This window comes from Balaenoptera ricei, chromosome 8 (genome assembly GCF_028023285.1).
Source record: "Balaenoptera ricei isolate mBalRic1 chromosome 8, mBalRic1.hap2, whole genome shotgun sequence".
In the NCBI taxonomy this organism is placed as follows: domain Eukaryota; kingdom Metazoa; phylum Chordata; class Mammalia; order Artiodactyla; family Balaenopteridae; genus Balaenoptera; species Balaenoptera ricei.
The window spans coordinates 60,724,140-60,840,240 of NC_082646.1; the positions used below are offsets into that span (position 1 = coordinate 60,724,140).

At 37.6% G+C, this 116,101-nt stretch overlaps 2 protein-coding genes and 1 long non-coding RNA gene across 3 annotated transcripts; 1 reads left to right on the forward strand and 2 right to left on the reverse strand.

Annotated features, from left to right (window-relative positions):
* Positions 1-32,254: 32,254 nt before the first annotated feature.
* Positions 32,255-44,040, reverse strand: LOC132369789 (uncharacterized). The gene is made up of 3 exons (XR_009504478.1): positions 43,968-44,040; positions 37,634-37,724; positions 32,255-32,388 (listed from the first exon to the last, which is right to left on the reverse strand). It is a non-coding gene; the product is annotated as an uncharacterized LOC132369789 (long non-coding RNA).
* Positions 44,041-44,127: 87 nt separating this feature from the next.
* On the forward strand, positions 44,128-112,599 carry PGM2L1 (phosphoglucomutase 2 like 1). Its single transcript, XM_059929471.1, has 14 exons — positions 44,128-44,529; positions 83,841-84,008; positions 90,324-90,430; positions 91,146-91,230; positions 94,649-94,732; positions 100,800-100,993; positions 101,848-102,037; positions 102,587-102,684; positions 103,390-103,570; positions 105,611-105,704; positions 106,032-106,161; positions 106,394-106,583; positions 110,273-110,406; positions 112,151-112,599. Exons 1-14 carry the CDS (start codon positions 44,419-44,421, stop codon positions 112,251-112,253), a joined length of 1,869 nt encoding a protein of 622 aa, XP_059785454.1. The 5' UTR covers positions 44,128-44,418; the 3' UTR covers positions 112,254-112,599.
* On the reverse strand, positions 86,975-88,264 carry LOC132369790 (short/branched chain specific acyl-CoA dehydrogenase, mitochondrial-like). The gene is given in 2 exon segments (XM_059929469.1): positions 86,975-88,126; positions 88,129-88,264. Coding segments are annotated over 2 exon segments (1,272 nt in total). The 5' UTR covers positions 88,253-88,264; the 3' UTR covers positions 86,975-86,978.
* Positions 112,600-116,101: the final 3,502 nt, after the last annotated feature.

The following is a 116,101-nucleotide window of genomic DNA, read 5'->3' on the forward strand; positions in this document are numbered from 1 at the left end:
GCTAAATAAAAATCTAAGGTTTTAAGGTATAATTTAAACATTCTAATATTTTATGATGTAGGTACTCCCCTTGGTTCTCCCCCCAGCTCTATCGCACTACCTCCTTCAGCCCATAGGCTCTTTTGGCTGCACTGGTTCTGCCCTCTGCTGGCCAGATCCCAGCACATCACCTTGGGCCCTCAAAGCAAAACTTCAATAATCACTCATTCAGACACTGAGTGCCTACGATGTGCCATGGACTCATCTAGGCACACTTGGAATACATAAACAAATGAAAAAGATCAAAGAAATCCCTGCCTTAATACTTAAAAGCACTTAATACTTAAGATACATGTCAGGCTATGGCCTAAGCATTTTACAGACATTAACTTATTTAGCTTTTAAAACCGTCATAACATCCCTATGTAGCAGGTATTCCTTACAACTACTTCAGTAGAGCCCACTTGTTCTTCACGTAGCTCCTTCCGCACCCTCAGCCCAATTTCAGCACCATGGCATACCCAGCCCAGAGCATGGGTCTGAATGGTCCCTGGAGATGATTTGGGAAGATGACGGCAGAGTATTGACACCAGTAGACTGAAGTTGGGTTCCCTAGAAGCAAAGTCTGAGACAGGCATTTATTGAGGGAGCACTTTTTGGGGGAAACGTGCAAGGGAAAGAGTGAAGTAGATAGGAAAGGGAACAAGACAAACAAGGTACATGTCAGGTCACATCTAGCCCTGGCCTGATCCACAGGGAACTGGGGCATAAACCACAAGGCAGACTTACACCCCCTTGAGGCAAGGGGGCTGGGCTTTTATGCCCCATATCAGTCAGTCATTGCTTGCGGGCCACGCTGGTGGGGAGGGGGGAAGAGAGGAGGGTTGCGAGGAGGTTCCCATCAGCCGAGGGCAGGTCTCTGGAGAAGGGTGGCACCTGTGAGCAATTGCAGCCTAGACCAGTTGTCTTGGTTGGAGATCTGCAACAGCCTAGTTCCTCGGGAAGGTTCTGAAGCTCAATTTTCATCAGAGGATCAGCCCCATCTTTAGTGGCTATCCTTTTCTACCCCGTGTCAGTCACCATTGACTGCTGGCTGCTAGAGGGGGGCACGTAACCTCCCACGGGTGCTCACATTTGGCTGAGCTGGAGAAGGCGGCAGCTCTGAGGTGATAGCAGCCGACACTCACAGCAGCTGGGGAAGGGGCCACACGGGGGCTCCATCAGCATCCACAACAGCTGTGCTATTGGGGAAATGGGAGCAGAAGCAGAGTGTCACATCTTGTGATCTCCTTCTGGCTTAAGAGCCAAGAAGCACACACTAAATAAAGAACAAAACAAGATTACACCAAAAAGAACCAAATAGGAAACAATACACTTAAGTATCAGAAAATGTGGGGAACAGATATTAAATGTGATGGTCAAGAAGAGGGAGAGGGATGTATTCATGGATGTTTCCTGGAGATGTGAGATAGGATTTGATTAGGTGGTCCAGTGTAGTATGGTCCAAGGCAGCATTCCAAGTAGGTGGATGGCTCTGCTCTACTCGGTCATTCAGGGACCTGGGATGATGACTGCCATCCTCAACGTGTAGCTTCCAAGTCTACTCTGGTTGAAGCACTTCTAGTTAGTGAGGAGAGAGAAAGAACAGAATTCCAGAGCCAGAGATTTGCTCTTAAGCAAGCAAGGCAAAAGCTGCATACATCCCATCTTCTCACATCTATTGACAAGGGTTCAGTAACATGGCCACAGCTGGCTGCAAGCAGCCAAACCTCAATTACTAAGGAAGAAAGAATGGATTTTGTGGACAGCTAGTGGTCTTCACTCTACCCTCCTCACTTTCCCCAGAACGGGTCATGATTAAAAAAAATGTAGAGTCCTGGGAATTCCCTGGTGGTCCAGAGGTTAGGACTCCATGCTTTCACTGCTGAGGGCGCGGGTTCAATCCCTGGTCAGGGAACTAAGATCCCACAAGCTGTGTAGTGTGGCCAAAAAAAAAAAAGTACAGTCCTGCCAAGAAGGAAGAAGTGCTATTACTCTGATTCAGTCATGTTTTCTGAGGAGTGTGGGCGGGAGCCTTGCAGGTCTAACTAAGCCTGTCCTGGGAATGTGACTTTTGCTCATTTTTTTTTTTCTAGCACCAGTGAGTCTGGTCTCTCCTCTCATTGGAGTGGTAATATCCAAGATATTTGTTTAGGCAAAGGGGAAATAGACAAAGCAAGGCTTTCAGCCAGCTTTGTGTAGGAAAAAGAATCCTCTTTCAGGTGCCACTAGGAAACCAAGAACATGATCTGCCTGGATGAAATCAGAGAACCCATCTGTGGTTAAACTGTGACAGAATGAGGTCTAGGAGCAGGAGAGAAGGAAATTAGTGAACAGGAAAGAAAGGGAAGAAAAACTACTATTTGATGACCAACCAATCTCTGCCAGGCACTGTGCTGGGAAGCTCTAGAGGTAATTTTTTTTTTTAATTAATTAATTTATTTATTTTTGGCTGTGCTGTGTCTTCGTTTCTGTGAGGGCTTTCTCTAATTGCGGCAAGCAGGGGCCACTCTTCATTGCGGTGCGTGGGCCTCTCACTATCGTGGCCTCTTGTTGCGGAGCACAGGCTCCAGACGCGCAGGCTCAGTAGTTGTGGCTCACGGGCCTAGTTGCTCCGTGGCATGTGGGATCTTCCCAGACCAGGGCTCGAACCCGTGTCCCCTGCATTAGCAGGCAGATTCTCAACCACTGTGCCACCAGGGAAGCCCAGTAATTATTTTTTTAACCTCATTTTATAGATGAAGTAACAGAAGCTCAGAGGTTAAATAGCTTGTTTAACATTCGCTTAATATGTAGCACTGTCTAGATTTTAACACAGACTCACCTAAATTCAAAGCCCATGTTCTCCCCACTATAGCTGGTCCCTTTGAGAGTCACATTAGATCCTTTCTTGAGACTAAACACTCCTAATCTCCTAGCACACTCTGTGGCTGGCCTCTCCACTCCCCTTCACGGATCAAGTAGAGCAGTCACAATCTTGTCCTCACCCAGCTCCTTTTACCCCCAAGCAAGATGCCTCAAAGAGAAGAGAAGTCATTGTCACAGTGCTTATGGGAATAATAAGTCAATTGGGACAGCTCTTGGGTAAGAGTCCCTGAGTCCCTACAGCATAACTCAACACTGGGAATAAGAGAAACATACAGAGACCAGCCACAGAATCTGCTGGGAGATTAGAAGGGTTAAATCTCAAGAAAAGATCTAATGTGAATCATTGATGCACCTCCCTCAGTTGGAGAGAGGATGAGATTATTTAAATAATTTCAAAAGATCTCTGTGGGACAGCTACAGGCTTACAGTTCTGCTCTTGGATTACCATTCATTCATTCAAGATATAATTATTAAGTACAACCAAGATATTAGGCAATGTGTTTGGCAAAAGAATATAGCAGCAAACAAGAAAGGCACAGTCCCTGTCTTCATGGGGGCAAGGATTAGCTCACCCACTTCAGTTTTTCTACCTATAAAACTGTTCCATTTCTATGAAGCTCTACTTTGAACTACCCTCCTCTTCACAGGTGGAGGCTTCTTTCACTCATGTTATTGCCCTGCTTATAATTCTCTGATAATTTTTACCACAGTGTACTCTCCAGGCATGTCTATTCCCCTCCTAGAAACACTGCAAAGGTGCAAGCAGGGACCATGTCTAATGCATCTCTATGCCCTCATCAACTAGGATAAGGCTTGGCACAAAGTGTATGCTCCATAAGTATTGGTGAAATGAATCAACATTATTATGAGTATTGTGCTACATAATCTCTCACATGTGTATGTGTATGGTGCTTCCAACCTTTCAAGACATTTCCATCTCCATTCTCTCATTTGGTTTAGAGAGTTTGGTCTGGTGGATTCAGTTAAAAGTGGATGTGAGAACACTTTGTAAAATATGAATGTAAGGACTGTTACTGAACCATATTGACTATTGCTAGTCTCGAGGCCAGGATAATTTAGGTAACATACTTAAGATCACGCAGCAGTAGTCTGTGCTAGAATCTGTCTCCTGACTTCTGTTTCTGGACTTTTCCTCCCTGCATCAGGGGTAACTGACAAAAGAAAGGCACAGACAAAGTGCTCGGGGAGCCCCTAAATATGACTGCTAACTCCCAGGAGTGGATACAGTGACACTCTGCCCGGATCTTTGGGGTCAATGCACCCATCACCCAGCTGCTGCAAACATGGGCTGCTGACAGCTCACAGCTGCACCCCTCACTGTGCATTTTCCTGGGCCAGAGGGAACTATTTCATCCAAGGCTATAACCCCTACTGGGGGGCAGCTCATGACCAATGACAGACTGATACAGGGATACAAAGGGCTGGTTCCATCACATCAATTTGGGACAACTCTGAGGAGCCATCTCAGCTCCAGGACTCCTGGTAGGATCAGCTGAGGTTTCGGTTGCAACCAAATTGTGAGTTAGCTTCTCCCTCTGCCCACTCCTGCTTCCTCACTTCCTTACTGATGTATCTCTCCAGCGCTCTCCAAAAGACCTGCATGCCACTCTCCACCTCAGTCTGTTTCCAAGGGAATCAATCTCTCCCTCAAGAACTGTTCCCTAGCACTGAGCCTGTTCCTAAGTAGTTGTCAGTAATGACAGAGGAATGGGATGATAGAATATAGATGGAGACAGTTAGTGGTTCTAGCAAAACCAAAATGAAGACAAGGCAGTAATAGAGACTGGTGGTGTAGAAAAACAGTGAGTTATGGTCACTGAATAAAAACTGGCCACTAGAGGGCCCAGCACTACTCATCTATAGTTGTGCAGCTACCTTAGAGCAAAATTCTAATTTTGCCCTTGACTTGGCAGACACCAGTATAATTGTCTACACGAGGGGGGAAACTGCTGGTCTAACGCTTCCTTCTCTTTTACCTATGCCATGAACATCAGTGTCCTAGGCTGTTCCAGTACCCTGTCACCAAGCACTCTGTGCCATTACATATAAACGTATTCCCATAAATCAAAGCTTCCAAAGCCTGTGTTTTTTCCACCCACTGCTCTCATTGTTCCCAAGGGGTTCTGAAGATCAGAAATGTGGAATTTCAAACAGTTGGTTGTGACAATTCTCATCCCAAAATGGAGAGAATCAGCAACATGATCTGTTTAGTCCTGTCACTTCCCCTTCCCCGCCCCGCTTCCCCAGTTGGCAGTAAAGATAAGACATACAGGATTACATGTGAACTATAGTGGCCAAGGAAGAAAGGGGTCATGGGAATCTTCACAGAAGATGAAAAAGTTTGAGAACATTGTGTATGAATTAATGATTGATTAATTAAATCAATTAATTTTTTTTTTCTGCTGTGGACTCAGTAAAAAGACTTAAAGAAAATTTTCCTCTGTATCCTTTTCGGAAACACAGTTAGTCCTCTGTAGGTTGGGAGGCTTTCTTTGAGGGATGCGGAGGGAGGGTTTGGACCATTTAGAGGTCTCTGTTTCCAATGTATACATTCTTTTATTTTTTTTTTAATGTTGTATTCTTTTTTTTTAATTGAATGAAAAATTCTTTAAATTCTATAGTGCTTTACAATTTTCAAAAGTTTCACACACATCATTTCATGTAATCCCATAATAACCCTTTTTTCCCCCTACTCCTATATTGCCCGTTCCCCTTCTCCCCACTGGTAACCACTAGTCTGTTCTCTAAATCTGTGAGTCTGCTTCTTTTTTGTTTTATTCACTAGTTTCCAACATATACATTCTTTTTTTTTAAAATAAATTTATTTATTTTATTTTTGGCTGCGTTGGGTCTTCGTTGCTGCACACGGGCTTTCTCTAGTTGCGGTGAGCGGGGTTTATTCTTCGTTGCAATGCACGAGCTTCTCATTGTGGTGGCTTCTCTTGTTGTGGAGCATGGCTCTAGGTGCACAGGCTTCAGTAGTTGTGGCTTGCGGGTTCTAGAGCGCAGCCTCAGTAGTTGCAGCGCACGGGCTTAGTTGCTCCGCGGCATGTGGGATCTTCCCAGACCAGGGCTCGAACCCGTGTCCCCTGCATTGGCAGGCGGATTCTTAACTACTGCGCCACCAGGGAAGCCCTCCAACATATACATTCTTAAAGGGACAGAGCTGGATTATTTGGGAGGGGGGAAAACTCTGAAGATCAATGGGGAGCAGAGTTGGAGTCTACACAGCCAGGAGGGGACCTGAACTTGGCTCTCTCCCAGTATCTCTGGCAGTGGTGACTATAAGCACACCTGGGGAATGAACACCAAGCCATGGCTTTGGGAGCCATACAGCAGTTCTTGGTGGCCTGGTTTAGAATAGAAGGAGCAGATGCCTTGAGCAACTGGGTCAGATACATCTGACTGCAATACTCCTGCTTGGACAATGAGCTACAACTTCAATGGACTGAAGGCAGTTCCCCACGTTTTCTAGATTGGGTAAGCCCTGAGGTTTTCTTATCCCCACAGAAGTTCTGATATCGAATGTCCCACCAACATGGTAGATGAGGCTGAAGCTAAATTTAATTTGATTTGAATTAGAAAAATTAAAATTTAATTTGATTCAGAAAAAAAGTAAAGACATCTAATGTTTTTGCGCTTGTTATTGAACAAGTCAAATGGGTTCCAATCGTTGGAGCTCTGATATCACAATAGTAAATCTAGCCTGGCTAGGTAAATAAAAGAATAGTAATAATATTTTGAGGGATTATCAGGCGTTAGGCAATACACTATTTCATTTAACCCTCACAACGTACCTATGAGGTAGACTGAGACCTAGAAAAGTCAAGTGGGTCACCACAGGTCATATGGTTAGTAAATGGCAGAACCAGGTTTTCTGGACTCCACGTCTGTCTAACCTTCTTTTTTTTTTTTTTTTTTTTTAATTATATCTCAAAGCTCTTAATTTTTATGTCCATTTATATATATTTTTTTTGGCTGTGTTGGGTCTTCGTTTCTGTGCGAGAGCCTTCTCCAGTTGCGGCAAGCGGGGGCCACTCTCCATCGCGGTGCGTGGGCCTCTCACTGTCGCGGCCTCTCTTTGTTGCGGAGCACAAGCTCCAGACGCGCAGGCTCAGCAGCCGTGGCTCATGGGCCCAGTTGCTCCGCGGCATGTGGGATCTTCCCAGACCAGGGCTCGAACCTGCGTCCCCTGCACCGGCAGGCAGACTCTCAACCGCTGCGCCACCAGGGAAGCCCCTGTCTAACTTTCTATTGTCATCTAGCCTTGCATTCACTGACATCTAGTCCATTGCTCACTAATTCATTTAGCCAGATATTCACTTAGACAGTGAGTGGTAGCAATACAGTTATTCTGTTACTTGAACAGTGAGATAGATCTAGTAATAGCTTGAAGAATGAAACAATCTTAGAATTATAGATGTTTGCACTGGCAGCTGGTCTAGTGGAAAGAGCAAAACTTTAGAGCCCAGTGGATTCACTTGGAATCCTGGCTCTGCTATTCACTCCCTATGTGACCTTGAGCAACTTATATCACCTCATTCACTCTGTTTCCATATCTGTATATCATAAATAATAATACACATACTTGAGGCTGATGTAAAGATTAGAGATAATATTAGAGATAATCTCTCTCTCTCATACACATACATACACACACATAGGACCAGCTACATGATTTGTTACATAATTTATGGGGCTCAGTGCAAAGTGAAAATGCAAAGCCTCTTGTTTAAAAATTATTAAGAATTTCAAGATGATGACAGCAGATTAAACCAAGCATGGGGCCCCTCTAAGGGTCCTGATGGCATGTCAGTGCCTGGCACAGAGTAAGTGTGCAATAAATGGTAGTTCTTTTTTCTCTCTAGATCATTGATTCCAACCCTCTCCTTTTGCAGCTGAGGAAACTAAAGTCCAAAGAAGATGAAAAATGTGAGTTAATGGCAAAGCCAGGACCACAACCCAGACCTCCTCTGTTCAGTCAGTAGTCTTCACCTCAGCACTTCTCAAATGTTTTCTGTATAATGATAATAGATATTCCATGAATAAAAGTTTCCATCAACAAGCAAGTTTGCAAAATACTGGATTAAGGTTAAATAGACATCTTTTGCAGAGCTCTTCAAGAGACTTTTCTATAAGCAACATGAATCTCCAAGACAAGGATATTAAATGGAACATTCCCCCAAGTATTGATATGGAATCCTTTCTCAGGAGCCTATTAAATAGCCCTAAGAATGCTTTCTTATACGCTGCTGCAGGGCAGTGGAAGTTTCCATGGATTTTGATCTGCAGGGTGTGGTCGTTCTTATTCTAAATTAGAAGCAAACATATCCCTTCCATTAGGCCTTTCTGTCCACATCTCTTCCCCAGCTGACTTGTGAGCCTGAGGATATAAAAATAATGAAAACCAGACTCCAGAAAGAGCATACTTGTTTAGAGTGACCTAATTGCATCCAAAAGACAGATCTGCTCTGCCCCTCTCCCAGGAGTAGGAATATAGAGGAAAAAACATACACCATGACCCCCAAATTCTTTCCATTCTGAGCAATTTGCTCACAGCCACCACATCACAAAAGTAACAGCTAAAGTCCCTTACAAAAGCACACAGGAGGCCAGGAAATCATGATTCTCATGTTAGCTCTTCCTCTATTAGCCACTGGACCTAGACTAGTTCATTCATCTGCTCATCCTCTTACTTTCATTGAAAACCCTCTTGCATCAAATTAATCTCTCCCTTCTTTGGCTACCATACACTTATATTTTGTCTGTAGCACTCTTCCCCCCAGGCCTGTGAAAATCTCTTTGGAACATAGTTTGAGAACCAGTAGATTAAGTGATCTCTACAGTTCCTTTCAGTTCTGATAATCTGTAATTCATATTTGTATGTAGTTTTGCAAGCTATTGCCTCCACCTGTTAATAAAGGAGCCTAGCTCCTTGACAAATGCATCTCTTAATTTCTGGGAGGCCCAAAGAGTGATTCTCACTCACTGAGTTGTTGAGATGCCAGGTGACGCTGACCCTTCTGGAGTCCCCAGTCCACAGACTCCATTATATGGATTGTGCAGAGGAGAGAATACTTTTCTCCTGCCATTGTGCTATATTTTGTCACATGAGCTTCCAACAGGTGTTATTTATGCCCTTTTGACTTACGGAGTTTTTAGTAAAGAAGGTCTTCTATATTTTGCTGATTCCTCCTCACCCCCATTCCCCTCCACAAATTACTAAGCATGAACCAATGGTGGGGTAGGGGTAGGGGTAGGGCTGCTGTGAGGCCAGGAAACAAATCTGCACGATAAACCTAATATTGATTGAACTTTGACTCACTTCTCGTTGATTTTGAAGATTCGGTTGCTGGACCCGATTGCCTATCTCCTTGCTTTCCTTAGGATGAGTTCCTCCCCGGAGAGACCCAAGACCTTCATGAAAAATAGACTTCGTGAGTTGGGCCCACTAAGGTGGAAGTGCCTGTTTGGGTCCTCTGGGAAGCAGATGCCAAGATGGAGTAAGAAATACAAGAGACTTACTAGGGGAAACACCTGGGAAGGATAAAAGGGAGAGGGAAGAGGAGCAGGTTGGAGAGCCGCAGGCTGCAATGCAGGTCTGACACCTGTGAAACGAAAGGGAGAAGGAAGGAGGCTTGGGCAGGAGAAGCCTCAGACTTCGATGCAGCTCTGAGAAAGTCTCAGCCAGGCTAATCGGAAGCCACAGAACTGCCCATCAGAGGAACGCTGTGTTAGGCAGGAACGGCTTGGCTCTAGCATGTCTGCAGTGCTCAGTCACTGACAGGGAGAAGGAGAGGGAGAGCATGACTGTGGTGTAAACACAGTAGTAGATTTCGGAGGTGCTACAGCCAGAGGCTGTCAGACAGCAACACTCTTCCCAGCAAGCTCTCCGTGGGGGGGATCTGAACAGTGTACTCCCCATGCCTGCCGCACCAGACATGCACACGCCTGTGTGAATTCAAAAAGTGGGTATAATTTAAGCTCAAGCTGACGCATATTTGACATATTTATTACAAATATTTATCGAGCCTCTAAAAGGTATTACACTCAGCACTACAGCAGCCCCACCCTCTCCAGTGGAATGAGTGAGTCTGGGAAGGTTTCAGATAATCAGGTAAGTTTTTTATTACCATTATTGCCAACACTAGGCATGTTTTGCTAGCCTCCACTGTATACTAGTACTGTGTCAAGCTTAATACAAAAAAGAAAAATCCTTAGGGAGCTCAAGATAAGGTTGCAATAAAATATCCCTCCCCTTTGGGGAGCTCAGAGGAGACTTTTGAAGACTTCTCTCATGCCACTCACCAGATGTGCCAAGGAGGAAGGAGACTTTTAGTAGAATCGGCCTTGCAGGTTACCAGAGAGACCTTGAAACAAGATCTGGCAGCCAACCGGGTGGCACCAGGGCATGCTCCACCCCCAGGACCGTGCCAGACAAGATTCAGGATTTGCTGAAAGGCAGGCCCAACACCTGTTGTAGCTCCTGGATCAGAGTCAAAGTTTGGGAGGGAGAAAGGAGAGAAGAGGAAGGAACTGGGAAAGAGGGATTTATAGTGGGAAGAAAGAAGACAGCGGGCTTTTCAGAACCATGCCAAAATTCACCTCAGCCTCATCACCTGGCAAAAGAGATAGTGTCCGTGGCAGAAAGAATGCTGGGCATGACACCCAAGCTCTGCCTCTAACTCCCTGGCTGACCTTTGTCACTCAGTGCCCCTGTGGGCCTGTGCTCCTTGGCTATAATCTGCAGAGCTAGCCCAGACACTCTTTAAAGTTCTTCCCATTTGAACAGTCTAACATTCTAACAGCTTCCATGAAACAATCCTGGAAGAGCCTGCAGAGAGGCATGAAAAAGAGGGGGTGTAGGATGAAAAGAATTTCCAGTGAACTCAGGAATAATATAACATAATGTAACATAACATATCAAAACATAACAATCATTATGATAAGTAGTAGAGTGTAGGAATGGGGACCAGTAAAATCTCTAAAGTGGAGCTTATTTCATGATCAAGACATTCAGGACATCAAAATGTGACTCTGTTCTATCTTTATATAGAGGTACAGATGATCCGGGGAGGAAAATAGTTCCACCTGTCAGCTGGTTCTAAAAGATCTGAGATTCATAAACATTCCATCAACACATGAACCCCCAATATTATCAAAACAGATAGCACTGTCCTTGTCCTTTATGAACCCTCCTCCAGTTTTCTCTTATACAAACAATTTCTACTCCCCTTTAAGTCTGCATTTGCTGCTTATTCTCATCTAGATAAGAACGCTTGGAGGGGAAAGCATACCGTAGGATTTTCCCCAGGCCTAATATTTTAGGATACTAAGAACAGGATTCCGGGGCTTCCCTGGTGGCACAGTGGTTAAGAATCCGCCTGCCAACGCAGGGGACAAGGGTTCGAGCCCTGGTCCGGGAAGATCCCACATGCTGCGGAGCAACTAAGCCCGTGCGCCACAATTACTAAGCCTGCACTCTAGAGCTCATGAGCCACAACTACTGAGCCCGTGTGCCATAACTACTGAAGCCCATGCACCTAGAGCCGGTGCTCCGCAACAAGAGAAGCCACCGCCATGAGAAGCCCACGCACCACAACAAAGAGTAGCCCCCGCTTGCCGCAATTAGAGAAAGCCCGTGGGCAGCAATGAAGACCCAATGCAGCCAAAAATAAATAAATTAAAAAAAAAAAAGAACAGGATTCCATGCTCCCTTCTCATTTATTTCTCTTACTAAGCTAAGAAAACACCACAGTTAAAAAAGAAAACAAAAAACTGCAGTCAAGGGAATGACATAATTAGCAGCCAATCGGGAGAAGGCTCCAGGCCTTCAGATATTGTACCTTGCAGGCTAGCGCCTCCCAGAGAGGATCAGGTTTTCTCTTGGGATTTCTTCCCTTTTGAATTAAGCACCACTGAGGGCTATGGTCCAGAAACACAAACCCTAAACCTAGTCTCTGGTAGACAAACAGGTCTGGGGAGATTGTATGACCCGCAGGGACAGAGTGCTCTGGGATCCCTGGGAGACCAGGCTGAAGCGAAGGGGAAAGGGTGTGGTGTCCATGAGGACATAAGAGTAGCCACAGGAGGACTCTGCTGCCTAAATAAATAATGGCGTGTTTGGCAGCAAACCCAATTCATGCCTGGGGCCTACAGGTAGAGAGTCAGCTAACTCACCCTCACCCTTTGGATCTCAGCTTAAATAGCATTTCCTCTGGGAAGTAGGGTGCCTCACACAGTTAGTGCAGGCTGCACACTGCACACACCTAGGGTGTGTCACAGTATAGATATTACAGATTTATATATTTTTATAACAATTTTTTGGCAGTTGGTCGTCAAGTGTTTTGAGGAAAAGGTATCAGTTTTGGGCTGGCAGTGATCCTACTGAGAAGCCTTTACTAAATCAGATCAGGTTTTGTGCCCCTCTTATCTGCTTCAGAAGGACCCTGTACTCCCCATACCATCATATCTACCACACTTTATTCTAAATGCCTGTTTACTGGTCTATAACCACTCCTGGTTATCAGCTTTGTGAAGGTAGAGTCTGTGTCTTGCTCGACACCGTACCCTGGGCCGAGAAAGGTGCTTGGCCCTAGCGCAGGTTCAGCTGTATTTGCTAAATGAATGAGCAACATATTCGGAGCCAGCCCGATGCTCTTGCCCAAGTGGACAGAGGGCCTGGCATAGTAGGAAGAGTCCTAGCCACATCTTGGGTTCAAGGCCTTGCTCTTCCTCTCACAAACTGTGTGACTTGATTTTGATGCAAAATAGGAATAACCCCGCCTTGCCCTGTCCATCTCAAAGGGTCATCGTGAGGAACGATTTAAAACTACCACTTGGTAAACTGTAAAAATATGAAACAACATGAGAAGTAAGTGGCTGTTCCAGGGAAGCTGGACCTATGAGAGGCCCAGGACCAGCAGTAGCCTTGTATCTGAACAGAGTGAGTAGTGACTTCCAACAGAACACTAAAGATTTCTGGGTCGGGTAGTACTTTTTTGGTTGCTCGGAACAGAAACCCAAAAATGCTAAAAGGCAAATTTATTTCTTCACATAACAAGGGGAAAGTTGTAGCTGGGCCTCCAAGACAACAGAAATAGGCACAATAATGCCACAAGGTAGACAGCCTTCTAATTCTCCTCCCCCTTCTCGTCTCCCCCTACCCCCAACCCTGCCCCCACACCTGCCTCCCTCTCTTTTCAGCCTACCTACTACAGATGGGCTCCCTCAACACAGCAAGGGACGTGGCTACCACTAGTTTCAGCCTCCACCTCACAGTTTTGCCAGCTGAGAGGCACTGAGCCCCTTCTCTTAATTCCAATTTGCAAAATCTCCCTTTGTCCTGGCTTGAGTGACATACCCAACTCCGTGCTAAGGGTGGGGGACACTGTGATTTCTAGCCCCCCTTGGAACCACATGACTACAGTGGGGCAATCAGTGTTCAAATGGAAGGGAGGTTACTGTTCCAAGAAGAAAGGGTGGGTGCCAGGCAGACAAAATAATATTGTAAATGTGGTCCATCACCGTTTTCTAAAGATAATTCCCACACTGAAACCTGAAGTGCCACCATTTGCAATTAATTAGCTTTGGTTTGGGTTCTGCTCCTCTAGGTTCATTTTATCATATACCTTCTCTGAGTTCCCTGTAACAGAAGGAGGAGAGCAGAAGGGTGACACGAGCAGGGAGTAGGATGGGCAACAAAGTAAAATCACAGTGCACTTTCCTCTGCAAACCTTCAGTAAATAATCAGAGGGGCCAACCACAAACCTAGAAAGGTTAGCTCTCTTTCTAGAACTGGTAGCTACCGACTTAACCTGCTCAACATTCGATCCTAAAATCCTCTGGGCTTTGGCCTGGTTGTGGCTCAAGTGACAGTGTTACTGAAACAAAATACTACTCAGCTAGTCTGACCACTTTCACTTTCTTTTTTGTAACAGACCAGAGACAAGGCCACTCTCTTGAGATGGTCACAGATGAAGAAATCAGTCTCCAAGAGGGAATACTTCTTATCCAACATCATATTAAAAGGGGGTTAATGGCCATACCAAGAGCAGACTCCATGTCATCTGACACTTGTTTTCCCATTGTGGCACCCTTTGTTTTTCTGTACTCTTATGACCTGAAAGATGAGCTACCCCTTCATCTCACCTTCTTCCCATTCTTTTGTATCTCTGGGTCACCTATTGAGATACCTTCTCTGGGTCAGTTTTACTATATTACTGTTTAGTCACCTCCAGGTCCCAGTCAACTAGCTGTTGTCTTATTCTCTGCTGTCAGGAATGAGATTCCCCCACCAATTATGCAATATTCTCTTCATTACTCTTCAACATGAACCCACTATTTAAGCAAACTAGTCTTGACTTGTGGCAGAATTTCAGGCATCAACTTGCTAACTCCAACTTATCTCTCAGATATCCATTTAGATCACTTCATTTTGGGAAGTGAAATATATTTTATTTGGTCTGTTTCCCCTGACTGGGTCAGGAATACCTCCTATAAGCACAATTAGTACCCCATACTTCCTCCAACAAAATATTTATCACCCTGGACAGTAATTGCCTGCTTACTTTATCTCTATTCTCTACTATAACTTCTGTGAGCACAGAGCATTCATTTTTGTTTCCCTGTACCATTGTATCCCCCAGGACCCAGCAAAAAGCCCAGCACATGGCAAATGCTGCATAAATATCTATTGAATGAATGACCAGAACTCTGACTCCATGGTTCCTAATTATTTGCATAGTAGTGATCAAATAACAAAAGGATGTGAATACTTTATAGCTGAACACATTATGTGAAGGACTTATTATGTCAACTCATTAAATCGGCTATTACTATAAAAAAAAAAACAAACCCTGCTTCTGATATGCAGATACAAAAAAAAAAAAAATTCAGCATTCCATCCACAAAAGTTTCCAAGACTCTTAAGTGTTTAGAAGGGCCCTGCTACTGCCATCAGCAAACATCATCACCAGAGTCAAGCACTGCCTTTATGACATTATCCTCACCTCAAGGGCAGGCTGGACTCCCTGGCTCTGTTCTCTTCCTCAATCTATTGTACTTGGTGTCCCTGTATTGAGTGCCCACTGCGAGTCAGTTCCTGTTCTATGTTTTCACATGCTTTATCTCATTTAATACTTACAACAACAGCTCTAGGAAGAAGGTTCTATTTTTATTTCCTTTTAACGATGGGAATACCAAGACACAGGGAGGTTATAAGACTTGCGTGAAGTCACAGAGCTATCAACTGATGGAGCTAGGATTCAAACCCAGCTCTTGCTCTTAATCACTATGCTATAAGACCCTTCTTTCTACTACTTCATGGACAACAACCTTCCACCTTACTTAGAATGGCCTCCTCCTGTTATCCAAACACACCTTGGACTTTTCCAACTCTGTGCATCTAGAATATTATTCTCTTAAGAATTCGAAGGAGTCTGATAATCTTACTGAATAATCCTATGTTATCACTGACAAAGAGTAGTATGTGTCATGGAAAGAATACCAGCTTTGGAACAAGGAAGACCTAAAGTCAAAACTTGGCTGTTTTTGTTACCTATGGCTGTGGAACAAACCACTCCATAACTTAGCAGTTAGAACAACAGCAATTTATTATTTCTCACAATTATGTGAATCAGCTGGGCCATTCCTCTGCTGGTTTCACTTGAGCTCACTCATGGAGTGGCAATTAGTGGGATGGTCTGCAAGGTGGAAGGTTCATTGTGGCCTCACTTACACGTCTGGCTTTGCTGGGGTGCCTTCCACGTGGCTATTCATCCTGCAGAAGGCTAAACCAGGTTCCTTATATGGTGGTGCTGGTGAGAAGAGCTGAAAAGAATTTGTGGCCATATGTAATCTACCTCAATTCCTAGCTAGTTGACCTTGGGCAATTTATTTCTCCTGAGATCAGTTTCCTTATCTGGGAAATTGTGAAAGTAATCCCAATTGTCCTGGGTTCTTGTAAATATTAAATAAGATAATATATAAGTACCTAACAAACTCCCTACCATATAACAACTATTTATCCAATGTTACTTTCACTTGCTGTAAGTCTTACAGTTACTCGACACTTCTAGGGTCTGGAGTGAATCCTTCCTCCCACTCCCCATCATCTCTCTGCAATCTGCTTAAATCCTTTACTTCAATCAAAATGCAGTTCTAGTCTCATCTTCTTTACAAAAATTTCCAAAATCACTAGCCTTCAATAATTGTCTATATTAGGGAATTCCAAAGTTCTATGTATAAATTAACTGTTCGCAGCCTTTTCCCCATCCCTACAGAAACACTTAATAGATTAAGTTACATGTGAAATGATTTATTGTTATGAACAATTTGTAACTTCTGGCTAGTTGGATATAATTCAACCCCTTTCTCCCCAATTTAAGAAAGTATACTGAAATGTGAATAAAAATGTCTTTATCTTCCTAATTTATTTTATAAAGGTAAATCATTTGCAAAATTTGCTTCATTATCAGCAATAAATTATTTGTGATGTTTCACTGGTCTAAATCACTCATTTTGCAGGACTTCCCCGGTGGTCCAGTGGTAAAGTATCCGCTTCCCATTGCAGGGGACGCGGGTTGGATCCCTGGTCAGGGAAGTAAGATCCCACGTGCCACGGGGCAACTAAGCCTGCACGCCACAACTACTGAGCTCACACACCTCAACGAGAGAGCCCACATGCCACAAACTACAGAGCCCACATGCCCTGGAGCCCCCGCGCCACAACCAGAGAGAGAAAACCCACATGCCACAACTAGAGAGAAGCCCGCGTGCCCCAACGAAGAGCCCGTGCCACAATGAAAGATCCTGCATGCCTGAAAGAAGATCACGCATGCCACACCTGAGACCCGACGCAGCCGAAAATAAAATTTTTAAAAATTTTTTAAAAAATCACTCATTTGGCACTAAGCACACACCCCTTTATTTTTAAATCTTTTAAAGGATATGTCCTATGTTCCTAACTAGGTTAAAAACACTAATAAAAACAAAAACCTTGATATATATACATACGCATATAAAAATATGTGCATATATATATTTACCTTGTAGTTCTATCAAAGTGCACTAAACATACTAGAAGGGCAATACATATCTCCCAAAACCTCCCTGTTGAGGATTGTGTCGACAATGAGCATGAAGCAGCTTGGAACAGTGGGAAGGAAAATTGGATTTAGAAGCACAGGCTCCAAGCTTATGTGCTGGCTCTGGGATTCTGGACCAAGAAGTACTTACTTATCCCTTAAACCTATGGTACAATGGGAGAAAATATTGGATGAAGAGAGCAGGGGCCCTTGGGTACTCAAAGCTCATTATCTTAGGCCAATGGGTCTCAAAGATTGGAGGGGGGCGGTCACTTTTTATCACAATACACAGGCTTGATCCTTCCCTTCTCTTGCTCATTGATGTACTCTAGGATGGGAAGGCAACAGAGAGAGATGTATTTGGGAAATGTTCTCCTGCTGAGAACCACTACAGTATTAGACTCTGAGATTATTCAGTGTAGTTACCTCTAACAGCTTTGTGCAGTTGCAGGGAGAAAGCATCTTTCTCCATATCTCATGATTATTCTGATTACTGAGAGCTATTTTTATTCAATAGAACTCAGTAACTGTTTTCTCAAAGTACAGTTATCAACTCCAGGGGACTGAAGAGATTCATAAGTGTCCCAAGCTCTCTACAGTCTACTTACAAAACCCACCTGGCCAAATTCTAACCATACAGTCATTACCGTCAATGCTTTCCTCCTTATTATGGTCAAATCCTAAAAATCCTTACATTGACAGGAGTTTGCATAATGCCTAGAAGATAACACAGTAAACGTTTGCTGCTTCTCCAGTTACATAGGGGACTGCTCTCTCTGTGATAACTCACGCTAACAATTTGTTATGGTTATATTTATATCTAGCACAGTAGGAGATACCAGAAGGTGCTTAATAAATGTTTTTGGATTGACTAGAATGACTTGTACATCTTGGTTCTTTTCCAGAACAGTGGAGAAAACCTTCTAATTTAATCCAACTCTGGCTCTTAGTAGCTCAGAGAAAAGTCTCTAATGAAAAGGGAAGAAGATAAAACCTTAGTGAGGTTGTTAACAATTTAGCATTACTGAGTCAGGTGGGAACTTTTAATTTGCTCACTAAAGAGAGCAACATGATCTCCAGGGTATGGAAGAACAAAGCTACTGCTAATAAAAAGCCCTCACGTTTGTTTAGCCCTTTAGAGGTTACAGAGTGCTTTCATATCTCTCATCGCACTTGAGCCCCCAGCAACCTTGTCAGGCAGATGTTATTTATCTTAATTTTTTAGAAGCACAAACTAAGGCTTCGATGGCTTATACAACATGTCCCAAGTCACACAACTAGGAAATGGCAGAGCTAAGACTAATACCAAGGTATTCCTTGTGGAATTAATTAGGGCTTTTTCAAGACAAGAAGGAAACTTAACATACAATAGTTTAAGCAGGAAACAAACTTCTGGCTTAGATAGCTGGCAAGGTATAAAAGATATTATGATTATCTCCTCAATATCTGTTCTCTTTTCTCTTGGAATCTCCCCTATTTGATGTTCATTCTCTTCTCTCCCCTTCCATCCCTACTGTGAAGCCCATGTGCTTTGGGGAAAATTGACCCACCCCTGTTTCAAGAAGAAGGGCTTAGGCTCAAGCTTAAACTAATCAGCATAATCCCACCTCCTGGCCACAGCTATTGGTTCAAGGACAGGCATGTGACAATATATGGACCAATGAGAAGCAAGGAGAGGTTTGCTAAGAGTTTCAGGGAAAGAATTTCCTGAATTTAATGAGAAAGTATCTGGAAAGAAATGTCTCCCACCAGATGTGAGGGGAATGGATACAACTTCCTTTTTACAACTATGTAGAAAACCAGCCTTAGAACAAAGATGACAAAGTGGATGGCAAACAGGGTCTTTGGTAACATTACTAAAGTACTAGATCAACTATTTCTGAAGCCCAGTACAACTCTAGACTTTGCAGTTTCATAAGCCATGAGCTATCTTGGTATACTTCATGGCAAGTAATAGAAAACTCAACTCAAATTAGCATAGACATTAAAGGGCTTCCTGTTACTTGCCTGTTTGCCATGGAGTCTACTAAGGTAACTGAAGGAATGGAAGGAAGAGCTGTAGAAACAAGGACTTCAGGGACTGGAATTCAGATCTCTGCAGCATCAGGATTTTCCCTCTGCATCTTGTACTTTAATTGTCTCATTCTTTTCTACTGAAGACATGCCTGTTCCACTATGTGGCAAGTAAATGATCACCTGCCACCTCAGGGTATCAGAGAGAGTGCTGACAGGAAAGAGAGGCCTTTCAGACTGAGTAATCTGAGGAGTACAAAGAGATTACGTACAAAGATATGGGTAGAAATACCACAAAGGATAATGTAATGCCCCAGGGCTAGAAACAGCCTGGAGGGGATCTGTTACCTCTCCAAAGCCTGAAGGGATGAGGGGAGGTAGCAGTTACTGGAATCAGAGACCAAAAAGCTGTGTGAAGAGGGTCATCTGACAGCATTTGTGCCAAAGGATAAGTCAGATTGCGTCCCAACCTAAATCTCCTCCTTCCTCTAGTTATCTGCTGGTGTTCTCCATTGGCCTAACAGATTGGAAGCAGACAAGAGGGAAGCCTGTGGATGAACTCCATACAGGTCAACCGCCTGAGGCAGAGTGGGCTGTAGAAGGGTGGATAGATTTAGAGGGGCATATGGAAGACATCCAGTACACTAAGGATAGCAGCCTCTGCAGAATGAGAGCATTTCTTTTTCATGTCATCTGAATGTCAACATATAAGTAATCCCTTACTCCCAAGAAATACTCTATAAAGAGTATATTGGGGAGAGGTTTATTATAAAACATAAGTATCACCATGAGTGGGCAGAGTATTTAGATCCTACTTGGTTTTCCACTGATCTGTTTAATTTATGACATTAAATACAAGGCTAGGGTTATCATAAAGCAACTCAGATCAATGTAACAGTGTTATGATGGCAATCACATTACTTAGTAGTAGTACTACTAGATTAGAGCATTATTTTTATTACTGTTAAAACAATGTATTACTATTACTAAATTATAGCTTAATGGTTAGAAGTAGGACCTTTGCTCATAACAGCAAAACTGAAAACAACCTAAGTTTTCTAGTTATGTTCTCACAGTGGAGTATTAATCAGGAATGAAAATAAAGTGACAACAAAATTTTAGTAACACAGAAAATCCTAGAAGATAACATAGCTTATTAAAATCTTTTTATAAGAATAAAAAATAAGTAAAACAAACAATGTATGTGATAAAACACTCCTTCCCCTAAAGTAGTGATAGAAACAAAATTCAAGAGGGTGGGTGTCTAAGGGGGAAGAAAGGGGATGGGATAGGAATGGAGAACACAGGAAGATGTAAGTTATTTGTTGTTAGCTTAGGTGGTAGATTCACGGATGAATACAACCAAAAAAGAAAAAAAAAGAAAAATTTAAGTCTTGAAAAATAAACATAAAGCAGGCTTCTTCCTCAGGCAACTAAACAGTACAGATAAATAAATGAAAATAAATAAATGAATAATAGGGCTCTGCACTGGACCAGTGATGACATACCGGGGATCATGTTTAATCCAACACTCTCTTCACCAAGAATAATGTTCATAACAGCTTTGTTTGTAATAAAGAAAACCTGAAAATAAACTAAACTTCCAACCCAAATAACACCAAGTAAAGTGGTGAGTGGTGGGGACTTCCCTGGTGGTACAGTGGTTGGGAGTCTGCCTGCCAATGCAGGGGACATGGGTTCGAGCCCGGTCCGGGAGGATCCCACATGCCATGGAGCAACTAAGCCCATGCGCCACAACTACTGAGCCTGTGCTCTAGAGCCCGTGAGCCACAACTACTGAGCCCATGTGCCACAACTACTGAAGCCCACGTGCCTAGAGCCCATGCTCCTCAACAAGAGAAGAAGCCACCACAATGAGAAGCCCACTTGCCACAATGAAGAGTAGCCCCCACTCACCACAACTAGAGAAAGCCTGTGTGCAGCAACAGAGACCAAACGCGGCCAAAAAAAAAAAAGTGGTGAATGGTTAAATAAAATCTGGTATGTCCACACACTGGAATACTACTCAGCAAAAAAAGGGGGAAAAACTAGTGGTAAACACAATAACCTGGATGGATATCAAGGGCATTGTGCTTAGTGATAAAAGTTAATTTCAAAAGGCTATTTACTGCATGACTCCATTTAATAACATTCTCGAAATGACAAAATTATAGACATGGAGAACAAAGTGGTTGCCAGAAGCATGACAAGGTGGGGATAGGAATATTAATGGGTAGCACTAGGGAGTTTCTTTGTAGTCATGAACAGTTCTGTATCTTGAATGTGGTGATGGTTACACAACTATACATATGGGATAAAATTGCACAGAACTACACACACACACACACACACACACAAATGGCATATTATAAAGATACAGTATTCCAAGCATGTTGGTACAGACACATGAATGGAAAAAAAAGATCAATGGAATGGAAAAGAGAGATCAGTTATGGATCCAAAATATAGAAATATATGTTTTCTATAGATATTTCAAATCAGTGACAAAAAAAGATGGATTATTTAATAAAAATTGTCCTAAATAGATCAAAGATATATATAAGTAGAAAAAAAAAAAGCAAAATAACTGAATTGCGAGGAGAAAGTATGACATAATTTTTCTTTTTTTTTTTTTTTAAATTAATTAATTAATTTATTTTTGGCTGTGTTGGGTCTTCATTGTGGTGTGCGGGCTTCTGATTGCAGTAGCTTCTCTTGTTGTGGAGCACCGGCTTTAGGCACGTGGGCTTCAGTAGTTGTGGCACACGGGCTCAGTAGTTGTGGCTCGCGGGCTCTAGAGCACAGGCTCAGTAGTTGTGGCTCATGGGCTTAGTTGCTCCGTGGCATGTGGGATCTTCCTGGACCAGGGCTCGAACCTGTGTCCCCTGCATTGGCAGGCGGATTCTTAACCACTGCACCACCAGGGAAGTCTCAATATGAGATAATTTTTCTTAAATAATCAAGGAGAAACTCCAAAAACATGAAGTAAAATCTTTACATAGATGACTACATCAAAATTAAAAATAACACACAGTAAATAATACAATAAACAAAGTCAAAAGATAAATGACAAGCTGGAAAAAATGTTTGCAAGACATATGACAAACAGAAAATTGATTTTCTTGATATATAAAAAGAGCTCTTGCAATAAGAGACAACCAATATAAAAACAGGAAAAGACAAACAGAAGTTAATAACAATAAGCTAAAAAATGTCTGGGGCTTCCCTGGTGGCGCAGTGGTTGAGAATTTGCCTGCCAATGCAGGAGACACGGGTTCGAGCCCTGGTCTGGGAAGATTCCACATGCCAAGGAGCGACTAGGCCCGTGAGCCACAATTGCTGAGCCTGCGCGTCTGGAGCCTGTGCTCCACAATAAGAGAGGCCGCGATAGTGAGAGGCCCGCGCACCGCGATGAAGAGTGGCCCCCACTTGCCACAACTAGAGAAAGCCCTCGCACAGAAACGAAGACCCAACACAGCCATAAATAAATAAATAAATAAAATTTTTAAAAAAATGTCTGCAATATATATATAATATGATGTGCAATCTCATTCATAATTTTAAAGATATAAATTAAAATAAAAGACTTTTTAAAAGTTTGATAATAAATTGTATTGGCCAAGGTTTAAGGAGAGAAAAGTGAACTGACATCTTGAAGGCCAGAAACCCTAAACCTTACAGGTAATTATCATTTCATTCATATGTTTATTCATTCAACAACTCACAATACTTAGCATCTACATGTGCCAGACATTTCTTGTACTAAATATGCAGCAGTGAATAAAATAGATAAAAACCCCTGCCCTCACGAAGCTCACATTCATTTTGGGAAGGAATGGACAGGCATGCTGGGAGCAAGTTTTGGGGGAAGAGAGGAACAAGATGGGAGAGACAGGGGTAAACTTTACCTATTTTTACATCTCTATATATGACTCTCTTCTCTCTCAACTGTCTGGCAATATCCCACGTATCTACTTCAGGGTTCATATCTAATGAATCCTACTGCCTTCCTGACTACTTCCCACCCACCCCACACTGTAAAAAAATATTTTTAAAAATTATAAAACAGTATATAATATATTGTTATTTTTTACATTCCCTGCAATGTGTACAATTGTGCCATGGACATATCAGATGTTGGGTAAATGAATAAATGAATTTTTGTCAGAGGCAGCATGTGGAATAGGTAAGCAGTAGAGCTGTTATGAGAGAAAGCAGATGGCTTGCAGAGAGGGGGCAGGAGAACAGATGACCAGGTTGCTGCTCCTAGATGCAAAATACACCTCATATTAACTGTGTAATAAATGTGAATCATCAGTACTGTGTCAGCAAATATGACATCATTTTTAGTAGGTCATAGTGTAGATAAAAGAAGTAATTAAATACAGTAAAGGCAGTAAGTAAAATACAGTAAAGGTATATATACATACATATACCACATCTTCTTTATCCATTCATCTGTCAATGGACATTTAGGTTGCTTCCATGTCTTGGCTATTGTAAATAGGCTGCTATGAACATTGAGGTGCATGTATCTTTTCAAATCAGAGTTTTCATCTTTTCCAGATATATGCCCAGGAGTGGGATTGCTGGACCATACGGTAACTCTATTTTCAGTTTTTTAAGGAACATCCATACTGTCCTCCATAGTGGCTTTACCAATTTACATTCCCATCAACAGTGTAGGAGGGTTCCCTTTTCTACACACCCTCTCCAGCATTTATTTATATACTTCTTGATGATGACCACTCTGACCAGTGTGAGGTGATACCTCACTGAAGTTTCAATATGCATTTCTCTAGTAATTAGTGATGCTAACATCTTTTCAGCACATGCATTTTTGTTTGTCTATTTGCAAACAAAAGTATTAATAGGTAAGGCTATAAACACAATGAAAATATATTTAATTAATAGCTAAATTAAACTAGTATTGGGTCAAAGAGTTACTTTTTAGGCTCTTCACCACCCTAACTTTAATTAACTAAAAGTCTTTTGAAGTAGAGCCTATTCAGTCTTTAGCATGTCATAAAACACAACATCCTTGCCTTAGCATGTCATAAAAGCCATTTTTTTGTGTATACTTGTAATTCAACATGCAGTAAAGAGAGACTGCAGAACATTCAGGAGTAAAAACTGAGAACAAATGGAAAAAAAACATAATAAAAAGCCAGGATTGTAATGCTCAAATGACATGGTACTGGGAGCCTTAATGAATGCACTTTTCAAAGGTTACACACCACCAAACTCCCTCTTCACCAACAGGAGGTCAGGGAAATAGAGGAAGTAACACAAAAGGCAGACTTTAGAATAAAGATGTGATATAATTCAAGTCAGTGATTCACTATGGAAGAGTTCCTGAGGGTCAAATGACTCATCATCGGTTTTAAGCAGTAAAATATTCCAATTCTTATTTTGGGGAACAAGTACTTGCTCTACCCCTACTTGGAATCAGTATTGTAACAAATAAAAAGTAGTGAGTAAAAAAATATTTTTTAAATATAAAAAATTTTAAAATAAAACATGAGGGAGGGATTCTGCATCTGTGATGGGTAGAAACCAGAATCAATTCTGAAACTGTCCCCATGGCCGCTGAAGCCCAAGAGGTGGTTGTGCCCATGGCCGAAATGGACAGAATGCACTGCCAAGAATGGCATCCTGTGTGAGGACCAGCCTTTACCAATGTGTACCAAATTAGGCCAGGTCCAACTTGGTCAGGTCCAACTTGGGAACAACAGCCCTCTTCTAAGTTAGTCTCAGCTTGTCCGTCGCCGGTACCTATTCCCAGGGTCGCCGAAGGGGACAATGTTCCCCAACACACCTTGGCTGCTCCATGAGTTGGGGACTTGCTAGTTTCCGCACTTTGGAGAGGAACCTGTCAAGGCCCACTGCTGCTGCTCTGGCACCAAGTCCCTTCCCCTGAGGGCACCTCAGCAAGATAGCATCAAGCTGGTTGTATTCTTCTACTCAAGGTATCTTGATAATAGGGAGTGGAGTTGGGGGAAAGGATTTTTACTTAGCTACTAAATGGATATATTTTCTTTGTGTTAGTTGCCTGGCTGATGGACCGGGTGGATCAGGCACTCATACTCTCGGGTGGATTAAGGCACAAAATCTGTGGCAGGAGACAGCAGGGGACACTGTGGCTACACGAAACTTTTCTGCCCCACTGGCCTCTAGGTTTTCTATGTCTTACTCAAGTACTCTGCATTGTAATATTACTCAGCATCATGCCTGTCTGCTCTATAAAATAACATAAAATGCTCAGCAGAGTCACATCCACGTAGCCCCCAGCTCTTATTGTTCCCTGATCTAAATCCATGTTTCTACACCCATCCCAACTCTTCCTCCCACTCAGTCCAACAGTCAAAACAATCTTTCTTCCCTCTGAGCTCTCCAGTTGTCATAGTAACCAAAAGATAGGTGCAAAGAAAGAATAATGTAGCAAGGCTAGATACAAAATTTGAGCTATTCCCAGGTGACTTGCTAAGACCACTTCATTTCTTTTCATCTTGAATGCATGTAATAAATAAACTACAGTCTGTGTGGTTAGTTTTTACTGTTTAACTTGATTAGTTAAAGAAAGGAGGTGGAGGGGACTGGTTCAACCTATTTTAAAGAGGCATGTTGCCAACCTTTAAGGCAACTTGCTTTAATTGCTTCAGGTTTTTAAGGACCTCATGAAAAAACACTTCAAATGGGACTCACCAATGAAATTAATGAAATTCCACTCCAGACAAATAATATTCCATCTCTTGAAGATAAAGAATGCTTTAAGTAAAAGCAGGTAGTTCACAGCACTCCATCCTTGCTTACTTTGCTTTGATTAAGATCAAACATAGAAACAATTTCTCCAAGTATTCCATGACTACATATCATAGGGAGAAAGGACTGCCCTTGGGACAGAACTTATGCCAAATATTTGAAAAAGTATTTCATGAGGTCAATTATTATTTCCTCTAATATAAAAGTCCATACACTAAAAAATAAGAATTGAGCACTTGCTAATCTCTGCATTAACTTGTCTCTCTCTCTTGAGGTCCCTGTGGAAGATGTATGATGTGTTGATGCCCTCCCCGGGAAATTTTGATGCTACTGTGCATTCAAGAGCTTAGGATAGTGTGGCCTCTCTGTCTCTTGCTGTCTCTTTTGGTGTCTCTGTCTCTGTCTCTCTCTCCTTGCTGTTACTTTTCCTGTCTTTAGCAGATATTGTTGGAGCCACTTCTTCCTTTTCTCATGCTGGCAGACTTCCACTTTTGAGTAGATTCCACCTTCCTGCCCAAGGCTCTTCAGCTCCTGCATACTCCAGGAGGGAATGATGGCTCATCTAAAGCACTCATGTGGTCTCATTCTCCTTGCCAGGGACTGATTAGGCATGTATCTAATTTGGGCAATTAGATATGCGTAGAAAGCTGCCAAGGACCTCTGGAAACGGTTTCTCAGGCTAATAACAAGAGATACACAGTCCTTTTCTGCTCTTAGACATTATTGGATCCAGATGTGATGACTGGAAATGAAGCAGTCCCTTACAACTATGAGGACAGGGGTGACACACTGAGGATGGCAGAGTTCTGAGCCATTGAATGAATAAACCCTGCCATGGTCCCAATGTAGAACTTCTAGTTATGGGAAACAGTACATTCCCCGAAGGTCATAACCAGTTGAGTTAAGGTTTGTTGTTACTTGCAGCTGAAACATTCTAACAAAATTTCTCACAAGTTTCTCATGGATAGCTAAGAAATGAACACACACTATCAAATTCTATCCAATTTGTAATAACCATTAGTATTAGAAATAATTGGGAGGGAGACACAAGAGGGAGTAGATATGGGGATATAGGTATATGTAGAGCTGATTCACTTTGTTATAAAGCAGAAACTAACACACCATTGTAAAGCAATTATACTCCAGTAAAGATGTTAAAACAAATAATTAACACCAGAATAAAACTGACAATGGCTAAAATTACATACAGTAAAATTTGTGGTTTTCAGAGAATCAAATTTTCAAAGGATTTATCTATTCCCATTTTTAATTGTGGAAAATTTCAAGATAATTCAAAAGAATAGAAACTAGTATAATGAAGTCCCATGTACCTATCACTTAGCTTCAACAACTGTCAACACAAGGTCAATTCTGTTTCATCTATACTCCCACCTACTCTCCCCACTTCTAGAATATTTTGAAGCAAATCTGGAGACCTCATATTATTTCATCAGGAAATACCTCTAAGATTAGCAAGTATCTCCAAGATATAAAGACTTATAAATATATAACTAAAATAGCATTATCATACCTAAAATGAATAATAACTCATTATTATCATTAAATACCTGTCAATATTCAAACTTCCCAAGCTGCTTCATAATTTTGATGGTCAATTTGTTCAAATCAAGATCAAACAAGGTGTGCAGATTAAATTTGATTCCCATGTTTCTTAAGTCTGTTTTAATCTAGTTTTCCCTCTATTTTTCCTTATAATTTATTTGTTTCTCAAAAAATACATTTAAAATATCTACTCCAGAAAAATTAGATTTTGTGGAAATAATGGCCACAAAAGAAAATTCAAAAAGGCAGAGGTTATGGAAACATTTGATATGGATGAAAACTGATCAATGAATCAAATCTTTGTTGTAAAATAACAATTTTAGGAAAAATAAAAATAAGAGAGGAAAACTGGGAAGAAATAGTATAAAATATAAAATTTATCATGGCATTAAACCAGTGTGGTAGAATTTACCCCATAAAATAGTTTCTTAATGAAAGTTCATCAATACTGACCTAATTCTGATGAGATTCTTTACTCTCAAAATGTCCTCATGGTTGAAATAGTGGTGTTAAAATAGTATTAAAATAATGGAATCAGAATACTTAATACTTGTCTGTGAGATATGCAAGTGGAAATATTTGATGGGGTTGGGAGGCCAGAAGAGAGACAAAGGCTGGTGTCACTGAGTTGAGAAACATGATAAATTAATTCATGATTGAAGCCACAGGAACACACAAAAAAAATCATCCAGGAAAAATGTGAAAATTAAGAAAAGGGCTTCAAAAAGAACCCCAAAGAATATGCATTTAAATAATGGGCTATTAAAAGCCAGCAATGAAGATAGCAAAGAATGCCATATATTGTGGTGTTTTGAATGCTGTGGCAGCCTAGAGAATGCACCTCCAGACTTCCAACTGTAGCGAAGGTAACTGACCGGGGCTCCCATTACTGGACTCTGAAATCTGCTGCTGTGTTTGCCACAGAACCATGCTAGGCATTGATCTAGATGTTGTATAAATGATGCTGATATGCTCATCAACTTTCCAGGAAACATGTTATAGTTTCTAAAGAGGTGAAGATGTACCCAGATCTTGAGCCATACCTTCTTTCCTCTATTTGCCACTTGTGGCAGCACTGCTAAATACCTACTGAATCTCATTTTTCTTTTTCCTTACCATCAGAAATTTGATTTCCTAGGAGTGGCTGTATAACATACTTCTAGCCAATGAGATGTAAGGGAAAGTCTACTGAAAGGAGCTTATGGGAAAGCAACTGCTTTTCCTATATTAAAAAATGATGGGTGGGCAAACTTCGCTGACATATACCTTTAGCCCTTCACCTTTCACTCTTCTTCTTATCTAGAATTCAGATACAATGATAAGGTGGTTTAGTGATCTTTTAAAAATAGCCTTTTTTTTTTTAAGAGCAATTTTAGGTTCACAGTAAAATTCAGTGGAAGGTATGGAGATTCCCCAAATACCCCTGCCTCCACACATGCATAGCCGGCCTCTCTTACTATCAACATCCCCCACCAGAGTAGTAATTTGTTACAACTGATGAACTTAATCACCCAAAGTCCATAGTTTACATTACCTTTCACTCTTGGTGTTGTACGTTCTATGAGTTTGGACAAACGTATAATGACATGTATCCACGGTTACAGTATCGTATGCAATAGTTTCACTGCACTATAAACCCTTTGTGCTCTCATTCTTCTCTCCCTACTAACTCCTAGCAAACAATAGTCTTTTTACTGTCTCCATAGTTTTGCCTTTTCCAGAATGTCATACAGTTGGAATCATACTGGCTTTTCAGACTGGCTTCTTTTCAGACTGGCTTCTTTTACTTAGTAATATGCAATTAAGTTTCCATGTCTTTTCATGACTTGATAGCTCATTTTTTAGCAGTGAATAATAGAGTTGACCATTGGACAACACAGATTTGAAATGTGAGGGTACATTTATACATGGATTTTTTTCCAGAAAATACACACAGTACTATATGATCCATGGTTAAATCTGGGATGTGGAACCACAGATACAGAGGGCCAACTATGGGGCTCAAGCATCTGTGGATTTTAGTAACTGTGGCGAGTCCTGGAACCAATCCCCTGTGGATATCATGGGACAACTGTACTACATGGTCTGGATGTACCACAGTGTTTTTATCCATTCACCTACTGAAGGACATCTTGGTTGCTTCCAAGGTTTGGCAATTATGAATAAAGCTGCTATAAACATCCATGTGCAGGTGTTTGTGTGGGCATTAGTTTTCACCTCCTTTGGGTAAATACCAAGGAGCACGATTGCTGGATTTGATGGTAAGCATTTTTTTTTTTTAAGCATATGTTTAGTTTCATAAGAAACTGCCAAACTAGGGGCTTCCCTGGTGGCGCAGTGGTTACGAATCTGCCTGCCAATGCAAGGGACACGGGTTCGAGCCCTGGCCCCGGTAAGATTCCACGTGCCGTGGAGCAACTAAGCCTGTGCGCCACAACTACTGAGCCTGAGCTCTAGAGCCTGCAAGCCACAACTACTGAGCCCACGTGCCACAACTACTACTGAAGCTTGCACGCCTAGAGCCCGTGTTCCACAACAAGAGAAGCCAAGACAATGAGAAGCCCACACACCACAACGAAGAGTAGCCCACGCTCACTGCAACTAGAGAAAGCCCGCACACAGCAATGAAGACCCAACACAGCCAAAAATTAATTAATTAATTAATTAAAAAATAGAAACTGCCAAACTATCTTCCAAAGCAGCTGTACTATTTTGCATTCCTACCAGCAATGAGAGTTCCTGTTGCTCCACATCCTTGTCAGCATTTGGTATTGTCAGTGTTCTGAATTTTGGCCACTCTGCTATGCATGTAGTAGTATCTCATTGTATTTTAATTTGCATTTTCGTGATGACATATTATGTGGAGCACCTTTTCATATGCTTATGTATCTTCTTTGGTGAGGTATCTTTTAAGGTCTTTGGTCCATTTTTTAAAACGGGTTGTTCATTTTCCTATTGTTGAGTTTTAAGAAAGTGTTGTATATTTTGGATAACAGTCCTTTATCAGTATGTCTTTTGCAAATATTTTCTCCCAGTCTGTGTGTTGTCTTTTTATTCTCTTAACAGTGTCTTTCACAGAGTAGAAATTTTTAATTTTCATGAAGTCCAGCTTACCAATTCTTTCCTTCATGGATTGTGCCTTTGGTGTTGTATCTAAAAAGTTATCACCAAACTAAGGTCATTTGCGGTGGTAAGGTGTGGGGGGAGAGGAAGTGTCTGTAGTCCTAAGATTAGGTATCAGTCTTTTAATGTGCCTGTGCCTCTGGAGTTTGAACGTGACAAGTACTTCTTAGTCCTCCCCCAACCCTTAGGTGGGACAGGATGGCTAGAGTAGGCTGGAGTTGGGTACTTCCCTTTCCCCAGGTCAGTTAGGCTCTGATAAAAGCCCAGCAGATTAGACTCTGGTTAAATAGTTTCTCCTGAGGGCAGACCTTGTTAAGAAGAAGAGATGCTCTGGCATAATCAAAATGGCTACTTTCCCCCTTGCCCTGCCAGAAGCACAAGGGGTTTTTCTCCAATATTCACTGTGAGAACCTGGTCAAGCGCCTGGAGGTGAAACTGACAAAAGTGTAGGACCCCGCCCCCCCATATAACTGGGTCCCCCTGAAGTTTTTGGCTCTCAAACTTGTCCACAGTAAGCCTCTCTCCAGCAATTCATCAATTACAGTTTAGGTTTTCCAACCATTGCACTGGTTCCTGAGAAGGTTTCTGCTTGTGGGTTTCTGCTCCAGCAAGTTTGTGATTCTTTTTATAGGCCTGTGTCTTCGGGCAGCAGTTTGCACTGTGACTTCACTTCTCTGATGGATCCAAGAAGAGTTGTTTATCTTTTTTCAATTTGTTCAACTTTTTACTTGTTGTTAGGATACAGTGGTGATTTCCAAGCTCCTTACATGCCAGACCAGAAACTGGAAGTCAATAGTCATCTTTTGACCATGAAAATGTGAGCCACATGTTACGGATGATAGAGAAGGAGAAAAAAGGAGGCTGGTCACTGATGATGTCTTTGACTTACTGAACTTGGATTTCCTTCCTAGGTGCTTCTTATTTGGAAAATAAAAATACACCTCTCTTTGGTTAAGTCACTGTAGTGTGGTTTTCATCACAGGTAGCTGAATGCAATCATAACTGATACATACTTTTGGCCATTTCACTCCTCACTGATATTCCTAACTAAAGAGTGGGCAGAAAAATTAAATATCATATGTGATATTTAACTCGTTCCAACTTGTGACGCATATAGAATTTTTTATAACAATGAGCTCCACAGAAAATAATATCTTTTAGTCTTCCCTTTACCAAACAATGTGGGTTTTTTTTCCCCTCTGTTGCTCTGAGTCCAGAATGTGTCATTTTCTTCTAATCCTAGAAATTTCTAGGATATTTCAGGCTGAGGACATCACATCATCATAAAATCATAGCTTCTCTTCCAGAGTCCAGAGCTGACTACAACTAATTCAATTTCCCTTTGTCTACAATATACCATACTGTCTGCATATCACAATATAAGGTAGATCTTGGATTTCATCAGGAAATGAAACAAAGTTAGGTATAGAAAATTGACTACTGGTTACCAGTTCTTTCACTGAATAAACAGAACACCAAAAATATATATTTATAGGAAAACAAGTTACCACACATTTTATAATCATCTACATGCACTTTATAGCATCCACAGCACACTTTCTATAAAATAGAAAACAACATATTATTTCAAAATGAGCTATTGGGTATGCAGAAAATGAAATGAACATAAACAGGGGAAATAAAGGTTTAGAACTGAAATAAATATGATACTTCATAATTTTTGAAGCTTAGAATGACACATTAAGTGGCTCTAGGTAAAGAATACTACGACATCACTAAAAGTGGAAGGTTATTTTTGACCTTTCAAAATGTTAACATTCTTCTTTCAGGAGGAAAAAAAAATTTCTTTCCTGTTGGTCTTCGGATATGCCACGATGTGAAGCTGGCAAATACTTGCTTATAACAGAGGAAGTCATTCATGTCACAGGAGTACAGGGACTTTGACTTGTTCACCACACTCTCTCTCCAATGCCTAGAAGAGTGCATGGCACAATAGAGGTGCACGATATAACATTGCTGAATAAATAAATGAAAATTAGGATATTTCAGAAAGAATTGAGAAAGGTGACTGACAGATGGTAAAGAACTTATTTAAAATAAGGAAGAGAAAATGAATCAATTTGAAGGCTTTTTTTTGTTGTTCTGTTTAGGTTTCCCTTTCCCCTTCTTCCAGTAACAGAACACTGCCCTTACTTTGAGGAATTGTTCCTCCTTCATTATCCATTTTATGTGATTCTTCTGGAGTGATCAATCATATTACCCCATGGCCATAGCGGTGGTGGGCACAGAACACAAGCTGGGCCAATTATTTCCTGAAACTTATATCTACTGAAGCAGAGAGATAAATCCTCTTTCCTTTTGGGGTTGCTAGCTGGGATGACATTTGCCAGAAGCTGTGTGTAGCCATAACTGTCTTCTTCTGAAGCGTTAAGTAGGAGAGCCTGGGGTACGGGTCAGGGGGCAGAGGGTAAAGCTGAAAGATGGAGACAGAGTCTTCGTGTCAGGATCCAGGGGTGCTCGAAACTAGCTCCACTCCTGCCTTTCTCAGGTATATAAGCCGATAAGTTCCATTTTTTTTCATTGTGGTAAAATATAAATAACATAAAATTTACTTCTTTAACCATATTTAGGTATACAGTTCAGTGGCATTATGTACTTTCACACTGTTGTGCAAAAAATATTTTCTACTTAAACTATATTAAGGTTGTTTTTGTCCACTGTAATCAAAAGACATGGTTTTTCCCCTTCTTTTTATTATTCTATTTTAAGAGTTCTCTATATAGTCTCGATATCAGTTCTTTATCAGATACATATTTTGAGAACATTTTCTCCCAGTCTGTAGCTTACCTAATTATTTTCTTAAGGCTGTCTTTTGATAAGCAGATGTTTTCATTTTGATGACAACTAATTTATCAATTTTATCTTTTTCTGATTAATGCTTTCTCTATCCTAAGAAACCTTTTCCTATTCCCAAGTTGCAAAGATATTCTACTTTGTTTTCTTCTAGAAGCTTTATAGCTGTAGCTTTTTGTTTAGGTCTATAATCTATCTAAAATTAATTTGGTGTGAGCTAGGGGTCGAGGTTGACTTTTTTTTTTTTTTCCAGATGGATATTTAGTTGTTTCAACATAATATTTTGAAGAAACTTTTTTTCTCATTTGCTTGTTTTGGTGCTTTTGTTGAAAATCAAGTGACTCTGAGTCTGTTTCTGGTCTCTTGAGTCAGTTCCATTGATCTATTTGTCCCTAAGAATGCTGGTACCACACACTCTTTTGGTTGCTATAGCTTTATAGTAAGTCTTGAAAGCAGAAAGTATAAGTTCTCCAAATTATTCCTTCTCCAAAAGAGTTTAAACTAACTCCTCAACTATTAGATATTATTTTTCTATTGTTAGATAATAATTTCCACTTAATAGCATTATTAGATATTATTATTAGGTATATAGCTGCAGACCCTGTAATTCAAAAAGAATACGTCTTCTTTGTTGTGCTTGTTACTTACTTCAGAGATATTTCTTCCATGTCAGTACGATAAAAGAGGCTTGATATTTGTCATTTTGAGCTTTCAACATCCAAATATTCTTCTTACTTTGTTAATTTTGCCTAAAATGTCATATCCCCTTTCCCTAGCTCCTATTTATTCTTCAGTTCTAAGCTATGCTATAAAATGAAACCATTTATACTTGCTTAGAAAATAAAATATTTAGGAATATATTTAAGACTTATAAGGCTTCTACACTGAAAACTATATAACATTGCTGAGAGAAATTAAAGAAACTCTTAAAAATAAAGAGATACACCATTTTCATGGATTGGAAAACTCAATATTGTTAAAATGTCAGTTATCCCCAAATTGATGTAGAGATTTAACACAATTCCAATCACAATCTCAGTAGGCTTTTTTTTTTTCTTGGTAGAAATTCACAAGCTTATTCTAAAATTTACATGGAAATGCAAAGGAAAATTCAATGAACATTGAAAAATAAGGACAAAGTTGGAGAATTTAGGCTACCTGATTTCAAGACTTACTATGCATAGCTATTCCTTCCCCTAGGATACCTTCCATGGCCCTTTCAGTCTGGGTTAAGTGCCTCTCTTCTGCACTCCCTCAGTATTCTGAACTACAGTCATCAAAGCACTTACCACAGTGCATTTCAATGATGTGTTATTTGTCTGTGCTCCCTACCTTGGATTTCATAAGGGCATGGACGAGGATCTATCTGGTTTACCACTGAATCTGCACCACCTAGAAGGGTGCCTGCACACTACAGACATGCAAGTATTTGCTGCATTAAGTTGAACTTAAATAATTTTTGTAAAAAAAGTTAATATTTTAAAAGAAAACTCATAAAGGTCATCTTTTGCCTGAGAACTATTTCCACAGGTGGCCAGGACTCGTTTACCTGACCTGGTTTTAAAAGATATTAATATCACCATGACAGAATTAAATAGATTAAGATCATGCAATTCAATTCATAAAAAATTAAATCAACCCTTTGGAAATCAAATGTCCTAAACATTTATAGTATATTGCCCAGTAATTGTACTCCCAAGAAGTTAGATGTATGGAATAATGCAGAAGGCAAAAACAGCTTTATGCACAAAAATGTTCATTGTTATTGTTATTTATTAAAGAAAAATGGAGATAAGCTAAGAGTCATACAAAATGAGATTCATTTAAAAAAATAACATGGTAGATCAACTTGATGTAATATTTTACAGCCAAAAGATGATTATCAAAATAATATAATATTTCTTAAAATGGCAGACTAGGGGTTTTTTAAAAATTAATCTTCCTGCTATAACTAAATAACAAAGCTCAATTAATAGTTTTTCACCTTCTTTTAAATCACGGAAGAAGCGTGACAAGCCAACAAGAAATTACTAGGCCAAAAGTGAAGGGAAAAGGTCATCCCAGAGAGGTAACTGGAAATGTGGTTTTTTCCCTGAAAGCATTTGTCAATCCCTAAAATTTTGTACCTTAAATTAAAAACCCTTTCGGGCAAGAAAGGCAGAAAGTAAAGCCCAGGGTCTGCAAAAGATTGAGAGTCTCATAGAAGAAACTTCTCACAATATGTTGGAACTTTACACCCAGAGTGAGGATAAACTAGGAGAGAAATATCTTATACAGAATTACACCCTATGTAGGGTCAAAAGAGCACCAGAGAATTATAAGCCTTAAAGTAGCTGAACTCCAAGGAACTTAGCAGAAACAAATGCAAATCCTTTCTAGATAAAAGTATTTTCCTTGCAAGTCTAAATTTATTCTCACAAATAATTGGTCAAATATAATGTCCAACACAAACACAAGGCTCACAAAGAAACTAGAGTCTATGAGCAAGAACTAGCAAAAACAATAGACAAGAGAAACAGATCCACAAAGATTTCAGATATTGAACAACTATACTGATTATAGATACGGAAAAGACAAGTTTGAAGATCTCTATAGAGAATAGAAACCATAAAAAGTGCTATAATAAAGTTGCAAAAGAATCTAAAAGAATTCTAGAAATAAAAAATACAGTAACTGAAGTTAAAACCCCAAAGGTGTTGGTGAACACATCCAGGTACTAGGATGGTGATGGTGGCACACCCTGGGAGGGAATGGAAGCTCCACGCCACCCCATCTCCCCATACTTTGGCCTATGTATCTCTTCCATTTGGCTGTTCCTGAGCTGGAGGAGGAGAAGGCCATGTGAAGACAGGTGCAGAGGTTGGAGTAATGCAGCCATAAGCTAAGGAACACTTAGAGCCACCAGAAGCTGAAAGTGGCAAGGAAGCATTCTCCCCTAGAGCCTTCAGAGAGAGCATCGCCTTACTGACACTTCAATTTGGACTTCTGGCTTTCAAACTCTAAGATAATAAATTTCTGTTGTTTCAAGCCAAACACACACACACACACACACACACACACGCACGCACATCCCAAAGGTCAAATCCCTGCTCTGAAAAGGTGGCTCTTGGCCTTGGCTACACATTGGAAACATCTGGGAGAGCTTAAAACAAAAAACAAGCAAGCAAAAAACCACTAATTACCATGCTCCAACCCAGATCAGTTGAATTAGAATCTTAGGAGTAAGACCCAGGAGTCGGTTCCTTAAAATGCTATGCATCCAGGGTTGGGATCCATTACTCTGGATCAGGAATGGGCAAATGGTGGCTCAGAGGCCAAATCTGGTCTGCCACCTGTTTTTGTAAATAAAGTTTTATTGGAATACATGCACATACACAAAACCCAAGACCCACCCAATTTAGAAGACTGCATTCTGATGAAAAGAAAATTAGGAAATTAGAAAAAGAAAAATAATAAAGATTAGAGTGGAAATTAATGAAATAATGAATAGAAAAGCAATAGAGAAAATCAACGAAACTAAAAGTTAGTTCTTTGAAAACAGCAACAAAATTGACAAACCTTTAGTTAGACTGACCGGGGCGGGGCGGCAGGGGGGTGGGGGGGTGGGGAAACAGACTCTAAGTACTAGAATCAGAAATGAAAGAAGGGACATTATCACTGACCTTACAGAAAATAAAAAACAGGATTATAAAAGAGTACTATAAACACTTTTATGCCTACAAATTAGATAACCTTGGTAAAATGGACAAATTCCTACAATGACACAAACTACTGAAATAGACTCAAGAAGAAATAGATAAATGAATAGACCTATAACAAGTGGAGAGATTGAGTCAATAATTAGAAAACTACCCACAAACTCCAGACCCAGATGGCTTCACCACTGAATTCTACTAAAAGTTTAAAGAATTAATGCCAATTCTTCACAAACTCTTGCAAAAATTAGAAGAGGACAGAACACTTCTCACCTCATTTTACTATGCCAGTATTACTCTGATACCAAAACCAGAAAAACACATCACAAGAAAACTATAGACCAATATCTGTTATGAATATGGTCAAATGAATCCTCAACAAATACTAGCAAACCAAATGCAGCAACATATAAAAACAATGATATACCATGACCAAGCAGGATGCAAGTTTGGTCCAACTTCCCAAAATCAATTAATGTAATACTTCATATCAATATAATAAAAAACCAAAACTTACATGAACATCTCAATAGATACAGAAGAGTGTTTGACAAAATCCAACACTCTTTCATGATAAAAACACTCAACAAACTAGAAACAGAAGGGAACTTCGCCAATATGATAAAAAATATCCACACAATAAAACTCCAGAGTTAACATTATACTTACCGATGAAAGGCTGAATGTTTTCCCCCTAAGGTCAGGAACGAGAAAAGGATGTCTGCTCTTGCCACTTCTATTCAGCCTTGTACTGGAGGTTCTAGCCAGGGCAAATAGGCAAGAAAAAGAAATAAAAGTCATTCAGATTGGAAAGGAAGAAGCAAAATTATCTATTCACAGATGACATGCTAGTGTATATGGAAAATCCTAGGAAATTCACTAAAAAATGATTAGAACTAATAAAAAGTTCAGCAAGTTTTCAAGATACAATAAATATACAAAAACCAATTGTATTTCTATACACTTGCATGAACTACTGAAAAATGAAATTAAGAAAACAATTCCACTTACAATTGCATCCAAAAGAATAAAGTATTTAGGAATAAATTTAATGAAAGAAGTGCAAAAATTATACTCTGAAAGCCACAAAACACTGTTGAAAGATATTAGAGAAGATCTATAATTGGAAAAATACCACATGCTCATGGCTCAGAAGACTTAACCTTGTTAAGACAAGGATACTCCCCAGTCTGATCTACAGATTCAATGCAATCCCAATCCCAATTCCAGCTGGCTTCTTTGTAGAAATTGACAAAATCCTTGTAAAATTTATATGGAATTGTAAGGGACCTAGAATAGTCAAAATAGTCTTGAGAAAGAAGAACAAAGTGGGGGTCATACTTCCTGATTTCAAATCTTTTTTTTTACAATGTTGTGTTAGTTTCAGGTGTACAGCAAATTGATTCAGCTATACATATACATGTATCTATTCTTTTTCAGATTCTTTTCCCATGTAAGTTATTACAGAATATTGAGTAGAGTTCCCTGTGCTATACAGTAGGTCCTTGTTGATTATCTATTTTATATATAGTAGTGTGTATGTGTTAATCCCAACCTCCTAATTTATCCCTCCTGATTTCAAATCTTACTACAAAGTAACAGTAATCTAGGGACTTCCCTGGTGGTCCAGTGATTAAAACTCCAAGCTTCCAATGCAGGGGGTGCGGGTTTGATCCCTGGTCGGGGAACTAAGATCCCACATGCCGCATTGTGTGGCCAAAAAAAAAAGTAATAGTAATCTAGACAATGTGGTACTAGCACAAGGATAGACATATAGATCAATGGACTAGAACTGAGAGTCCAGAAATAAATCCATATGTCTATAGTCAACTAATTTTCAACAAGAATGCCAAAACCATCCAATAAGGAAAGAATAGAACAAATGGTCCTGGGACAATTGAATAGCCATATGCAGAAGAATGAGGTTAGATCCCTTCCTAACACCATATATAAAAATTAACTCGAAGGGTATCAAAGACCTAAATGTAAGAGCTAGAACTATAAAAACTCTTAGAAGAAAATAAAGGGAGGGCTTCCCTGGTGGAGCAGTGGTTAAGAATCCACCTGCCAATGCAGGGGACACGGGTTCAAGCCCTGGTCCGGGAAGATCCCACATGCCGCAGAGCAACTAAGCCCGTGTGCCACAACTACTGAGACTGTGGTCTAGAGCCCATGAGCCACAACCACTGAGCCCGCGTGCCACAACTACTGAAGCTCATGTGCCTAGAGCCCGTGCTCCACAACGAGAGAAGCCATCGCAATGAGAAGCCCGCGCACTGCAACGAAGAGTAGCCCCCTCTCGCCGCAACTAGAGAAAGCCCGCGCGCAGCAACGGAGACCCAATACAGCCAAAAAAATTAATAAATAAAATATATAAATTTAAAAAAAAAGAAAATAAAGGGAAAATCTCTATAACCTAAGATTTGGCAAAGGATTCTTAGATATGACACCAAAATTATGAGCAACAACAACAAAAATAAACCAGACTTCCTCAAAACAAAATACGTTTGTTCTTCAAAAGACACTGAAAAGAATATGGGGAATTCCCTGGCAGTTCAGTGGTTAGGATTCCGCACTCTCACTGCCGAAGGCCCAGGTTCAATCCCTGGTCAGGGAACTAAGATCCCACAGCCCACATGGCCAAAAAAAACCAAAAAACAAAAAAACAGAGAAATAGAGATACTTAAAAAAAAAAAAAAGAATATGAAAAGACAACCCACAGAATGAAGGGGTATATTTGTAAATCATATATCTGAATTGTTTCAGGGCTTATGTCCAGAAATATAAATAAATCTTACAACTCAACAATTTAAAAACATTTTTTTAAATGGGCAAAGGATCTGAATAGACATTTCTCCCAAGAAGATATACAAATGACCAATAAGTACATGAAAAGATTCTCAACATTATTAGTCTTTAGAGAAATGCAAATCAAAACCACAATGAGATACCACTTCACACTCACTAAAATGGCTAGAATCAAACAGTGAGATAAAAACAAGTGTTGGAAAATCTGTGGAGAAATTGGAACCTGGATACACTGCTGGTGTGAATGTAAATGGTGCAGCTGCTGTGGAAAATAGTCTGGCTGTTTCTCAAATGATTAAACATAGAAGTTACCACATGATCCAGGAAATCCACTCTTAGGTATATACCTAAGGGAAACGAAAACATATTCTACACAAAACTGTACGTGAATGTTTATAGCAGCATTATTCATAATAGCCAAAGGCAGAAACAACCCAAATGTCCACCAATGGACAAACAGATCAACAAAATGTTGTAAACCTACTTATTGGAATATTATTCAACTACAGAAAGGAATGAAAGACTGATACATCTACAACATGAATGAACTTTGAAAACACTATGCTAAGTGAAAGAAGTTAGTCACAAAAGACCCCATGTTATTTGATTCTATTTATATGAAATGTTCAGAACAGGGAAATCTATAGAGATAGAAAGTAGATTAGTGATTGCTTAGGCCTGGCAGTGGGAGATAGGGCGACAGGGGTCTGATAGCTAAAGGGCATAAGATTTCTTTTTGAGGTGATGAAAATGTTCTAAAATTGACTGTGGTGATGCTTGTACATACCTGTGAACATAACAAAAAAACAGTAAATTGTATACATTAAACGGGTGAATTGTTTGGTATGTGAATTATATCTCAATAAAGCTGTTTTTACCTTGCTTCACCCTAATCCCAGGTGTGCTCTGCATCTTTTCCCCCTTACACAAAGAAAACCACTTTTTATTTGTTGCTGTTGTATCCCTTGTCTCAGCAGAGGGTTTTTGTTGTTGTTCTTTTTTAATTCATTAATTTATTTATTTGGCCACACCGGGTCTTAGTTGCTGCACGAGGGATCTTCATTGCCGCGTGCAGGATCTTTAGTTGTGGCATGCGGGCTCTAGTTCCCTGACCAGGGATCGAACCCAGGCCCCCTGCACTGGGAACATGGAGTCTCAACCACGGGACCAGGGAAGTCCCTCAGCATATATTTTAAGTAAGGGAGCTAAAAGTAGAAAGTTGCTTGCAAGATACTCATTTCCTTTCCTGACCTTTTTTTTTTTTAATACAGCATTCACTAGAGTTTATGACAAGCATCTTTGGGAACAACAAGAAGAGAAAATACGTCTCTTTTCAGAGTGATCACAAGCAAAATGATAGAATGACAGATTTCCTCAAATTTTAAAGTTTTAAAATAGGAGGGTGATGAGACCTGAGCTCTGCTTGGTGCAACATTTCAAGGAACTGGCAGGATTTTAGAGGAGATGGCTATGTGCCTAGACAGAGGCTTTGGGGTTCATAGCCTCAGCCAAGTTTCCTGGCCATACCTGAATGGTATGCAAGGAGAAAGCTGTCAGACTTCCAGAGACTACTATGACCCTGGACAATACAGATGTTAGCAGAAACCTTGATGAACTAGAGCTATCTGCTCTCTTTCCCCAGTATCGTTTAAAGCCTGGGTTGGAGATGAGAATCCCTGATATTGATGAAAATTTAATTTCTTGCTACCTTGACAGAATGAGAACTTTGAGTATCTTAATTCAATTTTTAAAAACAATAAATAAAAGGTATATATTAGGATCAAGAGAGCTATTCTCTTTCATAACCACAGTTAGGGTTGCCAGATTTAGCAAATGAAAATGCAGGACACCCTGGTCAAATTCCAACAGAAATTAAAGCTTCTGAGCTTCCCTGACTAGGAAAACTATTATACTCCCTCTTCTGGACACACTTAGATACCATTCTTGGATTTGATGAGTTCTGGGTCCTCTTGGTTACCCTTCAATTCCTAAGCAACAAGCCGGAGATGCTGGGCAATTTCTGGTAACCAGTTTATGTCTGTCATGATCTTGCTGATAAAATTGAGGGCTGGTTGACTCTGGTATTGAATTAAAACTTGTATTTCTCCCATCTTTTATACTTGCCCTATATAGTTCTATCTCTTGAAAGTTCTGTTGACTTAGTAGTGCTTCTCAGAATTGAAATAGAATTGTCTTATAAAAACCACTGCTTAATCAAATTTAATATGTATATAAATCATCACTGGATCTTGTTAAAATTCAGATTCTGATTCAGTAGATTGGGATGGGGCCTGAAATTTTATATTTCTTAATAAGCTCCCAGGGGATTAATAGACTGGTCCTCCTATCACACTTTGAGTAACCACCTATGTCACAATCAATAGATATCTGTTAAATATGTACGTACCTAGGCCCTATCCCCTATCCCAATGTACTGATTCAGAATCTCTGGGCAGTGTCTAGGAATATATATTTTAAACAAACTCCTAGGGAGACCAATGGTCTATGGGTTTAAAATGCCCTCTACCTTTTTCTCTAGTTATTAATTTTTTGTCCTTCAAAGCTCATTGCTGGTCCCTTCTGCCACTTGTTGCTCTTATCAACTACCTCACACTCTAAATTCTTAACAGTTGTCTGCAACAAGCACTTGCTGTTTATCATAGGCTATCTTTTCTTGCATACATCCTGTCTGCCCAGACAGATTTTATTTCTTGAAATGAACAATTGCATACTTTCTTGTAGCCTCAGCCCCTGGCATAACGCTGAGAATAGAGTGCATGTTTAATTAACGTTCATTGCAGACAATAATGGTGATGATAGTGAATGATGAATTTCTCTCCAGGACTCATGGTTAATTCCCAGGCCTTGTGTGATTAAAACAACCCGCTGACTCCATGAAGGAAACACCCAACTGATAAGCAAAAATTCTAATTCCCAAGCACAGCACGTTATTTTTCAGGGATTGGTGCTACAATCCTTTTGTACCGTGGTAGTTGGGATTTTATTATGGTAAGTGGCATTTTTAAAGGAAAGAAAGTAACACTTTGAATTTATTATGTCTTTTATCCGTGAACCTCAAAGCATTTTAAAGCCATTCATTAAGTTACTGTAGCCAAGGTGTAAATATTATTACACTCTCCTTGCAAAAAAGCTGACCAGAGAAAGAGTTACAAGATACTCGATCAAAATCATGGAGCCATTGTAAGAAGGCTACACCAAGAAACTCAGGAGCAGCTGCGTCTGACAGGTAAGCACTTCTCAGCATCTCCCACACCTAAAGTCGTGTGACTTGAAAGGTGAACATTCTGTAGAAGAGAGGAGGCCAAAATAAGGAGAAATTTAAGACTATTTCAATAATCTTTCTTCTTCCTCTGTATTCCTACTGCCATTGATTTTTGCACTCTCTTATTCATTCTTACTTATGTTATGGTTAAATGCTGACACATCTTCCCTCTTTCACAACATGATTTTTGTTTTTCCCCAGTCATCTTGTTCTTCCTGCCTCCTAGTCCACTGTAGCAGCAGAGCAAAAAGAACTGCCATCTGAGATCTGAAATGAGGTCGGAACCCTTGTTCCATCACGAATTCTGCCTCTTTGAAAAAGTCGGTTCACTCAGAGGCAGTTTCCTCTTTGTGTGTAAAATGGGGATGGATCACGTCCATTTACTCGGTCACACGATGGTTGAAACGACAGAACGCGATTCGTAAGCTGTAAAGCACTGAACGGGTATCAGCTGTCCCCTTACTGTACCAGTCCTTGTTTAATTTAATTGAAGCCCAGGGCCACAAACCGCAGCGAACCTAACACGGACAGGGCGTGTCTGTAGGGAACAGCCTAGAGGTAGATCTTTTTTCCTTTGCGGAAAACGCAGGGCGCCGAGCTGCTGGGAGTTGTAGTCTTTGCGGCGGTCTCCACACACCTCGAGGAAAGAAAAGAACTACAACTCCCGTGACGCCGTGCGGGGACAGCCTCGCGCACCCTCCCGCCGGCGGGCGCCCCAAGACCAAACGGGAGGGGGCCTACGCGCACGACGGGGATTCACAAAGCGAGCCCTGAGGCGGAGCGCGTTGTGTTGGCGGTAGCGGCTGATCCAGAAAATGAGACGCGTGGGAGTGTGTGGGGGTTGTAACAAGGATAAAACACGTGGGAAAAGGCAAATTAAAAAATAAAAAGGGCTGTGCCCCAATTCCTCACCACCCCGCGGGTCCTAACTTGCACAGCTTGGGAGGCGTCGGAAGCGCGCTTCCCGGCTCGCGCCTCGGGTCTCGGAGGCTTAAGTCAGCGGGGGTGGGAAGGGGCGGGGCCAGCGGCGCGGGGGGCGGGGCCTAGAGTGGCGAGTGCGGCGGCCGCGGCGGGGCCACGACCTAGACATCTAGGACTGTTGTTGTTCTCTCGCGGTGGGACTGCCTCAGTCTGGTCGCCCAGAGAGACCAGGAGCTGGTCTAGTTCGGAGCGGGGCGGCCGCGTCCCCCCTCTCTCCTGCTTCCCCGAAGCTGCGGCAGGAGCTGGCACAAACATCCTGCGGTTGGTCTCCGATGCCCTTCAGTGAGGAGGGGGCGTTGGGATCCTGGTGAGCGCACGTCAAGCCCCTCCAGCTACGTGTCTTCGCCGGCCCCCCAGGCCCGCACACCCAAGTCTGGCTGCCATGGCTGAAAACGCAGAGGGGGACCTGAACTCCAACCTACTCCACGCCCCCTATCACACCGGGGACCCTCAGCTAGACACGGCCATCGGGCAGTGGCTCCGTTGGGATAAGGTGGGTATCTGGTCAGCCCGGCATCCACCCCCTATCACTCCGGGGACCCTCAGCTAGACACGGCCATTGGGCAGTGGCTCCCTTGGGATAAGGTGGGTACCTGGTCAGCCCGGCATCCGCCCCCTACCCAGTGTACGCCCTTTCCCGTCCCCACCCGGTGCTCGGCAGACTGTGGGGGAGATGGCTCAGGCCATGCGGCAGCGGCTAGCGGAGCCGGGCGTTGCCACCCACCTATGCCTGGGCTGCCTCCCTGGGACCGTCTGAGCTGGGAAAGAACGCCTGTAGTCCCTTCCTTTTGCAGTGCGCGAAAGTGCAACCTCCCTTCCTCCCATCCTCCCCCCCTTCAAGTGTATGTCATCCCTCTTTCTCCAAAAAATAATAATAATAAATAATAATTAATCATCATCGTAAGCTATAGCCTTAATAGAGCTGTTGCCTTTCCCCTTTCTTCTCTATTGACTTCCTTCTCTGCAAATCTGAAAGTGGTTTTTTGCTCTGTCCTTGGACGCTATCTAACCGCTATCCTCTTTAGTTCTGGTCTGGTGTGTTTCCACCTTGCGTCGCTAGGTAGTCGCTGGTCTTTTATCGCTCCCTTGTATTCTCTAATATCACCTTTTGCTCTTGAGAAAGATAAGGGTTCTCTTTCTTTCTCTGGCCGGGAGTTATTTTATGGAAGTATCCTGTTCCAAAAATCATGTTTTCCAGATTTCATGTGATGCTCCTGATACAGAATTGTTTTTGCTTTACCCATTCCTCCTCTATTCCGCCCCCACCCCCTCCAAATTGTTGCGATGATTTCATCTTGGGCAGGCATATAGGATGGATATGTGAGAGCTAAAATTAAAATGCAGTTATTTCACTTGTAAGAGGCCCTTGGCTCCAACAGAGGAAGATAATCCAGGCTTTTGCTTTGTCGAATGCATTAAATGCATTTGTTGAAATAGAGAAGGCAACATATTTTAAATGGAATTAATAATACTGAATTAAAGAATTAGTGTGGTAATATGTGAAATCATGTTATTCAATTTCCTAAAGGATTATTAGCTTTCTTAAAAAGTTTTATTTTCACTCTGTTCAGTCATTCATGCATTCAGCAAAAAATATCCATTGAGTACTGGGTAGTGCTTCAGGGCCTTTTAGGTCCAGGGTATGCTGGTGGTGAGGAAGCTAGAAAGGGTTCCTGCCCTCGAAAAGCCTTCCGTCAGCAGATAAGGAAGACCAACAAATAAGCAATTATGAGTTATTTAGTATTACTTGATCATATGTATCTTGGACAGTCTAATCCTTCCTCTGGAGTCTAAACCAGTGCGGCTCAAACTTTGAAGTGCTTACAGATCACCTGGAGATCTTAAAATGCAGGTTGTGATTTAGGACACCTGGGGTGGGGCCTGAGCTTCTGCCTCATAATGAGCTCCCAAGTGATACCAATGCTGCTGGGCTGTGGACCACACTTTGAGTAGCAAGGCTCTAGAGTGTTCTGACTGAGATACTAGAGAGCTAACACCCTTTTTGTAGGATTTGAGCATATACATAAAAAATACATATGTATATACATATATATATTTTTTCAATCAAGTGTGAAAAATCTGTGGTATCCCATTAATTATCATAAGGATGTGCAAAATGCAAATAACTTTAAATCCATTTTGCCAGTATTTATTAATTGCCTGCTGTGAATATAGTTCCTTGTTGTGGAAGGATACAAAAGAAGTGAAGATTCAGAGATTGCTCTTCTGCTTTTAGTTCATTAGGGAGGAGGAAGCCTAATAGAAATAAAAGAGCTAAGGCTTAGCATACTGTGAAATGACATATACTACAAACTGACTGTATAAATATCTTCAGCAGGGATATCTAACTAAATTACAAATGAAAATTATCCTTATATGTTTAATATAGTTAATTGCTGTTGTTTAAAGCCATCTGCTGTCAGTAAATGGATGTGGTTGCACTTGTGTCTCCCTAAAGTGAAAGGAAGATTTATGAACTTCAAAGACACTTGTAGAATTCCAACACAATTTAATTTACTAGTAACTATTATGTATGTCATAGCCTTTGGCCCTTCAACAATAGTTTGTTTTTCATTGCCATGGGTGAAATCTTTTGTTCTCTTTAGGTGCCAGTTTTGACTACACTTTTCCTAATGGGTCTGTTGATCTGATTTTTTTAAAAAATATTACCTGAATGAGTTAATATTTATTAATTGTCCATGCTATACCTAGATATTGTTGGGGTATACTAAAATGTAAAAAGACTATGAAATACATATACATGTAAAAAGATAACGCAAGGGTGGTATTGGTGGCAATTAAATGGTTTATAGGCAGTCAGATTTTATAGTAGTTTAAAAGTAAGTGACCTGTGGACTGGGTAGCCAAGGAAGGCAATAAGAAGATGGGATGCATCTAAAAAGAATGAGGAGAGCCTTCATTGAAAGTGGAAGAGAAATTAATTTATATTTAAAGTGCCCTCTACATACAAGGCACTGGCTGAAAATCTGTGGGAGACACAAAGATGAACTAGATATGGATTGTATCTTCAAAGAAAATAGAAGGGAAAATAAAACAAAAGCTCACAAATATAATACAGGGAGCAAGTAACAAGTGCCTTTAACAGATAAATAGATTCAAATAAGTTTAATAATTATTTAATAAAAATAATATTTACTTAATTGATCCCTCTTTTAATGAGAAAAATACTTTTAATTAGTAAGCAAAGGTATATCTACTGTAGATGGATAGTGTAGGTAAGCTAGGCTATGATGTCCCAGGACACTGAAATGTAGAGTGCAGAAATGTAAAATAATAGATCAGATCAACAGCATTTATTGCATTACACGTGGATGGCATATGTGGTCTTCCAGCACAGAGAAACTGAGTTTAATACCTGATTAATACCTATTTATTTTTTTATAGTGAAAAAAAGAACCTACCAAATGCCCTGATTCTTGATGACTCTGGTGAGGCACATAGTACTAAGACATAAGTTGATCTAAAGGCAATTTGCTACTTGCCTAGGTCACCAGTATTGCTAGTTTTAGCCTTGGTGGGTGGTGTTCTTTGAAATCTCTTCATGAAAAAGGTGTTATCTGTGCTGACCCTTCAGAATTAATTAAAATTTAGACTTGTCAACATTGAGAGGAGGAATATTCCAAGTAGAGATAAAAACATTAATGTGTATACTTAGAACATTTGTTTCTGCTGTGGCTTAGGGTACATAGAGAGAAATTGTTGGAAAAGCATGTAGACCAGGTCATAGAAACGCATTAGTATGTCGTTAGTAGCCTTGAGTAAATAAAGGTGTATGTAAGTGTCAAAAAGAAATTAGTGCAACAAGACAGGGTGTTTATTGGGGAGGTCCCAGGTACCCCTTCCTGTTTCTATGGAGTGGCATTCTGTTGTGCCGTTTAGTATAGTCCAGGATCTGACCCTTGGTTCCTATACCTTCAGACTAATTTATTAGTCTGTCTTGTCTCAGGATGGACTCACCCTGCTCAAGGTTACAGAAACTGATATCTGAATTCAGAATGCTGTTTTATTAATTTATGGTACAGTTGTAATATAAATAGATTTGTCTCAGTCAAGCCATTTTCTAGATGCACCATAAGGGAAGTCAAAGAATCAGAAGATTTTTCGTGATTGTGAAATCAAATCACAGGGAGTCAGATATATGGCATAAATGTTTAACAGCATTAGCCTGTAATAAGTAAATGCATCAATCTCTATGATGGGACTGTCCTACCACTGGAATCCAACAAGTCTGTGGATCAAGGTGTTCCTCCTCCAGGCAATGCGCAGATGACTCTTCTACAGTGCTCTCCCCTTCTATCTTTTAGAGCTGACTAAGGCCCCCACTTCCTTCCTACTTCTTTCTTTCAAGGCTTTCATGCATTCTATCAAATTACAGACAAGTCTTGCTGGCCTAGAAGCCAGGTTCTCTTTAACATGACAACTCTCCCCTGTTTTTGATATGCTGTAAATTTTAACTTTTTGAAAAGTCTTATCAAAGATATTAAGCACTGGCCAAATTTGGGTGTGTGAATGTATGGGTGGGAAGTGGGACGGGACCCAGGGCAGAGCTGCTCAGCCAGCTGTAGCAGCAACAGCTACATACATATTGACAACAATGTGGAGGCAGGAATTGGCTGTGGTGTTTTGAGAAATAATGAGTAGAGTACTAAGGTCTCAGAATGTAGGTCTATGTTGAGAAAGAGTAGAAGGTAAAGGTAAAGATAAGTTAGTTAGGTTAGTGTTATGAAATGCCTGAAAATAGAAATAAAAGACTTCATTCTAAAGTCAGTGATTTTCAAACATCTAACAATGAAAGTTTTTCAAGCAAAATATAGCCCAAATTTTTTAAAAAGTGGTGAATGAATTTCCTTTTAAATCATCATCGTGTAATGGAAAACACACCCATGAACCACCTCTACAAAGGTTGTCTAGTCCAGTTTCATTGTGCAGAGACCCAAAGAAGTTGTGGAAATTATCAGTTGTGGTGGGTAGAGCCTGGACGAGAACTTGGATCTGCCACCTAGTTCAATCCAATTTTTACAATACTGGTCTATATTACATTTTTTGTTCACATTTTTCTAGTACTTTACATAATTTGGCATTTAATCAATGAAGAGTGCTTATCACCTTATTAATTTTGGAAAATATTAGTGCTTATTACTTGAATTTATTTGTGTAGTGTTTCAAACCTTGATGATCTGAATCATTTGATATTCACAGCAACCGTATATGGTAGGCAGGCTAGGTAGTAATTATCCCCATTTTTATAAGTAAAGAAATTTAGTTTCAGACAAGGAAAACGACTTGCTCAAGGACATATGGCTTTTAAGTGGTACACTTGGTACTAAACCTAGGATATCTGACCTTTACTCTAGTTTTCTTATCGCTATACTAGACTCTCTAACCTGAATATTTAGTAAATGTTAGTGACATCATAAACCAAGTTTCAAGGACCTCATTAAAACCATTTTACTGACTTTTGTGAAAGCTGTGGTAGGCTGCAATATTCTGCAGAATAAATTGCCATGGACTATTTTTTAAAAGAGCTGAGTTTGCTGCTCAACAGTTGCTTTGGTTTCCTTGGCAACAACATTCTCCCTCTGTCCAAGAGATTTAGTACATATAAATAAGGGTTTGGAGATACACACACACACACACACACACACACATACACACACATTTTTTTTCTTTTTATTTCCAAATGTCTTACATTTGCTCTTCAGTTTCTACCATTTTATTTTTAAATTTACTTTTATTTATTTCAAAGAAATACATGCTTGTGATTTTTAAAGATTAGTACAAAGGGATTATAATGGAAAGCAGCTTTCCTAATTGCCTCTTCTCATCCTCAGTTTGCTCCTTAAAAGCCATTTTTAACTGTTTGTCTTTAGTTATTCTCATGACTACCATCAAAAGACTAAATAATATGCTAGTACCACTATTCCTTGATTTGTTTTGGATATTATCTGTCAAATACATACTATGAAAAATGAGAGCTCACTCACACTGTTCTCCACCCTACCTAAACTTTTTTTTTTAAGATTTTTTCCTTTGATGTGGACCATTTTTAAAGTCTTTATTGAATTTGTTACAATATTGCTTCTGTTTTATGTTTTGGTTTTTTGGCCACAAGGCATGTGGGATCTTAGCTCCCTGACCAGGGGTCAAACCCGCACCCCCTCCACTGGAAGGCGAAGTCTTAACCACTGGACTGCCAGGGAAGTCCCCACCCTGCCTAAATTTCATTATGCCATTAGTTTTATTTATTCTTTTGAAAGCTTAAATAATGTAATCAGTGCTAACAAAGTCTCCAGAACAGTAAGCTTAGCTCACAAACACAGAGCTCCCAATTGGCCATTTTATTTGAGAAGACATTGGAACTGAGGTAAATAAGGGAAGATAAGAACTTAAAATCTTAAAACTAAGTTTAAAAAGATAATTATTCCATCAAACAAGGAAAGATGCTATGAAAAAGGAATAGGAAAGAAGAATGAGCTCTTGGGAGTTAAGGAAAAAAAAAACAACTGTATCCCTCCACCCCCTGCCAAATGCAATAGAAAATATAAAAGCGTAAGTTGAAGAAACCTATAGCAAAAGGAAATAGGAAATATGAGGGAAGCTGACATGAAGGAACTACCCCAGGAGTCCAGTGTAAAGAAATCCCAGATGACAACTGTGTACTAGTTTGACATTGGGCTTCAAAGAAATGTATCTTGAAAAAGAATGCAATGTCTATGCCATAAATAATAAAAAGCTGGAAGATGTTAATGATAATGTTGAAGATGGCATGTTATTTCTGGCAACAGCAACATCAAAAAAAGAAAAACAGTTATCCACAGATGGAAGAAAGGGAGGAAGGGGAGGAGGGAGGGAGGGGAGGAAGGAAGGAAAACAGACCTGAATAAGCAAGTTATGGTTCAAAAATGAAGAAAACTAAAACAGGGCATGATTTTGAACAATTAATTGATGGAGCTTAAGGAAAAAAAAAATCCATTTGATCTCAATACCTTCAGAAGACACAAGGTGGGCCTGGTGAGAAGGAAATTTTATCCAAGCCCACTACTAGGGTCTGTAGTGAACAATATTTAGATGATCTTAACCTGGTACTTAACATTATTTTCAATGTTGAGGATCAATCTGAAGACAAAACAGAAAATTTTAATTTTTTTTTTGTGGTAAAAAACATAACATAAAATTTACCATCTTAACCATTTTTAAGTGTACAGTTCAATAGCATTAATCATATTCACATTTTTATGACACAGATCTCCAGAACTTTTTTATCTTGCAAATCTGAAACTCTATACCCATTAAAGAAGTCCCCTTACCTCCCCTCTCTCCAGCCCCAATACGAGATGTTAACAACAGGGAAAACGGGTTGGGTGGGAGGATTTATGGGAACTCCCTGTATTATCTGTTCAATTTTCTGTAAACCTAAAACTGTTCTAAAAATTAAAGTCCGTGAATTTAAAAAGTACTTATACTTGAAAGGGAAAGGATTCTTACTTGAAAGCACTTTCTTCTTTCCCACCTGAAAATTTCAAAATACGTAGACTGGCTACTTCTGCTTTTTATTTGGGGGTCTTCTTTGCCCTGTTTTTTCTTTCATAAAGGTTTTTTGTTTAGTTCCTTTAAGTTTTCTACGAGCCCATTAGAAGTCTATTTGGATGTATCTTTAATCTGGAATTATTTTTTCCCCATCTCTTCCTTTCCTCCTATTTGAAAAATCAGAGAGCCTGAAGAAGCTAATGAAAAGGAATTTATCTTTATTTGGTTCTTCCGTATTGTACTTATAAGATACATTAAATTAACCATAGAATGTAAATGTTATATTCCACTAGCTCCGATTTTCATGGTCCCTCCCCGGATAATCTAAATTTGATTTCTTTTATCTATCTTTGTGGAAAGACAGTATGTTTTGCTTATTTGGTTGTTTTTACCTATTTCATATTTCATATGTTTAGAAACACTTTTCCCCCAAATAAAAGTTTGGTTAGTAATTTAGTGTAGATTTTACTAAAGGAGTATTTTTTTCATAAGTCACTTACTCTCTACATTATTGCTAATTAGTACTGAGGCTGCTGCCCTCTGGTGTTGGGAGTTAATGGAGAAAATGATTAATGCTGGTGGAAAGAATAAACAGACAGGTAGTGTATCCAATTCTGCATGGGATCTTTTATACCAAATAATTTAATGAGCACTATACCTTACCAACAAAACTATGAAAATGGTCTTACTGAATGCCCAAAAGAATATGAAAATTACAATGTAAATGAAAAATACTATGCTTCTCAGATACAAAGTCATCTTAGCTTTCGGCTCACCAGACTTAACCTTGTTAGAAGATCTCTTCAGTGTAAGTGGTAGTTTTGTTTTGTGGTTTCTGCTTCAGAATTTTCTCATGTCATTTTCCCTCTGAAATATTTCATTATTCATGTAGGTAAAAACTATAAATAAACCTAAATGCCCACCAATAGGGGAAAGGATAAATAAACTAGAACACTGCGACATTTGAAAAGAATACACATATCTACATGTATTGAGAGTACCTCCAAGATTTATTGAATGACATGAGCAAGTTCCAGAGCATCGTGTACAATTTGATACCATATATATAAAATAAAAAGATAAAGCAAAACTACATTTCTGTAAGTATGTAGATGTAGGTAAAGGTCTGGAAAGATACATCACATACAGTATTGGCTCCCCTAAAAGAGGGGTCTGGGAATGATGATAGTCAAAGATCTCTATAGCTTTATTTGTGTTATTAGTATTTTTTAAAACAAGGAAAGTTTATTGATGTACTTATAGTTAATAATTAAAAGTAAAAATTCAAATATGAACAAAGAACAATTAAGTGGTCAACTGTCTGGCACTGGTTTCTAAGAGCAATAGGAGTTCAAAGTCAGGAAGACTTTTTGTAAGAAGTAGAATTTGAGCTGGGCCTTGAAGGTTAAGTAGGATAGGAATAGATGGTGGATATGGGAGCAGAAAATTTAGAGTGGGAGAAATAGAATAATAAAATAGAATGAAACTGATCACGGAAATGAAACTCAACAGGGGACATGCAAGAACAATGAAGAGATATTTTTTTAATTGAGGTATAGTTGATTTATAGTATTATATTAGTTTCAGGTGTGAAACAGTGATTCAAAATTTTTATAGATTATACTCCATTTAAAGTTATTATAAAACATTGGGTATATTCCATGTGCTGTACAATATATCCTTGTAGCTTATTTATTTTACACATAGTAGTTTGTACCTCTTAATCCCCTGCCTCTATTTTGCCCCTCCTCCTTTTCCTCTCCCCATAGTTTTTTCTCTATATCTGTGAGTCTGTTTCTGTTTTGTTATATTCATCAGTTTGTTTTATTTTTTGTATTCCACATATAAGTGATTACATACAGTATTTGTCTTTCTCTGTCTGACTTACTTCACTAAGCACAGTACCCTCCAGGTCCATCCATGTTGTTGCAAATGGCAAAATTTCATTATTTTGGGGACTTTCCTGGTGGCGCAGTGGTTAAGAATCCGCCTGCCAATGCAGGGAACATGGGTTCGAGCCCTGGTCTGGGAAGATCCCACATGCCGCGGAGCAGCTAAGCCCATGCACCACAACTACTGAGGCTGTACTCTAGAGCCCATGAGCCACAACTACTGAGCCTACGTGCCACAACTACTGAAGCCCGCGCACCTAGAGCCCGTGCTCCGCAACAAGAGAAGCCACCGCAATGAGAAGCCCACGCACCGCAATGAAGAGTAGCCCCTGCTCGCTGCAACTAGAGAAAGCCCGCGCTCAGCAACAGAGACCCAACGCAGCCATAAATAAATAAATTTATTTTTAAAATTTCATCATTGTGTGTGTGTATTGCATCTTCTTTATCCATCTGTTGATGGACACTTGGGTTGCTTCCATAGCTTGGCTATTGTAAATAATGCTGCTATGAACATTGGGATGCATGTATCTTTTCGAATTAGTGTTTTCGTTTTTTTCAGACATGTACCCAGGAGTGGAATTGTGGGATCATATAGTAGTTCTTTTTTTTTTTTGAGGAACCTCCTTAATGTTTTCCCTAAGTGGCTGTACCAATTTACATTCCCACTAACAGTGTAGGAAGGTTCCCTTTTCTCCATACCCTATCCAGCATTTATTGTTTGTGGACTTTTAAAAGATGGCCATTCTGACCGATGTGAGATGATACCTGATTGTAGTTTGGGTTTGCATTTCTCTAATAATTAGCAATGTTGAATATCTCTTCATGTGCCTGTTGGCCATCTGTATGTTTTCTTTTTTTTTTTTTAATTAATTAATTTATTTTTGTCTGCAGTGGGTCTTCGTTGCTGTGCGCGGGCTTTCTCTAGTTGGGGTGAGCGGGGGCTACTCTTCGTTGTGGTGCACGGGCTTCTCATTGCGGTGGCTTCTCTCGTTGAGGAGCACGGGCTCTAGGTGTGCCGCCTTCAGTAGTTGTGGCACGCAGCCTCAGTAGTTGTGGCACGCAGGCTCAGTAGTTGTGGCTTGCGGGCTGTAGAGCGCAGGTTCAGTAGTTGCAGCGCACAGGCTTAGTTGCTCCGCGGCATGTGGATCTTCACCAACCAGGGCTCGAACCCATGTTCCCTGCATTGGCAGGCAGATTCTTAACCACAGCACCACCAGGGAAGTCCCTGTATGTTTTCTTTGAAAAAATAACTATTCAGGTCTTCTGCCCATTTTTTAAATGGGTTTTTTTTTTTTATATTGAGTTGTATGAGCTGATTATATATTTAGGATATTAACCCCTTAATGGTCATATCATTTGCAAATATTTTCTCTCATTCGGTAGGTTGTTTTTTCATTTTATTGATGGCTTCCTTTGCTGTGCAAAAGCTTTTAAGTTTAATTAGGTCCCATTTGTTTATTTTTGCTTTTGTTTCCTCTGCCATAAGAGACAGATCCAAAAAAATATTGCTACGATTATGTCAAAGAGTGTTTTATGTTTTGTTCTAGGAGTTTTATGGTTTCCTGTCTTACATTTAGGTCTTTAGTCCATTTTAGCTTATTTTTGTATATGGTGTAAGAAAATGTTCTAATTTCATTCTTTTACGTGTAGCTGTCCAGTTTTCCCAGCACACTGATTGAATAGACTGTCCTTTCCCCATTGTATATTCTTGCCTTCTTTTTTTATTTTTTTTTTAAACATCTTTATTGAAGTATAATTGCCTTACAATGGTGTGTTAGCTTCTGCTTTATAACAAAGTGAATCAGTTATACACATACAATATGTTCCCATATCTCTTCCCTCTTGCATCTCCCTCCCTCCCACCCTCCCCATCCCACCCCTCTAGGTGGTCACAAAGCACCGAGCTGATCTCCCTGTGCTATGTTCTTGCCTTCTTTTTCATAGATTAACTGACCATATATGAAGAGATTTTTTAAAAACTCAGGTAGAGCACATGTGTTAGGCTCTTGTGGCGATTAAGAATAGGTGAAGGAAAACTAGTATTTATTGAATGCCAATATGCCAAACATGGTACTAGACGCTTTCATATAAAAAGTCTTTTTAAATCCTTCCAAGGATTGTATGAGGTAGTAATTACCATTTTTTTTAACCTACACACAAACTCAGAGAAATGGAGAGAGTATTTGAATCCAAAAAGGTTTTGAACTCCTCTGCCCTTTGAGATCTGATCCCACCCTTCCTAACCTTTACATTTGATGTAATCAGAATTGGACTTTATTGTGGGCTCTTGGTTGATTAATCTGGCTACAGTATGTAATCAGGATGAGATGGTTTAGAGTAGCGGAGGGTAGCCTGGAGACTCTTCTAGAAATATAGATATAAAAGTTTTATATTAGGATGCTTATAGAATCTTACAAGAAAATTAAGGAAGAAATAATGAGACTTATTAATAAATTGATTTCTGTCTTCTTTTTTAAAAACACAGAGAATGGTAAACAGTTCCCATTTTGTTAAATCACAGCATTTTGCTAACTTTAAATCAGCTCTCCTTTTTAAAGAAATAAATTATAAAATCAGTTTAAATTTCGTGTCTACTTCTCTGATCCCATTCTCCTCCCTTCCTCCTTTCCCCAAAGTAACTAAGGCATATTTAGGAATACTAGGGTTTTGTCTAAATTTCCTGTTTCGTTAAAAAATAGCTTTGTTTTTCTTTTCTCTTTTTAAAATTTATTTATTTATTTATTTACTTATTTATTTTATTTATTTATTTTGGCTGCACCAGGTCTTAGTTGCAGCATGCAGGCTCTTAGTTTGCAGCATGCAGACTTCTTAGTTGCGGCATGTGGACTCTTAGTTGCAGCATGCAGACTCTTAGTTGCAGCATGCATGCGGGATCTAGTTCCCCAACAAGGGATCAAACCCGGGCCCCCTGCACTGGGAGCTCGGAGTCTTACCCACTGGACCGCCAGGGAAGTCCCTGTTTTTCAATTAAATAAAGATAACCCTGGAGGTTAAACAGCTCCTTTAAAAAAAAAAAATCCGTAGTCAAAACTATTTCAATGCCTGAAAACACTCAAATCAAAATTGAAGTATTACATTTCTTATAATATATGCTTCGTATATAACTTTTGAAAATATGGATACTATTAACTTATCCCTAAATAGTACACTGTAAGATTTTGAGAAGCTATAGTTCTTTAAAAAAAAAAAGTCAACAATAACATAATATGTCAAATACAGCCTAAGATGTTCTCTAAATAGAAATGTCACATTTTACAAAGATAGTAATCAGTTATATTTGTGGTTTCTGTAAAATTAGATTCATACTTACATAAAATAAATTACTTAAACGTCCTCTCCTCCAAATATCAAGGAACTTTTACATAATTATGAAGGAAATCTTAACAGTAAAAGAGTTGACATTATATCACAACCCACACTGACATGAATTTATTTTTTGTAATTTGCATATCCTTTTTAAAAAAAACTCTGTTTTATAAAGCCACTGAGAATTCAAGCATTTTTCAAGTATTGTATTTTTTTTCTTTTTTTTGGGGGGGTGGGGGTGGGAGGGCGTGCTGCGTGGCATGTGGGATCCTAGTTCTCCCACCAGGGACCAAACCTGTGCCCCCTGCAGTGGAAGCACAGAGTCCTAACCACTGGTCCGCCAGGGAAGTCCCCCAAGTATTGTATTTTTAACATTAAATTACATTTTCCATGTGTTTCATAAAGGGAAAGGAAAAAACCATCCAATATTGTTTGTCATTAATTCATACTTTATAAGGTAAAACACTATGCATCTGTACTTATCCGTTTTCCTCTGCTCCAACATCAGTTTTAGAGCTTTTCTATATACTTTTTTAAAAATCAGGCTTATTGAAGTATAATTTACATTTACGTAATTGACAGTAAATTTCATCCTTTTAAGTGTTCAATTTAAAGAGTTTTAACAAGTGTAAATAGTTGCATAACCAACACCACAATCAAGACATAGAGCATTTCTATCTTTCAGAAAGTTGCCTCATGTCCTTTTGTAGTGGATCCCATCACTCCAGCCCCTGGCAACCACTGATCTAATTTAAGTCCAGTAGTTGTTTTTAATTGGGGTGTAATTCACATAACATAAAATTATAAAATTCACCACTTTAAAGTATCTAATTCAAGGGGTTCTAGTATATTCAAAAAGTTATGCAATCACCACTAATTTCAGAACATTTTAATCACCTTAAAAAGAAACTCTATACCCTTAATTAATAGTCACTCCTCTCTTCTCCTAACTCCTAACAACCACTAATCTGCTTTCTGTCTCCATGGATTTGCCTGTTCTGCACCTATTATATAAATGGAACCACACAATATATGGCCTTTTATGTCCCTCTTCTTTCAACTTGGCATGTTTTCAAGTTTCATCTGTGTTGTAGCATAAATCAGTAATTATAGCTCGTTAGCCATTTGTGCATCTTCTTTAGCAAAATGTCTGCTTAAATCCTTTGTCCATTTTTTTGGGGGGTGGTCTTTTTATCGTTGAGTCGTCATATTTCTCCACTGTTCCAGTAGTTTGCCTTACAGAAATCATACAGTATATAGACTTTTTGGGTTTAGCTTCCTTCACTTAACAATGCTTGTGAGATTTATTCATTTTGTTTTCCATATTGGTAGTTTATTCATTTTTATTGCTGAGTAGGATTCCATTGTATGGATGTACAACAATTTGTTTTTTCGCTCACCAGTTGAGAAACATCAGGTTTCAACTATTCTGAATAAATCTGCCGTTAAAATTCATGTACAGGTCATAGTGTGAACATGTTTCATTTCTCTTGGGTAGATACCTAGGAATGGAATTACTATTCAGAATTTACTGAGAAATTTTAAAATAATTATTGGGTATTGAATTTGTGTCAAATGCTTTTTCTGCATCTACTGAGAAGATCATGTTTTGGTTTTTTTTAATTAAAACTTTATTTTTTAAGCAGTTTTAGGTTCACAGCACAATTGAAGTGAAAGTACAGAGATTTCTCATACTCCCCCTGCCCTTACTCATGCACAGCCTCCCTCATTATCAGCATCCACCACCAGTGTGGTACACTTGTTAGAACTGATAAACCTACATTGACACATATTAATCATCCAAAGTCCATCATTTATATTATGTTGTTGGGCTGCACCCCGCAGATCTGCAAGCCTTATACTTGCCCAGCCTCAAGACCAAAGAAAGAGCCCAGAGTCAGCAACAGAGACATCAGTGATTTAATGGACATGGGGATCTTACATGTCTGAAGCAAGGTCCTGGAGCAACACCCCACCATGTGTGGGAGATGGCAGGCAGGACATGGCAGTAGTCTTTGCTGTTGTGGAAGGGAGGGGGCAATTTACCAGTTATAGAGAGAATTGATGTCAGGTTGGCTCATCAGTTACCAGGGAAACCAGCAGAGGAGCATGCCCCTCACTGCCCCTTTGTTAAGCTATCATAGCGGAGATGTTCTAATCTGAAGATTAGAACAATCACTCGCTGGGGCTAGGGGCAAATATGTCTCTATGATTAGGAGGGAAGGTTAGTCATGTGAGTAGGGTGTAGGTGACGCAGGCACTGGTCGAATAGGGGATATTCAGAGAGCAAGAGAACAGCCATCTTGGGTGACCTGATCATACATATGTTTTAATCTTGGTGATGTACATTCTGTGGGTTTGGACAAATGTGTAATGACATGTATCTACCATTATATTGTCATACAGAATAATTTCACTGCCCGAAAAATCCTCTATGTTCCACATATTCATCCCTTCCTCAACCCTCAACCCCTGGAAACCACTGATCTTTTTACTATCTCTGTAGTTTTGCCTTTTACAGAATGTCATATAGCTGGACTCATACAGTATGTAGCCTTTTCAAGTTGGCTTCTTTCACTTAGTAATATGCATTTAAGGTTCCTCCATGTCTTTTCATGGCTTGAGATCTCATTTCTTTTTATCACTAACTAATAGTCCATTGGGTGTACCATAGCATTAAACAATTTTTTTTTAGTTTGGGGTATAATGAATTACATTGATTTTTGGATGTTGATTCAACATTCCTCAGATAAATACCACTTATTCTTTTTATATATTTTGGTAAGGATCTTTTTGTATATCTATTAGATTTTTATATTAGGATTATGCTGGCCTTGTAAAATTAGTTGAAATGTTCCCTGCTGTATTTTCTGAAAGTGTTTTTGTATGATGGTATTTATTTCTTTAAATGTTTGATAGAATTTGCCACCCAAACCATCTGGGCCTGGAGTTTTCTTCATGGAAAGCTTTTTGAGAACAAGTACAATCTCTTTAACAGATAAAGGGCTTTGGGGATTTTCTTTCATTAGTTTCAATTTTGGAAAATTAACTTTTCTCAGTCTATTTAGAGTTAATATTATACGACCCCTTGTAAATTCTTGCAACAATGTTGGCCCATGTTTTATCATCAATACCACCTCCATCCTTTATCATTTGTATCACTTTTTATAAAAGTGTTTTAATTTTTGCTTTAATCAGTCCTATGTATTTTAAACATTAAGAAGAAAAAATAGTCTTTTTATATTTATCCAGCTGTCTACCATATCCAGGGCTCCTCTTTCTTTCCTAAAAATTCAAATTTCCAAGTGGTATCACTTCCCTTCAACTTGAAGAATTTCCTTTAGCATTTACTGTAATACAGATTCACTGGCAATGAATTCTTAGTTTTCTTTTTACATATGTTAGATTTCTTGGTATTGTCTTTTAGATCTCGGAGGCTCTGTTAAATTTATTTCTAACATTTTTCTCTCTGTATTTCAGAATAGATAATTTCTATTGATCTGTCTTCTAGTTCATGGACCCTTTTCTCTTTCATCTCTATTCTGCTATTAAGACCATTCAGTGAATTTTTAATCTCAGATATTGTATTTTTCAGTTCAAAAATTTCCATCTGGTTCTTTTGTATAGTTTCTATTTCTTTTCTGAGATGTCTCATCTTTTCCTCCATTGCAAGAACATTTTTCTTTAAGTCACTGATAATAGCTGTGTTAAATCCTTGTCTGTTAATTCTAACATCTGGGTATCTTAGAGTTGATCACCACTAGTTATCTTTGCTCTTGAGAATGGGTCACATTTCTCTAGTTCTTCATTTGTCTAGCAATTATGGATTGCATCATGGACATTATGAGTGTTATATTATGGAGAGCCTGGAATCCATTATTCCTCAGGAGAGTGTTTATTTTGTTTATATTAGCATGTAATTAACTTGGTTCAACTCAAACTGCAAACTCTGTTTCCTGGAAGGCTGCTCAAATCTCAGTTTCTTCTTTTATCCTTAGCTGATGTCTGTCCCACACATATGTAGTACAGGAGTCAGCTAGAGTTTTGGACAGAGTTTATGCACAGAATGTGGGATTCTTCCTCTCTAACTCTCTCCTTTCTGGACATATACTCCAGTGGCTGTGGTTGCCCTGAATTTTGTGCTCTGGTTCTTCAGGCCACAAGGACCGTGGGATTTCCATTGGTGTTTCAGCCACAGCGCAGGGCTCTGACTACTGTCTGCTCTCAAAAGCCATAAAAACAGGAAACATCCATGCTGGTTCCTTCTTCCAAGTGTTAACTCCCTTTTAGAATCAAATCTGCATTTGTTCACTCTCCAGGACCTTAAGGTCTTTGTGGATTTTGGTTTTCCTTCTTTTTTTTCAAATCTGGTCTAGAGGTTATAGTTGTCACCTGGGGGGAGGTCAGATATGGTTGGAGTTTACTTGGCTATACAGGGAACAGGTGGTACCTGATATTTTTTTGTGCCATTTAAAATTATTTCTTTTTCTGTTTGCTGGTATAGAGAAATGCAATTGACTTTTGTATATTGACCTTGTATCCAAAAACTACTATATTCTAACATTAATTCTAAAAATTATTTACTCTTTTAGATTTTTTTAATGTGTTCAGTCATTTCATCTCCAAATTATGTGTTTTGTTTCTTTTTTTTCAATTCTTGTACTTTTTGTCTCTTTTTCTTGCTTTACAGGTTTGTCTAGGACTGTAGGATTTTCTTCTCCCCACCCCCGCCTTCCTCCTCCTCAAAGCTAGCCATTATCAGATTCAGGAAGTTCCTTTCTATTCCTCATGTGCTAAAAGTTGAAAGTTTAAACACTTTTACTTATATGTATTTTAGGTTGAGTTCCCTAGAAGCAAAGATAGGAATTTCTGTGCAAATGATTTATAAAAGGAATGCTCTCAGGAGAAACCTATAAAGGAGTGAGGGAAACAAGTTAGGGAAAGAAAAGAACTAAGCAATGATAGTTTCAGGTGAAGTTTAATCTCAGCTCGATTCTATGCTTTCTGGAGTATTAATTGCATAACAGAGTTATACTCCTGCAGCAGACAGGTGGGGGACACCTGTAGCAGACAGCTATTGGTGCTATTGGTGGGGGACCAGCTATTGGCTGCTATTGGTGGGGAACACCAATAGCAGACAGCTATTGGCTGTGGGGGAAAGGTGTGTATAACCCTCAGGTCCTCTGCATAAGCTGCCTTTGATCATCCCAAGGCAATTCTCCAGAGAAGGTTGCATGTGTGAACTCATAGCAGTAGTACCTATAGCAGCTAGAGAGGGACACAACCATCCAGTTAAAACGATCTCTGGAGGATCTTAACAGGATCTTAGCACACGCATCCTGAGTTTGTATATATTCCTTGTTTGCTAAGATTTTATCATATGTAATAAATGTTTAACTTTATCAGGTACTTTATCTGTTCAGATTGTCATTTGATTTTTCTTTTTAAACCTGTCAATGTTGTGGATAACCTTGACTGATTTTCAAATATTACACCAACGTTATATTCTGGTGTAAATTCACCTTTGTCATAATTTTTTATCCTTTTTATATATTGCTGGATTTGATTTGATAAATTTTATTTAGAATTTTTGCACCTGTGTTCATTAGTGAGGTCGGACTATGATTTTTCTTTCTTATGATATCTTTGGCTGTTGTATCAAGGTTAAGCTAAACACAGGAAAAGAGTTGATGGGTGTACCCTCTTTTTATCTTCCCTGGAAGAGTTCTTTTAAGATTTGAATGATTTATTTCTTAAATATACTTTTGAACTTGCCATTAAAGTCAGCTGGGACTGGAGCTTTCTTTGCGGGAACATTTTATGATTTAATCTCTTTCACGTTTGTAATTCTAATCAGGTTTTTTTTTCCTTGAGCAAAATTGTCCATTTTGTCTAAATTTTCAAATTTATTGGTACAAAATTGTTCTTAATATCCTTTTATCTTTTTAATATCTGTGGTATCTCTAGCACTGACCTGTTTTTCTTTTATGATGTTATTTATTTGTGCCTTCTCTTTTTTCTTTAAGAACAAATTTTTTGCTTTGTATATACTCTTTTATTTATTTATTAAAAAATTATTTTTTAATTTTTTAATATTTTCTTGGCTGCGCTGCATGGCATGTGGGATCTTAGTTCCCTGACCAGGGATCGAACCCACACCCCTTGCATTGGAAGTACGGAGTCTTAACCACTGGACTGCCAGGGAAGTCCCTGTATATACTCTCTTTTGATGTTTATTTTCTAGTTCATTAATTTATGCTCTTCCAGTTTAGGGGTTTTTGTTCATTGTCAATTTTATTATTCATTTCATTCTTTTTTCTTTTATTAGTGGTAAGAACACTTAATATGAGATCTACCCTCTTAACACATTTTTAAGTACACAATACAGTATTGTTAACTATAGACACAGTGTTGTACAGCAGATCTCTAGAATTTACTCCTTTTGCATAACTGAAATTTTATACCCTTCGAATGGCAACAACCTATTTTCTCCTCCCCCCAGCCCCTGGCAACCATCATCCTACTCTGTTTCTATGAGTTTAACTAATTTAGATACCTCATATAAGTGGAACCATGCAGTATTTGTCCTTCTGTGACCAGCTTATTTCACTTAGCATAATGTCCTCTTGGTCCTTCCATTGTTCATTTCATTCTTTTTTTTTTTTTTCTTTTTTAATTAATTTATTTTTTTTATTGCGTTGGGTCTTCGTTGCTGTGCACGGGCTTTCTCTAGTTGCGGCCAGCGGGGGCTACTCTTCATTGCGGTGTACAAGCTTCTCATTGCGGTGGCTTCTCTTGTTGCAAAGCATGGGCTCTAGGCACATGGTCTTCAGTATTTGCAGCACATGGGCTCAGTAATTGTGGCTCACGGGCTCTAGAGCGCAGGCTCAATAGTTGTGGTGCACGGGCTTAGTTGCTCCGTGACATGTGGAATCTTCCCAGACCAGGGCTCGAACCACCCATGTCCCCTGCATTGGCAGGCGGATTCTTAACCACTGTGCCATCAGGGAAGTCCTCATTTCATTCTTAAAATGCATGCTTATATCGTTAATGTTAAGCCTTTTCTGATATGTACACTTTTCTCCCTCAAACTACTACTTAGTTGTACCCATACATTTTTCATATGTAGTATTTTCATTACCATTTGATTCAAAATATTCCTAATTGTTGTTATTTCTTTTTTGACCATTGTGTTATTTAGATGTTAATCAATACCTTTATCTAACTCTCAGATAACAGAAGGATTTTAGAACACTAACTATATTTACTTTTATTAGTCTATATTTTAAAAGCCCTACCATATGTTCTTTTTATAGTCAATATTTATGTAGAGTAATCTATATATCCTTTTTTCTTCATTTCTCAACTCAAACCTTCCATTTGGGATCATTTTACTTCCGTCTGACATTGAGCTGTTAGTTTTTGTCTGAAAATGTCTTTATTTTACAATGTTTCTTCTAAGATATTTTTGCTGGGTGAAATTAACATTGGCAGTTTTTTCTTTCAGTGCATTAAAGATATAATCCCATTGCCTACCAGTTTACATTGTTACCGTTGAAAAGTCAACTTAGAATGACTATCATTTCTTTGAAGGTAATTTTTTTCTACCTACTTTTATAATTTTCTTTTTGTCTTGATTTCAAAAGATTAGCTATAATGTTTCTAGGTGTTAATCTCTGGAAAACATAGACAAAGAGAAAATTGTGACAGTAGGTAGAAGAGGAGAACAACAATTTTGCTGTGTTCTCTATCTTTCTCCTCCTTCAGGGAATCTTCTTAAATGTGTTAAACCTTCACCCTGTATCTTCATTGTCTCTCAGCCTCTCTTATCTTTCCATGCTTTACTCTTGGGTAAATACCTTGGGTTTTGGGTATGTATCTTGCCCTGTTCATTTCTTCCCTTTGGCTCTTCCTGAGTTGTGTCCTTTATAATGAACTGGGAAACACAAGTAAAGTGTTTTTCCAAGTTCTGCGAGCTATTCTAGAAAATTATTGAACCTGAGGAGGGGATCATGGGAACCCCTGATTTATAGCCAATCTTTAAGAAGTAAGGGTGGCCTGGGACTTGGGACTAATGTCTGAAGTGGGGGCAGTCTTGTGGAAAATCATATATCTAGGTCTTTTTCCTTCGTCAGTATTTTATATATAAATAATTTTAATATATTAATATAAATTAAACTATAATATGACATCTTTTTTTTTTACATTTTTCTCTTTCCCACTTAGTCTTTTTTTAAAATTAATTAATTAATTAATTAATTTTTGGCTGTGTTGCGTCTTCATTGCTGCACGCAGGCTTTCTCTAGTTGCGGAGAGCGGGGGCTACTCTTCGTTGCGGTGCACGGGCTTCTCATTGCAGTGGCTTCTCATTGCAGAGCACGGGCTCTAGGTCCGTGGTCTTCAGTAGTTGTGGCATGCGGGCTCAGTAGTTGTGGTTCACGGGCTCTAGAGCTCAGGCTCAGTAGTTGTGGTGCATGGGCTTAGTTGCTCCGTGGCATGTGGGATCTTCCTGGGCTCAAACCCCTGTCCCCTGCATTGGCAGGCGGATTCTTAACCACTGAACCACCAGGAAAGTCCCTCCCACTTAGTCTTTGTCTGTAAGTGTATCTAGTTTTTCTTTGCCTGTTAGCACAGTGTGCTTAAATTTTTGTTTCTTGTTCTATTTACCACAACATTTCCATGCTCATAGCATGGAATTCTATCCTATGTAATTTTATATAGTTAAACAAATAGGCCATACATACACAGATTCAAAAGGTACTTGACTAAATACCCTCTCAATTGTTTTCCCATATCCATCTAAGTGTTCCTACCCAGAGACACTATTATTAGCTTTTTGTACATATTTTCACAGATATTTAACCTGTCCCTTAATATAAATACTAGTATACTATCCTGCCAGTGTCCTGCCCTTTGCTTTTTTCCCCCACTTTAAATATTTTTGTCAATGTATATATAGAACTGCTCCATTCTTTATAAGAGCTAGATAGTATTTCATTAAATTGATATCCAAACTAATTAACCAGTGTCTTACTAATGGGCATTTATGGTTTGGTTTTGTTATTTGCTATTGCAATCAGGGTAATGCTTGTAGCACACACACATTTAGACGTGTGTTTCTCAGTATCTCTGTGACATCAATTCCTAGAAACAGAATATTGAGTCAGGTTATGTGCCTTTAAATTTTGATAGATATTGTCAAATTGCCCTCCAGAGAGGGTGTACCAATTTATTCTTCTACCAGAAATATATAAAAGTGCCTGCTTTCCCAAATTCTTGCACCACAATGTAGTATCAAATATTTTTCTTTGCCAATGTGAAAAATGAAAACTATATTTTAATTTTAATTTTTCTTAAAAATGAGGCTGAATATATTTTCATACTTTCATTTTGATAGATGTCACAAAAGACATCTATCTGCATTTCCTTTTTTATGAACTGTCTTCATATCTTTTGTCTATTTTTCTATTGAGTCATTGATCTTTTTCCTTTTTTATTTTTTTTAAAGAAATAAACCTTTGGTTAACTTACATATTACAGATGGTTTTATTTTATTTTATTTTTTATTCTTATCGAAGTAGTGTTGATTTACAATGTTGTGTTAACTTTCTGGTGTACAGCATAGTGATTCAGTTATACACATATATGTATTCTTTCTCAGATTCTTTTCTATTATAGGTTATTACAAGATATTGAATATAGTTCCCTATGCTATACAGTTAGGACCTTGTTGTTTATCTATTTTATATATAGTAGTGTGTATCTGTTAATCCCAAACCCCTAATTTATCCCTCCCCCCTTCCCCTTTGGCAACCATAAGTTTGTTCTTTATGCCTGTGAATCTATTTCTGTCTTTTAAATAAGTTCATTCGTATCATTTTTTTAGATTCCATGTAAAAGTGACATCTATGACATTTGTCTTTGTCTGACTTCACTTAGTATGATAATCTCTAGGTCCATCCATGTTGCTGTAAATGGCATTATTTCATTCTATTTATGGTTCAGTAATATTCCATTGTGTGTATATGTGTATACACCACATCTTTATCCATTCATCTGTCGATGGACATTGGTTGCTTCCATGTCTTGGCTACTGTAAATAGTCCTGCTATGAACATTGGAGTGTGTGTATATTTTCAACTTAGAGTTTTCATCTTTTCCAGAAAAGTGGGATTTTATATGCCTGAGAGTGGGATTGCTGGATCGTATGGTAACTATTTTTAGTGTTTTAAGGACCCTCCATACTGTTCTCCATAGTGGCTGCACCAATTTACATTCCCACCAACAGTGTAGGAGGGTTCCTCTTTCTCCACACCCTCTCCAACATTTATTATTTGGGGGCTTTTGGATGATGGCCATTCTGACCAGTGTGAAGTGATACTTCATTATATCAGTAGTTTTGATTTGCATTTCTCTAATATTTAGCGATGTTGAGCATCTTTTCATGTGCCTGTTGGCCACCTGTAGGTCTTCTTTGGAGAAATGTCTGTTTAGGTCCTCTGTCCATTTTTTTAATTGGGTTGTTAGTTGTTTTGATTACAAATGGTTTTTTTTTTCAGTTTGTCTTTTGTATTTATTTATGTAATTTTTATCATGCAGAACATAATTATAATTTTATTGACAGATAATACTTGGTAGATATGTCATACTTAACATTTTCTGTTTGTTGAACATCTTAGTGTTTCTGATATTTTTCCAGTTTTATTGAGAAATAATTGACATACATTACTGTATAAGTTTAAGGTATACGGGACTTCCCTGGGGTCCAGTGGTTAAGACTCCATGCTTCCACTGCAGGGGGCACAGGTTTGATCCTTGGTTGGGGAACTAAGACCCCGCATGCTGCATGGTGCAGCCAAAAAAAAAACACAAACGTTTAAGGTACATGGCATGATGGTTTGATTTATATATATTGTGAAATGATTACCACAGTAGGTTTAGTTAACATCCATCATCTCATATAGATACAATAAGGTGTTTCTGATTTTTTAAAAGCTATTTTCAAGAATGCTGAGAGCCTTGTTTTGCATACAGCTTTTTTTTTTCTTTTGGATTATTTCTGTAGCGTATGTAAGGATGACATATATATGAGATAGAGATATTTAATTTCTGAGAAATGCAGTCAGACCATAATTGTAGCATGAGTTTGGAAGCATATGAAAATTGGACTTTATTAAAAAAGAAATAAAACCCGTCTTATTGTTTCCTTCATTGATAGTTTTCATGCTGATGGGAGTTTCTTCTGATTGTTAGTATTTTCACCACTCCAAAATACGTATTAAACATCAGGCCATGAATCTTTTTCTGGTACAAATTAAATTAAGTATAGAATTACAGAATCTCAGTTGACAGGGACCTAGATGTCATCTTGTTTAAGCTCCTACTCAGAATTTAAATGTCTAAAGTATCCCTAATAGAAAACTTCAGTGTCAGAATATCCCTGATATAGTAGACTCTTGTCTTACTTGGGAGTTAGAGTCTAAAGTCAATAAATAAAAATTTCATAAAGTAAAAAATTACACTTGGAAAATCTTAAATTGCCTATGAACTACAGAATATGTGACTTCAGATATCTATCTTGGTACAGTTAACATTACTGTATAATAATGTATATAGTAATTCACCATATATAATGGAGCACATGCACAAAATGTAATCTTTAGCAGTGCTTTGGGAGGTAGGGCTAAGTACATATAGTTGAATATGTGTAAGTTAAATGTATATAAAACTATACTATGTAGAACAGTATTGTATAGTAGAAGGACTTCTAGTTCTAGTAATGACAGATGAGGTAGTTTGGACAACTTTCCTCTAACAGCTAGAAAAGATAGACAAATATAGATTTATAGGTGTTTTAGCATTTAGGGCCACCTTTGACCTGTACTCATTTTCTGATCCAGGATGGGCAGCCAAGAGGTTTAGCAGTCTTTCTGTTAGCCTTGCTAGGATAGAGGGACAAATATTGGAATTTAGGGCCTACCATAGGTAGGAACCCTGAAAATACTTCCACTTGAATACTGGTGAATACTGTGAATACTTCCCTGTGAATACTGGTGAACTTGAACTAAGCATCCTGCACACAGACTGCATCCAGCTCTGAGTCATTTGGAGCCTGAAAAGTGAATTAAAGTAAACCCGGATTACTAGTGTCTTCAGGTGCCTGGAAGAAGCAAAAAAAAAAAAAATATTCCCTAGAGGAAAGCACCTTCATCCCAGGTTTCAAATTATTCCTACTAATAATGTTTCAAATATAATATTCAATACAGAGTCAAAGATAACCAGACACGCAAGGAAACAAGTCAACATGAACAAGAACCTGAAGAACCAACAGATAATAGAAACTCCTGAAGGGGCTCTTTATACTACAGTTATCAAATGCAGACTTTAGTATTATTTTTTTTAATATTTATTTATTTATTTGGTTGCTCCAGGTCTTAGTTGCAGCACACGGGATCTTCATTGCCACGTGTGAGATCTTTGTTGCGGCGTGCAGGATCTTTAGTTGCAGCATGCAGGCTCTTAGTTGTGGCATGCAGGATCTAGTTCCCTGACCAGGGCTCGAACCGGGCCCCCTGCACTGGGAGAATGGAGTCTTAACCACTGGACCACGAGGGAAGTCCCAAATGCAGACTTTAAAATAACTATGCTTGTCAACTTCCCAATTAAAAATTGGGCAGAGAAATGAAAATGATACAAGAAAGACATAGTAGATTTTAATAGAAATTATGGATCTGAAAAAGTGCAATAACCAAAATCAAGAATTCAGTGAATGAATTTATAACATTTCAAACAGAATTGAAGAGAGAATTAGTAAACTAGAAGATAGGTCATAGAAAATATTCAGAATTCAGAAGGATGGAGTGACAAAAGGATGAAGAGGAAAATAAAGAAGAAGGCATAAGACATAAGATGATACAGTGAAAAAGTTCCAACATACATTTAATTGAAATCTCTTAAGGAGAGGAAAGAAAATGAACTAGAAACAACATTTGAAGAGACAACAGCTGTGAAATTTCCTAAACTGGTGAATGACATCAATCCACAGGTAAAAGAGTTTGGGGTTAATTTGTACTTTCTAAACTTTTCTCCCTGATTATATCATCCTTCCATATAAGGAAATAAAGGAATAAAAAGTTTAATGACCATTAATAAAAAACAGTATGGGGCTTCCCTGGTGGCGCAGTGGTTGAGAGTCTGCCTGCCAATGCAGGGGACGCGGGTTCGAGCCCTGGTCTGGGAGGATCCCGCGTGCCGCGGAGCAGCTGGGCCCGTGAGCCACAATTGCTGGGCCTGCGCATCTGGAGCCTGTGCTCCGCAACAAGAGAGGCCGCGACAGTGAGAGGCCAGTGCACCGCGATGAGGAGTGGCCCCCGCTTGCCACAGCTGGAGAGAGCCCTCGCACGGAAATGAAGACCCAGCACAGCCATAAATAAATAAATTAAAAAAAAAAAAAAAAAAAACAGTCTGTTTCCTTTTAGTTTTATTTTTCTGTGCATTTGTATGTATCCATTTTATAAATTTGAAATCATATTGCACATATGGTGTATATACTTTCCCCCTTAATATATCAAGAATTTTTTCCCATATCATAGAATTCTAAAGTTATTTTTAATATATTATTCTAGTGTACTATTACATCATACTTTTTATTTAACTGGTTTTCTATTGGATATGTAGTTTGCTTATATATATTTTTTACTATTACAGACATAATACAATAACAAATTTTATATCTTCATGACTAAATTTTAACATGCATCTATGATTATTTCCTTGGAATAAGTTTCTAAAACTAGAATTGCTGGATCAAAGGCTATTAATATTTAAGTTATTTATAACATTGGCAAATTGTCATCTGAGATATTGTCTCAGTTTATACTCCCTCTATGATAGATTGTATTTTTCAAAGATGGCTGTACCCATATATATGATATATATACATATATATTATATCGCTATATATCATTTTTTGGTATCATATGCATTTATCTTTTTGGTATCGTATATACATATCCCATCTCACGTGCTATAACTTTGACGCACCTCAGTTGAAAGGTAGGATCTATATCTCCTCCCCTGACACCTGGGTAGACCTTTGTAACTGTCTCCAGAAATGCAGTACAGTGGAAGTGAAGCTTCCTGACTTCCAAGGCTAGTTCATAAAAGGTAATGTGGTTTCCACCTGGCTCTCTTGCTCTTGAGATACTTGCCCTTGGAACCATGTCACAGATAGTGTCCACTATAAGTATTCCTGTTGACAGCCCCAGCTAGCCCCATCCTGGCTGTGCCCTTTCTGAATTCATGACCCACAGAAACTGTGAGAGATAAATGATTATTGATTTAAGCCGCTAAGTTTGGAGTGGTTTGTTACCCCTGCCATAGTAATTTATATACCCTCCATTTCCAGCACTGGGCTTATAATTTTGAAAACTCTTAATAAAGTTTCTAAGTGAAAAATGGTAATTTTTTATTTCCTTGGTTACTAGGAAGAGGCTATTGGGTAGGGAAGTTAATAGTTGGCATGCTGGCTATAGATATCATTTCAAATTTAATAAATAAGTCTAATGCTGAACTCACTATCACTCTACCCTCAACTTGTTCCTCACCCTCTACCCTCCAATTTCTACTCATTTTTCACTTCAGATATTACTTCCTCCAGTTAGGTTTCCCTGACTCTGCTCTCTATCTTTCAATCCATTCTGGGTTAGAGACTTATCTTGTGTGCTCCTAGAGAACCCTATTACTTACTCCTATTTTAATATTTTTTATATTCAATGTGGTAATTACCCTTTTACTTATCTTTATGCCTCAGTAGATCTTGAGCTTTGTGAGAGCAAAGACAGTGTCTTCTTCCCTATAGTGTTTCCTGTGCCTAGCGCATAGTGTGTGCTTAATAAGTAGATATTTTTGATTAATTCAACAAATATTTGTTGAGTGCCTACTGGGTGCCAGGTTCTGTTCTCGGTACTGAAGATATGGTAATAATTAAAGTAATATTTTTGAGTGATCACGTGAAGTATATATTTGTGATTTAATTTAGCCTCAAAGAAAAACATGAAATTATTTTTCCAAAGGCCTTTATCTTAAAAAATATATCCACTTAATTAGAAAATTCATTTCAATTGGGGGTTCTTATGTTTGATTGCATGATAACTTAAACCTGTTCTGATATTTTCTTTCCCTAATATTTATGTTTCCTGAAAGAACATGGCTATTTTGTCACTATTAATGACTCATAGTCAACACATCTTCTGTGTACAAAGTACAGGTTAGGTACTGTGGGGAATACAAAGTTGTTTAAAATATGGTCACTACTATCAACTGAAGGTACCCCCACCCCCATTATGTAATTGATTACTCTTTTTAAGGAAATGCCCACTATCATCTGTTAACTTTTTTCCTAATACTTATTTTTGAGTGACATTGCACTTAGAGTTATAGGAAAACTATAGAATAGCAAAAATGTATAGTTATTTCCCTCAAAATATTTGCCAAATAAGGACTTTGATGAATGTTGCTTTAATGTATGAATGGCAAGAAGAATGCTTGGATAGGTAGGAGAAGGAGGAATGATAGGGGATGGAATTCAGTGTTTTGAAGAAGTATTATAATTGGGCGTCAAGAAGGCTCAACCTTATTTCCCATTGGGACACAAACACCACTTACTGTATTAGGGTACAGTCTAAGCTGTTATACCAAAGGCTATAAAATGTAATGGCTTAAAGCAGAGAGAAGATAATTTCTCTCATAACACTCAGAGATCAGTGGCAGTCCAGGGTTGGTATGGGATACCTGTGCCATCCTCAAAATGTGACTTCCACTATTGATCCAAGATGTCTTCAGCCCGTGGGAAGAGGAATAAGACTCAGGAGAGTGTACACTTAATCCTTTTCAGGGAAAGACCTGAAAGTGGAACATGTCATTCCCATTTTCATTCCATTGGCCAGAACTTAGTCACATGGTCACACCTAGCTATAAGGTAGACTGAAGTATAGCCCTTAGCTGGGCTGCCATGTATGTACCCAACTGTATGATTAAAGGAGAGAGAAATATTGGGAGACATCTAGCAGTTGGGTGCTATTACCAATCTGGGGTCCTCAGATTCCTGACTTATTATCAAACTTTTAAAACACTTTAGGAAACTTATGTATGTGTCTGTTTATAATCCAGTTAAAATTCTAAGTTTTTTTGCTTTTGATTGGAATTAGGAGTGTGTATGGTAGTACTCAAGATATACTCAGTTCTTAGAAATTGGCAATTGTCCTTGATTGAAAAAAATTTAATAAATTGATGTATTTTATTGGACAAAACAAAGTTCCAAGTATGAACTTCATTGGAGAAAAAGTTAAATAGAGAGCGACAAGGAGTTTGAACTGTTGACTAGATTCCAAAGTGAGTCTAACAATCAAAATGTTAGGGTTTGAAGAGATCTTTTCTTTCTTCTTCTTTTTCTTCTTTTTTTAAAAAAATGCACATAGAAAAGCTATATACTAGAATGAGATCTTTTCAGATTAAATTCCAGCCCCTAAATTGTACTGATGAGCCTCAGAGAGAAGTGACCTGTCCAAGGGCTCATAGTTTATTTGATAGAAGAGACTGAGTAAAGAACTCAAGTCTTCTATGTCTTAGTCTCTTAAAGAAACTAACAACATTATGGAAAGAGTAAGCCCAACCAGGATACTGCATAAGCCCTGAAGATACAAACATAGAAAGTGAAGTGATTTCTTTCAATCTACCATTAAAAAAAAAGTTTTGAGGAATATGCGAGTATTCCTCTCTGAATACTAATTTTATTAAACAAGTCAGGTTAACTGTGGTAACAAATACTCCAAAATTTGTTGGAGTATTTGTGAGGTAGGAGGTAGAGGAGAATTTTGCTTTGTGAATCATCTGTTCCATCTTGATGCTACATACTCCTGGAAGTCCTTGGAGCCCTCTCTCTTTCGTGGGTAGATGGGGAAATAGAGGATTGCGGGGATAAGGGAGTGTTTAATGGGCTAGGCCTGGAATGCCACACATCTCTTCTACTCAGATCCATTGACCAGAACTCCGTCGCATGATCTCAACTAGCTCTAAGGGAGGCTGGAAAATATATTCTAGTTGTGTGCCCAGGAAGAAGAGTGGAACATAGTAGACTAAGTAGACTGTGCTTTGTTAGAAAAAAAATCTGTAAGTTAAAAAAAAGACTTTATGTAATCTTAAGTTTTAAAATAAAATGATTAATGTTTTTATATTTCATACTAATATTGGCATAATCAATATTATACTTAAATGATAATGTATTTTATTATTTATTTATTTATTTGAATTTTTGAATTTTATTTTATTTATTTTTTTATACAGCAGGTTCTTATTAGTCATCCATTTTATACACATCAGTGTATACATGTCAATCCAAATCTCCCAATTCATCACACCATCACCCCCACCCCACCGCTTTCCCCACTTGGTGTCCATGTGTTTGTTCTCTACATCTGTGTCTTAATTTCCGCCCTACAAATTGGTTCATCTGTACCATTTTTCTAAGTTCCATATACATGTGCTAACATACGATATTTGTTTTTCTCTTTCTGACTTACTTCACTCTGTATGACAGTCTCTAGATTCATCCACGTCTCTACAAATGACTCAATTTTGTTTCTTTTTATGGCTGAGTAATATTCCATTGTATGTATGTACCACATCTTCTTTATCCATTCGTTTGTCGATGGGCATTTATGTTGCTTCCATGACCTGGCTATTGTAAATAGTGCTGCAATGAACATTGGGGTGCATGTGTCTTTTTGAATTATGGTTTTCTCTGGGTATATGCCCAGCAGTGGGATTGCTTGGTCATATGGTATTCTATTTTTAGTTTTCTAAGGAACCTCCATACTGTTCTCCATAGTAGCTGTATCAATTTACATTCCTACCAACAGTACAAGAGGGTTCCCTTTTCTCCACACCCTCTCCAGCATTTGTTGTTTGTAGATTTTCTGATGATGCCCATTCTACCTGGTGTGAGGTGATACCTCATTGTAGTTTTGATTTGCATTTCTCTAAAAACTAGTGTAGTGATGTTGAGCAGTTTTTCATATGCTTCTTGGCCACCTGTATGTCTTCTTTGCAGAAATGTCTATTTAGGTCTTCTGCCCATTTTTGGATTGGGTTGTTTGTTTTTTTAATATTGAGCTGCATGAGATCTTTTCTTTCTTCTTCTTTTTCTTCTTTTTTTAAAAAAATGCACATAGAAAAGCTATATACTAGAATGAGATCTTTTCAGATTAAATTCCAACCCAAATTTATATATTTTGGAGATTAATCCTTTGTCCGCTGATCGTTTGCAAATATTTTCTCCCATTCTGAGGGTTGTCTTTTCGTCTTGTTTGTAGTTTCCTTTGCTGTGCAAAAGCTTTAAGTTTCATTAGGTCCCATTTGTTTATTTTTGTTTTTATTTCCATTACTCTAGGAGGTGGATCAAAAAAGATCTTGCTGTGATTTATGTCAAAGAGTGTTCTTCCTATGTTTTCCTATAAGAGTTTTATAGTGTCCGGTCTTACATTTAGGTCTCGAATCCATTTTGAGTTTATTTTTGTGTATGGTGTTAGGGAGTGTTCTAATTTCATTCTTTTACATGTAGCTGTCCAGTTTTCCCAGCACCACTTATTGAAGAGGCTGTCTTTTCTCCATTGTATAACCTTGCCTCCTTTGTCATAGATTAGTTGACCATAGGTGCATGGGTTTATCTCTGGGCTTTCTATCTTGTTCCATTGATCTGTATTTCTGTTTTTGTGCCAGTACCATATTGTCTTGATGACTGTAGCTTTGTAGTATAGGCTGAAGTCAGGGAGTCTGATTCCTCCAGCTCTGCTTTTTTCCCTCAAGACTGCTTTGGCTATTCGGAGTCTTTTGTGTCTCCATACAAAATTTTAAGATTTTTTGTTCTAGTTCTGTAAAAAATGCCATTGGTAATTTGATAGGGATTGCATTGAATCTGTAGATTGCTTTGGGTAGTATAGTCATTTTCACAATGTTGATTCTTCCAATCCAAGAACATGGTATATCTCTCCATCTGTTGGTATCAATTTTAATTTCCTTCATCAGTGTCTTATAGTTTTCTGCATACAGGTCTTTTGTCTCCCTAAGTAGGTTTATTCCTAGGTATTTTATTCTTTTTGTTGCAATGGTAAATGGGAGTGTTTCCTTAATTTCTCTTTCAGATTTTTCATCATTCGTGTATAGGAATGCAAGAGATTTCTGTGCATTAATTTTGTATCCTGCAACTTTACCAAATTCATTGATTAGCTCTGGTAGTTTTCTGCTGGCATGTTTAGTATTCTCTATGTATAGTATCATGTCATCTGCAAACAGTGACAGTTTTACTTCTTCTTTTCCAATTTGTATTCCTTTTATTTCTTTTTCTTCTCTGATTGCCGTGGCTAGGACTTCCAAAACTATGTTGAATAATAGTGGTGAGAATGGACATCCTTGTCTTGTTCCTGATCTTAGAGGAAATGCTTTCAGTTTTTCACCATTGAGAATGATGTTTGCTGTGGGTTTGTTGTATATGGTCTTTATTATGTTGAGGTAGGTTCCCTCTATGCCCACTTTCTGGAGAGTTTTTATCATAAACGGGTGTTGAATTTTGTCAAAAGCTTTTTCTGCATCTATTGAGATGATCATATGGTTTTTATTCTTCAGTTTGTTAATATGGTGTATCACACTGATTGATTTGCGTATATTGAAGAATCCTTGCATCCCTGGGATAAATCCCACTTGATCATGGTGTATGATCCTTTTAACGTGTTGTTGGATTCTGTTTGCTAGTATTTTGTTGAGGATTTTTGCATTTATATTCATCAGTGATATTGTTCTGTAATTTTCTTTTTTTGTAGTATCTTTGTCTGGTTTTGGTATCAGGGTGATGGTGGGCTCATAGAATGAGTTTGGGAGTGTTCCTTCCTCTGCAATTTTTTGGAAGAGTTTGAGAAGGATGGGTGTTAGCTCCTCTCTAAATGTTTGATAGAATTCACCTGTGAAGCCATCTGGTCCTGGACTTTTGTTTGTTGGAAGATTTTTAATCACAGTTTCAATTTCATTACTTGTGATTGGTCTGTTCATATTTTCTATTTCTTCCTGGTTCAGTCTTGGAAGGTTATACCTTTCTAAGAATTTGTCCATTTCTTCCAGGTTGTCCATTTTATTGGCATAGGGTTGCTTGTAGTAGTCTCTTAGGATGCTTTGTATTTCTGTGGTGTCTGTGGTAACTTCTCCTTTCTCATTTCTAATTTTATTGATTTGAGTCCTCTCCCTCTTTTTCTTGATGAGTCTGGCTAATGGTTTATCAATTTTGTTTATCTTCTCAAAGAACCAGCTTTTAGTTTTATTGATCTTTGCTATTGTTTTCTTTGTTTCTATTGCATTTATTTCTGCTCTGATCTTTATGATTTCTTTCCTTCTGCTAACTTTGGGTTTTGTTTGTTCTTCTTTTTCTAGCTCCTTTAGGTGTAAGGTTAGATTGTTTATTTGAGATTTTTCTTGTCTCTTGAGGTAGGCTTGTATAGCTATAAACTTCCCTCTTAGAACTGCTTTTGCTGCATCCCATAGGTTTTGGGTCGTCGTGTTTTCATTGTCATTCGTCTCTAGGTATTTTTTGATTTCCTCTTTGATTTCTTCAGTGATCTCTTGGTTATTTAGTAACGTATTGTTTAGCCTCCATGTGTTTGTGTTTTTTACGTTTTTTTCCCTGTAACTGATTTCTAATCTCATAGCGTTGTGGTCAGAAAAGATGCTTGATATGATTTCAATGTTCTTAAATTTACTGAGGCTTGATTTGTGACCCAAGATGTGATCTATCCTGGAGAATGTTCCATGCGCACTTGAGAAGAAAGTGTAATCTGTTTTTGGATGGTATGTCCTATAAATATCAATTAAGTCTATCTGGTCTATTGTGTCATTTAAAGCTTCTGTTTCCTTATTAATTTTCTGTTTGGATGATCTGTCCATTGGTGTAAGTGAGGTGTTAAAGTCCCTCACTATTATTGTGTTACTGTTGATTTCCTCTTTTTTAGCAGTTAGCAGTTGCCTTATGTATTGAGGTGCTCCTATGTTGGGTGCATATATATTTATAATTGTTATATCTTCTTCTTGGATTGATCCCTTGATCATTATGTAGTGTCCTTCCTTGTCTCTTGTAACATTCTTTATTTTAAAGTCTATTTTATCTGATATGAGTATTGCTACTCCAGCTTTCTTTTGATTTCCATTTGCATGGAATATCTTTTTCCATCCCCTCACTTTCAGTCTGTATGTGTCCCTAGGTCTGAAATGGGTCTCTTGTAGACAGCATATATATGGGTCTTGTTTTTGTATCCATTCAGCGAGCCTGTGTCTTTTGGTTGGAACATTTAATCCATTCACATTTAAGGTAATTATTGATAAGTATGTTCCTATGACCATTTTCTTAATAGTTTTGGGTTTGTTTTTGTAGGTGCTTTTCTTCTCCTGTATTTCCCACTTAGAGAAGTTCCTTTAGCATTTGTTGGAGAGCTGGTTTGGTGGTGCTGAATTCTCTTAGCTTTTGCTTGTCTGTAAAGCTTTTGATTTCCCCATTGAATCTGAATGAGATCCTTGCCGGGGAGAGTAATCTTGGTTGTAGGTTCTTCCCTTTCATCACCTTAAGTATATCATGCCACTCCCTTCTGGCTTGTAGAGTTACTGCTGCGAAATCAGCTGTTAACCTTATGGGAGTTCCCTTGTATGTTATTTGTCGTTTTTCCCTTGCTGCTTTCAATAATTTTTCTTTCTGTTTAATTTTTTCCAGTTTGATTACTATGTGTCTCGGCGTGTTTCTCCTTGGGTTTATCCTGTATGGGACTCTCTGTGCTTCCTGGACTTGGGTAGCTATTTCCTTTCCCATGTTAGGGAAGTTTTCGACTATAATCTCTTCAAATATTTTCTCGGGTCCTTTCTCTCTCTATTCTTCTGGGACCCCTATAATGCGAATGTTGTTGCGTTTAATGTTGTCCCAGAAGTCTCTTAGGCTGTCTTCATTTCTTTTCATTCTTTTTCTTTATTCTGTTCTGCAGCAGTGAATTCCACCATTCTGTCTTCCAGGTCACTTATGCGTTCTTCTGCCTCAGTTATTCTGCTATTGATTCCTTCTAGTGTAGTTTTCATTTCAGTTATTGTATTGTTCATCTCTGTTTGTTTGTTCTTTAATTCTTCTAGGTCTTTGTTAAACATTTCTTGCATATTCTCGATCTTTGCCTCCATTCTTTTTCCACAGTCCTGGATCATCTTCACTATCATTATTCTGAATTCTTTTTCTGCAAGGTTGCCTATCTCCACTTCATTTAGTTGTTTTTCTGGGGTTTTATCTTGTTCCTTCATCTGGTACATAGCCCTCTGCCTTTTCATCTTGTCTATCTTTCTGTGAATGTGGTTTTTGTTCCACAGGCTGCAGGATTGTAGTTCTTCTTGCTTCTGCTGTCTGCCCTCAATGCATTTTATTTTAAAGCTTATTTTCTACTTTTGGAGTAGTTAGCATCTTTATTTCCTGGATATGATTTTTATATTCACTCAGTGATTATTATTCAAATTTTATTAAACCAATTATTATTAAGTAAATCTCACTTTATATGACAAGTATAATCATTCAAGTGTTTTATCTAAGCCAATTTACCATATGCTAATTTCTACAATTTTTTTTAAGTTGGAGAAATTAAATTTAGAATTACACCAAAATCCTTTTAAAGGGAAAAAAATTGTTGGTTTAAAAAGAGTGTATTTTGGACTCAGGAAGCATCTGGTTTGGAAAACATGTTCTGCTTCAGGACTCTAGACTTGGATCTCCAAGCTGGCTGACCCTCAGAAGTAAATGTCAGTTGCATTTACCCTTCAGATTTTCAGATTGCAGTTTCCTATTTTAACTTCTGTCTAGAAATAAACTTAAATTTTTTTCTCTGTAGTTAATATAAAACTGATATTTATTGTTTAGACATCCATCTCTGTCAGAAGCATTTAAAAGTGTTACAGATTTGTAATTTTAGGTATATTTGAGTTACTAAAAAATCAATTTTATATGTTGTCTCCTCTTTGGATGTTTAACAATATTAAGATTTGGAATTGTTAATATATGTTCTTTTAGATCTGTTCTCATCTTCTAAACAATGAGATTCATATTTTAGATTGCTTTTAAGCTGTTAGGTTTAGTAGTAGAATATTAATAGAGATTCAAACTGTATAAGAATTATAAAAATTCTAGGTTTATAAAAGTAGTAGGAAAGAAGATTTACAGGTGAATTCCTCCTTGGCAAACTTGATTTGTTTTATTTAATGACGATTACATACTTTTTTATATACTTTTATACACATTTATATTTGTTATGCATAAATAATACAGAAGCCCCCTAATTATTAACAGAATAGGTTCAGAAAAGCTTGGGTGAGTCCAAAATGAGCCTTCATAAGTAAACGCTAATACTTTCATTTCATGGCAGGCAGAGTTGGTGTGATTTTGGGCTGATGTGAGCTTTCTTCACAGTTATGAAAGTCTATAAGAATTTAAGTTTTTTAGAAGAGGCACTTCTATATACTTAAAGTGTTGCCTTTTTTGTAAATCAATTCTTTCATGTTTTCTTTGAATTTGGGTCTTATGGACCTACAATATGGAAAACAAAAAACAAAAAAACTCCACACAGTATTATGTAAGAAGACACTTTCTTGTCTTCATTTCAGCCATATAAAGTTGCAGCAATCCATATGATTAGAACCAAAGGAAAATTTTTGGTATACAGGTAAAATTTGAAAATAATGCATGGCTTTAATTCTGTATTCTTTAGCTTACTGATTCATACCAAACAACCAGCTTCATTTCTGATGAAGTATAGAACATGCTAGTAGTTGCTAAAATGTCTTTGGATTTTCTTCAGGGTTACTTTTTTAGGGTACTAAAATTATTAGGATTCTAAAATATGCTAGTTAAGAGCAAATTTAGTTCAGATTGGATACCTTTACTTTCTAAATAATTAATTTTAATTTTATAGTAGGTCAATAAGTACATTTCTAAAAAGTATGTAAATCAACTTTCCTACTGACTTACATTTTAATTTTAGAGGTGCTTTTTTTTTTTTTTAACAGTTGAACAATTTTCTTCTTTTTTTGCTGATAAGGCTTCTCCTACTCTCAAGTAATGAGTGAATTGTAAATAAGCGTGCACATTTAGAAAGAAAACAATAATTTGTATTTGAGAAAGCGCTAATATGTTTTATAGATTCGGATCTTCTTAACAGCTTTCTGTGGGTAGGAAAAAGAGAGTGGTTTGTGAGGTAAAAAGTATTCATGTAGATACACAAGTAGTAGTTTTTCTCAGCCACCATGGATAGCTATATAATTTTTACCATAAAATAAGTAATACATACATAAAATAGCCCATCAGAACCAAGACTGTACAATAAAAATAATCCTTTCTACCTCAGCATTTGCCCCTGATTTTCCCATCATAGATAATCACTATTTGTAGTGTATTATATTTGCATGGAGTATTTCTAGAATTATACATAAGTATACATATACATCTTTTTATACAAATTTAAACACCTTATATACTCTTCTGCTTTGCCTTCCTTTTCATGTAATATATCTTAGTTCCTTGTAGAAATAGTATTTTTAAAATAATTTTGTAATTCTTGAGAATCTTCATATTTTATAGTTTTTAAAAATCATGGTTATTTGAAGATTTTAACAACAAAATACAAATGTAATTTCATCATCCAAATGGAAAATATATGATAATTATGGCTACATAGGTAGACTTTTAATTACATTTTTAAATGTTTGTAACATCAACATCTAATTTAATGTCTAGCTATGAAATAGTAGAGAAATCTGACTTTAAAGTAGATTTCAAATAACTGTCACCTCGTCATTTAGCTCTTTTTACCATAAAGATTTGCTTATTTCTAATGCATCATGATTCTTTACCCATTTTTATTTTTCTCCAATTTACAGGCTTTTTCAGAACCAGGAATTAGGTTAGAACTGGTTGTGATGTATAACAGAAAATAGAATTTTTAGGCCCTACTCTAGTAGCTGTGCAATAAATATTAGGAAGTATACTCAGTAACCTAATAGCATTCATGTCTGGTGGATCATTTTTATATTTATACAGCTGTAATAAAAAGGAATATTTTTTGCTTTGTAGCCGGAGTTAAATTATTATTAGAAGCATTATTAACCTGCCCTACATAATTATTTTGTTTATAGTGAGATGGTATAGGCTTTAGAGCCAGACCAACCTGGATTCAAATCCTGTCTAGACTTCCAGTATTAGCTCAGTGTTACGAGGCTCCTTCTCTAAACCTTAGTCTCTTCATCAATACAATGGTAATAATACTACTACCAGTAAGATACTGCAGTGAATATTCTTGTATGAATGAACCTTGTTCATGTGAAGGTATTACTGTGGACAGAGAAATCTATGGGCCAAAAGGCATATGCAGTTTAAATATTGATAATTGCTGCAAAATCACTCTAAAAAGACTATCCCAATTTCAATGCCACTAACTGTATGACACTGCCTTGTACCCTCTATAGTACTGAAGTTTTTCAGTCTTTCAATTTTTGTCTTTCTTATAACCTATTTTTAAATGTTAACTCTTTTCAAGTCTCTGACCTCTGTATCAAATCTAGCGATATCTTAGACATTAGAATAATATATAGTACCCCAGATAATCTTATTGTTTAGATTTTTCTCTTAATAGCTATTCATATTTTAATGTAGGCTCTATATTTGTTGGTTTGTGCCATTTATGAAATAGAGACTCCTTGAGTCAAGGCGCTCTCTCTCTCTATATATATATGTGTGTGTGTGTGTGTGTGTGTGTGTATATATATATATATATATATATATATATATATATATATATATGTATGTATACACATTTTTTTTAACATCTATCTAGTTTAAGCAGATCACAATTTCAATTGATCAAAATTTCCTTGGCTTCTCATTACTTTGTGACATGTCCTCTGGTTACTTTAATTTCCACTATCCCCAGAATACCTTTTTGTTTAAATTATATATTAATATGATTTTATTTCTTTACAAGTACAAATATACTCTAATATTTAGCATCTTTCAAGTGCCTTGGTTTATCTTTCTGAATATTCATTGTCATTATGTGACTGTAGATGTAGACAATCTATGCAGTTAGTATGGACTAAATCCATATTATGTATGGTATGGAAGAGAGAAGTTATGCTTTACCTTATTTTCTTATTATTTGACTCTTTCTCCTAAAAAGAAAATACTGGAAAATTCCATTTAAGTTTTATTCTTATTGTAATTGCATTTCTATTCAAAACTTGCTACTCATTTGTGAAGCTCTGTTTTCAGTTATAGGCACGCTGAGCTTTATGAAAATAAGTTGAAGTATGTGCTAATGAAATACGAACCCTAAAATAAAGATGTTGGCATGTCTTGCTTCACAAGCCAGATTTGGACTGAATTTTCATTCTCACTCTTAACCAAGTCCACATTTAACACTTAAGACCTTTTCATGGTCAACTTTTGCTGTAGATAAATTGAACGGTTTTCTGTGACTTTAAAGAGCAGTAAGGCTTATCTGGCCATTTTGAATTACAGATGTTTAGGAATTATTTAGTAGGCATGTTTTGATGGCATTTATCTAATAGCTTCCATATTTCTTTTAAAACTTAACATAGACTTTAATTGATATCATTTTTGACTAAGAGGTTTATTTTGGATCCATAGCTCTTGTCAATTTGTTAAAAAAATTCTTGAATATATTATTTTAAAAATATGACAATTAGAGATATGTAAATCACACTCAATAGGGTCTGGCCTCTTTGGGGACTCAATAAATGGCAGGTGTTTTTTTATTATACATACTAATAATAATAAGTAGCACTGTGGAATTTATAGTCAACGTAGAACCTTGTTATGTATGAATAATACTTATTGCTTCCTCAGAAGGGCTTCATATTAGGACTCTACTTGTGATCCTGATTTACTTTTAAAACATCTTTTTTATAGAATCCCAAAACAAAAGAGCAAATTGAAAATCTGTTAAGGAATGGGATGAACAAGGAGCTGCGAGATAGACTTTGTTGCCGAATGACTTTTGGGACTGCAGGACTTCGTTCTGCTATGGGGGCAGGATTTTGCTATATTAATGATCTTACAGTAATACAATCAACACAGGTAAGTATTATAAATTATAATATGTGTACTTTTATCACTCTATTTTTTTGCTTTATAAATTAGTTTCTTTTCTTAAAAAAAAAAGAACAAAAACAAAAAAAGCTTTATATCCAGCAAGATACTCTCTTGTAAATAAAAAATGTAGGATAAATTCTGACCTTTGGTCTTGCACAAGACTGATCTTAGAGGTCATTTATGTATCTTTAGAGTCACAGACTGACTTTTTTTTTTTTTTTCCAGTTAGTGCTTTATTTTTTCATTCTCCGTAGAATACTGATTTTGTAACACTGATTACAGTCTGATACGTACCATTACAACAAAAGTTTCACTTTATGAAAGATCAGCAAAAATACATCAGCAAGAATATAACTAGTGCATTTACTAAAACACATCATAATCATAAAACCAAGTGATCACACACAATAATCTTTACATTTGGCATACCAGCTACATCCTAGGAGAGCCAGTGTGTTTGGCAGGTGATTAATATATGTAATAACGACACTGATCAATCTTAACACTTCTGAAATGTTAATTCTTTATCAGTTAAACCTAAAATAAATCAATAGAGTATTGAAACATAACAAGGATGAAATCCAAAATTTGTTGAACAGAGACAGTAGTAAACAGTAGGAAGAGCACTGAATTGGGATCTAGTACATTTGGATCCTTGTCTTATCTTTGGCCCTGGATGGATGACCTTGGGAAAGTATTCTGGGCTATATGAATCCTTCACTCTTAAAATGAGAGAGTTGGCTGGATGGTTCTCTAAACTCTTTCTAGATTTAGCTTTCCATAATTCTAAAAGCTTTGACACCAATTCATTTTAGTGTTGTAAAGTGAAATGTCTAACAATACTAACTTGGCAGTTGGGTTGAGTCCAGCTCTGCCACACAAATACAACTTGTTGCTTGTGTTCAAGTCTCTTCCTTCTGAGCCCCATGACAGCCCTATCCTCAAATTAACAAACAGTAATGACAGGCTTCAGGAGGTAAACAAGCTTGTCTTCCACCAGATACAAACTCAAGACCCCCAAAGTCATGGTTATTAAGAAAAGCTATAATGGAAGAACTATGGGGAAAACCCCCAACATCCTCTTTGATAAATGGTACAGTAACACCATTCACTAACAGAAGAAGGCAGGTACAGATATTAATTACAATACATAATTAATTTTCAACTGTTATTTGTGAACCTACACAAAAAATATACACACAATTAGAACTGTATCAATATGAACTATAAATTCAAGGTCTAGATGTACACGGGAGCCTCTCTCATGCTGCTAATCTGAAGGAGGCTTATTGTAGTTTCACGTGTTTGTAACTCTACAGGAGGAAGCTGGGATTCTTTTTACTAACGTTGGCTTCTATTCCGTTATCTGAAAAGTCCACCTCTCTCACATAATCACAGAAATTAAAGATGTCCAAGCCCCCCTTTAGGGCATTTCCTCCATCCCCCTACTTTCCTTATCAGATTACTGTCTTTTTGTTCTAAAACACTGAATGACTGGCTTCCATCAACCCTATCTGAAAATCAAGTAGAGTTTATCTCTTTTGATCTAAGGTCTAAATTTGTCTGTATTTCTTCCTAATATTTTAATGTAATTCCTATCTCAATTGTATTTACACAATTCTGAATATTTAACTGTGGTATCCATTATAGAAATTAACCCAATTCAATGAACATGAATGCGCAAAGCAAAATTACTTTGAAAATGTCAAGTTTTCTTAATAAATATTATCCTTTCATTAAAGTACTAAAGTGCTTCCCTTTTGACAGCAGTGATTACTTTAAGCAACTGTATGAGCCTTGAAACATTTTCCAACATCTCTAACCCATGCTCCCTTCCAGAAAATGTAAAACACTCACCCTTCACTGTCCTCCTCCCTCCTGAGGGGACTGAGGACCTGTACCCTACAAGGTCTCTTCTGATTGAGAATCCCTGATACTGAAGAAATGGCATCGCCAGCTGTATATTATGTTGAGCTTTGCCTTTCCATAATTTGACTGTAAAACAACAGATTTATTTTTGCCTTCCCAGAAATGTCCTTTTTTATATTACCAAATATGCTTTTTGAGCTCTACAGCTCCCTTCTATCCCTCATTCCTTACAAGATTTTAATACACTTCTTTATGGGGACAAGACATCTCCTCTTGAGAATCATTGAACCAAAATATAATTTCTGAATTACTATTCATGATAAAGCTCAATAACTAAGTTTGAGAAAACAGTATTCAATTTAAAGACAGAAAAAATGAATATTACAATATTGAGTATATTCTAATTATTAAACCAAATTATTTAAACTTCATACTTGAAAACTAACATAGAGACTTGTTTTTAAAATGATCTACTGAAACCGTAATGAAATGCACCTTTCATACTGGTCAATTATAGTAACAAATTATATTGCTTTCCTTTGTTGAAATGCTTTCTTCGATTATGTAAACTACAGAGTTATACTCTCATTTTCCACTCATTTTCAGATATTCAGAACTAAAACTTTTAGATTTTTCTAAATAAATTTTTATCAGTTGCTACCTAGTTTAGCAACTTAGAATCGAATCTATTTCTTCTATAGAATTGCCAACTATCACAAACGTCTCTCTGACTGATGCACAATGACAGGGATATAAAATACCCATGTCTGCAAGAAATACTTATATTGTCTTCATTTTTCCAAATTCTAATAGAGTGAAATTCTGTATACCCTGAAGCTAAAATGATAATGCATATAGAGTTTTAAAAATAGTTGTGGAGAAAATATGGATGCATTTCTTCCCAAAATTTAAAGATGATTTTCTGCGCCTAAGTTAAGCAGATTGGAAAGAGGAGACAGGAAAGGTCTACCTCCAGATCCAAGGTGAAGGACCTAAATAAGATCATTCAGTGCAGCCCCCAACAAGGCACAATAGTTTAAAATTTCACACCAGTGACACCAGGGAGGGGTTCCACTCCCATGGCTGTCAGTATTCTGAATCTATGCGCTTTGCAATGGTGTTCAACTGGATATTTGAAGTTCCTTCATATATTGTACCAATCTTCGCATCTCGGAAGTATTTTTCCACAGGGTAATTTTTGGTGTAGCCTACTCCTCCCATCCACTCGATACATTTGCCAGTTATTAGGCCCGCAATCTCTGATGCATAGTACTTGGCCATAGATGATTCTTTAATGAATGGCCTTCCAGCTTCTAAAAGCCTTGCAGCGTTGTATGTGAGTAATCTTGCAGCTTCTAGCTGGGTGGCCATGTGAGCCACTTGGTGTTGGAGCCCTTGAAAATCAAATATTGTTTTGCCACATTGTTCCCTTTCTTTAATATATGGAATAGTGTAGTCAAAACATCCTTGAGCCAGTCCCAGCATCTGTGCAGCAATTCCTATTCTACTTTCATTAAGACCCCCTATGGCGTACTTATGGCCATGTCCAATTTGTCCCAGGATATTGGCTTCTGGAACCTTGACATTTTCAAATGTTAATGGGCAGGTAGAAGAAGCTCTGATTCCCATTTTGTTCTCTGGTTTCCCTATATGAAGGCCCTCAGTATCACGATCTACCAAGAAGCAGGTAATTCCTTTATACCCAAGAGTAAGGTCTACTTTTGCCATCACCATGAAGAGCCCGGCATCCTTGGCGTTGCTAATCCACATCTTTGACCCGTTGATGACATAATAATTTCCCTTTTTATCAGCTTTGGTCTTCAAAGCAAATGAATCGCTACCTGCTCCAGCCTCTGAAAGGCAGAAACTTCCCATTTGTTCCGTAGCTAGCTTGGGCAAATAGATAGCCTTCTGTTCTTCTGTTCCGTATTTTCCAATTAGCCTGTTAATTACTGTGTTCTGGATGTCACACACCAGAGCCACAGATGCATCAACTTTGGCTAATTCCTCTATCACTAGGACAGAGGGAAAAAATGAAGCTCCTGTTCCTCCATATTTTGTGTCAATTTCAATACCCATCAACCCTTGTTGAAATAATCCTCGTATTACTGATTTTTCCATTTTTGAATTTTCATCCATTTTTGAAACCAAAGGAGCAATTTGTTCCTGGGCAAATTTTTTAACTGTGCTCTTTATCATCATCTCCTCATCTGTAAATGTTTGCAGAGGGGCATATTTGTTGTTTTGAGTCCAGCTTCTGACTGGGAAGATTTTAGGACATGAGGAGGATTTTTCCAGGAAGACAGGCAAATTGGGAAGTTTCTTCTTAGCAGCGCGCCCCAGCGCAGCAGCTGAACCATGGCTCCCTCCCTCTGTGCCCCAGGACAAGCGCTGTCCAGGATCTGGAAGCGGCTCTCCTGACTTTCTTATTGAGCTATTTTGGTTGCCATTGTCAACTTCTTGACAATGTTACTTTGCATTTGAAACCAGGAAATGGATATTGACATTTCCATTTAATACAAAGAAACAAATTTAGATAGAAAGAAGGTGATTGCTCATTTTGGCATATGGCCATTGATAAAGGTTAACCAGAGTATTTGGAAAATTTAGTGGAAAATATTTCCTTTTAACATGGTTTTCCATATATTTTGAGAGTTAAGACAGTGTTGATATGATACAATTTGTTTTATTTCTCCCCATTTTTATGCAACTTATTCTAGAAACAAATTACTTTCTTTCCAGTGAATCAACCTTAGTGTTTCAAGGAACTCCACTTTCGAGGCCAAAATGCATTTAGCATATACTAAAAATAGTTCTGAACTAGAGAATTGCTCAGTAGATATAATTCTAATCAATACTGCCAAACAGTAAATCACCTTTAACTTTATTCTATGGGAATTCTCTAAATCCAGGGGCTAATGCAGGGGATCAGGAACAAAGGATGACAAGATGACTGAATAGGTAGGATACTTGCCTCCTCCTGCCCCCATTCCCTTTCTTTTCTTGGTCCAGAAATGCTTCAGTTCCATCTTTTTTGTATGTTGGGTTTCCTTATAAGCTTTCATTTTAACTGAAGATTCCTTGACTTCAGAAAAAGAAGTGGAGGAGGTGTTTGAAAATCAATTTCTACAGAAGTGCAAATTTTTACAAGAGTTGAGATTCCATTATTTGAAGTGGAAAAGCCAGATGGAATCTAATTCTTAAACCCTAGTTTTTTTCAGAACCTATGTATAGAGGGATAAGAGAAGATGGATTTTTACATCAGAGAATGAGATTCTGTGAGGTTTTAGGGTAGTATCATCATTAGAAATAAATAAGTTGGTGAAACTAGTCAATTTGGGCTATATTGCATACATGCTTGGGCGCGCACACACACACAGTCACTCGTAGGGAGTAGGTTAGGAAGAATAATTATACTTGAAAGAACCATGAAAGAAAGGTCCAGAAGTCACTGGGGTCTCATTTGGTGCTGCCACATAGTTACTTAGCAGTCCCTGCCATATAGTAGGTCTTCAATAAATCAGTATAACATAGTTTTGGTTGAATGAATGGCTTTGGGTAAGTCATTAAATGGAGCTTCAATCTTATTTTGTTTCCTCTTTTTTGGAAGAAATGTTGAAAGACAGAGACACAAATAGAACTGGTATCTTCATTTCTTTCTTTTGGGGGTTGTTGTGAGGATTAAATGTGGCAACATCCGAGAAAGTAGTTTTAAAAGGACTGTAGCAATATGAAGTGTTATTTTTACAGACGAAAGTGTTTATTAAAGTTAGCAAATCATTCATAAGATAGTTAAATGGTGTTTTGGCTTATTATTGTGATATTTTCAATATTAAATACTTCATTTCATTTTTTTGTCACCCTTGACTGCAAATTTTCCTCGTTTATGAGATTTTCTTTCTGTGAGATTTTAAAACTAAAGAATGGGATCAGCCATCTTAAGAAATGTTCTAATGAAGGTTTATGTTGCTGATTTTAAATGTTTGTGTCATAAATTAGATCAAATCTTCTGGTTAGCTTCAATTTTATGATTTAGCAAGGCCTAACATGGTCAAAATTTTGTTCTCTAGAGCCTTAAGGCAAGAAACAATTTCTTTTGGCTCTTCTAACAATTTTTTTTTTTTTTAGCATTCTGACTCTCATGTCCCATCTTTTTTTCCCTAATGTTTTATGTATCGTATTGGATTTAAGTTACGTAATTGATATTTCTGTGATATTAAATGTGTCTGAAACTCCAGGAAATAGGTGTTTATCATCTCACATTCGAGGACTGAACATTGTTGTTCTCACATTGGTAAACATGGGCAAAAGGAGGAAGCCAGTTCCCTGAGAGCCAATAAGCTGCACACCACACATAAAAAGATTAGCCCTTAAGTCATCGTAAATGCAGGCATTAGTCAGGAACTAATTTTCTGTGTTTATCTGCTTCAGGGGATGTACAAATACCTTGAGAGATGTTTCTCAGACTTCAAGCAAAGAGGTTTTGTCGTTGGGTATGACACCCGGGGTCAAGTAACTAGCAGCTGCAGCAGCCAGAGGTACAGTGTTAATTGTTTCAGAGATTAAGCTGGATTGGAATAAAACCTTGAAAAAAATGTTATGCCCAGTTGTAGGATTTCTGAAACAGGAAGCTGTCCAAAAAAATGTGATCACGTGCTAATGTTTATTTTAGAGCTGAAATAGAAGCATTTCAAAGATAACCTTTGGTTTTTACAGAAAGGAGTAAATTTCTAGATGTTTAGAGTTAGTGTTTAGAATGACATAGACTATGTGATGATTTTAATATTTTGGCAGAGGCACTGGGTAGGAGGATTATGTAACTTGCATTCTCTCATTATAGTCCTATTTGATTAGTTTTAGGGTATTTTCACACATAGATAATCATGATATAGTGATACTTTTTCTTCACGGGGTAAATAGGCATATTGTGTTTATCAAAGTCTCTGGTTTCACTTTCTTCCATGTTTTTTGCCTTTTGCATGTTTTATTTCTTATTAAAAGAGCCATCAGAAGATGAATGAGAAAAAAGGAAGAAATTTAAATGTCAATTCTGTTCCTTGTTACTCCTTTTCAAAAAAATCTTATTTAACATTTTAAAGTTGGAGTATGAATCTTAAATAACTAGTGATTATAAGAATCGGTTGTATTATGCTACTGTGTATTCAGAATAATTGTAATACATGTATTTTATGGGAGGTTGGTTTTCAAAAAGTATGTAAAGCTAAGGACCAAGTGAAATCTCTTTTTTTTTAGGCTTGCTAAACTCACTGCTGCAGTCTTACTGGCCAAAGATGTTCCTGTGTACCTTTTTTCAAGATATGTTCCTACGCCTTTTGTAGTAAGTGTGTTGTATCACTGATTGTACAGAAAAGATTAAAAAGATTGCTCTTGAAAAGATTTCTTAAATCAAGCAGGATTTAAATCTTTGTCATGCATATAGTTCTGTATTAAGTGATATGAAGGACCTAAAGAAAACAAATTTTGCTTTGAATTTATTTTCATTCAACAAGCATGTGTCGAACCACCTAAGAATTTGATCTATAACAAGTTGACAAATCCACAGTCATGGCAGGATATTTTAATACTCTTCTTTCAGAAACTGATTTATCAGGCAGGCAAAAATTATTACAGATAGATTTAAACACACAATTAGCGTGCTTAATCGTGTGTGTGTGTGTCTGTGTGTAAACCCTGTATTCCGTGATGGTAGGATACTCATTCTTACCAAATAGGGTCACAAAGGAAATCTCACAGATACAAGAGAATTGCTTATTAAGCCATAGCCCTGGACCCCAATGCAATAAGATTTAAAATAAAGAAACCCACAAATTCCCATATGTTTGGAATTTTAAAAAGACATTTGTAAGTAATTTATGGATTAAGGAAGATATAATGAAGATTAGAAACTATAGCCATCCTTGCTTTGCATGGTAGTGCAGGACTGTAAAGATAACTGTGTAAGCTAAAACCATGCAAAGCAATGTTAGTTATCAATGGGGGAAATTATGATTGTTCTGTGACCTTAAAAATTTTTTTGTCAAAACCTTAAATATACCTTTTCTCTTGATTAAAAATGTACAGAGAAAAGAAAAAAGTAATAAACTAATATTTATTTGCTACTCTGTAATTTAAAACATTAGAAGTGGTAAAACACTGTAGTGTTTTATTTCTTTGTAATGCAATGTATCAAGACTGTGACCAGTGCTTGCTTCTTGTCATATAACTTAACAATATGAGCAAGCATCTTCTCTATGCCTTGCTGAATTATCACACTTCTTTCTAAGTCTGGATCAGCTTCCCACATTTTATCTTTTGTACTTTCTTTCTTTCTTTTTTTGGCTATGCTGTGCGGCTTGTGGGATCTTAGTTCCCCAACCAGGGATTGAACCCAGGCCCTCGGGAGTGAAAGTGTGGAGTCCTAACCACTGGACCATCAGGGAATTCCCTATCGTTTGTACTTTCAGTATCATAAAATGTCTCTGAGAATTCCTTTTTTTGCCAGTATCACTCCCTCTGGGACAGCTTCATCCCTTTCATCACAACCACATCCTTCATTTATAGCCATACATTCACCTTCACTAAGCTCATCTGGTTGCACATCTAGAGTCTCTTGAATGACAGCAGTGTCAATGTTCCCGGTTATTTCTTCTATAACTCCATTTATGGTCGATTCAAATGTCACTTCCACTGTTATCACTTTTGTTTCTTTGCTGCACTTTCATCTTTGTTGGCCGGTTCCTTCTTTCAGTTATCCATTTTTGCAAAATTGTCACATGGGTATATCACTGGGAGATGAGGCAACACAGCTACATGCTTTGCTGTCTGTGAGAGAGCTGACTAACAGATGCACAGTGACCAATCACTGACAGACTTGATGACATGATTGGTTACTAATCATGATGGATCTCTTATATACACAGTTATTTCAGACTGAAGAGCTAGCAGCCAGGTTTGTACTTGATGCAGTTACTCGCAGTATAGCATGGTAACTAAAATTTGAGCATGTTGTTGGGAGACTGGTATTATTTAACTAAAATATGGTATCAGAAATTCATGTATACTGGAACTTTACAAAGCAAGGACTGTCTGTATTTAAAACTAAGCAACAATGAAAACAATAAATAGCAAAAACTATGGGATATAGCTAAAGCCCTACTTAAAGGGAAATTTATAGTCTTAATGAATATATTAGGAAAACAATTTTTAAATAACGAGCTAAGACTTTAACTTAGTATGTTAGAACCAAAACAGAATAAATCCAAATAAAATAAAAGAAATAATAAAGATATGAGGAAAAATCAGTTAAATAGAAAACAAAGAAAAGAGTGTATCAACAAAAGCGAGAGTTGGCTCTCTGAAGAGACAATTAATAAAATAGACAAAGCCTTTTGGCAAGGGTGCTGAAGAAAAAAAAGACAAAGAAAGTAAAAGAGTGAATAATAAATACATAGCGATTAAGAAAATCACAATATTCTGAATAACATAATGCAAATAAATGTGAAACTTGGGAGAATTGGCCAATTTTCTAGAATAATTAATACATCAAAACTGATAAGAAATAGAAATAGAAATCCTGAATAGTCCTAAAGAAATTGAACTGGTTTTTATTTATCTTCTCAAAATAAAAATGCCAGGTTCACATGATTTTGTGGGCAAGTTTTACCAAATGTTTGACCATTAGATAATGTCTCTATAAACTGTTACTAGTGATTTATTGGAAATATACGGAGTGGCTCAAAGAATTGAAGGAATTTCTAAACAATCAGCTCTAACGAATGACAGAAACCAGGGAGGGCCCAGAAATGTAGAACATTTATGTAGGAGTCTGCTACTGGGTTACCATTTCCAGCTGTAACTATGTGTTGGCCTTCCTCTCTTATTGCAGGTAGATTTGCTCTAGCTTCTAGGGAAGTTATTTTTAGCACCCTTTATCACCATGTCTTTGAGTCAAAAGGCAATCTTCCTTGACTACCTATAGCAGAGACATCTTAGAGAAAGACTCTGACCAGGCTTGGGTTGTGAGCCAGTCTCTGAGTTAAATCATCAAGGGAATAGGTTACTCTAGTCAGATCAGGGTCATGTGTCCACCCACCCATGGCCAGGAGAAGAGAAGTTGGATGTGATGGTAGAAGGAATATGGGGAACATCTTAGGCAAATAAATAATAACTGCAAAGAAAAAGGGAAATTCAACCAGGGAATTAACTTTGGGAGAGATGGTAAATTGACCTTTATATGCTATAGAGGCCACAGAGTATATGTAAAGATCTTCAAATTGGAAGGCAAGAGACCTAAGTTCTACTCTTATATATTCTCCCTTATGATTATATAATGTTGGATAAACAGTATACAGTGTGTAAAATATGTAAAATATGATAGATTAGATGAGTTCTTAAATTTACTTACAGGTCTAATATTTTATGATTATATTCCCCTCTCATATCTCCAGAGTCTTGTGGAGTATCTGGCATATATTAGGTGTTTGTTAAATATTTGTTAAATGAACAAAATAATTATAGGACTAAGTTAAATGAGACTAGAGGGGAAAAAAACCATTCAGTCTAACAGTTAGGTGGTTATTGATGACCTAATATTTAGGTGGCTTTAGTTATATCCCACCCAAGGAACCTGGAGTTGATTATTGAGGTTTTAGGCTATTTATATCTTAATGTCTTTTCCAATTATGTAATCAAAGTTATTCTTATGTCAAATGTGTGAGTAGCTAAGAAACAAATATTTATTGTTATTGTTCTTTTAGCCATATGCAGTCCAGGAGCTCAAAGCAGTTGCAGGTGTGATGATTACTGCATCTCACAACCGCAAAGAAGACAATGGATACAAGGTAAACCTTGGACTCCTCATCTTTGGTCATTTCATAGTTCTTATTTTATTTAAATAATATGTGCTGAGTATATTTTCTACAGTGGGGAGCAGGGTTAGACATTGGGAACAGAAAGATAAAAACATTGAGGCTACCCCTCAAAGAATGTGTATCCCTAATGGCGCTTATTACGTTTCAGTAGGTACTATTACAAAAGTCTCTTCAATGGTCTTTTTACTTCTGATATCTTACTGCCTTTGATTTCCCCAACCCATCCCAAATCCACCCTCTCTACCATTTCAGAAATAAAGTCATTTTGTACCAAGAACTTAAAGAATAAATGGGAGTTTGATGGAAGAGAGCCGGAGGAATAGTATCTTGACCTCATTCTCCTCTCCCTCCAACCTTCTGCTGGGACTCCCTATTGGCCACAGGATCTATTTGATGTGTCAGGCTTCATGGCAGAAAGCAGGGTGGGGAAGGGTGAAGAGTGGCTCTGGAGGGGCAAACAGAAGATATGGCACAGTATTGAACCAGTGTTTGGGGCTCCTAGCTGATGAGTCCATGATCTTATATTCTTTTTTCATCTTGTGTAGGGAGACTCCAGGCACACTAAGCTCTGTTTCACTGGGGAAAAGAATATTTAATACTAATCTAAGATTTTGGCCCTGGCCAGCTAAATGGGTAGTGTTACCATTTATAGAGGCAGGGAAGAAGCATAATTAATTAGTTTGGGACATAATTAAGTCTGAGGGATTTGTGGGTCAAACAGGCAGCAATGACCTGTAGGCAGTTGAATATGTAGATCTGTTGCTCAGGGGAGAAATCTGCGCTGAAGTTACAGATTTTGGGATCACCGTACATATTGTATTAGAGTACATAAGAATATTTGGAAATTCTTTATTTGGATGAGCAGCCCAGAGACAGTGTAGGTTAGAAAAAGAGTTCAAGAATGGAAACCTAGGGAATATCAACTTCAAGTGAAGGGAGAAAGAAGAGGAGCTGGAGATAGGACAAAGACCGGGAGAGACTGGTATGATAAAAACGAAAGAGGTAAGGGAGTTGCAAGGAGGGAGAGGTTAACTGTTAAAGAGAGCTAAGAACCCAGATCTCTCCTCTGAGCATCAGACTCCTGAATCCAGCTGCCAACTTAACATCTGTTGGGATGCCTAACGGGCATCTCAAAATGAGTGTCTTTGAAACAGTGGTCTTGATTCCCCCCAGACCTGCCACATATACACCCAAATGTGTTCCTCCCTGAGTCTTATCCATCTCTGTAAATTCACACTACCACCCACCTAAACAAAAACCAAACTTCATTCTTGATTACTCCTGACATTAATTTACTAACAGGTGCTACAAATTATACATATACATCCAAATGTATATGTATGTATAATTTGAGATATATATGTATCCATATGTATCTACATAAACATCCAAATATACGTAGAATATGTTTACTTCTGCCAGTACCTTCTACCTCCACTGTTCTAAACCATTGTTGTCTTCGCCTGAACTACAGCATCTTAGCTGGTCTCTTCCCTGCTTCCATTTTTCTCCCCTGCAGTCCATTCTTCACCAAGCAGCCAGATGATCTTTTAAAATATAAACGGGTCATGTTAACTTTCCTGCTAAACCCAAACTGCTTACCTTGGGGCTTACAGGACTGTCTCCTGCCTGCCTCTTCCACCTTGTTTCATTCATTCTTCTCCTGTGCTCAGTACGTCCCAGTCACACTGAAGCTCCTTTCCATTCCTCCAGCTCCTTCAGTATACCAAACCCTTTTCCCACTCTGAGCCTTTTGTTTGTTCCTCTGCTTGAATTTCTCTTCCCCAAATCTTGCAAATTTGCTTATTTTCATCCTTCAGGCTCCTGCCCAGATGTTGTTTCCTTGAAGAGACCTTCCCTGGCCACCTTATCTGAAGTGGCTTCCCTCAGTGACCTTCTCTTCATCTTGTTTATTTCCTTCACAAAACTTATCACTATCTGTAATTACCTGCTTTCTTTACGATGAATTATCTTGTTTGTTTATTGACTTGTTTATTTGACTGTCCCCACCCCATTCCCCAATATAAGCTCATGGGTGGAGGGACTTAGTTTGGATATTTACTGCCATTGAACATACTTGTCACATAGTAGACCCTCAAAGATTTGTTTTTTTAAAGTATTCAATATAAGCACAAGGTAAAAAGTATGAAAGTTAAACAGTGTAAAAAGTTAAACAATAAGGAGTATTTCTCCCACCCCCTTCCCCTAGTATCCCTTTTGAGAAGCAAATACTGTTTCTGGTTTTGGTTTCCTTCCAGAGAGTCTATACATGTGTAATCATGACCAATCATGTATTGGTCACTCCTCTTTTTTTTTTCCCCCATAAATGGCAGGGCACTATATATAGTGTCCTGCACCTTGTTTTTTTCACACAACAGTGTGAAACAGCCTTAAAGATCATTTTCTACATCAGTCCCTCTATAGATAGATAGGTTTGCCTCATTCATCTTTAAAAACCTACATAGATGGGCTTCCCTGGTGGCGCAGTGGTTGAGAATCTGCCTGCCAATGCAGGGGACGCGGGTTCGAGCCCTGGTCTGGGAAGATCCCACATGCCACGGAGCAACTGGGCCCGTGAGCCACAACTACTGAGCCTGCGCGTCTGGAGCCTGTGCTCCGCAACAAGAGAGGCCGCGACAGTGAGAGGCCCGCGCACCGTGATGAAGAGTGGCCCCCACTTGCCGCAATTAGAGAAAGCCCTCGCACAGAAACGAAGACCCAACACAGCCATAAATAAATAAATAAAATAAAATAAAATAAAAATTAAAAAAAAAATCCAACACCCTTTAAAAAAAAAAAAACCTATATAGATGAGTCATAATTTATTTAACCAGTCCTCTGTTGATGAATATTTCATTTGTTTCTGATCTGCTGCTTTCAAACAGTGCTACAGTGAATGCTATTCTACATACATCTTTGTTCATATGTACAAGTAGACTTACAGAGTCAGTATGGAATAGCAGTTAAGAGAATTATGGGGTGGGTTTGAAACCTACCTCTGCCACTCAGAAGCTTTGTAATCTAAGTCAAGTTACTTAATTTCTCTGTGCTTTAGTTTCTCCATCTACAAACTGAGAATAATACTAGAACCAGCATCATAGGGTGAGAGTAAGGATTAAGGGAGATAGTGCATGAAAAATGCTTAGTATAGTGTCTGGCTCCGGTAAATAATAAATGTTACCTTTTGTTTTTATTTTTGTCTATAGCTGCACTGTCCAAACTGATAGCCACCAGCTACCTATGGCTATCGAACACTTAAAATATGACTAGTCTGAATTGAGATGTTCTGTAAATGTCAAATACACACCAGATTTTGGACAGTTAATACAATAAAAGAATGTAAAATATATGGCTTGCATTGTGGCTCACATTATATTTCTGTGGCCCTGCTGAGCTATAAAATAAATTTCTAGATGTTAAACTTCTGAGTCAAAGGGACTATGAAATAAAATTTGTCATTCTGTATTCAAGGTGGTGGTTCTAATTGATACTCTCACCAATAATATGCGGGTCTTTATCCCATACCGTCCATTATTGTATTATCAAACTTTTTCATCTTTGCCAATCAGATATGTGGAAATGTTATGTTTAATCTGTACCTGTCTTATGAGTAAGGCTGAGCTTCTTTTCATACACTTATATGATATTTGTGTTCCCTTTCCTGAAAAGTCTGTTAAAGGTTTTGCCCATTTTTTTCTTGGGTAGTTGCTCTTTTCCTTGTTGATTTGTAGGAACTCCAAAGTAGCTCTTGGTCATCTGTTTTTCAGGTATTTTCCCCCCATATTATCATTTGCCTTTTGACTTTATTTATGATATTTTTCCATGTATGGTATTATGGTATTTTTTTTCCATCTGGAAAAATTATTCTGGCACTTTTATTGGTATCATATTTTACTTGTACATTAATTTAGGGAGCTTCAATATTTTTGTCATATTATTGAGTCTCTTTATTCAAGAACAGAATGTATCTTTCTATTCTTCCAAGACTTCTTTTAGACCCTTCAGTAACATTTTAAAGATTTTTTATCTTTTACATTTCTTTTTAAGTTTATTCCTGGGTATATTTTGTGGCATGGATTTTTCTGTTACTAAATCAGGTAGGGATACTTTCTGCTGCAGGTTCAGAAAACCCACAAAGGTGGCTTAAGCTGATAGGAATTTATTTTTCTCACGTAACAAAAAATCCAGAAGTATGTGGCTGCTGGCATGGTTCTGTAGCTCAGCATTGTCGGGCCTGGCACCTCTGCAGTGTTGTTGGCCTTTTCTTCAAACATGGCCATTATATGTGCTGCTGTTGCTCTAGGCATCACATTCACATGCAAGGCAGGGAGAAAGGCCAAGATGTTTTTTCTCATGTTATATAAATTTTCATAAAGAGCTTTCAGGGCCTATGGACAGAATCTTGTTGGTTGCTTGGAATGTGGGAGCATCCCTTAAGAGCAATTTTTGGTTTTGTTTTTTAAATTTCTGCAGGAACCTCAGGAGTTTCACTGACTGGGAGCAATTTCTGTGTTAATTTAGATCTCAGATTTGAGATTTTTTAATCACCCAGAACTTGGGAAGAAACAGACATGCTTCCTCATCATCTTTCAATAATAGTGGGCAGAACTTTTTCTATTCTACATTTCCACTAAGAGGGGCATCTTAGTTCCAGTTCCCTACCTTCCACATGGGCATTAACACCCAGGAGCCGGATAAACGAACAGTTCCCAAACCCCAACTGGCCACAGCATCAGCCCACAGCTTTATCACTCTGGTTTTCCATTCTTTCCTTTTTTCCCAATGCCTGGAGTTTTCCCTTTCCTTCTTGTGAACCAAGCTGTGCATTTTAGATAATACTTTTTCTACTTTATCTAGCATCTTGAGGTGTTTATAGAGTGAGAATTTTTAGGTCATGTAGTCTACCATATTGCTTGGTACAGAGTTTTGTACATAGTATATATTCAAAAGTATTCTTCTTTCCTTCCTTCAGGATGCAGTAGAAGGGATTCATGTCAAATACATGGGAGAAGTTGGTATAGATATTCCCTAAGCAGAGTCCCTTCTAACCTTGAGATCCTGTGAATTATAGAAATACATTTTCTTGCTTTTTTGTTAACTGTTCCTACTGTCTTGTTGATCAGGCTACTTGACAAACTGACAACTTAATGAAATGTATTTTCATTAAATACTGAAAATACATATACTGAAATGTGTATGGAATAATTAGCATGTTAACTATCTTTGCTGGAATAGACTTTATTTAGTGTGACATAAATTCTACTTTAATTTATAGCTGAAAAATAATTTCTTCTTTATCATATAACAGAACCATTTTATAATGCTAAAATTTCATAGTATCAAGTTTTATGGATATTCCATGGTTTCTTAGATCTTCTTTAGTATATATTTAGCTATAGATCTAAGATTATGATTGTACATTATGGTATATGCCTATTTTAACATTGTCATAATGATGCCCCAATTATATTTTACTTGTATTGTTATTAAAGTATACTTCTAAATGAGAAAATAATACCGGATCATTTTATTGAAAAGTCCCTGTGGAATTATTACTATCAATATCCTTAGGTGTTTATTAAGTTAGTCCAGTGTTGACATTTTCTACTTGATTGATTTGGTATGCTTCTTTTTTTAAAAAAAATAAATTTATTTATTTATTTATTTTTGGCTGCGTTGAGTCTTTGTTGCTGTGTGTGGGCTTCTCATTGTGGTAGCCTCACTTGTTGTGGAGCATGGGCTCTAGGTGCACAGGCTTCAGTAGTTGTGGCACGAGGGCTCAGTAGTTATGGCTCACGGGCTCTAGAGCACAGGCTCAGTAGTTGTTGTGCATGGGCTTAGTTGCTCCGTGGCATGTGGGATCTTCCCAGACCAGGGCTTGAACCCGTGTCCCCTGCATTGGCAGGCGATTCTTAACCACTGCACCACCAGGGAAGTCCAGGTATGCTTCTTTTTAAAGTCAAATATCTCTGCTGTAGCTAAGAAAACATATGGCCAACATTTCAAGTAATTATAGCTGTGTTTACCTGTCATCTAGGTTTATTGGGAAAATGGTGCTCAGATCACATCTCCTCATGATAAAGAAATTCTGAAATGTATAGAAGAATGTGTGGAACCCTGGAATGGTTCCTGGAATGATAATTTAGTGGATACCAGCCCACTGAAGAGAGATCCTCTGCAGGACATTTGTAGGAGATACATGGAAGATCTGAAAAAGATCTGTTTTCACAGGTATCCAAGTGGGAATATAGGTTAATATTACCTTAGCATAAGATTAACAAATAAGAGAAAGCAATAGGGATAAAAATGTGTTGACTATTCATTATATTAAAATTATCGCTAAATACTACTATTCATAATATTTAAAAAGTAGAAATAACACAAACATTCAAATACTCATTAGCTGATGAATGGATAAATAAAATGTAGTATATCCATACAATGAAATACTATTCAGCAGTGAAAAGAAATAAAGTACTGTTGCATACTACAACATGGATAAACTTTAAAAATAGGCTAAGTGAAGGAAGCCAGTCACAAAGGACCACATGTTGTATGGTTACATTGATATGAAATGTCCAGTGTAGGCAAATCTATAGAGATAGAAACAGAAAGTGCATTTAGTGGTTACCTATGGCTGGGAAAAATGGGAGGATTAGGGTGTGGTGGCTATGAGGTATGGAGTTTTTTGGTGGGTAATAAGAATGTTCTAAAATTGATTATGGTAATGGTCGAACAACTCTGTGAATATAGTGAAAGCCATTCAATTGTATACTATAGATGGATGAATTTATAGTATATTAATTACCTCTCAATAAAGCTGTTAAAAATTATAGCTGAATAGATGTATTCACTCTATATAAGGTAAGGAAATTTCCTCTAAAATTTGATTTTTCCTTACCTATTTCCATATTTCTGTAACTATTCCATAAATAGCTAACACTATTTTTAGAAAATATCATGGCTTGTTGAATATATTTTCCGTATCCTAGCAAAATAAATTTTAGCTTTTTCTCTAGATTATTTTAATTATACCACAAGTTGTGAGTTTTATGATATTGACTGAATGATATTTTCCTTTACAGGGAATTAAACTCAAAGACCACCTTGAAATTTGTACATACATCTTTTCATGGAGTCGGACATGACTATGTGCAGTTGGCTTTTCAAGTATTTGGTTTTAAGCCTCCAATTCCAGTACCAGAACAAAAAGATCCTGATCCAGACTTTTCTACTGTTAAATGCCCAAATCCTGAAGAAGGAGAATCTGTGCTGGTATATTTTTTCTATATTTAAATTATTATTAGTGTATTAAACTTTATCATATAGCTAGAACTCTTTGACAATTCAAAGATTACTTACAAAAGCAAAAACCACTTTAGTTTACATCTTTTAAATTATATTAGAGCCATATATTCTGTTTTGTTTGAAATCTCTATGGTGGATATCCCTACTTCTAGGCTTATTTTAAATTTAGCCAAACTAGATTAGCAGATGCAAACTATTATATATAGAATGGATAAACAACAAGGTCCTACTGTATAGCCCAGGGGACTATATTCAATATCCTGTGATAAACCATAATGGAAAAGAATATGAAAAAGAATGTATATATATGTATAACTGAATCACTTTGCTGTACAGCAGATATCAACACAACATTGTAAATCAACTATACTTCAGTAAAATAAAGTAAAAAAAAAAAATTTAGCCAAACTATATTCCTTCTAAAATTCATATCACTAACATAGTGCCTACATTTAGGAATATTACATTGAACTTAACATCTTCAGTGCAATCCAGCTTTTTGGGTCACCATTTCAGGAACTTTCTTTGAGACTGGCAGAGAAAGAAAATGCCCGGATAGTGCTAGCCACAGATCCTGATGCAGACCGACTGGCAGTGGCAGAACTTCAGGAGAAGTAAGTAGAACCTCTTATTTGATTAAAAGCTTAAACTTTGAAAAACAGTTTTTGATTTTAAGTCTTATAGGCTCATTGGAAATAATAAAAAAAAAATAAGAAAATAAATCTCCCGTAAGCCTACTATCCAGAGATAACCACCTAGGTTGATATTTTGACATTTCCTTCCTATGTTTTCTCTATTCAAATATTTAAGATGTATTTGTTTTTTATAAAATTGTAATCATACTATATATAGTTTTGTATCTTGATTATTTCCACTTAATATTGTACTGTGAGCATTTTTCTCTGTCCTTAAATATTGTTTAAAATATTCATTTTTAAACTGGCATAGTATCCCAACAGATTGCTTTATCAGTGTAATCATTTCCTAATCATGGTCCTTTTGGTTGCTGTGTATTTTTGCCATTATAATGTGGTAACAAATGTCTTTACATAAAAAAGACATCATATTATAACATATTTCTCATTAAGTAAGAAAATAAAAGTAACAGCATAATAATTTTTCAAAGTACTTTGCTGCCATTCCTACCCTAAGCTCTCCCTGGTCAGTTAGAGAAGTAGTAGTAAATGTTTTCTCAAAAATCCCATACAGTAGTTTTTGGGTTTTCCTATGTGAATGATGGTAATTTGTAGGTCCTGGGGTCAAGGAGTTTTAATGAGAAGTTATAAAGGTCTTGACTTGAATTTTCATTCTCTCTACAGTGGTGATTGGAAAGTTTTCACAGGGAATGAGTTGGCAGCTTTGTTTGGGTGGTGGATGTTTGATTGCTGGAAGAAAAATAAATCAAGAAATGCTGATGTGAAGAACATTTATATGTTAGCCACCACAGTCTCTTCCAAAATTTTGAAGGCAATTGCACTAAAAGAAGGATTTCACTTTGAAGTAAGAATAGACAATATCTGTGTGCTCCTTTTCTAAACCTATTTCTATAAATTAAAGCCATCTTCCCACCAAAACTGACTTTTATTGATTTCATTTCTAATTCCCTCTTTTTTTCTAATTCTGTTAACACTTTCTTAATCTTTTTGATTGTTTAGTAACCTTGAGCCAAATTCATCCTGTATGTGAGTTTCTGAAACTAAGATAGGACGTTCTTTAGAAATTGCCTTAATGCTTACTATTCTATACAACAGTATCTGGCTTTCATACCAAGAATATCTGGCTCCGAGTGACCTCATCAATCACATAAACTCCACTCCAAAAAATTGTAGGTGTCATTGACTACTTGTTTAGGCTCTTCAAGTTCAGTCTTAAGAAACTTTAAGTAGTCTCCTAGATTGCAAATTAAGACCCATTGATTCTACATCCAAAAAACAAATAATGACTCTCTCTCAGCACAGATCACTAACCTTTGTGAGCCTCGGGCAGTTAAACTAACCACTTTTATAGCTACTGGGACTAATGCCAATTAAGTTACTTTTACTCTGCCAACTTTGCCAAATATCAGTGAAAAAGTCACCTCTGGGCATTTTTCTTGAGCCACGATCAAGCTACAGGTCTTAACACTAATTGGCTAACTAAAAGAAAATCGAACCTTCCTTAATGAAATAGAACTTCCAGTCTCTGGCTTTCTAAAATACAAATAGCAAAATAGAAGAAATTGAAAATTTATTCAAACCTAAAATTCTGAATTACTCTAATGTTAACCTTTTCCTGGTAGGAAGAAAAATGTATAATGAGCACAAAAGAGAAAAAAGAACATGATTCTAAAGACCTATTTATAAACGTGCCTCCTTGTTTTTGTTGGAGGTGGGGTGCTGCAGAGATTTTGGGGGTTTTTTATTTTCCAGTGAGGAGGTAGAGAGGTGAATGAGAAATCTTAAATTAGTAATGGAGAGCTCCAGAGTCACTGTGTATTACATTCCCTTTCTATTGACTCTAAAAGAGTTCATGTCTTTAAAATGAACAGTAGCTCATCTGATGAAAAGTCCTAATTTCCAAAGAAGGACTTAGTCACTTTCTTGATGGGTTTTTTTTTAAAATTATTATTTATTTATTTATTTATTTTTGGCTGTGTTGGGTCTTCATTTCTGTGTGAGGGCTTTCTCCAGTTGCAGCAAGCGGGGGCCACTCTTCATCGCGGTGCGCGGGCCTCTCACTATCGTGGCCTCTCTTGTTGCGGAGCACAGGCTCCAGATGCGCAGGCTCAGTAGTTGTGGCTCACGGGCCCAGTTGCTCCGCGGCATGTGGGATCTTCCCAGACCAGGGCTCGAACCCGTGTCCCCTGCATCGGCAGGCAGATTCTCAACCACTGCGCCACCAGGGAAACCCCTCTTGATGGTTTTATTTGGACCATGCTGTTATGGTAAAAGTACACTTGGTTCTAGTATATGTTGTGATGTTAAAAGTGCATCATTAAAAAGCTTTAATGCCTTTGATTACGCAGATGGACTAAATTAAAACCTTCATAGGCACTTTTATATTAGTGTTTATAATACAGCTTAAAGGACAGTTTCTAAGAAGCAGTATAATTGAATCCTGGCTCCGTCTCTTATATGCAATGTAATCTTGGACAAATTTACTGAACCTCTGAGCCTCTGTTTCAGCAACAGAGTTTTTGTGAGCATTAAAAAAGATAATAATGTAAAGCAGCTGTTACAGTGCTTGATAAATAGCAGATGATCATAATATATGTGTGTATTTATGTTACTTTGTGACTATATGCATCACCACTTATTGGATTATATTTGGTGGATTACATCACCTATTTCTGTGCTCGATAAAATGGTAGGTCATCAGTCACGACAGTGTGTGTATACATGCCCTTTATGACTATATGTTTACCACTGTATAAATCTTTGTGGTGAAAACCATAACAGAAGATCATTATGGAAGTGTTACGTGCATTTAGTGACAGGTTTTCTCTAATATGTATTTTTATGAGAGAGTCACTTAACTAGAATGGCCTCCTCTGCATTTCAGGAAACGTTACCAGGTTTTAAATGGATTGGAAGTAGGATAAAAGACCTCCTGGAAAATGGGAAAGAAGTCCTTTTTGCATTTGAAGAGTCTATTGGTATGTAGTAAATATTAAAATATTTGAAATTTGAATGAGAGCATTTTTTAAAATATAGTTAATTCTGAACAGAGGAGTTTTTGTCATCTGGTTTTGCATTTTGAGTTTAAAAAAAACCACCGAGAACTCCGAAATGTGTAGATACATTTCTCATCAGGAAAAGAAAAAAAAAAGACCTTAAGGGTCCCCTAAATACCTTCAGTATCGGTGGGTTTCGTTTACTACTAGGTTTTTAAATTCATTGGTCCTTCTGAAGAAATGTAAAACTATTGAAATTATATATAGGCTTATATTTTCCTTCTTTTTAAAGATGTTTTTAATTCTTAGGTTTTCTGTGTGGAACTTCAGTTTTGGATAAGGATGGGGTGAGTGCAGCCGTTGTTGTTGCCGAGATGGCATCTTACCTGGAAACCATGAATATAACATTGAAACAACAACTGATTAACGTTTATGAAAAGTAAGTTCTACTATTAGGAATTTCACGTTCTAATTTTTTTATTTTTTTGGTGCTACTTTTAACCTTCTAAATTTATTTTTGAGGAATAGTCATTCCTTTTTAAAAAGTACTAAAATTGTCTGCATTAAGGACTGCCACTTTCTACGTAACACTGTAATAGGCTTATCTTTAATACATACTTTTCTAAAGAGTGAGTTGAAATCTGATTTTAACACTTTAAATCTCTGTGCAGATATGGTTATCATATTTCAAAAACTTCGTATTTCTTGTGTTATGATCCAACTACCATCAAAAGTATATTTGAAAGACTTCGCAATTTTGATTCTCCAAAAGAATACCCAAAGTTTTGTGGGACATTTGCTATATTGCATATACGAGATGTTACCACTGGATATGATAGCAGCCAGCCTAATAAGAAATCAGTAAGTACCTATTTTTTTTAAATTTTCAACAATTTGTAATAATTCACACTACAGTAAAATAGTTGAAGGTCAAGCCTGTGAGTTTCTTGAAACTAGGGTCCATTGTTTTTCTCCAGAGCAGTTGTAAGTTCACCAACTGGCTCTGACTCCCATCCTGTCCTCATCACTCCCCCAGGTGTATGCTACCCTTGTGGGTGGGGAGCGGGAAGGAGAATGAGAGAGACAGAAAGAGAAAGGGAGGGAGGGGAAAGGTGTGATGATGCTAAATAATGTTGAAAATAAAGTCTAAAAGCCCATAATTTTATCATATGATATCACTTATATGTGGAATCTAAAAAAATTATGCAAATGAGCATATTACAAAACAGAAACAGACTCACAGGCATAGAAAACAAACTTTTGGTTACGAAAGGGGAAGCGGGGGAGGGATTAATTAGGAGTTTGGAATTGAAATATACACACTACTAGGGGCTTCCCTGGTGGTGCAGTGGTTAAGAATCCGCCTGCCAATGCAGGGGACACGGGTTCGAGCCCTGGTCCGGGAAGATCCTACATGCCGCGGAGCAACTAAGCCCTTGTGCCACAACTACTGAGCCTGCGCTCTAGAGCCCGCAAGCCACAACTACTGAGCCCTCGTGCCGCAACTACTGAAGCCCGCGAGCCTAGAGCCCGTGCTCTGCAACAAGAGAAACCACCACAATGAGAAGCCCACGCACCACAATGAAGAGTAGCCCCCGCTCGCCGCCAACTAGAGAAGGGCTGCGTGCAGCAACAAAGACCCAAGGCAGCCAAAAGTAAATAAATAAAATAAATAAATTTATTAAAAAGAATATATATATATATATATATATATACACACTACTATATATAAAATAGATAACCAAAAAGGACCTACTGTATAGCACAGGGAACTACACTCAATGTCTTGTAATAACTTATAATGGAAAGGAATCTAAAAAAGAATATATATATATATATATATATATATATATATATATATATATATATATATATAGCTGTATACCTGAAACTAACACACATTGTAGATCAACTATATTTCAATAAAAATTTTTAAAATAAAATTAAAATTTAAAAAAAATTTAATGTTTTACCTAATCATCTTAGCACCTAAAAATAAATAAATAAATAAATACTTATAATTTCAAAGCTATTCATCTTTCTAGTTTTAACTTCCCTTTTCAACTTTATTCCCTATACCTCCAGCCAAATGGAATAACTTATAGTTTCTTACATATATACATTAAAAATTTTTTTTCTATTTTTGCTCAGGCTTTTTCCTCAGTCTACCTTTTCTTCCTACTGCTGCAGATCCCCACTTTAGCCATTTTAAGACTTCATGCCAATGTCACCTCCTCCACATACCCTCCAGGTCCCATAATCCGATATCGTCCTCCTGAGGTTTCATTATATATTGTGCCTTCCTCTTGTCATTTATCACTTTCTATCATATGTTATCATTGTCTTGTTCATGGCAGATCCATTTCTAACATAGCTTTATGCCTGTCAAAGCTCCTGCCTACATAGTGGGTGCTCAACTAATATTTAAAAGCCCTATAGATTGCTGATTATATTTATTTTGTTATTGTTATGATTACAATTATTAGCCTAAATTTCTATTTATAATTTCCGATGTCTCAAGCTTCTAGGCGCATAATATATTTTGGGAAATCTGCAAGCCTTTTATGTAGAATACTACCCATATTCCCTTTGTGTATTTTCATCCAGTCAACAAAAATTGGTTCTCAGTTGTTATTCTGTGTGCACATATGTGTGTATCTATTTTTCCATCTTTGTAAACTAATTGAAAAGAACCAAATTTCTTGCTTCTTTTTATTTCTCTAATGTTGCTGTGGTTAGAATAGTTCTTGGTGTGATGCTTTTTTCCTCTTGAATCCCTTTAAAGTTTTTGATATTTGTTATTCAAAGTGCTTTCCTATCTATTCTCCACTGATGCTTACAACAGTTTTGTAAGACTCATAGTGTAGATATTTGTTAATCCCCTAAGGTCACACACAGTGACTGTCAAAGACTTCCTGAGTTCTTTCTTCTCCAACTTCAGATTGGCATTAACTGTGTGTTCAACAGGCATTTATTAAAACCCTTCTGTGCTACAGGCACAGGCACACTGGCAATACAGTAATGACAAAGGCACTGTTTCTACACTCAGGAGTCTAGGGGGGAAATGGTCAAGTAAACAGTGATTACTTTACAAAATGATAAGGGCTACCGGGGGTACATAAGGGTGCCATGGAAGAGCATAGGAAAGACCCTTACTCAGATTTGAGGGGCTTACAGAAGGCTTTGCAGAGGACTTCTGTGAGCTGAGTTCTAGAGTCTGGGTAGGAGTTATCCAGATGTGGGAGGAACAGAGGATGTTTCAGGCAAAGGGAGCAGCAAGTGCTATGTCTGGAGGTGAGAAGGCATGTTTTCTTTCAAAGAACCACAAGGAGTTCTCTACAGCTGTAGTGTGGAGTGCAAAGAAGAATGGCCTGTGCGGTGAGTGGGTTAGAGAGGGGCAGACTTCCAGGCAGGGAGATCAGTTAGTATGCTGTTTCAGTAATCCAGATGAGAGATGATGGGAGCCTGAATGTAATATGGTAGCAGTAGTGATGGAGAGAGCCAGACAAAATTGAGTTAAATAAAGGATAGAATTGACAAGACTTGCTAGTTGATGACCTGTGAGGGGAAAAGAGGGAAGGAAGGTCTCTGTCTTAAGCAACTAGTAGTACCACTGACTGAGAGAGGGATCTCACGGAGAGGACCAGGCTCGCTACACCTGAGGGAAGGCACCACTGTCAACCCTTCTGCCCTAGTACAACCCCCATGGGTCCCTCGAGATACCTTCACAGACTGATTTGTGATCCAGGAAGAGTACCAGTGTTAATCCATATATTTAATGTCATTAAAGCTTTATTTCATGTTTTAACTTTTAGGTAAAAAATAATACATATGTATTTTGCACCCCAGTGGGTTATTTTGCCTGTCCTCTAGGATATGTGTACTCTGCTTTGGAGACTACTGATAAACTATCTGTGAAAGTGCTTTGAAATTCTAAAGCACTTTGCAAACGTAGAGGCAGTTTGGACTTTGGTACAGATAGACCTGGCTTCAACTTCTTGCTCTGCCACTTAGCTGATTACCTTGAACAGGTCGTTTATTCTCTTTGAGCCTTGTTTGTAAATTGGCAGTAATATTTACTTTGCAGGACTATTGTTGAGGCCTGGAGATCATGTGTGTAAGGTATATAATCCAGTGCCTGTACAATTATAAATGTTTAGTAAATGGTACAGCTATGAATTATTATGCATGTAATCTTTTGTATTTTACAATTCTTTTAAAAATATTTTTAAAATTTTAATTGCAGTTAAAAAAAACACATAAAATTTACCATCTTAACGATTTTTAAGAGTACAGTTCAGTAGTGTTAACCATATTCACATTGTTGTGCAACAGATCTCCAGAACTTTTTCATCTTGCTAAACTGAAACTCTATACCCATTAAACAAGTCTCCATTTCCCCCTCCTGCTAGCTCTTGGCAACCACCCTCCTACTTTCTCTTTCTATGAATTTTGCTACTTTACACACGTCATATAAGTGGAATGTATTTTACAACTCTTGAAAAGAAAGGTACCAAGTGTAATTGAGCTGTTGTTGCATTTGTGCATAGGTGCTGCCTGTGAGTAAAAACAGCCAAATGATTACATTTACTTTTCAAAATGGCTGTGTTGCTACTCTTCGGACAAGTGGGACAGAACCAAAGATAAAGTATTATGCAGAGATGTGTGCGTCACCTGACCAGAGGTGAGAATTGACTTTTTAAATATTATATATATATAAAAGCTTTATTGAGGTGTAATTTACATTCAGCCATTTAAAGTATACAACAATGTTTTTTAGTATATTCAGAGTTGTGGAAACATCACTCTAATCAAGTTTAGAACATTTTCATCACCTCAGAAAGAAGCCGCATACCCATTCGCAGTCACTCTCCACTCCCCTCCTTCCCAGCCCTAGGCAACCACCGATCTACTATTTGTCATTATAGATTTGCTTCTTCTGGACATTTCATGTAAATGGAATCATACAGTATGTGGTCCTTAGTGACTGGCATCTTTACTTAGCATAATGTTTTCAAGGTTCATCCATGTTAGCATGAATCAGTACTTTATTCCTTTTTTAAAAAATTTGTTATCATGGCTCAATGATATTCCACTGTATGGATATACCATATTTTTTTATCCGTTTATCAGAGGATGGACATTTGGGTTATTTCCACATTTTGGCTATTATGAATAATGGTGCTCTAAATGTTTGTGTTCAAGTTTTTGTGTGGATGTATATTTTCATTTCACTTGGGTATGTATCATATATATATATGGAGTAGAATTGCTGGGTCATATGGTAGTTCTATGTTTAGCTTTTTGAGGAACTGCCAGACTGTTTTCCAAAGAGGCTGCATTATTTGGGAACTGAATTTTAATTTTTTAGTGAATTTATATTCTTGGGAAGGCTCTCTGAGCTTTAACTATTAAATGATGAACATAAAGAATTGATCAACAAGTAGTTTGTTTATTGCCAAATTCTCATTTTCTACATGTAACATGATTTGACTTAATCTGGCCAATTAATATCCTTTTAGGAGTATGAATTGTGACTAAATTAACTTGACTTTAATAATATATTCAGAGGGTATTTAAACTTTTTAAACTTTCATAAGTAGTATCTCCTATAAGGTTGTCATTGATCAATATATATTTGGGAAGGAGATTTTTTTTGGAATTGGCTTCAGAGCCCAAGTTACATTATTTACTGTTTCCCTAATCTTTGCGTTGAGGAGCAGATTTTATTTCCTTTGGGGGAAGAAAATGACCTCCTGAAGTCATTCAGAGCAGAGTGTGAAGTAAAACATATTGAATAATGCTATCTTTGGCTAAGAATGAAGGTTGATTATTAAAGTAATAAAAATTGATTTGTTGTGTAGCTTGTAAAATGACTGTGAAGGCAGTTTTAAAGAGGCATTCCTAGAAATGTTTTGGGCAGTGGCACCTCTCCAGGTGATAACTTTGACGGGAATACTTGCTATTTTTTAAGCATCTCATTTTTTTAGTCACATCTCTTTCTCTACTACCTGAAAGATACGCTGTATCATCCCATAATAATCTGTACGGGGTATTCTTCAAAGTATTTCAGGAAGCCATTTTATCTTAATACCTGATATTGGTGTTCTAAGCCATTAAATTATATGATTCAGGACAAATCTTTAGATATACTATAACTCATCCATGTTTCATGTACCAAGGAACTCCTTTTAATGCAGTTCAATTTCAGTTTGTGATAATGGTGTTTTCCGTGTGTGTGATTCCCCTCTTCCCACCTTTGGTCTTGTTTTGTTTTGTTTTGTTTAAACTGAGGGAATTTCTCTTTCGTTTACCAGTTGTTTAATCATCCCATCAGGTATGTGCCCTCTTAAAAAGTTATAACAACTGAAACAAATTTTAAGGCTATGAAAATAAAGAACTTCAAAACTCTTAACCTTTTCCCTCAGTGACACTGCCTTACTAGAAGAGGAATTGAAGAAACTCATTGAAGCTTTGATTGAGAATTTTCTTGAGCCCAGTAAAAATGGACTGACGTGGCGTTCTGTGTAGTGTTCACCAGTACATCATTGCTTTGCACTGGCCCATGGAACAGAACAACCAAGAATTCCGTGCATTGAACTCGAGTTAGCATTCTCTCTCTGTCTCATCTGGCCGAGTATCTTTTTCCTTTTATTTTCTTTCTTTTTGGTTGGCTGACTAAACAAACTGTATACATTTGAAATGAAATGGTCTGGAGAGAAATGATTCAAATTTTTTCATAATCTTGAACAAAAGTCAGTACATTAAAAGTATTATGGTAACACGTCGTTCTTCCTTCAACAGAAACAAAACAATACAAATTTGAGTTTTCTTATTAAAGTGTGATTAAGCTTAGTTCCATATTCTTGTAATTGTGTATAGCACGGTTTTTTTTTTTTAAGGCAGATAAATGCTATATAATTGTAGAGTTAGTTAAGGAAATTAATCCATAAAATTGGCAAGAAAATGGCACTGTTCCCAGTATACTGTGGAAAAGTGTCATTGTTATATCACAGGTATTAACTTACAAATTAGAGTATTTGAAATGAGGTATTTAGCATTTCTAGCTTAGAACAGATGTTACAATATGTGGTTTCAGCACCTTTGTTTCAGGTGCTCTTGGTGCAGTGTAAATTTATTGTATTTATTTAAAATTCTGACATTTACCGAACATAAAACAGTAGTGGCAACACTCCTAGTGGCTTGGTTCTTGTCAATTTCTCAGTGCCTTCTCAGGGCATGGTTTGAATTGAAATAGTGTTCTTGCATTGAATATAATTTAATCAGTTAATTTGCAGACAGTTAAAGAAAATCTTCCAAACTATATAGGTGCTTCCCCTCTATATCAAATAGGTTTGTTGATTTAAAAGTGTTATGAATGTAAGTAAAAATCTCAATAAAAGCAGTCTCAGTGTAACTGTAGTTAAGGATCTTCATGTTAGAATTGTGTCAGTCATCACAACCTCTAAGTAAAGAAAAATATCCAAACTAAGAAAGGAGCTGTGAATTTATTTAAAAGCCTAACCTTTAAATTACATTTTACAAGTATATTCATTTCTTTATCACATGAAGTAATGCTCATTTTACTAAGAAATAAAACATCCAGATTTTAGATCTTATGAAATGCTAAAACTACATGTTTTAAAACTAAAGTCCAGTTTATCCTAACATCTTGCTGACTTCTGTAGAATTTCTGATCACAGGAGTACTATTTATCTTTTTTAGTGTGGAAAAAAAATTTTTTTGGAAGGTCACTTTTAGTTGATTCTGCATCTTCTAAAAAAGAGTTAATAGAGAAGTGTTGTTTAATCTTCTTAAAGTGTATCCTGTCCTATATAGCTCACAGAGTACTTAGTACATGTGGTATAGTTAAGAGGTAACAATAATGAGGCCTTGGATGTACGTAATTATACTAAACAAATTGCCTATGGGCGATAACTAGTATGAGAGAATTTATTTCCTAAATAATAATAATAATATAAAATTTGAACTGACTAGAATATTTATTAAATCATGGTTTGGTTTATTGCAGCTATCAGCTAACATTTGGTTGAATCCAGATAATCCAGATGTGATTTTCAAATTTTGTGTTGCCACTATTGTTAATTTGTTCCTTCCTTACTTTCTTGTAGCTGAGTCTTGTGTGACTGTAGATAGTAGAGCTAAATGTAGAGCAGTATTTCTGAATGAGTTTGTTTCCAAAGGCTTTGCACTAAAGAAGAAATGTGTAGAATTTTTTGCTTTATTTGTTTTTGGGAATGTAGATTGTAATTTAGGAAATGGCCTATATTCTACAAAGTGGTATGAACAGTGCTACATATATATATATGAAAAATATGTATATTGGGTTTTAGTATCTGTGTTTCAGTGACTGAAGAACAAAGTTGAGCTAAAATGATACAATAGCTCATTCATAATCACTAAAGTTGTGTCATACTGTCATTCTAGTATAAATAGAACAGTTTTGAGTGCTTTAATATAATGCAACACTTGAGTCATCTTAATCAAGGTGAAAAGTCATTAAGGCTTGGATTCTTATCTCAAAAATTTAAAAATCCAAAGTTAAAATTAACGAAATTTTACAAATGTTCCTGAAGTGTATAGATGGAGGGAATTATTTGATTCTAGCCAAGCTCTCAAGTCTGTCTAAGCATGATATTTAACAAGAACTTGACATAGTGGGTGTACACTTGCCTAACAGAATAAATTCAGTAGCCCCAGCCAACCAAGAGAAACAGAAGTACTGGTTGGTAGGTCTCAGCCTTAGGATCTACATTGTTTATCTTTTTGTTTATGAATAATATCATGGAAATGAATGCATTCTCATTGAGTGTGTAGATCAGAACTGGTATTTTCTAGAGCTTTGGGGAAAAGGAAAGAATTAATGGGGCAAGATCAAAAAGCACTGGAAATAAACGGTAGAAATAACAATAGAAAGGTCAGTAAGGTGGCACAGGAAATGCTTTGTGTGAAGAGCAAACTTATCACCCGAAAAGTGGGGAGTGAACTGGCTGTGGGCAAGTTGTTTACGTGTGTTTACTTGTTATTATGATGAGCAGATAGTGATGCTTTTGTTTTCCTTTATTAGTGACCACTAAAGAGAGACCAGGGAGGCCTTTGAGGAGGTGAGGAAAAGTACCTCTCTTACTGATTCAGTTCCTGCTAGGATGTTGTATTTTAGGATCATATGGGAACTGGGGAGGGGAGGATATAGCAGAAATAAAAAGGAATGAAATATAGATTGGGAAATAAGATCCATGAGAAATAGTTGAAAGGATTAAGATCATTTAACTCTGGAGGGGAGAGAGCTGTTGAGATAGTTTAATAACTCTTGAGTTATTAATTGAATCATTTATTGAAGAATTCAAAGTAGGAAGTCTGATAATATGACAGACTGTTCTCCATCTCCATCAAGGACAGAATAAGAGGGAATAAGGACTTTTTTTAAATAAAATTAAACATTTTAATATTAAAGGGGTATACTAAATGGCTTTTTAAGGTTCCTTCCAATACTTTTTTTTTTTTTAATCTCAGGTTGGAACAAAGATGATGTCATAAAGAGCACTGAAAGCAACATTTCAGTTTCACTCCATACCTAGAAGAATTTAGCTCACAAGATAGTTTTTGTGTATGTTGAATAGTAGATGCATGAGTGCAGTCTTTATTCATTGTATAAAGACCTGCTTAATTTAATCTGCAAATTAAGTGAGACTTGAACACAATTTTGTTCATCTTGAAGAATGTATAGCGTTATAGGATAGTTCAGAGGTTTGTTTTAAATATAAATTATTGTTATTTGGATGTTGTAACTTCAACCTTCAGACAGAAGGTTCTAAGAGGTTGGATGCTTTGGAATATCTTTATATAGGGAATAGACCTCCTATTTCTTAAGCAGGTTGCTTCTGGAATTGATGCAACAGAGATATTAGCTGGAGTTTAATGGAGAAATTGTTCTACGAACTGCTGCTATTGGTATTTCTCTTAGATGTTTTCCACTGATGTTTGTGATGCTTGAAAAATCCAAATTCTGCCTGGATAAATTTGTTTTATGCTTTTTTCTCTCTACCTCCCTCTTTCCCTAGGTGCCCTCCCACATTTTGTTACTGTGAAAAGCTGTTGTCCTATTACCTCACTGATAAGTGATCTTAACTGTATTCATTCAGAATGCTTTAAACTTATTCCTAAGCTGTTTTTGTTTATGGACTTCGGGTTATTTTGTTATTATTGTGAGAATATTTAAGACATTGTAAGAAGTAATTTTAAATCTATTGCATAACCTTTTTTGGTTTGTCTGGATACTACTATATATTAATTTATTATGGCCTTTTACAATTCACTTGTTTTCTGAGATTGCTCTAGAAACTGATGAAGAAAGAGTC

Coding starts and splice junctions, on each gene's coding strand:
- PGM2L1 (XM_059929471.1), top strand. CDS start 44,419: ATGGCTGAAAACGCAGAGGGGGACCTGAACTCCAACCTACTCCACGCC. Junction 44,530..83,840: donor AGTGGCTCCGTTGGGATAAG/GTGGGTATCTGG, acceptor TCTTTTTTATAG/AATCCCAAAACAAAAGAGCA. Junction 106,162..106,393: donor CTGATTAACGTTTATGAAAA/GTAAGTTCTACT, acceptor ATCTCTGTGCAG/ATATGGTTATCATATTTCAA.